The sequence below is a fragment of the Microchirus variegatus genome, assembly GCF_963457635.1.
Source record: "Microchirus variegatus genome assembly, chromosome: 23".
Lineage (NCBI taxonomy): Eukaryota > Metazoa > Chordata > Actinopteri > Pleuronectiformes > Soleidae > Microchirus > Microchirus variegatus.
In genome coordinates, this window is record NC_139824.1 from 14926026 (window position 1) to 15053684 (window position 127659).

Genomic DNA, 127659 nt, shown 5'->3' on the forward strand with positions numbered 1-127659 from the left:
TTACACTGTCTTCTCCTCATAGATAAAGCTTCATACATTCATCTGTAAAGCTGTTGTGACTTTGTTTCTGCAGCAGCGGTTTGTGGCATGAATAACAAACAGGTGCACAGGGACAAACAGAGAGTTAAGTCACTGTGGGGGGGTCACAGTTTGGTGTCATGGCGCGCATTTGCATTTCACTTTGTGCAGAGGTTACAGCTAAATTAAGCCCTTTGTCTGTCCCCCCTTCATATTAATTGATAAACTTTTATAAAAGCAGCATGTATGCTACATGATACCGTTGCCTTCGTGTCAACTCAAACTAGCCTGGTCATTCTCCGCAGACCTCTGGATGCTGGAGAGCCAGGAAGTAAAATTAGCCTAGCTAGGCCGGGATTGGCTACAAATGTGCGTCAAGTGACAGCTAGCTCCTTAATTTGAAGCTATTCTTCTTTCTCCTTCTCTGCTCAAGCAACGTCTGTGAGTACTGTTTACGTGTAACGATAGGTTATCAGTGTATGTGTGTGTAGTAATAGTAGTATTGTGGTTGCTAATGCTAATCGCGGACGGTAACCGCTAATGCTAATCGCAGAAGGTAACCGCTAATGCTAATCGCAGAAGGTAACCGCTAATGCTAATCGCGGAAGGTAACCGCTAATGCTAATCGCGGAAGGTAACCGCTAATGCTAATCGCGGATGCGCCCACATACACAGGTGACAAAGGTTCATAATCACTTTGTCGTAGTAGTAGCATACGAAGGCAAGGCTAATTACACAAAACCCGATTCATTTACCCGATTAGCATTAGCGGGTTAGCCTCACCTGTGTCTCTGGCCTTGTCATCTTGACCGTGATGTTGTCTAAAGACCAAAATACATTGATGTGCTGCAATGTGATTAGCCGATTAGACATTTTTGCACAGACTAGTGAGCAGTTTTGTGAATTAATTACTTAAAAAATCAAGCTTCAATTGTTTTGATTGCGCAGCACTGTCTTCATCTCTTTCGGTGTTAATGATAGAGATAGACCAATATGGGTTATTGGTAGTCAAGGAGGCCGATAACTGATATTTGGAGCCGATATACAGTTGCAGTAAAAGTGAAAATATTGGTGTCAAAATACTTAACTTTAACATTTAAATGCCTTTAAGCATATGTTTATTCAACAACTTTTTGTTAAAAGTTTTTTTTATCTTAGACAATCGACACAAAATTCTAACAAAGTGTAGGAAGCTCCAAGGCTCAGCAGCATGTCTTATAAAGTTAAATGAAAACAAACAAGTAAATACCTCCCCATATTTTTATGTTCTCTAGTGTTTTATCTCAGTAACTGTAACTGCTAGTGAGTGAATTTAGCTGATAATGTTTGGGACATACCAAGCGAGCAGCGTGTGGAGATGGTCCGGAGTTGTGGGATCGGGACTCAGAGGCGGCGACGTCACATATGCGGCCGCTTTAGCCCAGTTCTTGCTCCAGTATTGGGATCCGTCGGCGGCCAGGCTGGCTGAAATTGGCTCCCCGAAAACCAAAGAACCTGGAGAGAGAAAGACGGGGTAGGAGGGCAGTAATAATATATTACCAGACATGTTGTTATTAAAGTCAAATCAGATGAATGTAAGAGGCTGACCTTTCCGGCGGGCCTGCGTGATGGTGTCGGCTGCGCTCTTGCTCATCACCTTGGTAATGTAAACAGGACAGTTCACACGGTTGCTGAGAGTGATGGCGCGAAACGCCGCCTCAGCTTCCAGCTGTGTGCGTAGAAAATAAAGACAAGGAGGAAGTAGTGAAGGGAAGTGGTTAAAGCCTGGGCTACTCGGAGAGTCGTGAAACTCACCTCTTCAGGACGACTCAGAGGATGGCCTTCAGGTCCGGTGATTCCCATTCCAAGGATTTTTCTCTGCTCCTAACGTGCAACGACAGTTTCTTCAGTATCTTCACACGCGCTACAGCAACTTGTCATATGATAAAGGGAAAAGTGTGCAGTTCTGTCTGCAGCAAAGTGATATTAAGGTAATTCTCATACTCTCTGTACGGTTTATTGTTATATTCATCATCAAAAGTCCCGTTATCATTCACTTCACTCATTATACTATTCACCGCAAGTTTCCCCTTAATCAGAGCCATCAGCTCCATGATTATGATTATTCATCATTGCTATCCTTATCATCAGCACCTTTTTTTTACGCTCACCATCTTTAACACCATTATTATTAGTATGATAACAGTCTGCAGTGATGGTGGCTAAAAATAAACCTCAGCAGCAGCAGCAGCACAATAACTCCTCTCTCTAGAGAGCTGCAGAGTCATGAAACGAGATTATTTTTCAAGTGCAGCGAAGAAAAGGTACGCGACGGGTCATGTGTACACGATTACTCAACATCCTGTGTGTGTCTGTGTGTGTGTGTGTGTGTGTGTGTCTGCGAGCCGAGTAAAGGTTGTGACGGTGTTACAAGAGGTGACGCAGCACTTATACCTGAGCGATCAGATCTCCGTTTTCGGCATGAACTAAGACCACGGCGCCCAACTGCTTCAGAAAGGTGAAAGCCCTGTAGAGCTGAGAGATTAGTATTATTATTATTATCCTTTTATATACTGTATGTATATGTGTGTGTATATATATATGTATGTATATATATTTAAATATATACATACATATATATATATATATGTGTGTGTATATATGTATATATAGGTATGTGTGTGTGTGTATATATATATATATATGTGTGTGTATATATGTATATGTATGTATATATGTATATGTATGTATGTATGTGTGTGTATGTATGTGTGTATACATATATACATATGTATGTATATATGTGTATATATATATATGTGTGTATATGTATACACATATATATATATATATGTGTGTGTATGTATGTGTGTATACATATATACATATGTATGTATATATATGTATATATATATATGTGTGTATATGTATACACACACATATATATATATATGTGTGTGTATGTATGTGTGTATACATATATGTATATATATATATGTGTGTATATGTATACACACACATATATATATATGTGTGTGTATGTATGTGTGTATACATATATACATATGTATGTATATATATGTGTATATATATATATGTGTGTGTATATGTGTATATATGTATGTGTATGTATGTATGTGTATATATATGTATATGTATGTATATATGTGTATATATATGTATGTGTGTATATGTATGTATATATATATATATATTTATATATATATACACGTGTATATGTATGTATATATATGTATGTATATAGTGATATTACATAGATGTGGTAATATAGACACACATACTTTAACTATTGTTAAAAGTGTTTTCTACTAATATCACATTAGCACATACCTGAGAATCTGACATCTGGTACAAGTCCTTATAGGCCATGTACACCTGGAAGGAGTTGATACCTGACAAGAATGAAAGCAAACGTGTGTGTTTACGTCAGGAAGTAAATGAATCAAGTGTGAGTTTAAACTGGAGCTTGTCTTACAAGACACGCAGCACAAATCATAGCCAAGAATTACAACTCCCCTTTGTCTCTGAAGGAAATTGGTCAGACAAAAAGCTGCCTTGGCTCTGGCACTACATCATTTTACAGCAACCCTAAGAATTTTTTTCTTTTTTTTTTTCTTTACTTAACACAGATTACAAGCAGAATTGATACACTGCCACCCCGGACAGCGCTGCGATGAGAACAATGGCTTTCTGCTGCGCCTTCATTATAAGCGGATTCAGCACTTGGCCAAATTGTTTCTAAATCTGTCCCCGATTGTTCTTGTGAAACGAGTCCAACAATGGACTTCGGCGTGGAATTAAAGCAGAGACAGCAATGTAATAGAAAAGAAAACCTCATGTACCTTTCTCTTCCACCAGCAGCTCCAGCTCATGTTTGACAGCGTCGTTCCACTCGGGGATGTCTACGTGCAGGGAGTAGTCGCAGCAGGCCTTTTTATCCGCAGCCTCCTGCCAGTGTTCGAACGCCGCCGTGAGGCTTTCGCCCGGCTGAGGGGTCACGTGGTCAACTGAGAGGCGAGAGGGCATCGGGGGGGTTACGCCTGAAAGAGTCTAAGACGCCATTATTTGAATGTAGAGATGAGCAAGATGGGCAATAATGGTGTGTATAATTCCTCATAATCCAGAAGAAAGTGTGACTCTTTCAATCTCAATTCAATCCCATATCTTGCATCCATTGTCTACCGCTTTATCCTCCACAGGAGACCACCCCCACGTGGAGGTCACAGTGGCCAAATCCAGCTGTTCTTGAAGACTGAAGACCTCTGACTTCCTGATAAATTTGCTTTAACATCAGATTAAGGAGAGTTATTTTGCTTAATCTAAATATATGCTTGTAATTTTTGGTTCAGACTCCTCAAATCTAGCCAGTAATTTACTCCTCATGCTACATAAGAGAGTATTTTCATGTCAGAATTATGTAAACAAATTAGATGTAGACTGATATAATTTAATCCCAGACTCAATCTCAATGCTGCACTCACTGATCATGGTTGTGCCTCCAGCGAGCGCCGCCTTGGTGCCCTGCAGGAAATCGTCAACAGGCTCGACGCCCAGGAAGGGTTTCATGAGGCAGGTGTTGACGTCGATGCCCCCCGGTATCACCATGCGGCCGTCGGCCTCGATCACCTTGACGCCCGCCGGAACGACCAGATTCTCCCCCACCTGCCTGCCACGGAACGGGAGGGCGAGATAGAAGGTGCAGGGATGATGGGGAGGGAAAGTGTAGAGCAGCAAAATACGTGTGTGATGAGAACGACGTTATAGCTCCATATACATACTTAATGATCCCATCTTCAATGTAGACGTCTGCATAGAGGGACTGGTCTTCGTTGACCACCCGTCCGCCTTTGATCAGCAGCTTCTCGTTCTGCATAAGAAGAAGTACAAAAAAAAGAGCGGTGTGTTGAGTAATTCATGACCTTATTTTAGAGACTGAGTGGAAAAAAACCTGTAACTTCCTGCTTACATGTGATAAAAAAAATCATGCTCATGTATTGTTTTATTAACCATATCATGCATGTTTGCATGTCCAAAATTCAAACTGCAGAATCCATTCGTTCTTGTGCTTTCGTGGCAATAGCGCTGATAGTTATGTTGTGTCTCCATGGTAACCAGATGATCCTCAACATTGAGCTTTCATAAAGAGGATGCGTCTTTGTTTACATGCAGCTTTTTTAAACCTCCTCCTGATTCGACCGTCTCTAGTCAAGCGGGTTAATGATCTTTGACAGGCGGCGAGATTACACGACACACTGTCCAATCCTGAACGAGACGCACACAGACACCGACTATACTGTCACATCTTACTGTGCAGAGGAAACACAGTAGATATTCAAGACAAGTCGTTTTGCCATTGGCTAAAATGAGAATTGAACCCCCCACTCTCTGCTCTGCTGTGCTCTGGTAGGGGGGGGATTTGCATCTAATCATCCACAGACTCACCGTCAGATGGGGGATGCCGTTTTTCCCCGCGTAATTGTTCGACATGCTCTCCATTGCTCTTTCTCGACGTGTGTTGTTTTTGTTGTTTTTGTTCGAGCAGTGAATCCGCCGCCGTGCGGCTGCGTCACAACGCGTGGAACGTGCACACAGGTGATGATCCTGTGCGTGCGTGCGTGCGCGCTGTCAGAACGATCGCGCGTTCACGGCACCGCGCGCACAGACAGGGAGAGAGGCGCTGTCCATTTCAGCACCACAGACTCCACTGCGCGCCTCTGTAATGTGCGGATTCTTTTGAGTTAAATGTAAACCCAACTAAAAGAGGCAACAGTGGAGTAAATAGAGCGTTCAAAACAACTCCTCATGTGTTGTATAACACATTAATAAAGACGAGTTCTGCTCCAAAAAGAAAAATATAGTTATTTTGCTCTACAAGTATCAACAGCACCACAGTCCGGGTGTGTTCTAAACTATTTATCGGGTTGTATTTAAATGACAGAACCAACGTCATTTCAACCAAAAACAAACCTTTCCATCGGGGCTTTCATCCCTCGGTGATGTTCTGTCCTCGACACCGGTGTTGTTTGCGTCGTCCGTGTCTCCGGGTGAGTCGGTCAGTGCCTCCTCTCGGGCCTCTCGTGTGGCTTCCCGGGTGTCCAACACTCTCTCCCTGCTGCCGCTGCGCGGCGTGCGGCTCCCCTTCCTGCCCACCGCGTAGTTCTCGAACTCTATGGTCTTGCTGTCGAACGCGCCCTCCACGGAGCTGAACACGCCGAAGGACTTGCGCTGGTTGGCGCCGGTGCCGATCGGTCCCGCCAGGTAGACCGGCAGCTCGTCCTCGCGGTTCCACGCTCTCCTGCAGTCGGACATTCCGAGACGATTTTCCCCCCCTTCCCTGTCTGACGGGATGGAGACGACTGGGCTTGTCTTGTATCCGGGTCAGAATCTCGCGCCTCTCGGGTGAGGAGGAGTAGTACTCTCGTGCACGGCTGCTGTGAATAGTGAAAAGCAGATCTCTCTTCGGGGCTGCACCAATGAATCCCGCCTCTTAATACGCACACACACACACACAGTGGAATGATGCAGTGCTCCAGTTTTTAAAAAGAGTGCTGAGATTCTTCCCCCTCTCTTCTTTGTGTTTGTCAGTGCCACCCCTCTCTTTTTCTTTTAAACATGGGGGGCAGTGCATCAGCAAATCCCCAGTGGATTAAAACCCAGTGCCTTCTTCTAACCCACATCTGTCTTTGAGCTCTCACTCCTTTTCCCCCCATCTTTCCTTGTCTAATTTTTCCATTTTACCTTCCCTATATTGTTATATTGTTCTTTCTCTTCTTTCTCCCTGTCTCTCACCTGTCTCTCTTTGACCCATATTTCCATTTCACCCCAACCAGCCATGGCAGGTGGCCACACATCTTTGAGTCTGCTTCTGCCAGAGATTTCTTCCTGCACGGTAAAAAAGTTTTGTTTTCACTCCACTGATTGCTCATTTTGGGATCTGTTGGACATAATATGTCCAACAGAAAGTGTAAGTGTAACACTTTAGATTAGGGAACACATATATTAGGGATCACCATTAACTAAGTGCTTACTAGCATGCATATAAGTCGCATTTTAGCCCTTTATTAGTAAATATTAAGCACGTATTTGGAAAAATCATGTCGTAATAGAGGTAGAATAAGGTTATGTAGAATTAGGTGTTAATACATGTTTAATAATTACTAATAAAGGGCTAGTATGCGACTTATATATGCTCTTAAGCACCTAGTTTATGGTGAATGTGTTCCCTAATCTAAAGTGTTACCCAAATAAAATGTAATATTATAATTAAGAGAGCTGTTGCACATGTGATTTTGACTTGTTTAAGCAGGTTTTGATTATTTGCACCTGTGGTTTCCCATTGCATTAACAAGCAGTTGAACAGGTGTATCTGACTAAGTGGACGGCGATAGTACACTAACTCAAGCTATTTTGTTTTTTTATAATACTTCATATTAAAGGTCTTATTGAAACCCGAGCCTTTGGTAAATAGGGTCACTTACTATTAATAACAAGGAGAGAATTCAGCATTTCTGTTTGAAATAATCGTAAATGATTAGGTTTACAAAGCTACAGCAACAACTAACCAATCAGAGAAGTATGGCATTTGACAGGCATTCATCATCCCCTACGAGAGGAGAGTCTATATTTAGAGCCCCCCCCCCCCCCCCCCCCGTCACAGATTTCTGGTGTTGTTAATAGACCAGAGCAGACGTGGGAGCAGCCAGTGTCAGTCTCTGGTTTCAGAGAGGGGGTCTGAGTGGACACGGACTCCAGCATGGACTGCAACAGACACAACATCTAAAAGGCCAGGCAGGAGAAGAATCTACGAGAAAATCCAGAGAAATTCTGCTCATGTAAGTTTAACAAGTGCGTTTCCGGGGGCCTACGACGTTGATTTGGTGCTAATCTGACTCAAATTTTGTGTTATTGCAATATATATTCCATTCATAATGGTTATTATGCAGTGAAGTTGTTATATTAAAGGTGTAGAATCCAACTCATGTGTTTTATTATTGTGATATTATTGTTAATAACACCTCCCCTTTTGCTTCACAGGGAAAAATGGAGAAGGATTTCCCACCAACACCCACTCCCACTGCGAAAGCCCAGGAATCTTGCTCCGTCATGGATGAACCTCCTCGTTCCTCTGCCGTGCCGATTCGTCCCTCGCCCGTCTCCGGTAACCTCTCGGCTTCACCCTGCACAGAAACAGCGATGGACCCGGCAAAATACCCTCACGATGCCTCACAATCTGATCACGCCGTGCGTAAACCTCCTCCTGTGGACGAATCAAAGCTCACCTCTGCTGCTGCTGCTGCTACTTCTTCCGACGCTCCTGTTAAACGCACCTTCGCGTCCATGGCCAAGCGCGTGATCGTTCAGGAGAGACTCCGAAAAGCAGAGGAAATGGACTCCAACGACGAAGAAGACGGTGAGAATGCCCTCATAGAAACTTTGACAGTGCTCATAGTTTGTCTATCACAGGGTTTCTCACTCCTGGTCCTGGTTTAGCCACTGTCCTCCATGTTTTTTAGATGTACTCCTGCACAAACACACCTACATTAAACTGTCAACTCGTCAGTAAGCTCTGCTGAAGCCTGATAATGACACGTTTATTTGAATCAGGTGTGGAGAAACCCTGGTCTATCACATCTATTTCACTGATTATGTGAGCAAATGTTTATCAAACCCCACTCCTGGAGTAAATTTGGAACATTAGTAGGTGTTATTTTCTAAATTAGATCTGCACAGTCCAGTTTATGCACCAATATTCAACATTTTTTCAACTGTATTGATTATTTGGTGGCTAACGACTCAAATTGCATGACTTTCGCTGTGAGCAAAGTACTGAAAAGCGTCTCCTGTCGCCTCCTCTCCCTCAGATGAAGAACCAGAGGAGGACCTGTCCTTGGAGCAGATGGAGGAGAAAGCTCAAGCCGGCGATGCCAGAGCTCAGACGCGGGTGAGTGAAAGAACTCGCGAGACAAACTGGACAAACTTTGGCATTGTTTTCAGTCCTGCTCGGTGACTCAGGCTCTTTCAGTAGAGCCTCAGTAGGCTCTATTTTTGGGCCGCTGCAGAAGCTGATACCGGAATATGAGACACAGATTTAGACACAGTCCCACGTGTAAATCATTAAGGCCGCACATTAAAGTACTGAATACACAGTAATAATAATTATTAAAAAATATATTTTATATATTATATATGTGTGTATATATATGTGTTTGTGTGTGTATGTGTGTATACATATATATATGTATGTGTGTGTTTATATATATGTATATATATATATGTATGTGTGTGTATATATATATATGTGTTTGTGTGTATACATATATATATGTATGTGTGTATGTGTGTATACATATATCTATGTATGTGTGTGTATATATGTATATATGTTTATATATATATGTATATATGTATACATATATGTATGTGTGTGTATATATGTATGTATCTGTATATATGTATATGTATATATATGTGTGTATATGTATATATATATGTATCTGTATATATATATATATTATGTGTATATATGCAGTATATACGTATATATATACACACATATATACGTGTATATATGTATATATTGGTATGTGTATATATATATATGTATATATACGTGTGTGTAGTTTATGCATTAAAAATAGTGAAAGACACAACTTTATGCTTATAAAAGAGATTTATGAAACTGCATATTTACGGAACAAGGACACAGACTAATCAATAAGTTAGTACATTTTTATATATATGCATATCTATGTGTTTGGTAATGTATGTTTCACATTTTACTTGTATTTTGGGATATATTTACATTCCATATACTAGTCCCCAGAATTTCAGGTCTGTCTTTTAGAGTTCGGTGAGCTTAATGTCACATTGCACTGACTTAACATCTCTATTAATCCACTTCTCTTCTCTGTCTCCTCTCTGTTTCAGCTGGGTCAACACTACCTGATCCTCGCTGAAGAGAAAGACTCGGAGCAGAATAATTTCACGGCTGTTAATTGGCTGATTAAAGCGGCTAAACAGGGCAGAAAAGGCGCGGCGCGATCACTGCAGCGCTGCTGGGTCCAGAGAAAAGGTAAACGCGGACCTAAGACCTGCACATCTGTGTGTCTGTGCATTTGTGTTTGTCATTCTTTAACATTCTCGTGTCGTTCCTGTGTAGGAATTACTCCGGAGAACGAAGCCGAGGTGCGCAAGTTGTCAAAGGAGAGCAAATTTGAGCTGACTGTGCGAAAAGCAGCCATTCTCATGTACTTTAAGCTCAACCCGGAGAGGAAAAACAAGGTGGCTGTGTCTGAGATGCTTGGAAATGTCAGCCAGGTCAATGCAGTACCAGGTAAAATGTATATGTGTATATATATATGTACATAATATATGTTTTATTATATGTAACTATGTCCTTTTGTACTGTCAGTGTTTGCAGCTGTCCTGTCAAAGAATATAGAGTTACATGCAGGCATGCAGTGGAGCGCTTGTCACCGACTGGTTGCTGTGGTTCTTTCTCACCAATAGGTGGCAGTGCAAGCAGGATTCCAGGCCCTACTTCAGGCCAGACCCAGAAAGTGTTGGAAAACATGGTCATCAATGAGTGTAAGTGTCCACAGAGTGAGACAATAATTATGGTTTACTCTACGGTGTGTTAATATGTGGTCATCTTTGTGTCCTCTCAGCAAAACAGATGGTGGACCTGGAGGACTTTGTTGAAATGACAAAAAACTATGCACAAGGTATCGTGCCCTCTGTGTCCCAGGAGGGTTCAGCACTTCAGGACGGCGGCGTGGAGGTAAAAGACCAGATTCAGGACACACTTAAAGGCGCCATATGTAAGAATGTGGCCAAAAACGGTTACTACATTCATATTCACATAGAATACCAAGGTCTTTTAGGTTTTGTTTTCTGACGTAACTGGCAACCCGTGGTTGCTCGGCAGCTGAGACTCTACTGACTGCAATGATTGGTAGACGGCGGTAGGTGGCGCCACATGCCAAAACATGATTTGCAGTCTGCAAATGTTTTTTTTTAATGCAAATATTTTGTCTGTACTGTTGTTGTTGGTGAGTTCAGTTTGTTATAGGAACATTATTCCTGAGTCTCTGTGACATATGAGGAGGATTTTATGGCCAGTTGCTTTAGATTTATTACAAAATGCACCTTTAACTTTTCTATAACTTACTGTGTTTTTGTGTGAAGCACAAGTCCGATGTGGTTCCATTAGGATGCAAGAAGTCGCACAAAACTCCTTGGAGCTTCGGCCGAAGTGGGATGATTTTGGACACCAAACAAACCGAGGCCATGAAAAGAGCCATGGACATGAAATCACGCTTAACGGTATCATCACCATCATCATCAAATCATCATCTTCCTCTCTTCACTCCACTTTCCTGGTTTTCCTAACTCTTTCATATTCTCTCTCTCTTCACACCAGATGCTGCAGTATCCGCTGCACTCCTTCGTGGACGCCAAGGAGAGTCTGGTGGACTGGGCGTCGCGGGCCGGCGTCCAGTGGCTGAGCACCATCATCCCGACGCAGCACGTCAACGCGCTCATATTCTTCTTCATCATCAGCAACCTGACCGTCGACCTGTTTGCGTTCGTCATCCCTCTGCTCGTGTTCTACCTCTCCTTCGTTTCCATGATCATCTGCACGCTGCGTGTGTTTAAGAACAGCAAAGTGAGTGTAGAAAGATGTAAACACGATGAACACACTGTCTACAGAGATTCACAATTTCCGTTTTTTTGACCCTTTTTTCCGCAGACTTGGGAGAACTTCAGCGCCCTGACGTCTCTCCTGACACGATTTGAGCCCCGGCTGGACGTGGAGCAGGCGGAGACCAACTTTGGCTGGAACAACCTGGAGCCGTATCTCTATTTCATCATCTCCGTCTTCTTTGTCATCTTCTCCTTCCCCGTCGCCAACAAAGGCTGGATCCCCTGCTCTGAGCTCTCCACGGTGGCCATCTTCTTCACCGCCGTCAGCTACATGAGCCTCAGCCCCACTGCGGCCATGTATGCTCGCCGAGCGTTAGTCATAGAGGTGAGGAAACAACGCGACGTTGACATTAAAATTGTCTTTTGTACCCTCATTATACTGTATTGAACTATATTATGGTCCATATTACTATTATTATTATTAACGGGGTTAACATGCATAAAACTGGCATGGAGGTCAGGTTTGGCAAAAATGCGATATTGGCGTAGGTCCCGAACCTGTGCGTTGCTCAAGGGCTCTATAGTGCCGCCCTAAGGTGAAAAATCGGTTTCACCGAATTCCCCGAAACTTGGTGGGAAGATGTTATAGACCAAGACGAACAAAAAATGTGATCGTAACCATGGCCTCAACTCAACAGGAAGTCAGCCATTTTTAATTTTTGCGTCCATTTTGGCAATTTACAGCCTATATACATACAATTATAATTACAGTCTTACATAGCATTAACGTAAGTTTGAGGTTGATTTTCTTACCCGATTCTGTGTGTTTGTTTGTTTTTTTAATCCCAGGTAGCATCATCTCTGTGCTGCCTGACTCAGTTACTGCCACGCAGCATGACAGTGCTTCGTTATCTCGGACACACTTTTGCCACGGTGCCGTTGGGGGATTCAGTGGTGCTGAAGCTGAGTCTGCCCTGCCTGCTCTACGTCTACCTGTTCTACCTGTTCTTCAGGTGAGAGAGGCCTGGTTTGACCACAAGGTCATGAACTGGATTGTGTTAGTGGGCTTTAAAGGGGACATATTATGCACATTTTTAATCATATTAATACTTATAATTGGGACTCTGGAGGCCCTGTGAGTCGGCAAAGTGTGAAAAAAGATGACTCGTGTCATGTTTTTGTATTCCGCCTCAGTCTAAGTAAAAGAGATAAAACGCGCAATGTTGACGTCACAATGAGTCATTCCTGGAATTGTTGTCTTGCAGAGCTCCGCTTTGTCCCTAAAAAAATGCAAGAGTGCAGCACAGAGTTCTACACAAACTTCCAGCCTCAGAGGATTTACATTTTATACATGACGGCAATGTGCCGGCTAGAGCGGCTAACTGATGTTAGCCGCTAGCTGATGTTAGCCGCTAGCTGAGGTTAGCCGCTAGCTGATGTTAGACGCTAGCTGATGTTAGCCGCTCGCTGATGTTAGCCAAGACATGTTCATTAGGACACCAGGGAACAAGGTTCACTTGTAGAAATAGGGTATAATATGTCTCCTTTAAAAGCCACTCTCCTCTTCTTAATTTCTTCTTTCTGTCCTCAGCATGGCAAAGATGCGTGGTTTCCGTGGCACGTACTGCTTCTTCGTTCCGTACCTCGTGTGCTTCATGTGGTGGGAGTTCTCCGTCGTCCTCCTCCAGAGCTCCTCTCCCATCGGTCTCATCCGCACCTGCGTGGCCTACTTCCTCTTCCTGTTCGCGCTGCCCGTCCTGGCGTTCGGCCTCGTCGCCTTGCTCGTCATACAGCTCTGCAAGTGGTTCCTGGAGCTGGAGCTGACGAAGATGATCGTGACGCTGGTCATATGCGCCATCCCCGTCACGCTGCGCCTGTGGACGCGCTTCAGCATGTCCATCCTGGACGTGTTCCGCTCGCTGACCCGCCGCGGGCCCGTCAAACTCATTTTACTCTGCATCTTCATGGTGACGTTCATGTTCTCGATTCACGTCTACCACGCCGAGGGGGAGAAGGTGTACAACTCGACGCTGACTTGGAATCAGTACAGTCAGGCGTGTGGACCCCCCGCCTGGGAATCTAAAGGCATGGCGCAGACGCAGATCTTCTGCAGCCACCTGCAGGGACACAGAGTCACGTGGACCGGACGCTTCAAACATGTCCGTGTGGCCGAGACGGAGAACGGCCCACAGTCGGTCATTAACCTGCTGCCAGTGTTCATAGGAGACTGGCTGCGTTGTTTGTACGGACAGACGTATCCCAAATGTGAGCCAAAGAACACCACGGCCACAAATCACGTCAACCGTACGGATTTAACAGACGGTTCTGCTGCCGTTTCGTTACCCGCGATGCTGCGCATGCAAGAAGAAGAGGAGCTGTGTCAGATCAAGGCCTTGGCCAAACAAGCGTGCCACGTCAAGCGCTTCGACAGCTACAGATTCGAGGTGACGATAGGCATGATCGGAGGCGAGGGCGCCGACGACCCTGCCAGGGACATCATCCTCATCGCCAGCAACGAGTTCAAACAGGTTCTGTTTAGTCTGGAACCGGGAAACATGGTGGAGTTCAGCACCAAGCTGGACGGCCGCCTCGGATCCAAAGGTCCGGCCTTTGAAATGAAGGCGATCCACTGTCCGGACTGTGTTTCGTCGCTGTTGAGCGGAGGACGGCAGGTGAAGTTAGAGAGGAACTGGAGGCGCACGACGATGAGAGCCCTGAAGTTCGCCTTTGATTTTTTCTTTTCTCCGTTCCTCTCTGCAAAAATCACAGCGTGAGACTTCACTCGCTTGAAGTAGTGGTCACTCGTGTGCCTTCTTATGCATCATGCCATATGATGAAGTCTTGTTTACAAATTGTTCAAACCTGGGTCCATTGCCATTTTAAAACGGTGGAATCGTCCAGGAAGTCGTACTTTCTGTGTGTGCATGAATTTACTCTCTCAGTTCATGTACTTTTTAAAAAATAATGTTCTAATGCCAGCATTTATTGCAGCCCTTGTTCCATGTATATCTTTATGCAAGGAAGTAAATATTGGCTGTTTTGACATTGCTGCTGATTTATAATGAGGAATTTCTTACGTGTACTTTATAGTTAATATGTTTGCATGCACAGAATGTAATTACATTCACGTGCATACTTTAAATATACAGTATGTTTACCCATATTTTCATGTGGGTCCCATATTACTGGTTTCTCATGGTCTTAAAACAGGAAATAGCATTAGATAAGCCAACTTCATGATTCACATATTTGTTATTTTTAATAAAGTTTGCACACTACTTAAACATTACTTGGTTCTCAGTTGATCTGAGCTCTCTAAAATTGGATATTCTGTCATTTGCATGTTGATTCTGAGGAAATAGAGCTATTAGTGGGCAGATTTAGCTGGGAATTTTAACTTTTATGTTTTATGTCTAAATATGTTTTTTTTTCCCAGATACAGACACGACACGACGCAACACATCTTTATCAGACTTTTCATTTATTAATGCACATTCCTTCCATTCATCTCGCTTGAGTTATGCTTTTGTATTTGTGAGATTTGTCTATTTTTTTAATATTTTTTTTATTTATTTAAGTATGATAGAGATACACACTGCGTAACGGCACCATGCTGCTGCTGCTGCTGCTGCTGCTGCTGCTGCTGCTGCTGCTCATGAACACAAATCCTCACACTGGGTCCGCGGTTATGACGCCATATTTCCACTGACTTTAAACTCTTAAACTACAGCTCCAGCACGAGAGGACCGAGGACTTAACTTATATAATGCTCGACGTGGGTCCGTCCAGTATGGAAACCGTTTTTCTTGTGTATATATTTTGTGAAACCATTAAAACGACAACAATAAACGGTGAAGACAGACACAGGATGGAAATCTGTGGGTGAGGGGATTGTGGGTTAAATGAGTTATGAAGCTAGAAATTGCTGCATTTTCTTCAATTTATCTGGGGTTTTTTGTGGACTGCAGTTCATTAATAAAATAGAATAATAATAATTAGGAATAACGTTCTTATTCTCCACTTGCTAAAGTACACAATCATAGCACTTACAATAATCCCATCAATGCACTTCACTGTAAACAATCAAATCTCGACCAGATTAGTCACATTAAGTCCAACATGTGTGGCACAGTGAGGTGTACGGCATGATAACACATAATATTATTATTATTATTATTGTTTTTAATGGTAAATGCATTTTTTTTTTTAGCAATGTACATAATTAGCTATTGCACGGTTTGAAACCATCCGACCTTCTAAACACACGAGCTTTGTTTCGCCGCATCGGGAACCTTGTTACGTGTGCTTTTCGATTCCCCCCACGTGATCGTGAGAGGCCTGACGAGGCGTGCTCGTGTTAAATTAACACAGATGGGGTCGTACCTATGTTCCCCGGGTCCTATATTCCCCAATTTGTGGAAGCCTGGGTGTGGATCTCCAGGGTAAAGGGTTAGGGTTAGGGTTAGGGTTAGGGTAAGGGGTAGGGTCTTATGTTCCCCGGGTCCTTTTGGGTGAACAGCGGGGAACATAGAACCCTTTTTTAGAGAAAGGGTCCTATGTTCCCCGGTCACATACAAAGCAGGGAACATAGGACCCGGGGAACATAGATACGGTCCCACCCAGATGGGGTCGTACCTATGTTCCCCGGGTCCTATGTTCCCCGTTTTTCCCAAAAAAGGTCCTATGTTCCCCACTTTGTATGTGACGGGCGAACATGGGACCCTTTTTTGAAAAAGGGTAGGGTTAGGGTTCGGGTTAGAGAAAGGGTCCTACGTTCCCCGGTCACATACAAAGCGGGGAACATAGGACCCGGGGAACATAGGTACGGTCCCACACAGATTACCAATCGGATTGAGCATATGTGAGAGGGTTCGGCATGAAAAAGCCATGACAGGCTGAATATAGCTTACACAACAGAAACGATAAATGTCGATTTGCTCCCTCTCTCCGAGTACTGCTACGATACAAACATCACGTCCAAACATCCTCCCTTTACACATAGATCTTTAGATTGTTTGCAGTGTACAATACAAAATGCATCCTTTTAGCCGTTAGCTCTCAAGGAGCTAAATAAAACAAACAAACTGAATATTTACAGCGAAACAGTAAAAAGAGCAAGTATAACCTGTAGAAGAAGAGCTCATGGTTTAAATCAGGAATACTGCTGCAACTGCTATTGTTGTTGTTGTTGTTATTAGTGCTATTATTGCAAAGTGAAAATGAACGCGTGCAATCTCCCTGCGAGCACTGCTCCAAGGGAGAGAGTTTATAACGGCTGCTGTCATTCAATAGAAAAGGAAGAAAAAAAGATGTCGATCGCGAATAGGTTTTGCAGTAAAACTGGAAAAGCGTCTGCTCTTCCCACGACGGTGACAGACGCTTAGCTTTAGACGCACTCGCTGGGCCAAAGTCACTCCTTTGTGTTATTTAGCATCACTACGTTATATATATATATATATATAGAGTCAGTGGAGATGGAGAGGTGTCCCTGCACCTCTCTTACTGCCCCATCTTCATATTTTGGGGACCTCATATACCATGCCGGTATTTAAAAAAAAAAAAAAAAAAAAAGATGATTTACTGTCTTGTTATTTCATAACATTTTTTAAACAGATCTCAGATCATCTTCCCCAGTCACTGTTCACGCCTCTCCTGTTGGTCACTGCGCCTCGGGGTTGACGCGGTCCTGGAAGATGTACAGGTTGTTGGTGGCGGCGATGGCGATGATGTTCTCGGACGGGTGCCACGCCATGTGCAGGATCTTCTTGGAGAAGTCCAGGCTGTCCACGCCGACGTCGCCGCGCCGCCGCTTGCCGCCGGTGTAGACGCGGCGCGTCCGCAGCACGGCGCGCGGCTTGCTGCTCTCCCGCCACGCCTCCAGGGTCACGCCCCGACCCGTGTCCCTGTCGAACATGCGGAAGAAGCTGTTGTACGCCCCTGTCATGATCACGCTGAGGAGGGAAGAACAGATACTGCATTGATGGATTGATCTGATGTCAGCGAAGCTTGTCCTCGACCATTGATTTGAAACCAGGAAGAGCGTTTAGAAAGTCACTGTGAGCAGGATTACGCTCTCTCAAAGTGACACTCACCTGTCTGAGCTGTTCCAGACGCATTCAAACTTGTCGAAGATGCAGTCGTTTTCATAGAGCGAACACAGTTTACTCCTCAGGTATTCGTGCACCTGGGGACGAGAGAGTCAACATTATGGATTATTAACTGTCATAATGACATGTGCTTGTTTATTAAAGGTGCATTATGTAATAAATCTAAAGCAACTGGCCATAACAACAACAGTACAGCCAAAATATTTGCATAAAAAAAAAATATTTTGCAGACTGCAAATCATGTTTATGTTTTGAAATCGTGTTTTTGGCATGTGGCGCCACCTACCGCCCGTCTACCGATCATTGCAGTCAGTAGAGTCTCAGCTACCGAGCAACCACGGGTTGCCAGTTACGTCAGAAAACGAAACCTAAAAGACCTCGGTATTTTGAATTTGAATGTATTAACCGTTTTTGGCCACATTCTAACATATGGCGCCTTTAAAAACCTGACACCTGCATATGTTGATTTACTGATTTAAACCCGATAAAAATTTTATAATTTCTCTTTCTTTTTGCTCAGGCCTCCTCCGAGGTGTAAACAGTGAGTCAAGTCTCCATTCAATCAGCAACAGAAACAAAAAAAAATGTGACTCATACACAGAGGCGCAGCTTGTGAACAGGCAAGGGCAGGCAACTGCTTGGGGCCCCCGAGCCGATAGGGGGCCCCCCGACACTCGGAGTCTGAGGGCTTTTACTGAAATGTGCAGTGACCAGACGCCTCCCCGTCCCCCTTAAACAACAATGGGGCGATTTGCAATGACATCTCAGTAGGAAACCTCCCTAAAGGGGCCCCACCTCACTTTAACCTGTGTGAAGTTATCGTTTTTACTCAGTCTATATATGTTTTTTTCAGTTATTTACAGTATTTTATTGTTCTTTACATTTATATTTTCACATACTTTTTAATTACAAGGTTTTTCCATGTTATTTTGAAAAAAAATGTTTTTTAATTCATAAATTTTTCGTTGGTGTCACATTATCTATAACATCATGGTGATGAACACTGGTTGGAAGGAAGGGCCCCCCTGGGAATTTTTTGCTTAGGGCCCCTACAGACTCTAGAATCGCCTCTGCTCATACAAGCGGATAAAAAAAACACGTGGTATTTCACCTGGTACGTTTCCACGGGGCCTTTCTCCATGTTCAGGTCCCACACCTTGGCAGTGAGGTAGTCTCTGGTCAGCAGGTAGCGTCCGTTGTGGCTGAACTTGACGTCCGACACGGAGGAGATGATCTCTGAGAAGAAGGAGCGGCTCCCTGGATCCTCGGGTTCCTCAAACACTGCAAGGCAAAAAGACAGAGTAACAGAGTCGTTATTATATTATTATTATTATATTATATTATATTATATCTCCAGCTGCTGATGCTGTCGCTCACGTTTGGTGTGTTTGTCGCAAAGTGCCGAGTCTCTCATGTCGCAGAGGCGCAGGGTGCCCTTGCTGCTGCTGTACACAAACACGTGGCAGTGATGCGGGTGGAACTCTGCTGCTGTGATCACCTCCGTCAGGTCCTCCATGTTGGCCGGTTTGATGTCCACGATATCTGAGAGGAGAGTCCGTCAAGAAAAGAGTGTCGTCGCCTACTGTATGGTGCATTTTATTTTGAAATTCTTCCTCCAAAAACCCCCAAAAGTGCAAAAACCAACCAACCAACAAACCAACCCCCCCTGAATGCGTGCACACTGAGCTCCTCTCTGTTCTATTTGTGTCAGTCCTGTGTGGTTTAGATGAAAGCGCACTGCTCTGTGAATTATTTAAACTCTTCTTCTTCTTCTTCTTCCACAGATGATTCTCGACGATTTTTCTAGGTCAGCTTCAAATTTGAATGGGGAAGTGCACGAATCCAAACACGGCCACGTGCTGTGTGCATTAACTATAGATCGGAGATTGGGAATGTGATGAACACTGGGGAGTGGAGTATGTTGGGTATGCATTTAAATGTATGGCTATGTATGTAGTTATCCTTTAAAGGTGCATTATGTAATAAATCTAAAGCAACTGGCCATAAAATCCTCCTAATATGTCACAGAGACTCAGGAATAATGTTCATATAACAAACTGAACTCACCAACAACAACAGTACAGACAAAATATTTGCATTAAAAAAAACATTTTGCAGACTGCAAATCATGTTTATGTTTTGAAATCATGTCAGTCAGTAGAGTCTCAGCTGCCGAGCAACCATCGGTTGCCAGTTACGTCAGAAAATTGAAACCTAAAAGACCTCTTTATTTTGAATTTGAATGTAGTAACTGTTTTTGGCAACATTCTTACATATGGCACCTTTAAAGGTCATTAATATTAACGTGAACTTGACTTAATATTAACAAACTTTCAATAAAAAGGCCCAGTTTCCGCTCTTCTGTTCCAGTTTTGTTTCAGAATCAGTTGAAATGTGTTCTGTTATTTTAACTTTACACTTTCATTGAACACTCTTAGAAATAAAAGTGGAGTATAGAACCAAGGAAAATCCCTTTTTTGTCAATGAAAATAACATTAAATGAATCAGAAATACACTCTATACATTGTTAATGTGGTTAAAAATGTCTGTTTTTTAATGGAATATGTACACTCTTAGAAATAAGGGTTCCAAAAGGGTTCTTCAACAAGGGCTGAGGTTCTACCTGGAACCATTTGCTTCTGAAAACCCCTTTTCCCGAAGAGAGGGTTTTTCAAGGGTTCTTGGTAACACTAATGGTTCCAGTAAGAACCATTTTGATCAGAGAACCCTTTAAAAGCCCTTTCATGAATAAAGGGTTTTAAAAGGGTTCTTGGTGGAACCCTCCAAAAGGGTTGGAAAAGGTAGAACCTTTTATAAAGCTTATGAAGGTTCTACCTGGACAAGCTGAAGAACCTTATATGGTTCTATTAGCACTTTTATTACTAAGAGTGCAAAAGTTACCTGAACACCTATCATGGAAAGGTTCTACCTGGAACCAAAAAGTGTTCTCCGACACTCTTAGAAATAAAAGTGCTATGGAGAACTATATAAGGTTCTTGTCCTCATAGGAGAACCCTTTTTGGCTCCCACCCTTTTGGAGGGTTCCACCAAGAACCCTTTTAATACCCTTTATTCGTGAAAGGGTTTTTAAAGGGTTCTCTGGATCAAAATGGTTCTTACTGGAACCGTTAGTGTTACCAAGAACCCTTGAAAAACCCTTTTTTCAGGAAAGAAAGGGTTTTTCAGAAGCAAATGGTTCCAGGTAGAACCTCAGCCCTTGTAGAAGAGAACCCTTATTTCTAAGAGTGTAGTGCAGTTCTGATTCTGGCAATTTTCCTATGTAGAAAACGATCGACCACGATGGATGTAAGGATACTGAAGCTGCGGTCCGTGATGCCCAGGTGCCACATGTTGATGCGGAGGTCGTCAGCGGACAGGTACGTCTCGCCGTCGCTGTTGACCGAGATGGAGTTGACGTGGTAGGTGTGTCCGTTGGAGAACACTCGCCGGGGACGGACCTCCACCATGAGATCTGTAGGTTTCAGCACGGGCACCTTTAGATAAAAAGGAATATTAAAGGTGCATTATGTACCAATCATTGCAGTCAGTAGAGTCTCAGCTGCCGAGCAACCATGGGTTGCCAGTTACGTCAGAAAACGAAACCTAAAAGACCTCGGTATTTTGAATTTGAATGTAGTAACTGTTTTTGGCCACATTCTTACATATGGCGCCTTTAAGGGTTAAGGAAGCGAGGAGAGACGGAAGTGTGTGAGGATTTGTTGTTGTTGGTGTGTGTGTGTTTGTGTGTGTGTGTGTGTGTGTGTGTGTGTGTGTGTGTGTGTGTGTGTGTGTGTGTGTGTACAGCATGTACCTGCAGAGAGGTGATGGTGGAGACGTCCTTGAGCCGTCCCTCCTCATCTTTCAGGTTGTATCCCTCCGGTCTCTTGTCTCTCTCGCTCACCTTCCACAGTTTAATGGTCTTATCTGTGAGGGAGGGACAAATTATGATGATTATTGCTATTATTTTTGACGGATGTAAGGGGGGGGGGCTCACGGTTGGTGTAGTGGTTAGCACTCTTGCCTTTGCAGCAAGCAAGAAGACCCGGGTTCCTGGGGTTCGAGCCCAGTTTGGAACAACTTCGGAACAAGGGCCTTTCTGCAAGGAGTTTGCATGTTCTCCCTGTGTGTGCGTGGGTTTTCTCCGGGTTTTCCGGCTTCCTCCCACAGTCCAAAAACATGCGATATGTGGATTAGGTGAATTGATTACTCTAAATGGACCGTAGGTGTGAGAGTGTACCCCGCCTATCGCCCAGTGTCAGCTGAGCTAGGCACAGTACCCCCCGTGACCCTCCAGAGGAGGATAAATCGGTAGATAATGGATGGATGGATGTGGAACGAGATCCAAATTGCACTTCAAGGACACAAAATGCTTGGTAACCCGCATAGTTGTGTGGGTTTTACATGGTTTCACTGATGTACCCACAATCCTTTGACTGGTTTGACCAGACAACCACCACTCTGGTTGCTTTCAGTCAACGGGGAAAGATGAGACGGATGAACTTGGCTCACCGTTGGTGGAGAGGAGGAAATGTGCTGCGTTCTGCTGCGGCAGCCATCGGATCTTGTTGATCTTCTCCTCGATCTCCAGACTCTTCAGGTAGTCGAAGTCCGGCTCGTGGCTCTGGAACGTGCTGTAGACGTTGTACTCGCCGGAGTCGCCCGTCTCGCCCACATCCTCGGTGTCACCTTTAGACTGTCACGCGAAAAACACACACGCACACAGCTGCTTAAATAGACGATGATTCTAAGGCGGAACAAGTTTTATAGTCTTAAACTGACCTCAGTCTCTCTCTGGAAGATGACCACTCGGCCACCTTTGTCCCCCGTGGCCAGGAGGTCGCCCGTCTGGTTGAACTCGACCGTAGAGATGACATCGGCTGCGAGGAAGACAGGAGAATAAACTATTCATTACAATGACACAGATTTACGGAGTGATGGATGTCATCGTGCATTCCTGCAACACGGAGGATGATGCATCCGTGAAGTTATCTGACACCACAGCTGCCCCCGTCTACCTTCGGTGACGTAGTCTCGCAGGAAGGTGTGGTTGATTTTGGGGCTCTCAGCGTCCTCGCCCATCTGAAGCTGAGGATGGAGGGTGACCCGCCAGTGCGCCCGTCCGATCAGTGCTCTCGCTCCCCGCCCAGGCTCCGCCCATGCTGCTATGGGCCTAGCGAAGCGGCCTGGAGCAAGGCATCCTGGGGGGGGGAAGCGTCCAGAAGGAGGAGAGAGGCGTGAGGAGGCAGGAGGATGTTACGAGGAAATTGGAAAGAGAGGTTTGGGGGGGGGGGGGGGCTGTCAATAGGAAGGCTGACAATTATATGCTCACAGCGTGCCAAATAGTGTGACCTTTGTAAGACATTCGACAACACACTGATTACAAAAGGCACACACGTGCAGACGCACAAGGCCTACTGAAATCCCAGAGCAGAGAATGGACTTACACACAACACACACACACACACACACACACACACACACACATATAAAACCATGAGTGTGCACACAGAAGACGACGGAAAAAACATGACACGTGAGTATGAAACATCCACTGCAACATTCAGCGTAGCTCCCAGGGTGTGGTGTAGTCCTGCTCTATGCCTACTTTACCTTTTCCCTGCTTTCTCTCAGTCTATCTGTCACTGTCTCACCCACATCCACACACACACACACACATTTCTCAGATACTAGACCTTGACAGAGCCTCAGAGGAGAATGCGATGCCTTGCCTTGTGTGCTGCAAGAGAGGAGGGAGTCAGGCCTCGGTACACCTACCAGTCCGCCTGCAGCTGCTGCTGCTGCTGCTATCTCCTCTGGTGCTGCAGTGTGCTCAGGCAGGCCTTCGTCTCTGTCGGATGGTAGGAGGAAGAGGATGAGGAAAAATAGAGAGAGCAACGTTGATAGGAATGAGAAGAGGGGGAGAGGAAAGGAAAGGCGAGAAGGATGGCGGGCAGGTCCACAGTGCCTGTGCTGATGCTGTGGAAAAAGGATTTTCTGTGCAGCATCCACTGTATCATGGCAGCCTCCTCCTGGGGAAGCCAATCGCTGCACGGCCCCATCACTGGTGGATCCACCCACTGCAGGTGATTAAGAGCGAGAGGCCAGCAGAGGGAGCCGTTACAACACGGAAAGGGGGGGGAATAGTGGGATTAAATCTGGAGAAAATGACGAATGAATAAATGAATAAACAGACAAATACGAAGGAAGGGAATAAATGAATGAATAGAACAGAAATAATGAAAACAGTATTGTTTGTTTATTATTTTCTCTATTCATTAATTATGTATTCATGTTGTTGTTGTCGTATGTTATTTAATTTGTGTGCTCACTTTGATATAACAAAAAAATGCTATAAAACATTTTGTATAAAAAACAACATTATTATTATTAGCATTGTTAATAATGACAATAATAATAATAGTAATAACAATAATTAATTCATTATAATTAATAATAAATATAATAATAATATTATTAACCACTATAATTATAATAGTTATAATAATAATAAAAAAATGATGTATTATAACTTATTTATAATAAATTAATTGAATGTTTTATTATAATATGTTAACATTTTTTATATTTTTATATAACATTATATAATATATTTTATAATATTGTGTGTAATAAGTGGGTAGTTTATGTGGTAATACATACTGAAGAAATTGATAAACAAACAGCACAATATATAACACAGTAAATTCAATGGTTGAATCATCATCATTTTTATTTTATTTTATTTATTTATTTATGTATTTATTTATTTAAAATGCATCCTTAGCTACTTGAACTGCCTGTTATGTCTTCATGTGCTCCTGAGTGTTCTTATAGGACACTGAGCATTCCCGTCCTCTAGGGGGCAGTGTTGCACCGCGACGTGGCGCAAGCGCTGCAAATAGTAACGTGCCGTAGAAGACGACGCAGGGACGGAGAGGAAGAAAGATGACAGGGCGCGCAAAAAGAAAACCCAAATGTGCTCAGGTAACAATTCCACCGCTACGGTTGTGTCTCACAAGTATCCGGGGGTTTTAAAGACAAAAACGCCGCGACGCGTTTGTTCTCCAGTGGCGGCAGAAAGCCGCTTTAGTGACGGACGCTGTGAGCAGTTTGGGCAGCCTGTGTTAGCGGTTGTAGACGCAGACGACAACATGGCAGCAGCAGCAGCAGCAGTAAAGCCGCAGACTTGATGGTGATGTTACGTCCTTCACACATCACCGTTTTTTACCATGAGGTTTACATCATAACAGCGTTGTACCGCAGAATCGTGCGCCACTGTGGTTTAGCTAGTGCTAAGTTAGCGGTCGCTGGTTGGTCTGCTGCAGGGAAACCGTTGGTTTGTTTAATCCATCAAAGCCCAGTGTTTGTGTCCAGACAAGCAAAATGTCTGCATGGACACAGCTGTGCGCCATATGTTGATTATATACTCATTATTATAATTGTTTATCGTGTTGAATGGTTTTTATTTACGTTAGTGAAAGGATAATATTCCTTTTATTGCCATTGTGTGATTCATACACTGACTGGACCGTTCTCGAAATATTATTTTTTTTAACGTGCACAAGTTAGCAGGAGGTTTGATATTCGTTTTCGAAAGACATTTTCTCAATCAACAAATAGACATTTTCCCATTCTGATTGCTGTAGTAGTTGCCAATGGTGGACAGCTACTTACTGCAGGTGACGTTTTGTTGATATCTGCCATTATTGTGACAGATATCAACAAAACATCACCTGTAGTAAGTAGCTGTGTTTTTATGAATCTCCAGGGTCTGTAGATTAATCTAGTCCAGATTTGAGAAGTCTAGGTACAGTGGTTTTGGATCAGGACCTGGTCCAAAGTGGTCTATATGCTGAAAAAACGTTGAAATTTGCCTTTATTGCATTTTCACAAATAGAATACAGGTTTCACAAATCAGAGAGTGTGTTTTTATGAATCTTGAGGGTCTGTAGGATAATCTAGTCCAGATTTGAGAAGTCTAGGTACAGTGGTTTTGGATCAGGACCTGTTCTAATGAGGTCTGAGTATAAAACAAAAAAGGTGAAATCTCCCCTTTAGAGTTTTCACAAATAAAATAAAAGCTTCACAAATACAACAGTGGATGTCATGCAAGGTTAATGTCTTACCTAACATGTCTAAAATGTTTTCACATCAAGAAGTGTCACAAAAAACAGACAACCAGTGTACAAACACTCACACTGCACATCAAGTTTATTTACCCTTAACTTTCCCCTTAAGTGCCGAATCAGAGGCTAACTTCAGTGTCGTGCCCCAATAATGGCAGATATCAACAAAAAGTCACCTAAGTAAGTAGCTGCCTATCATTGGCAACTACTACAGCAATCAGAATGGGAAAATGTCTATTTGTTGATTGAGAAAATGTCTCTCGGAAGCGAATATCAAACCTCCTGCTAACTTATGCACGCTTTATTTTTTAACATTCATTCAGTTACTAACATAATACACTAGTGGTGGGTCAAAAATATGGATTTGGTGCTATATTGTTGTCCTTTCTCGGTATGTCAGGGCAAATATGAGCTTCACTACCTGATGTCTCCTCACGGTGGCGCTGTGAATGAGGGGAAACTTGCAGGTGCAGTTGTCATCCAAACTAGTGGTAGATGTGTATTGGATAATAACCATTAAGGAACCACGTGCTAGTCGATTGCAGTGTTGTTCAAAGGCATTCAATGTAACCCAGCTTGAATGGAGAATAATGCAGTTATTATCATGACTGTATGTTTCTGTAGGACGCAGGCGTAGAAGCTGGGAAGTCAAAGAAAGCCTGCACCGAAGGATCCAAAGTCAAGTCGGAGCAACGCGACGACATGGTACGACTGTACAAGCTCGAGATGCCAGATGATCTCTACCACTTCTGGGATTTCTGCAAGGAGCTTTGTCCCGACAACCCTCGTGGTACGACACTTTTTGCACCAACACATTCTGTTACAATAGCACTGATACTGTCATTTAATCGATGGTTCTGTGTCTGTGTAGGCACACGGGAGGCAGGAAGGAGCCACGAGCTTTACTGATACTTAGGCTTCAGAAAGTCTGCATGGGTGGGCTGGAATTAATGCACAGATGAATTATTGTTTTATTGCCGATGCCTTTACATTTGGCATTTGAGTTCTGTCGGCCCATGGCAAAGCAGTAAAAGCTAGGAACCGTTAATTATCCTTTAGTCCATCCATCCAGCCATTATCTACCGCTTTATCCTCTGTTTATAATAAAAATAATCACTTCCATGAAGTCTACAATTGACATCTTCAAATTTAGTGTCTCTAACAGTCAGACAGTTCAAAATATCAGTCGTTTAAATTAAAATAAATTGAATTTATATATTGTGATCATTAAAAAACACCCAAAATATCAATGTTTTTTTATATTTGTCAGCTGATTTTGTTGTCATGTTCTTTTTTCTGCGTAGACGCACTGAGAGACACGCTCGGTTTACAGCTGGTAGGTCCCTTTGACATTCTCGCTGGAGCCCACAAAAACTCACAGAACCCTCAGCCCAACTTCCATCTCCACTGGAGGTACATTTACGACCCACCGGAGTTTCAGACCGTACTACTTGGCAGTGAGGACAGTGAACACCACATGGGCTATTACAGGTACAGCACACGTTGTTTTTTTTTTTGCCACTTGCAGCTTGTGAAAATGTTTGCTCTGTTCCATTAGAGCCGCTTTGCAACCCCGATTTCTCTTAAGTCATTAAGTCACGGCCTGAAATGAAGTAACCACTCAAGTTAATTTCACAAAAGTGCAGTAATGCGCTGTTAAGAAGAACATGGAGTACATGTGCCAGCACTCATTGCACACAACGCACTCTGTGTTTGACTCTGCCTGTTCTCAATGTAAGAGAACCCATTTTTTTACGGTGTTTACAAATGCTCGACTGTGCAGTAACTCTTAAGATAATGGACACTGTTGTCAGGACGATGTCGGCTCTGAGTGGACACTGTATACGCACACGCTAACTGTTAACAGTAACCGCACCTGTTTCTGTTAGAAAATAGTCCTTCAATATGGAAACATGACTATAACACTGTTCTCATGTTATTGTTATTAAATTGTACCTTTTCCCAAAACCCACCAGAGACACTCCAGACTCCCTTCCTTCATTTGTTGGGGAAAATGAAGCGAAGAAGGGCTACACCATAACACAGATGGGGGACAACGTGTTTGCTGCTGTCCTGTGAGTTCTACTGTTCATGTCACGACATCAGAACATTTCAGATACTTTTCAAGAGTAGTTTCAGCTTGAAATTGATATAATACAATAGTGTCTTTATATTTTATCCGGCAGCCATTGTCATACATTATCAAATGAGTCGATGACAGTTTATTATCACTTCCAAATTTACATTTAGCACACAAGGATGCAAAATACTGTACCCACAGGTCAGACATACATGCATATAAAGAACTACTACACTTTTACATTTATCATTAGCAGCTAAAGGCGAACCAGAGGGTTACTCTTTTACAAAACTTGATTTGCGTGTTCCTCCTCTCCCTTTCAGCCTATTTCTGCTGAGAAAGAGGAAAGAGAGAGGCGGCAAGAAAGCGAGGGGAGAAGCGTTGGAAAGCCTGGAGGCAAAGCTGAGAGAACGGGCAGAGACTCTTGGTTTGTCTCTAGAACAGAAAACCAAAGGCATGAAACAGAGGGACAAGAAGGTAAGATGATGTTCATATAATAGAAGATGTCATTTTTGACACTCTCTTAATTCAACGCTGTGTGTTTAGTAGAATCTGCAGAAGCTTTGTATCATATCTGCTTTGTATCCACGCGAAACTGCTGTTTTTGAAACAATGATATCTCGCCACCCTTGTGCTTTCATGTTTTACTAAAAAAGGTGCCATGTTGACAGTAAGAACTGTGTTATCGCACCACAGGTGGTCACCAAGACGTTCCACGGTGCTGGCATTGTTGTGCCTGTAGACAAGAATGATGTAGGATACAGAGAACTGCCAGAAACAGACGGTGAGCTACGACAGTATTATAGTAGTAGTATTAAAGTGTGTCTTACCATTGAAGCTGTTATTTTAAGCTAAATAAAGGATGCTGATATTCCTCTCTCCTTTTTGTATTTAGCTGACCTCAAAAAGATCTGCAAGGCCATCGCTGAAGCCAAGAACGACGAGGAGCGCATCAGAGCCTTTGGACCTCTGCAAGAGATTATCACCTTTGTTCAATTTGCCAACGACGAGTGCGACTATGGAATGGGTTATGAGCTCGGAGTAGACCTCTTCTGTTACGGATCCCGTGTAAGTCAAATTTCATACTCTGGTTTTTAAAAAAAAAATGAAACCAGATATCATTTCCTGTGCACAAATCATTGAATAATTGTGTCTTTTCTGGTTTCCTGTCCATCGCCAGTATCTTCACAAGGCAATCAATAAAGTCCTGCCCCTGGCCTACAACTTGCTGAAAAGAAATTTATTTGCAGAAGTTTTGGAGGCTCACCTCGCCAGCCGTAGCCATGACAACCTGGACCAACTCTCTGCACACTAGAAAGACTCATAAACGTGAATTTCCACTTCGTGTTCTTATAAGCTTTTTCCCCCCCACCATGTTGTTTGTCTTTGTCGATGTTTCTTGGTGGACTTGGTGCTGCTGTCATTGATTGGAACCAGTTCAATGATCTGTTTGTAAAAGTTTTAGATGCCTAATAAAATGATGTTTATATTTTTTACCTGTGGAATGAATCTCAATGACTTTTAACGACAAATAGTGTGTTGTGACTTCACTGTAACTATCTTGACTATCAATAATGTGCATGTTCACCCTGGTTTTAAGATGTTATTGATTTTTTTTTTTTCTTGCACAGTCAACTTCCACTAAATGCAGAGACCCACGCCACAGAGAGGGACTAGGAATATACCACAGATGGAGATTATGTAAACGGAACCACTGCTGCTATGGTTTCCAAAAATGTAAAACATTTTAATAACCATCATAATAATATAATGGTTTATTACCACGCTGGGGACTGTCCCGTCTGGGGTAGCCAATGCTGCAGAGGTAATCAAAGGGATGGGGATGGGGATGGGGAGGGAGGGGGACAAAAGCAAAACAGGAGCGCACTACTGCTGGAGGTGCATTCAAGTGTCATTGGTTCAAAATAGTGTATTATAGTATTATTTTTTTTATTTATTTATTGGGGGGTTGCTACTTCAAATGCAGTGGGTCAAAACACAATTAAAATGTGATATGCTTAAAAATAGGTGCCCTCACCTGAACATTGAACAATATCACTGTAATATACATATATTTTTATATAAGTATGTTTTAGATGTTGCCTCTTGCCCACTACGTGTTATTTATGTTTCGTGAGTTGGATTTCACAAAATCGTAGTGTCTTTTCGCTCCAATCAAGGTTCCATTGCGGAATCTCCGAGTGCCCTTGAACGCAGCATTGATCCTGCGGAGTTTCGTGGAAGCGCGTGTGAGGCGCGTTCACGCTCCCACACACATACACACACAGACACACACACACACACCGGGAGCATCACTGAGCGGAGGGAGCGTTCGTTTTTTTGTGGGGGGCGGCGGCAGCGGCGGCGGTGTGTTTGTTTGACAAACCTGGACGAACCGCTGTGTGTTTTTTTTTTAGCTTTTGACACGTTTGATTCAGAATGACCCCGGGTCCCTCCGAGCCTTGTGGAGTCTGAGGAACCCCTCGCACAGAAACCCACGTCGCGCCGGACAGAAGGTACCCTCGCCTCCGGCGGCAGCAGCAGCATCACCCAGCCCGAGACAAAATGTCAAGCAGCCCGGAGGAGGAAAGTCATTCCAGGGGCGGCGGCTCCGACCGTGACGTGAAGATGGCCTCTTCGAGCAACACGTCCCTGGACAGCGGGCCAACGGCGCCGCAGCCGCTGTCGCACCAGAACCGTATACGGCAGGTGGGTCGTCTTCTTGTATCCGCATTGACAGGTGCACTTAGCCGTGTAGAACATCAGCCAGAGCCGCTGGTGATGCTGGGAAAGGCGTTGCCGTGGCTGCTGCTGCTGGTGGTTGTGGTGGTTAACTGACATTATTCTCTATAATTTGTGTTCAGCTGTGGTTGAAATTAGCTCAGCTTTATATGAGCTAATGTCCCCGCAGAGAAAACGTGAGGCAAACCGTGTGTTTGTGAGATTATAGCGGTCAGTTAAGCTAATTGTGTCCCAGTCAACGTAAACAGCAGCGGGCCCTGCACTCAGAGGCGATTCTAGAGTCTGTAGGGGCCCTAAGCAAAAATTCCCAGGGGGCCCTTCCTTCCAACCAGTGCTCATCACCATTATATTTCAAATAATCAACGAAAAATGTATGACTTCAAAATATTTTTTCCCTCTGAAATGAATGAAATAACATGGAAAATTACCTTGTAATTAAATGTATGTGAAAATATAAATGTAAAGAACAATAAAATACTGTAAATAGCTTATAAAAACACTATTACACTGTAAATAACCCACATTATAAAACAATATAAATATATAGAACAATAAAATACTGTAAATAACTGAAAAAAAAAACATCTGAGTAAAAAAAGATATGCATTACACTGTAAATAATCCTCTTCATTTTCCAACTTGCAGAACGATAACTTCACACAGGTTAAAGTGAGGTGGGGCCCCTTTAGGGAGGTTTCCTACTGAGATGTCATTGCAAATCGCCACATTGTTGTTTAAGGGGGACAGGGAGGCGGCTGGTCACTGCACATTTCAGTAAAAACAGCCCTCGGAATCCGAGTGTTGGGGGGGCCCCCTATCGGCTCGGGGGCCCCAAGCAGTTGCCTGCCTTGCCTGTTCACAAACTGCGCCTCTGTTTACAGGCCACAGAGAGCTGTGTTTACAACTTTACATCAAGAAAAGTCAGGTTTACTGTTAAACATGGAGCATTTTAACAAGTATTAGGCTTATTTGAGCCAGAGGATGAACGTTCATGGACCATTTTAGTCTTCTAGCAAGGTCCAATATCTGTCCCTTCTGATAATAGTGCAAGTGATTTATGTAGAGCTTTCTGTTTTATATGCTCAAATTAGCACAATATATCGTCTGTTTTCCTGGCATTCTGTTATAGCTTAATGTAGTGTGTGTGTGTTCTTGTACTTGCAGCATACTGAGGACCAGTGAGGGTTTTTAACCAACAAAGTGAGGACACTTTGGCCAGTCCTCACTTTGTCATTCATGATGTAGATATTTGTAATTGTGTTGATTTACAAAGTGGAAATGCCGTTAGCACTTATACCCAGTCCTCAATATGCAGCAAGTACAAGAATGTGTGTGTGTGTGTGTGTCTTGAGTGCCAGTCTAGGGCTTGGCTGGGTTTTCCAGTAAGTATTTATCATCTTGTGTGGACTCATATATTCTGTTATTACTATGCAGCGCTCCTCTTTTCTCTACATATACTTACAGTTAAGATCAGTGTGTTTTAATACTCTAGTCTTTAACACATGTTTTTCTTCTTCTTCTTCTGCACAAATATCATATATATAGAATGTTAATATTAGAGTAACCATCTCGATTTAATTGTACTCCACTGTGAATGTGTGTGTGTGTGTGTGTGTGTTTGAGTATTCAGGAAAGTCAGGAGATGGTAGATGGCTGTTTCCTGTCTCAGTGCACCCTCTCAGGCTAATGTGATTTCAGTAATGGACTCTTGTGCCACACACACACACACACACACACACACACACACACACACACACACACACATAGATGCACACACACACTTGCATGAAAACACACACCTTAGTCTTTTCATCCTGGGTGGGGCCACTGAGCTCACATCACTGGATGCAGTCATGTTTATTAGTCCAAAACACAAACATGACGCTGTTCAAATTGGACTATAGCTCATCTTTTTGTGATTGACAGACACTGGAGCACATTATTGTCTCTTTAGTCATTACAGTCTCTTTCTTTTGGTTGATTTACAAGGCTTTCAGAGTAGTTAATAGTTGCTAGTTAAGTTGAGTCGACGGTACTCATTTGTTAACTGGTTGACGTCAGGGAATACACATTATACCACTGCAGCAGAGGCTCCAACCTGGACCCGCAGATCGATTGCAAGCGGCAGTAAAGATAAATCATTGTGTCCTTGTTGTTGTTCTATACTGGTTGGTCTGTTTGTTTGTTTGTTTGTTTGTTTTGCCCTCCGTCCGTCCTCTGCGCCAAGAGTTGAACTCAGCGTGCAGGAAGGACATCGCAGTTGTACGAAACCAATCAAAGTGAATAAACGCTGGGAATAATCTTCTCATAAGAATCCAGTAACTGAGGAAAACGATAAACTAAGATGTACATGTTTTATACGGCGGCTATCACTGTAATATTCACCCCCCCTTTTACCTTTGTTTTGGTCTCCTCCGACTCTTATGTAGCATTACAGCATATATTGATGCAGAGCTGGATGATTTGTGTTCCTCACAATGGTAATAACCCATTTCATGTCACAGGTTAATGTAAAAGAATATTGATTTAAGATCGGTGCGTTTTCATTGGCTCACGCCCACAGCTGCTCTTTAGAAGGTATCGGTAACTGCTGCCGCTGTGTGTCGAGCTCGTAATGCTGACTCATCATTTTTGTTTTTATTTTGCGAAACCTTAACAGGAAATTCCAGAGACACAAGTCTCGTGGGTTGGTTTTCACTGTTTCCTTCAGCAGACGACGCAAAGAAAAGCTATTTTTTAATGTTTTAAATGACACAAAAGAACAAGCACAGTTAGATATCACCACTAGAAAATGTTATAAAGTGAAGGAATAGAGCAAATCAAAGCAACAGAAATGAGACCAATCCAAACGTGAATACGGGAAAGTGACAGAGGGGCCACTGTGATGCTAGGTTCTCACTTTTCATGTCTAAAAATACTTCCTCCGTCTCTTGTGTGATTGTCTCTGAAAAACAGCTTCTCTGCCAAGTGTATCTGTGTGTGTGTGTGTGTGTGTGTGTGTGTGTCCCTGTCACCTCTGCTCTCAGCCCGTCTTCATGTCATCACGGATTAACACGCTGCAATGATTTTGTGCGTTTTCTCCTGCAGTTGACCATAAGAAACAACTCCACATCATCATAATAATCTACCGTCGCACACGTTGTCTAATGGATTTTTACGGCGCCATATGTAAGAATGTGGCCAAAAACGGTTACTACATTCAAATTCAAAACACCATAGTCTTTTAGGTTTCGTTTTTTGACGTAACTGGCAACCCGTGGTTTGCTCGGCAGCAGAGACTCTACCGACTGCAATGATTGGTAGACGGCGGTAGGTGGCGCCACATGCCAAAACATGATTTGCAGTCTGCAAAATATATTTTTTAACGTGAATATTTTGTCTGTACTGTTGTTGTTGGTGAGTTCAGTTTGTTATATGAACATTATTCCTGAGTCTCTGTGACATATTAGGAGGATTTTATGGCCATTTGCTTCAGATTTATTACATAATGCACCTTTAAGTTTCAGGAACATTTCAGTTTCGTTTCGATAGAAGCTTTTCACCGATACGTTTCCTGTTCCCATTTGTCGAGTTGAGAAGACAGCGCAATTTCATTAGCGCTAATAATAATAATAATAATGTTACATTGCTACTTAGTACATGTCAATTAAGAATATTGGATCCAGCAGAAGAGGCATAATTGTAGTAGGAATATAGAAAGATGACTCATGTTTAGGCAAGCTGTCCATGGACGTGTTAGTATTTGATATTTCCCTCTTTTCTTTCATTTTGTTTGCCGTCCATCTTGACATGTAATCTTTCCTCCACTCTCACGAGGAGGTTTTGTTCTTGGCTGTCATTTCTATTCATCTCTTATTTCCCCTTCCCTCTCCTCTCCACCACTGATCCGTACACTGAGGTCCTGATGTATCAGGAGGTCAGATTTCACTGGAGCCTTTGACATTTTCCTCTCTCTCTCTCTGTCTGTCTCTCTCTGTCTCTCTCTCGCTCCACTGGGAGTGCTGTGATGGGATTCTTGCAGGAAGAGAGTCCTAATGGAGCCTCCGTGGCCTTCATTACATTACCTCTGGACAGCGACGTACGATTACAGTCATCTTCCACCGCACCGTGCCGAACGAGAACGCTTTTTCGGCCAATCGTGGGGGGGGGTCATTCTGGGTCTCTGTGGTGGGCGTATGTGCAGAACACACACGTGCACGTACGCTAACATACTTACACATGCAGCATTTTATAGCTGCGTTTACTTAGAGCACTCGCCCGCTCGTCGGTATTTACAGGGAGACATGCGAACGACCACAACTCATCCTCTGCCTCTGGAATACGGAGTGCTTTGCTGCAGTTTGGCACGACTCGGCAGTAAATATTCCACTGCTTTATGGCAGAGGTGTCAAACTGGCGGCCCGTGGGCCACATGCGGCCCCCTAATCAGTTACATGTGGCCCACCACTCAATATCATGTTATTATGAAAACATGGACAGTGTGAATAATATAGACAGAATATAATACTGAATACTTTATCTTTGCTAACAGTATTTTTTAAATAATAATAATAATAATAAGACATTTAATTAACACATGATTAAATGTATTACATTCAACATTAAATTACATTTATTTATTGCATATATAAGCTTGTGTGATGTTATTCTTATTTCTCTGTTTGTTACAATGTAATATGTATTATTCACATGTTATTATTGTGAAGTATAGATCCTTCCATATGAAAACAAGCACTTTTACTTTGAAATTCTGAAAAATCACACATTCACACTTTTATTTATTTATTGTTTTGAACTCTTTTAACTATGCTCATTGGCCCCCGAGATCATTTGAGTTTGACACCCCTGCTTTATGGCATGAAAAACATATGAAAAACACTTTAATATTAGTTAATATCAGGCCGTTAAGTTGTTTTATAAGCAAAATCCATCTCAGTATATCGTCTTATGCTCTGTTTCTTACTCTATTTTGTTGTTTTATGTGGTCACTAACATTAGGATTGGAATGTTGTTACTGAAAGTTGGTCTTATATATAATTATGAGCATCATTATTATTATAATGAATAGACCTTTTTTCACATTTGTTGACGTGAAATAGTAGCAGTTTTAAGAGAGCCAGGAACGTGCTATTATTCATGTGTAGGGGTTGGCCACACTTAATACTATACTTAAATCTTTAGGAGTTGTTTTTTTTCTGAAAATGTTGTTATTTTGTGCATTTTATATGTTTCGTGCATTTTCTGGATGAGCTCCAAGGTCATTTTAGCTTTTCTCTAAAACAACAAATCTAGTGGTGGCCTAAGAACTTTCCACAGTTGTATGTATGGATTATTTTCATGATGCAAAAATATAATCTGAAAACTGTTCAACTGCCTGTTAATGGGATCCAAGGCAGTGTAGAGATTTGCTGGTAGTTCGAGATGCTCTGAAGACGTAAGAGAAACGTTCATATCCCCTTAAATTAATCTGGAGGAGGAGGAGCCATATTTTTGGTATGATGCAGGCAACATAGTTATGATGTCATCAATAGGTTTCTACTTTATTATAAGTGTGATATGGGCGGTGAGTTAAACACTTGGTTGGTGTTCCTGTCTCAGATCTAAATGGAGCCTCTGCGTCTCTATATCAGGGTACAAACGTCATCTTGGCTCTCTGTTGTTGCTTATTGGAGCATCCTAGTTACATCTAACGCCGTCTTACACTGACTGGCCTGCCTTTGGATATCGACAGAAAGTCCAATATCGTGCATCCCTAGAACATAATTAAACAAATGACTGACTGACTAATTGCTGCATTAACTGGCCACAGCTGCAGAGCATAAGACAAACTGGAAGACGCCTCCCGCCCAAACAAGGACGGATATAGATTAATTGCATCATCATCCGAAGTTGCATCCTTTATACGAGGGCAGGTGTCTTTTTGATCGGGGGGGGACAGTGGGGGCAGTGGGGGCAGTGGGAGGAGGCATTTTAGACGTGAATTAATTATTCATCATGGTCTTCATCATCACGACTGTGTTTCCCGTTAAAGAGACACACAGAAGGAGACGGACGAGAGACGAGGGTGTGGTTAGTGATCAATGGACTTCTCAGAAGCTCTGCTCACTCTCTCTCACCCACCCCATCCCAAGGATCATCAGTAATGGTGGTATAGCTCTTAGCATTACGCACACATATTCATAAACGCCTTAATTCCACTTGATTGGCGGCTCATTATGTCTGCATTTAGTATTGGTAAAATTTCAGGAAATGTCCACAATGGGACCAGGAACAAGTGATTAAATTTTGGGGGTGATCCGTAGACGCTAATATGCCGGCAGGGCGTGTTTTGTAGGCACTGAGCTGCCTTGGCGGAGGTCTGCGCTCTCCGAGTGCTTTTCTAGTTCATGATGTAACAGTTTGGTCCAACATTGAAGGTGATTTATCCATCAAAACTAATCCAAATTAGATGTAAAGCAGGGGTGTCAAACTCATTTTCACTGAGGGCCACATCAGCATAATGGTTACCCTTAAAGGGCCAGATGTAACTGTCATACGGAATAAATGTAACTAAATGTAACCAAATATAATGTAAACTAAAGGTAGCTACACTTTCTGTATTTATTACATATTAAAGTTACAAATATGATGCATTATAGTTGTAACCTAGTCCGCGATGGTGTCTCTTTACAAACTAAAACTAACAGTTTTAAAAGTCTGTATCTGGTCGGGGCGTTGCGATCTCGTGGCGGGACGCTGTCACTTTGCGGGTAACGCGATCGCCATGCATTATGGGAAATGTAGTTTTTGGTCAACGCATGTCTTAAAGCAGCATAGACCTATTTTAACGCAGATTTTCGTGATCTAATCGTTCTATTGCGTTCTATTCTTTTATGTGAGTCTGACTAATGGTCGCCTGGTTATCCCCCCCCCCCCCCCTCTCTCTCTCTGACAGCATCAGTCAGCATCCCTGGTATGACTTTGTGTGCTGCAGCCACTTTTAGGTCACACACTTCATTATTCATCACACACTGTTTGACCTGGAATGAGTCAAATCAGTGTTCAGTGTGGAAACTCTTTCTTTGCCATCCCATATTGGATGAGATAAGCCACTCAGAAACAATCATTCGGATCATTTGCCTTCATTCTCTTCCGTGTCTGATTAGTTCTGCTCATCTGTGGCTTAAACGTCGGCCCCTTTTCGCTCATTTGACAACGTGATATCGGTCCTCTATCACATTTCCCCACCATCAAAGATGGCATCTGCAGTTGCAGTTTTACAGGAATATGGTCGTAGTTTATCGTCTCGCGGGCTCCGAGCCAGTCTGTCATCTCATTAACGGGTAAAAAAAACTGACGTCATGAGTTCCCGAGGGACTCGGGGGCTGCACTTCAAAGTGGGGGAGAAAGCTGTGAATTAGCATGGCGGCCATTTCCAAGGCAGCAGGTTTCATACCAACACTCGTGTGTCGCAGTTAACTGGTGGATATGATTAGATACAAACACACCGTGACTTATGGGAAGTGTTTAATGATCAAATCGCAGATGTAACTCGTTGCTTACTTTGCATTTCTGGCCAGATGGATTATTGTAGAGTGCTCCTAGTTTGCTTTTTAATGTTTGTTTTGTTTAGAAATAAAAGTGCTAAGTAGAACCACATAAGGTTCTTGTCCTCATAGGAGAACCCTTTTTGGCACCACCGGGAACCCTTTTGGAGGGTTCCACTAAGAACCCTTTTATAAAACCCTTTATTCAGGAAAGGGGTTTTAAAGGGTTCTCTGGATCAAAATGGTTCTCACTGGAACCATTTGTGTTACCAAGAACCCTTGAAAAACCCTTTTTTGGGAAAAGGGTTTTTCAGAAGCAAATGGTTCCAGGTAGAACCTCAGCCCTTGTAGAAGAACCCTTTTGGAACCCCTATTTATTCAAGAGTGAAATAGAGTGCTTACTTTCACTCAGATAACATAAAATTGGGAAAGATGGACGTATATAAAAGAGCAAATAAACAAATGTCTACCAGGGAGTTTTGAAGTAAAACAAACAATAGAAACCAGTCATTAGTCTAAATAAACCATTAAAAAATAAAACATAAAACCAGCATTACAGGGTCATCCAGTCAGTAATTCAGCCTGTACTTTAATATGTTTTTCTGAAGGTGAAGGGAGAAGATAATCTGTCCCATGAGATAAATGTGTCGTTTACTATTCCTTCCTAGTTTGCTTTTCATTAAAAGAAAACAAAAATTCATGCCTCTGGTTTACTGCAGCGATAAAAAACCAAACCGTTAATGTGTCACTGCTGGAGTTTGCCTGCAGGGATGTTGCTTGTCTGTTGTTGAACGGTTTTCGCTTCATTTTCAACAGGGCGTGGTCTGCTTGACTTTTCCCGTTGCGACTATATCAAGGTTATAGCGTCTCGCCCAGGCTCTGTCTGGCCCCTCCCTCCCTCCCCTCAGTGTCATTACATCTATGTGTTTGGGTGTGGTTTGATCTGGATTCTCGACTTGTGTGTGTGTGAGTGTGTGTGTGTGTGTGTGTCCATTGTCCACGAGGCTGTGATTTGGTTTTGTGAGGAACAGACAGAGAGAGAGGGAGGATGTGTGTTGTTGACTTTATGACTCTGACCTTTCCTAAGCAATAAACGACGGCGCAAAAAAAACGACATGACATTTAAATCATATTAGTAAGCCGAGCCATTACTGTCTCTACTGTTGATTTTTTTATCATTTCGATCTCCGAATAAGGCAGGGGAAAATGATGAATATCAACATTTACAGTGGCCTGTGCACACTATTGGGCACCTCACATTTTTACACCGCCAAATAATGTGCTCCTGCTAAACAAATGGGGAGTTTAATTGTAATTGCTAATATTGTTTTTATTAACTTCCATGTTTACCTAAATCCATGCTGTAGGAAACGTCTTAGCTACGTAATAAAACTGCAGTCTGTGTTTTTTTTTCATGTGGTGCAGGGTTCAGCTGCAGTTTACAATCAATATCCTAAAGGGAAAGGATGTGCACGTGCATGTGTGTGTGCGTGTGTGCGTGCATGTTAGTATACATAATCAGTTGAGCTTGTGGGCACTGGTCACCTCCTGCTGATGTCTTGAAATGTTGCTCCACTGTCTTTATTATCCGTCCTTCTTTTATACCGCTTTATTCTCCACACTCACTCCTACGGTCAATTTGAGAGTGTCTTATTTGCCTAATCCCCAGAATCTGGATGTTGTTGGACACTGAGGGGGAAGCGGGAGAACCCGGAGAAATGTCTTTATTATGAAGTCTGGAATAATATACGGGTAAATGTCTTATATCGCCCATTAGAAAAACAACAACCCTCTCCTTCCATAACCTCTGTAGTCTGTCTTCCAGTTGTCATAGAGAATATTAAACCTTCCACACTTTTAAGTATTTTCAGTTTCCAGATTAACAAAAGCATGAACGTGCCGCTTAAATTAAATCAAACCCGAAATGTAAACAAGGAGTTTCCTGCATTCGGGACAGGGTTTGACTTATGAAAAATATATGAGCTTCTTCAGAAACAGCAGGATCTCGTCTCCATTATGATGCATTACACCGTGCCAGACACTTATCACCATGGCCTGACTCCACTCGTCAGCACTGGAGCTCCATTAGCAGCCAGACAAATCATTAACGCCAGTGACAACAACAACAGCAGCAGTAGCCAAAACAGCCACACCAATAACAACAAAAACAAAGACAAACATTGGTTTTCACTGGCAGAGAGATACGTTAATGAGTTGTTGGTGTTTTAGTTCATTAAAGTAATGAAATAAGTCAATAATGCAACAGCATCACTGTAGTTACACTGGCTGTAGTTACACTGGCTGTAGTGATGCTATGCTATGATGCAAGTGCAGCTTCTTCTGCTAATTATATTAATATTTTTGGTTGATGTGCACCCTCTAATGGTCTAAAACCTAATTGCACAACATGCAAAATGTAATTATTGCATTTTTTTTGCTTGCTAGTGACAACAAGCACTGTTTTACACCCCCTACCTTTTTTGGATTGTTTTCCCCACAACAATCCCGCATGTGAACACAGGCATGTGGTGCACTGATACATATGCTGATCTCTGCGTCTCTTATATCTGGAGTCCTAATGGGCCTTATAAAAGCTTCTGGATCTATAAAATGGAAAGCAGAAAGCATTAACCCCCCCCTTCCCCATCTGGGAGGTTCATCGAACCACAAAAGGAACAAGAGCTCCCATCGACTCTCTCTTTGGAACCTCCCCAAATGTAAACCGACACCTAAATTGACACAAACACACACACACACACACACATTTTTTCTCGGTGTATAATATATTCCTCTACTCGTCATTATCATGGATGAGTGATGGAGAGCATCAGGGAGCGCTGATCAGCATTTATCGATGCACAGACACCAAAAATACCACACACACACACACACACAAACACACACTAATTGCAGTATTACTGTAAGAAAGCTGTTTCAGGATCGACTAACACACCGATCAGACGCTTATAGATTTTTGCTCTGAAACCTAAGAAGAACAGCGTAGTAGTTAAAGTTGAATTAAAAGTTAAGATTTGTTCACACTGGACTGGATTTTCTTAGTTTTAGTTGTAGTTTTATCATAAATATGAACATGAGACACAAAACACAAAGGTTGAAAGGTGAATTGACTTTAATTCTTGCTGGGAAAGCAAAAATCTTGATTAATAATCCTGAAAAATAAAGTACATTAGGCTCACTCCATCCACTGTCCTAAATCAATGCACCATAACTGTTGCTCTAAGAGAAGAACAGCTGTTCTCTCTCTTACCAGCAGAGGGCGCCAGAGGAGCAGGACACAGAACATCAACAGTGGCCTGTTCAAGGAAAGATGATGCACTTGGGCACTAATGCACCATGAGAGAGCACAGTTTCGAAGGCAACTACAGTCCGAGGGTGATTCAGCAGATCTGTGCCATTCATGGTTATTAGCCGTAGTAGTAGAGAATATCGCAAATGAATCGTTGCAGAAATGTGAGCGAGTGGAAACGCATCAGGCGACCGTGTGTGAACAGAAATAGAGACATAGTGACATTGTGTCCCTGTCCCTGGTGCTGAAATTTCAACCTCCTGCCATTTGCAGGCACTGACAGAGAGACCTTGACATCCATCACGCACACACGCACACACACATACACACACACGCACGCACGCACGCACGCATGCACGCACGCACGCACGCACGCACGCACGCACGCACGCACGCACGCCCGCACACACACACACACACACATTCATGCACGAGCTGTCAAATCATATCCCATCAGCCACCATCAGCAGTTGGGCTGCAGTGCAGTTGCAAATGCAGACCGACCCACTTTCCTCCTCATGTAGGGGGGGAAGCCTGTAACTTGCAGGTAATTGGGAGTCACTGTTCTGTAATCACTGCCCTCCCCCCTCCCCCCGTGGAGTGGAGTATCCCACTCTGAGAAGGACATTCTGTGCCCATGTCTTCATACTCATTATTATTATTTACTATTATAATTTACTCTTTGCATGTATTCACTGTATATTTTTTTGTATTATATCTCAATTATACAAGATAGACATTTATGGCCTTCTGTCCTTGAAGTGTTTCTAAGCAGAAAATAGACCACAATATACACCAAAAGTGTATATTTACTTAAATATGTTATGCATTTTACATGTTTGTTTGTGTTTTAGCCTTCGAATAAGCCTTTTGCAGTACATTTGATATGTTGTTTTAGCAATTACTGTACGTTACAAACACTTTATTGGATCAAACCCAGAAAATACTGGAAACATGGATGCAGTTTTTAGCATTTAATGTGACCCACCCTTGCACTTGAACAGCAGCGCAATCCTGGCTCTCTTAAGCGTGGAGTGGAACTCTGAAATTAATGTTAACGGGAGTTTGACAGACATTAAAACAACAAAGCTGTTGGTGCCTGAGGCTTTTGCACAGTGCTGTATGTTAGGAAAGGCCTCTGCGCTCATTATAGAGGCCGCAACCTTGTGTTTCGACGTTTCTACGGCAGCCCACACAGCCAAACTAGCCACGGCAAACAGAAGCGTAATGCACAAACTAAGTCCACCTTGCTTCCCTGAGGTTCTTGGGAAAGGGGAAGGATGAGCAGAGGAGTCTTCCGTCTCCATCCTCACCATTAGGTGTCTAATTCTTAAATAGTGGAACTTTAAACTTACTTTTTTTCAAAATCCAAAGCCATCTCAGTGGAAAATTCTACACAATTTATTCACCCCCTTTCCCCACAGTGTTTTCCATGAACCATCTATATGTGACGACGGCACACAGCTGTCCAGAGAGTCGCTGTGGCTTCATCAGTCAGCTGGCTGTTAGCAATGCGGCCTCATTAAACCCGCTTACACAACAAACTGTGACTGTGCAGCTCACACACACACACACACACACACACACACACACCCACATTAATAATGCTTGCATGTGCCACATAGGCCACATCTGTTCTTTTTTTTTTTTGAGTAGGGTTTTCATGTACATCTGGGCTGGGTCATTTTACTCACCCTTTTTCCCCATCATCATCTGTCACTGTCACATGTGACTTTCATTTGTGTGTGTGTGTTTGTGTGTGTGTGTGTGTGTGTTAAACATCCAATAGCTCTTTCCTGGCTTGATGCGGATCGACAAAGACAGAAAAAAGTCAGCAGGTTGAGACGAGGATCATTTTTTGGAGCTTTTAGGAAGTAAATATTATATTTTTTTCATATTGTAACTTTTATTTTGAAAACCCTACAACAAATACATACACGTTTTCTTGCAATTTTTGGCACCTACATGACTGAGAGCAAAGGTTTACGAAGAACAACTCCAGCTCCTGGTAAAACAATAGTTTTTTTAAGCGGAAAAGTAGTTAAAAAAAAGTGAGGTCATGGCTCATGCTGCGGCCCACCTGAAGAAATCCCGTGATCTAGAGCAAAATCTGGAATACAGAGCTCTGCAGAAAGCCAGGGAGAGGAGGAGGAGACGGCGTGAGAGAGCCGAGCGAAAACGGCAGGTAAAAGAAAACTCGTAAACGTTTGTATTTAATGACATGTAGCACACAATCTTAATTTCATCTACTTGTGAAACTTTGGGAACAAAGGTAATTAATAGACAATGTTTTCTGATCTCAGAACAGTGTAGAGCGTTGATCTTAGACGGTAATATCTCTCTCTTATAGAGAAGGCAACAGGTGATAACAGGGATATTTGAGAATCTACGTTTGCCTCCAGTGTTTACATTGACATGGACACTGTGCAGTCAGTGTATAATCTGGCAGCCTTCTGTCAGTCAGTCAATCTCCACGAATCTAGATTACAGCTGGGTTTCCAATCAATCCAATGCGTGGTCGGTTGAGAGATGAATGAGAAACACAAATGAGTAAAAATCACCCATAGACACATTTACAAGAGACTGCATTTGTTGTTTTTATTCTCTATTAATTCGAGCAAAGCCAAGGAATTGTCTTAAGTATAGTCCATTATCTGTACTCAACATTTTGCTATATGTCTTCCGGGTCTGTCTAGTGTCGCATGGATAAGACGATAAAAAAATTGCCATTCCGTTGGACCCTATGCTTTTTATACTGGGAGTGTCCTCAGAGAATATACCAGGGAAAGACCAGAGATATATACTGCAAATACTTCTGTTAATAGCTAGAAAAACAACTTATAACAACTGTAAATTGGAGGATGGTATCTTCACCAACAAGAATCCAATGGACTCAAAGACTGAAACACGTGTATATAATGGAATACATGACAGCAAATGGACATTTTTCTACAAAGATGGACTCCAGTTAAAGTCGCCATATGTAAGAATGTGGCCAAAAACAGTTACTACATTCAAAGTCAAAATACAGAGGTCGTAACTGGTAACCCTTGGTCGTCAAAACATAAACATGATTTGCAGTCTGCAAAAAAACATTTTTAATGCAAATATTTTGTCTGTACTGTTGTTGTTGGTGAGTTCAGTTTGTTATATGAACATTATTCCTGAGTCTTTGTGACATATTAGCAGGACTTTATGGCCAGTTGCTTTAGATTTATTACATAATGCACCTTTAAGTTGTATTTGAATGTGGGTTTTACAGTCTGTACAAAACTCCACAAAAACCCTTGTATGGGGGGGAAAAAATGGGACAAACCATGTACAGAAACACATTCAGATTACAAACAAACCCTCAAATTGACACAAAGATCGTGTGAATTTAGAGCCAGTGGATCAGTCCACGCTCAGCACCGACGCTGGCGTTCCTGGAGAGCGGCGCATTCCGAGCGGTCGCCGGGCCCAAACCCAGCTGTCGTGGTCTCCACCCTGGACCTCACTCAGCAAACATGTTGTTGTCTTGGTAAAATAGAGGGGTCTGTAAAAGATAAAAATAGCCACAGAGGGAAAGACTGTAAGGGTTAAATGTTTATGGTTGCAGTTGTTTTTTTTCCCGACTACAGATAGAGAGTGAAGAGGCAGCGGAAGAGTTGACCAGAAACGTGCAGGGTTGAGGAGGTTTTTTTGCTGGACAAAGCGATAGAAGGACACATTATGAAAGTAGAATGGTGGTAATAATAGTGAAGTAAGCGATATTTGGTGTGGTATGAGCTGCATTTGGACTGAAGACATGAACAGAGTTAATGGACTGGCAGATTGCTTGACGCAGCCACACGGCAGGAAGTGAGGGCTTTTATCTCAGGAGGAACTACGAGCACCGGACTTAAGTGGACAGCAAGGTATCATTCATACGTGGTATTTAAGTCAGCAAGGCACTTTTTATAAATCTAAGAGAGATATTTCCGGGAATTGAGCAAACATGGGGAATTCGGCCACATGTCAGGCGTGTGGATCAGGTCGAGCTTTAAAAACGACCGGGAGCGACAAGAATTTACACGCCGACGCTGACGGAGCTGCCGACTCGGGATCTGACGTCGACGATTCGTTGGTAAGAAGTGGTGGCGCTTGATTGTGCCGTGATCTGCTACACGTCCTGCTGCTGATGTCGATCGTGCATGCCGCGCATACTTGTGTTTGTCTGCGTGGTGACCTCTCGTGCAGGAGCTTGACCTTTGAGCCTGCACGGACGACGTGCAACCCGGAAGAGTATGATGCTACTGATGTCACTGAACACCAACACATGTTAACGCACCAAAGGATGAGATTGGAAAACATGCAGATTGTGACAAATGTCTTTGGTGCGAGATTCTTCTCTGCAGGCGTCTTAAAGAACTGAACTTTAAACTTTCATTCTAAACTGAAAGGGCTTCATGTTACGTGTTGTCGGGTTGTGTTGAAGAGTTGTAAAAGCGGATATACTGTACATGCTATGTGCATGTGTGTGTCTGTGTGTGTGTGTGTGGCAGCTGCTTGTCCAGCCTTGTCGTCTGGTAGTGGATTTAGAATCGCTGACTCAGATCCAAACATGTCTGACATCCATACAACCAAAACTATTTCTGATTATTTTGTTGCAGCCAAATGCTACATGCTACTCAACTTTTCATGTCATCCTCCTGTTTTTTATGTCTCTCCTTCCTCCTCTGTCTCTTTCCCTTACACTGAACACCTCTTTGTGTTTCTCATTGTTAACCTTTGCCTGTTCTAATGTTCTAATGTCGTTCCTCTCTAGTCCGACAGCAGCACCAGTTTCCTTCGAGCTGCCAGGGCAGGAAACATCGACAAAGTCCTCGAGTTCCTCAAAAATGGAGTGGACATCAGCACGTGCAACCAGGTAAAGGAAACATTTAAACTGGTGCGTAAAAAACATGCTTTTATAGATTAGTATATAGAGTAGTACACTAGCCTTCAAAAGTTTGGGCTCACTTAGAAACGTCCTTATTTTGGAAGGAAAAGCACTTTTTTCCAATGAATATAACATTAAATGAATCATAAATACACTCTAAACATTGTTGATGTGGTAAACGACTATTCTAGCTGCAAACGTCTGGTTTTTAATGGAATATCTACACTCTTAGAAATAAAGGTTCCAAAAGGGTTCTTCTACAAGGGCCGAGGTTCTACCTGGAACCATTTGCTTCTTTTCAAGGGTTCTTTGTAACACTAATGGTTCCAGTAAGAACAATTTTGATCCAGAAACCCCTTTCCTGAATAAAGGATTTTAAAATGGTTTTTGGTGGAACCCTTATAAAAAAGGTTCTACCTGGAGCCAAAAAGTGTTCTCCTACACTCTTAGAAATAAAAGTGCCTAGTTGAACCATATAATCTTCTTCGGCTTGTCCTCACAGGAGAACCCTTATCGGCTCCAGGTAGAAGGTTCCACCTGGAACCCTTTTGGAGGGTTCCACCTGGAACCCTTTTGGAGGGTTCCACCAAGAACCCTTTTAAAACCCTTTATTCAGGAAAGGGGTTTTAAAGGGTTCTCTGGATCAACATGGTTCTTACTGGAAACATTAGTGTTACCAAGAACCCTTGAAAAACCCTTTCTTCGGGAAATGGTTCCAGGTAGAACCTCAGCCCTTGTAGAAGGACCCTTTTGGAACCCTTATTTCTAAGAGTGTACATCACGAGTAAACATATCAATGTGTGCGTACACATTATCAGATCACACTTTCCTGTCTCCACCCACCACCACCACCACACCCATTCTCTGCTCCAATCTCAAGTTGCTGTTGAAGGCTCCCTCTGACAGCTGCTCTCTCTCCTCCACACCCACATTCCACTGAGGAGCAGGGATTTGTGTCCAAAAAGCTCCTCTGTGTCAGTGTGATTTACAGCAGTCACAAGGTAACTGTGAGGCTCCGAGCGTGGTTTTTCGTTTCTGATGTGTCACCGTTGTTGTCGTCGTCGTCGTCCTTTGGCGAGCAGCGTGTAACCGTCACGCTGTGACTCTTTATACTCTTTATATACGCTCGGTTGGCAGACAGGAATTGCCAACTGGTCGTTCAGCGCTGCTGCAATACTCTGTAACACTTGCAACAGGAGAGTCCTGCCCTTCTTCATAATATCTGTCAGGGATCAGATCGTCACATTTGAGCCCCCTGTCAGGTGACCCGGAATATGCCGAGTGACATTTTCACAAATATCGTAGTGATGCACTCGCTGTGTGTGTTTGTGTGTTTACAGTAATATAGTATGTTCTCACACACACACACACACACACACACACACACACACACACACACACACACACACACAAATGTGAGAATTTTCTTGATAGTTCCAGACAGTTTTGATAAAGTTATCTGAAGCAGAAGTGTCAACTCTCTGCTCCTTTTCTCGTCCATGTTATATTTAATAATACATATATTGAAAGTAATGCACACAACATCCTTAAATGTCCATAAAATGACAGAAAATGACGATCAGTGTTTGTCAAACCTGGAAATGACGATGTTCTCCAATGTCTTGTGTTGTCCACAAACCAAAAAATGATTCAGTTTTAATGATTTCTTTGTTATGTGGAGCAAAGAAACGAAGAAAATATGCACATTTAAGAAGCTGAAACAATAATTGCTGATTCATTTAGTCATCGATTCATTGTTTGAGCTATTATTAAATAAAGCATGAGCATGTGAATGTTGCACAATTGCATTGACTGGCATCAAGTTTAATGTACGTTTACTGGTACAAATCCAGTTCAACGGTTTATTCACTATTTATTACAGTGTGCTTGTATCCCAATGTGTGTACATCACGACGATAAAGAATACTGGACTCTTTCTTCTTGTATAATTGATATAAATGTCTAAATAACTTGGCTTGGAATGAGCTTCCCCCACTAGGACCCACTGTCCCTGCATGTTTTGGATGTTTCCCTATTGCTCCAACACTCCTGATTCAAATGATGAGCTAATAATAATAATGAGCCATTCATTTGAAGGGAAACATCCAAAACATGCAGGAACAGTGGGTCCCCAGGACCAGGAGAGAGAAAACCTGGTGTAGACGTAGAGTATGGTTGAGGAGGCACGGTTTTAGAGGGTAGAAATTGGCAATTATGACTGATGGGATCCAGATAGGAGGCGTTAATGAATTTAAAGTGGGAAAAGGACAGTTGGAAGAGAAGTAGATTACAAAAACAACGTTATTAACAATACGAGTCATGTTGGAAATAACATCCCGTTCTCACAATTGACCTAATTGACCCCAAATCTGCACGTTTTTGGACGAAACCGGAGAATCTGAACCCAGGTCTTCTTGCTGCAAAGGCAGGGTTTTATTCACACTCTTTATCACCAAATTAATCAAGTCCTTTTTATTTACTTTACTGGACCTCTGTGAGTCTGTGGCTGTGATGCTGGCCGGGTCCCATTGGGTGTTGCTCCTGGCAGTGTGTGTGTTCACTATCACAGAAAAGTTATATCCTAGAAAGCAGCGACGCCGCGGACCGAGCCAGAGTCTGACACCGAGGAGCAGAAGCCTGTCCAAGTTTATTAAAGACAGACACAACTTCCTCTTCCTCTCAGTTTCATTTTTTTCCATCTGTTTGTATATTAGTATATTAGAGGGCCTGTTTGTTTTGTCCATACAGAGAGTAGATTATCTGTGTGTGAGCTCTAATCTCCGAGCTAACCAAATGTTAATCCCCTGTAAGTGATATTATTTTTTTGATCTGCACAGATTCACGTTAATTTCCTTCCATTTCCTCTGATGTTCATGCTCCCGCTGACACTTTATATGCATTAAATACAAGTCAGTGGTCTTAGGAACATGCACATTAATCTCCTCCTGTTACCGTTAGCTACCTACAGACAGGGACTGAACGTCCATTTGATAAATTAAGCTTTTTCAGCTGCAGCTCAGAGGAAGAGCAGATTTAGATCAGTGTGTGTGTGTGTGTGTGTGTGTGTGTGTGTGTGTGTGTTTTCTTGGAACCCATAATGGTTGAAATGTGATTAAAATGCTCTTAATAAGATTGTGTCATTGTCTTCCCATGTTCAGGCTGCAGCAAAGAGCATTTAATCCCACTTTTCCAGCTGTAGTGATGTATAGATGAGTGTTAAAGCACTGGCAAACGATGATATTCTGTTTTTAATAGTTGTATTTTATTGTTTTTATTATCTTTACCTTTTAAAATGTGTAAATAAATTGCAGTTAATTGATGTTGTGATGCTCAGCTTTGGCTCTAGAAATTAATATGTATTAATTACAGTACAATGCAGCAGAAATACATTTTAACTGCTGCTTTTGAGCTTTTACAGCTTCTGAATTTGCAATGTTTTGTGTCATCTTAAACATAATTTTCAGCTTTTTGTTGATTTCACTGGTTCTAGGGAAAATTTGAAATTCTCCCAAACAATTCTCCAAAAAGACTTATAGTAAATGAATTGATAAAACACAATAATAAAGAGGCATCAATCATATGGTTCTAAAAAAAAAAGGGGTCAAGTAATGAAAGTGATATTTTGAGAAGATCACATTTTTTCATTTTTAACCCCTGGTATTATTTACATTATAAATATCACTGATATTTCACTCGACCACATGCTGACTTTTTCCACTTTGAAGGGCTGACATTTGTGTGTACGTGTGAGTGTTTATGTCCCACACAGCCTCTATGACTGTGCAGAAACACGACACCCTCTTTGGCTGTTTGACATTTGGCAACTCAGAGGAAGAGAGAGAGAGAGGGAGGAAGAAAGAAAGAAGAAGGGAAATAGGCAGTGATAGAGTTATTAGCAACACATATTGCTCTTGGGTCAGAGTCCACAGTTCTTCTTCACTGAGGCATCTGAGAGAGGTTTGCAGAGGAGGCTCCAGAAGTTTTGGTTTCAGTTGCCAGGACAGTGGTGGAATACGCTAACAGAGGACCTCCATCACGTCTAAATCGCGGGATTTAGTGCGCAGCTTTCAGAGTGTGATTTGAAATACTTTGAGTGGGTTTTCAGACTCAGGTGCAGAATGGAAGAGGAAGAAGATGAGGTGAATTTATCGTGTCTCTGTGTTTGTGTACTGTTTAGAAACGATGGGTTTTTGTTTGTGTCGTATCGGTACGTCAGTTGTGTCGCCGACCTGTTTTAAAATGAACGCTCAATACTTCATCTCTTTCTCTATCTTTGTCTTACACGTCTCACCAATTTAATACTCCATGTGCAAAATAACTCATTTACAACAATTTCGATCACTTTTTCCGACACTAAATACCAAATATATGAGATTCTGCTAGGTTTGTATGTATTTATTGCAGGTATTTTCATTTGCGAGTGTTATTTTGTTATTGTGCTAGTGTGCATTAATGACTTTACCACGTCTCTTATCTCTTATCTCTGCAGAATGGTCTGAACGCTTTGCATCTGGCCGCTAAAGAGGGACACCAAGATTTAGTGGAGGAGCTGTTGGATAGAGGAGCGTCTGTTGACTCATCCACCAAGGTACACACATGATGCAATATCAACCGTCCAGATTTGCACAGTTTAATGAGGGTGATTTAATGTCTTTTTTTTTAATAACAACAGCACATGAACTTAAAGGCGCCATATGTAAGAATGTGGCCAAAAACGGTTACTACACTCAAATTCAAAATACCGAGGTCTTTTAGGTTTCGTTTCACCGCCATTTTAGCTCAGACATATTAGGAGGATTTTACAGCCAGTTGCTTTAGATCTATTACATAATACACCTTTAAGCCACTATATGGCCCTTTTCATAGCGGCTTCATATTACGTCATAAATAGGCGTTCTGTCTCCAACGGGTTGTTGATGTGACTCTGTGGCTGTCTAATGTGTCGCCCTGTGACACAGCCAGTCAGGAATCTGTCGTCCCCTCTTGGTCATGCCCTTGAAATGTCATCAATAGTCACCTGCAAATCCTAAAAATAAACACGTCAACGTTAAAGTAAGGGTTAATTATCAATTTCCAGGATGTGCTCATGTCACATATACGTTAATATTCCTTCTCCTTCCGCTAGAGATCAGAATTTAAGGCATTACTTTTACCCACAGATAATGACAGATATAAACACGTTTCTCTCTACAGAAAGGGAACAGTGCCCTGCACATCGCTTCACTGGCAGGACAAAAGGAAGTTGTCAGGCTACTGGTGAAGAGAGGAGCAGATATCAACTCTCAGTCACAGGTGAAATAAGTAGATTTGTACCCATATAACAGGAGGGTAACACTAACACTGTGCTCTTCACTTATATTGTTTGTGTTTTGCCTCCACAGAATGGATTCACTCCACTCTACATGGCAGCCCAGGAGAATCACTTAGAGGTGGTGAGATACCTGTTGGAAAATGAAGGGAACCAAAGCATTGCAACAGAGGTTGGTTAATGAATGCACTTCTTATTACTATTATCTATGAAGCAAGTTGTGTCTGTCTGTCTGTGTGTCTGTGACAGGCATATCTCGCTGACCGTTAGTCACATTGCCCTAAGACTTTGGATATGGGTTAAACATGATCCGATGGTGTGCATCCTTGATTTTCATCAGCAAAAAAAAAGTATCTTGGAATGACTTGAAATTTACCATTATAATAGTCGGGATGGCCCTGAACAAGGATCCCTTGAAATTATTTGCAAACCTATTAAGGAATAATATTCATGATTTTTTTTAATATAGCAAATTATCCATTACCCTCTTGCACTTTGAGCTGAGTTTCTTCTTAAAAACAAAAAGTATCTCGGAATGACTTGAAAATGTGCACAGTAATGGTCGGCATCGCCCTGAACAAGTATCTGTTGAAAATATTTGCAAACCTCTTTAGGAATAATTTTCATGAATTTTTGAAATTTTTGAAATGATCAATTTGCCCTGATGCAATGTGACAGTGAGCTGACTATCTTATTAAAAACAAAAAGTATCTTGGAATGACTTGAAATTGTGCACAGTAATAGTCGGCATCACCCTGAACAAGGATCTGTTAAAAATGTAGCAAACCTCTTAAGGAATAATTTTCATGAATTTTTTTTAATTCAGGAAATGATCCATTTTCCCTGATGCACTGTGGCAGTGAGCTGACTTTCTTCTCAAAAACAAAAAGTATCTCGGAATGACTTGAAATTTACCATCATAATAGTCAGCATCACCCTGAACAAGGATCTGTTGAAAATATTTGCAAACCTCTTAAGGAATAATTTTCATGAATTTTTGAAATTCAGGAAATGATCCATTTGCCCTGATGCACTTTGACAGTGAGCTGACTTTCTTCCTAAAAACAAAAAGTATCTTGGAATGACTTGAAAGTGTGCACAGTAATAGTCGGCATCACCCTGAACAAGGATCTGTTAAAAATGTTCGCAAACCTCTTAAGGAATAATTTTCATGAATTTTTTTTAATTCAGGAAATGATCCCTTTTCCCTGATGCACTGTGGCAGTGAGCTGACTTTCTTCTCAAAAACAAAAAGTATCTCGGAATGACTTGAAATTTACCATCATAATAGTCAGCATCACCCTGAACAAGGATCTGTTGAAAATATTTGCAAACCTCTTAAGGAATAATTTTCATGAATTTTTGAAATTCAGGAAATGATCCATTTGCCCTGATGCACTTTGACAGTGAGCTGACTTTCTTCTTAAAAACAAAAAGTATCTTGGAATGACTTGAAAGTGTGCACAGTAATAGTCGACATCGCCCTGAACAAGGATCTGTTGAAAATATCCGCAAGCCTCGTAAGGAATAATTTTCGTGATTTTTTTAATTCAGGAAATGATCCATTTACCCTGCACTAGTTTTCTTTAAATCAGTGAGACTCATTTTCTCTTTTCTTCTTCTTCTTCTCTGTCGATGCAGGACGGCTTCACCCCACTGGCCATCGCCCTCCAGCAGGGCCACAACTCGGTGGTCTCCCTGCTGCTGGAGCACGACACCAAGGGTAAAGTCCGCCTGCCGGCGCTGCACATCGCAGCCCGCAAAGACGACACCAAGTCTGCCGCGCTGCTGCTTCAGAATGACCACAACGCTGATGTCCAGTCCAAGGTGAGGCAGAGAAATGAGAGTAGCCAAGAGAAACTGATGAATTAACAAAATATAATCGCAAAAAAAAGTGTTTGATATGTTAATCAAGTATTACAGTTTTAATTTATAATATTGATTGCATGCATGTCCATAATAGAAATAAGATAATATGAATGAACCTTTGTTGTTTCCCTTACAAACTAACCTTGTGTTCTCTGTGGACAGTGTGAAAAAGGCCTTTCCCTAACAACCCAATCCCCTATTTCCCCTCTCTCTCTCTATGTGCATCCTAACCAGATGATGGTCAATAGAACCACCGAGGTATACAGACTCTTCCCCTCTTCTTTCCATAACCTTTAGCCACTTCTGACCATCTCTTTTGTCCTTAGCTGTTCCCCCTCTCTTTAACCAGGAGTTGTAAAATAAACGCAGCATGTGTCAGAATTATCATTCAAATGAATGCATGTAGTGCACACTCCTGCACGGCTAACAGTAAACAATAAAAACTGTATGCTGTATTCTAAATACATACCAGAGAATGTTAGTTTATTGCATTTATTATAGTTTCACTTTATTTATTAGAGTTGAAAAACGGTCAAATAATCATGAAATCTATGTATTACTTAACTTTCGATTTTAACATCTTTAGCACGTTGTTGTTGTTTTTTCATCCTCTTTGAAACACGTCGATCTTTAAGTAAACTCTGTTTCTTAATTAAATTGCACCATGTCGATCAGAATGGGAAGGTAAGGATGGAACCCACCTATAATTGTGTGCTGTAGATATTTATATAAATGTCCATTTGTTCGTCCGAGCAGAAACGTCTCGTGCATAGTTGCTTTTTTTTGTATTTGTATCATTTTTCTTGTGTATTTTGATCTTTACTTGGTATTATTTTTCAGTTTGCTGTTTTTTTTTTTATATATAAATGCAGAATCACATTGTTTTGCATGCATTATGTATTGCATGTGCTATTTTGGGAGCATGCTAATTTTTTATACATGTTCCACATCTGGTTTCTTTTTCTTTCAGCACGCTGCCTCATCAGTATGTACTCAGGTTTTCTAATTTTATATGCCCCAGAAAAAAAACATTTCTGTCTTTCTTTAAACAGAGTGGATTCACCCCTCTGCACATTGCGGCTCACTACGGCAACGTGAACGTCTCCACGCTGTTACTGAACAGAGGAGCTGCTGTGGACTTCACGGCCAGGGTTAGGGTCTTGTTTTTACACTTTTTCAGCTGCATCCAACTAATAAAAAAACAAAGAAATCATACAAAATCATTCCAAAAATGTAAGTTGAAATATATTTGTGTTAATTGTTTCTGCATCTGCTTTGTCAGAATGGGATAACCCCTCTCCACGTGGCCTCGAAGAGAGGCAACACCAACATGGTGGCCCTGCTGCTGGACCGAGGGGGTCAAATAGATGCAAAAACCAGGGTGAGACATAAAAGTCTGCACATAAATGCTCTTTTATAAATGAATTACTCGTCAATTACCTCAATGACAAACTGGATAATGTCTGTTAACTGTGTGCATGTGTTGTTTTCCAGGATGGGCTGACTCCCTTGCACTGTGCAGCCAGGAGTGGACATGACCCTGCACTGGAGCTGTTGCTGGAGAAAGGAGCCCCAATGTTAGCCAGGACCAAGGTATTTTACATCCATCCCCGAGAATCTCTCCTGCGATCGAGTATATTTTAGTTTTGTTGTTTCTATATCCAGGTGTCTGACACTTTGTTTTGCCCGTCACAGAACGGACTGTCTCCGCTGCACATGTCGGCTCAGGGAGACCACGTCGAGTGCGTGAAACTCCTGCTGCAGCACAAAGCACCCGTGGACGACGTGACGCTGGACTACCTCACGGCGCTGCATGTCGCGGCTCACTGCGGCCACTACAGAGTCACCAAGCTGTTGCTGGACAAGAAGGCCAATCCTAATGCTAGAGCGCTGGTAGGTAGAAACAAAAAATAAAAAGACACAGGTGAAATAGGTCAAATCAAATAACGTTTCTCTCTTTGTTTTCTTAAAAACAAAAAGTATCTCGGAATGACTTGAAATTGTGCACAGTAGTAGTCGGCATCGCCCTGAACAAGGATCCGTTGAAAATATTCACAAACGTCTTAAGGAATAATTTTCATGAATTTTTTAAATTGAGGAAATGATCCATTTTCCCTGATGCACTTTGACAGTGAGCTGACTTTCTTCTCAAAAACAAAAAAGTATCTTGGAATGACTTGAAAATAACCATCATAATAGTCGGCATCGCCCTGAACAAGGATCCGTTGAAAATATTTGCATATCTCTTAAGGAATAATTTTAATGAATTTGTGAAATTCAGGAAATGATCCATTTTCCATGATGCACTGTGACAGTGAGCTGACTTTCTTCAAAAACGTTTCTCTCTTTCTCTGTGTCAGAATGGTTTCACTCCCCTCCACATTGCTTGCAAGAAGAACAGGGTGAAGGTGATGGAACTGTTGGTGAAATATGGCGCCTCCATCCAGGCCATTACTGAGGTGAGACTTGTGGAGATGCACTCTCTTTGGTTCCTTCTAATTTGATCTGGTTCTTTATATGTGTCTCTCTCTATCTTTTTCCTAGTCTGGTCTGACTCCCATCCATGTAGCTGCCTTCATGGGCCACCTCAACATCGTTCTCCTCCTGCTGCAGAACGGAGCCTCTCCTGACGTCCGTAATATTGTAAGTAGATTTTTTTTTGTTGTTGTTGCAATAAGCATTCACGTTTGTCTTTGCAGCAGCTGTATTAACAGACCTCGTACACGTTGTCCGTCTGCAGCGTGGCGAGACAGCTCTCCACATGGCGGCACGAGCAGGTCAAATGGAAGTGGTTCGATGTTTGCTGAGAAACGGAGCGTTGGTGGACGCCATGGCCCGGGTGAGTCAGCAGTTATGAGAGGAATGAATCAACATCTACTAGATTCAGTGGATTACTCATCCAAAACCTCTTCCTCTCCCCTTTCTTTCTTTCTTTCTTTGTTTATCATTTTAGGAGGACCAGACTCCCCTCCACATTGCGTCCCGTTTGGGTAAAACCGACATCGTCCAGCTGCTTCTCCAGCACATGGCCCACCCGGACGCTGCCACCACCAACGGGTACACGCCGCTGCACATTTCAGCCAGGGAGGGCCAGGTGGAGACTGCTGCTGTGCTGCTGGAGGCCGGAGCCTCACATTCAATGGCCACCAAGGTGAGTGGAGGAGAGGATGCCAAAAAAAAAGGACGTTTGGACATGCAAATGTAAGATAAACTCTATAAATCTGATCACTTTACAGAAAGGATTCACTCCATTACATGTAGCTGCAAAATATGGAAGCCTTGACGTAGCAAAACTTCTCCTCCAGCGCAAAGCTCTTCCTGATGATGCTGGCAAGGTGAGCTGAAGATGCTGCATGTACAGTATCATCGGAATATAGCAATTTCTATGTCATGAAACCAATACAAAACAAACATAATCTGCTTCATAACAGTAAAAAAATCAATGCTCTAATGAAATTCCTTTTCTTCTTCTTCTTATAGAACGGTCTAACTCCACTACATGTTGCAGCGCATTATGACAACCGAGAGGTCGCCCTGCTTCTGCTCGATAAAGGGGCATCGCCTCATTCTACTGCAAAGGTTAGACCGCCGATATTAAACGTACTGTTTCTTTAGATCGACGCTGCCGTGGTGTCTTAACTGCTCGTTTTTTCCTTCTCGTCCAGAACGGCTACACTCCTCTCCACATCGCGGCCAAAAAGAACCAGAAGAACATCGCGTTAGCGCTGCTGCAGTACGAGGCAGAGACCAATGTTCTTACCAAGCAGGGAGTCAGCCCTCTGCACCTGGCAGCGCAGGAAGGACACGCCGAGATGGCCGGTCTGCTGCTGGGCAAGGGAGCTCACGTCAACACGGCCACCAAGGTCTCACATATGAGACAGAAAAACATATTCAGAGGTCTGTGTGCATAAAGTAATCAATGTCCTTTTTGTGTCCGTTACAGAATGGACTGACTCCTTTGCATCTCGCAGCCCAAGAGGACAGAGTCAGTGCGGCAGAAGTTCTGGCCAAACACGATGCCAACTTGGATCAGCAAACCAAGGTGCAAACACATATAATAACAAATATACTGGTGGAGACTCCAGGGCTACATTTGTACATGATCATGACACAGTAACACAGAAGTTATACAAGTAGAATCAAATTATTAGTGATATTTGCACGAGTGAAGCCCAAAAACAGTCATTTTCATCACATTTTAAGATTCATTTATATTATTATATATATATTTTAACCATAAAAGGCCCATTTTTTCAGAATAACTTTCAACATCTAGCAGTTATTTACAATTTACTGCATGTTAAAACAGTGTATTAACACAATAAAATGAAGGAAAAACATGAACACTAGATTTCCTGTGTTAAATTTGACATTTGAACAGCATAAAACACACTTTTTTTTTTAGTTTTTGTCTCAATGTCCAAAAACTATGAACAGGTGATTTTCCAACTTTTTCCTTTTCTGGCGACAAAGACGCTGATTCGTTAGCTTCCTGCAACAGCGCTAGTGCAATTACCGTAATAACTGCATGTTGGCTTTGACGTGCAACTTCTCAGCTTTAAGAAACCGTTAGATTTTTCGCGTAATGACGGTGACGCAAAGTGCGCTTTTGCACGAATGTGTCATCTGCGATATGCTCAGTGTCGAAGGGTTAATTCTCCTGCCTTGAAAAATCATTAAAATCAATGAAGTAGATTTGTGAATAACTGTCTGTCTTTGTGTCTGTGTGAACGACAGCTCGGCTACACCCCTCTGATCGTGGCCTGTCACTACGGAAACGGCAAGATTGTGAACTTCCTCTTGCAGAACGGTGCCAGCGTCAATGCCAAAACCAAGGTAGATGTTAAATCTGCAGCACAACGACAATAATCACAGTTTTCATATAATTAACCACATTAAATCATATGTTTTTGTTCTGCAGAATGGATACACACCACTTCACCAGGCGGCACAACAAGGGAACACACACATCATCAATGTTTTGCTGCAGCATGGGGCCAAACCCAACTCTACCACAGTGGTTAGAAATAAAGAAAAATTTGAATTTTTGTCAACACGTTATTATGATTCGTCTGCAAACTCACTCTCTGACCTGTTTCCTGTCAGAATGGAAACACTGCTCTGTCCATCGCCAGACGCCTGGGTTACATTTCCGTGGTCGACACGCTGAAAGTCGTCACTGAGGAAATCATCACGACCACAACGGTAAACGAAATCATTTTCATCACTTCATTTTCTCCACATTTTTTACAAATCTGAGATGATAATTTCTGTGTTTTCTGGGGCGTCGCATCAGACGGTGACAGAGAAACACAAGCTGAACGTCCCAGAGACCATGACTGAGATCCTCGATGTTTCCGACGATGAGGGTGAGTCTTATCTCTCAGATAATGAATGAATACTGCGTCTCATGAAACCCAGTGTTGTCTGAGTGTCTGCGGTAAAAGTTCAGAGATGTGTGTCGGAGGTGAAGCTGTGGTTCTCAGTTGTCGTATATGTTCCGTAGCTCTGAGGCTGGAGGACGAGCCTTTATTTGAGATGTCTGTGCAGTTGGAAGGTACCGCCCAAAGCTCGGCGTGAGCCTCTGTTTGTGCTCATCTAACTCATAAGCATGATACACCAAGGAGTTTTCAGCCTTTTACTCTAATCTCAAGACTTTCTAGGATATGATTAGCTTTTCGAACATTAAATATTGCAGTGATGAAAACTAACTGCATGAAGTGGATGATTGAGAAATGATGTAACAGTATGATTATGGGACAAGTGCATGCAGGCAGGAGTGAAACGACGAGGGCTGTGGGCACATTATTTTATGCAAGACTTTCCATAATTTCATGGTCTAACAATGTGTGTTTTTATTCAAAATGACACATCTTGATCTCCCCCCAGGTGAGGACACGATGACGGGTGACGGCGGGGAGTATCTGAGAGCAGAGGATCTCAGAGAGCTGGGCGACGACTCGCTTCCGGGACACTACCTGGACGGTTTCAGCTACATGAGCCACAACCTGGACAGGTCAAAAATTACATTACAGGCTAAACTGGCGGCGTTGATGATGTATTAGTACACAAAAAAACACCAAAAAATCGATTGAATGGAAGAATAAGGAGCTTGGATGAAATCTGTGAACCAAGATTGGAAAGAATCTCTAGGTTGTGGTGGAGTTTGAGGAGTTCAAATGACCATCCATCCATCCACATCTTCTTCAAATATTATCTGATATTTACATATGTTCGACATTGTCGGAAAGCCTAGAAATCACACTTTCAGAATCTGTGAATAAGGGTTAGGGGTCAAAATGTCCCTCGGCCTACACTCTTAGAAATAAGGGTTCCAAAATGGTTCTTCTACAAGGGCTGAGGTTCTACCTGAAACCATTTGCTTCTGAAAAACCCTTTCCCGAAGAAAGGGTTTTTCACGGGTTCTTGGTAACACTAATGGTTCCAGTAAGAACCATTTTGATCCAGAGAACCCTTAAATAAAGTGTTTTAAAATGGTTCTTGGTGGAACCCTCCAAAAGGGTTCCACATGGAACCTTTATAAAAAGGTACTTGAGATTGAGATTGAATAATTGAGATTGGAAAAAGCGCCAGGCTTCATCAACACAACCATATGTTTTCCCAATGGGATTTTGGGAGGGTTATCTATGTTGTTGTACACATTATGTTCATAATATTGTATCTATTCATTTTGATTTTGATTAAATAAACATTATATATGAAAAAGAAAAGGTTACTAAAGTTAAATCTGGTATGCTTTTCCAACAGACAGCAGCACACTCCCATCCATAGTTTCCACCAAAGGGAAGGTCTTCTTATTGAAGACATGCTTACAAGCCACCAGGTGAGGTCAACACATCATTTACAGTGCACTGCTCAGGTTGTATTATATAATATATATATATGTTTTCTTTAATAAAGATGTTTGTGACTTTCTGAGTGACTGTTGTTTTGTTGGTCTGCAGGTGTCAGCGTTGGCTCGAGAGCACGATAAAGAGTCGTTCCGCCTGAGCTGGGGCGCTGAGCACCTTGATAACGTGGTGCTGTCCTCCAGTCTGTTACACTCTGGGTATTAACAAGTCACTCTCACACACACGCACACACACACACACACACACACACACACACACACACACACACACACACACACACACACACACACACACACACACACACACACACACACACACACACACACACACACACACACTTACATCCATGTATTCTCAAAGCAGAGACTGCATCTTTAGCTCGCTGTTGCTCATTGTCACACGTGCGAATTTTTGATTTTCTCATTTTTGTTGACTCTTTTCCGTGCCTCATTGTGCGTCCTCTTGTGTTGGCTGATTCTGTGATTGTGTATGTGTGTGTGTGTGTTTTTTGTGTATCTCGCTTCTAGCCGTTCCTCTCCGTGCCTAGACCATGACAACAGCAGGTGATACTATACACTTTATTTTGGCCACTCTTTTACGAAAAGTCTTTTCCGTCTCCTTCACTGTGCCTTTACTGTTCGCCTCATCCACTGATGAATGTTCACACTTTACGTGACGCATGATGGTTTATAACAGATGTTCTAATTTTGCAGATCTGCTGATGCGAAAACAATTAACACATTTTATTTTTGTTGATATCTAACAGCACTGTACAATCTATTTGAGGACAGACTCTAGTGTTTCAACATAACTCAATTTAGCCTAAAAAATAAGGCTGGTGTTATTCTATGTTTTTTTTATATATCAAATTCCACAATAATAATAATAATAATATGTACAATAATGTGGTGATTCAGAAGATTGTTGCTTATGTTTAGAGCATTTTGTTGGGGACTATTTTCAGCAGCAGATAAACACATGGTTTTGTTTACAAGAGAATAATGCACATATACAGTATATTTATCAACAGTTTTATTTAAATGTATTGGACAACAATGGAGGTCCAACGAGGTCCCATACACTGTCTATAGAATATAACCAACCTTATTCTTTTAGATGTGAATCAGTCTCTATAATGGTCTCAATTTGTGTTGACATTTCAGATACAGAGAATGAGAGTTAATTGTTTATTTGCCTGAAAATATTTGAATGAATTGATTGATTATTCAAACATATTTGCACCTTGACACATCGACAAAGACTCTTGACCTGCGTCGTCCTTCGTGCTCGTCTATCTTGCATTGGAATACGAGTAATTATTGAAGTTAATGAACTGCACTCTTAGAAATAAGGGCTCCAAAAGGGTTCTTCTACAAGGGCTGAGGTTCTACCTGGAACCATTTGCTTGTGAAAAACCCTTCTTGGTAACACTAATGGTTCCAGTAAGAACCGTTTTGATCCAGAGAAACCTTTAAAACCCCTTTCCTGAATAAAGGGTTTTAAAAGGGTTATTGGTGGAACCTTTATAGAAAAAAAAAAAAAGGGTTCTCCTATGAGGACAAGCCGAAGAACCTTATATGGTTCTACTTAGCACTTTTATTTCTAAGAGTGTACACCAGGCTAGAATTAAACATGATCTTGTCTTGCTTTTCCTAATCTGCACGCATTTTATCCGTTGCTTGGTCTTTTCCTTCAGCTTCCTGGTCAGCTTCATGGTGGACGCCAGGGGCGGGGCTATGCGCGGTTGCCGCCACAACGGCCTGCGGATCATCGTGCCGCCGAGGAAATGCTCCGCGCCCACGCGGGTGACGTGCAGGCTCGTTAAAAGACACCGCCTGGCCTCGATGCCGCCCATGGTGGAGGGCGAAGGGCTCGCCGGTCGCATCATAGAAGTCGGACCCACTGGAGCTCAGTTCCTGGGGTAAGTGTGTGTGTGTGTGTGTTTGAGTGAGTGAGTGTGGCGTCAAGGTTGTGTTTTTACACAGATGTGTGGTGGTGGTGTTCATAATTTCTTCTTGACTCCTCCTCCTCCTGTGCTGCGTATGGATCAGTAAGCTCCACCTCCCCACGGCTCCACCTCCTCTGAATGAGGGCGAGAGCCTGGTCAGTCGTATTCTGCAGCTGGGTCCTCCAGGAACCAAGTTCCTCGGGTAGGACCATGAGTGGTGGGGGGTCTCCCCCCTACACCAGTCTGGAATCCCGGTCGCATCCTCCCCCGTATTTGCTACCATGTCACCTTATAATTGTTTTTTGTTTGCCTGATATGTTATTTAAATGACATGTATCTCTTTTCTTGCACAATTTAAGGGTGTTGTCTTATTCTTTTGAGTTGTCCCCGTGCTTTCAGTTGTCGTTTTTAATGTATAGGTTTGTTTTGAATGAATATTTATTTTATTTATTTGCCTTTGTCCATGCATTAATCAAACCAAACATCGTCATATAAAGTTCCACAGCGATGCCAAACCTTTTGACTTGACTTGACTTCCCTTTTTAGGCCGGTGATCGTGGAGATCCCCCACTTCGCAGCTCTCCGGGGCACAGAGCGAGAACTGGTGATCTTGAGGAGTGAGACGGGCGAGAGCTGGAGGGAACACCACTGTGACTTCACTGAAGAAGAACTCAACCAGATACTTAACGGCATGGATGAAAGTGAGGGGACACATCCCATCACATCACATCACATCACATCCCATCACATCACATCACATCACATCATAGCATAACAAGCAGATGACTAAGGGCTATCTTAACCCTCAATCTCAACCCTTAATCTTAACTGGCCCTCAAAACCAAGTGTTGAGGGTTATTTTGTCACTTAAAAATGGGACACCCCTTAAATGCAGATACGTCTTCAGACTGTAGGGGGCAGAATAACGCGAAAGCTGCGTCCAGTCTGTCAACTCCAAAAAAGAAGAAGAAGAAGAACACATTTACGTCAGGATTATTTATTACGATCCGTTTGTCAGTCAAGTTATTAGGTTGTCAGTTAGTTATAAGATGATACTCATACAAATACCACAACCACGGACATTCAGCTGACAGTTACCACACACCACGACTTATTGAAAAGTAAACCATAGCAAACGGTGCGTGTGAGCCCCGGCCGGCTATTGACAAAAGATCGTAAAATAAAAATAATGTCAGTAATCCATAATATGGGCCTAAACTAAGATAATACAATGGTTTTCATCATTTTTATATCTCTATTAACAAAGAAAATACTTCATTTGTCGTGTACTCGTTTCGCTGCTTTCGACGCCATCTTTGTTATGTCAAAACACGCAATGCATTCTGGGTAGCCCTTGCTCCCAAGGGTGGTCTCGGAAAATCTCAATATTGAGGGCGATACAGCCCTTAAACTTGCCCCTTCAACTTAATTTTTCTGAGAATCGGGACAGCACTTGCACTAGAGGGAGCGCGCATTTTTGAGGTTGAGGGTTAAGATTGAGGATTAAGCAAGGAATTGGAATTCACCCTTAATTCTCCAAAATACTCTGTGATTTTTACAGAACTCGATTCTCCCGAGGAGCTTGAGAAGAAAAGAATATGCCGCATCATCACCCGAGACTTCCCGCAGTATTTCGCCATCGTGTCAAGGATAAAGCAAGACAGTCATCTGATTGGACCAGAGGGCGGCGTCCTCAGTAGCACTCTTGTCCCCCAGGTTCAGGCTGTTTTCCCTGAAGGCGCCCTCACCAAGAAAATCAGAGTTGGACTTCAGGTAAATACAGTGCTTTCACTGGTGTTATGGTGACTGAAGAAAGCTTTTTTTTTAAAGGTTAAATGTTAAACTGTTTTAGGCTCAACCCATCGACGTGGACTTGGTGAGAAAGGTTCTCGGTAACAAAGCCACATTTAGCTCAATCGTAACGCTGGAGCCGAGAAGACGGAAGTTCCACAAACCGATCACCATGACGATCCCTATCCCCAAGAGCGCCAACGCCGAGGAGCCAAACTTTGTGTACAGTGGGGAGACCCCGACGCTACGCTTGCTTTGCAGTATTACTGGTAAGTCAGGGATCAGAAACAGTCAATGATATGGAAATAAAAACGTCATATATTTGGCCTTTTTGTAATATATTTTTCTTTCTATAAATACAATCTTGTATTTCTGTGTTTCAGGTGGAACCACGCCTGCTCAATGGGAGGACATCACAGGCTCTACACCGCTCACCTTTGTTAACCAATGTGTTTCCTTCACCACTAACGTGTCGGCGAGGTAAATCGAAATACATTTACTCAAGTCAGGGCCGTTTCTAGCTGTTTGGGGGCCCTATGCAAGATACTATTTGGGGGCCCCTATTTTTTCAAACTTGAGGTAGAGATTCCTAACCTTCTCTGATTACCCCACAAACACTTGCATGCTTTGCAAATATATGCATCACAAATGCATCCAATACATGCAAATAAAGACAGCTACTTTTAATTCTCAAAATAGAATAGAATATGAGTCTGAACTTGCAGTTTGGGGGCCCCCTGGTGGCTGTGGGGCCCTATGCAGCTGCATAGTCCGCATATAGCAAAAAACGGCTCTGACTCAAGTTACTGTATTGAATACTTTTTTTTGTGTATTTTGTATTTTTTAAGTACAATTTAAAATCAGGATTTACTATGAGTTCTCTACTTGAGTACATTTTCAGATGATTACTTTTACTTCTACTTGAGTAATATTTCAAAGTATTGGTGCTTTTACTTGAGTACAATATTTTAGTACTTTTTCCACCTCTGCACATGATCAAAATCCAGTCACATCAATCCGGTATTAACTAAAAGTCCTCTTCGTATTTCTAGGTTCTGGCTGATCGACTGTCGGCAGATCCAGGAGTCGGTCAGCTTTGGCTCACAGCTGTACAGAGAGATAATCTGTGTCCCGTACATGGCCAAGTTTGTCATTTTTGCCAAAACACTGGACCCCATCGAGGCCCGACTGCGCTGTTTCTGCATGACGGACGACAAGATGGACAAAACGCTGGAGCAGCAGGAGAACTTCACAGAAGTCGCCCGCAGCCGAGACGTTGAGGTGAACAGAAAAGGGGAACTTTGTGGCAAAGGGTAGTTTTAGGTCTTTAATAGTTTGTTCTTCGTTAAATCAACTGTCGATCCACACTCACAGGTGCTGGAGGGAAAACCCATATTTGCCGACTGCTTTGGCAATCTGGTGCCGCTCACGAAAACCGGACAACACCACGTGTTCAGCTTTTTCGCCTTCAAAGAGAACAGACTGGCCCTCTTCATCAAAGTATGACGACAACGTGGATCAAAATTAAATTACATTTCTCTCAATGTTGGCTCAGAAATCTAATATATAGTCAACGAATGGCTTTGTACAGATCAGAGACACGGCACAGGAGCCGTGTGGTCGCTTGTCTTTCACAAAGGAACCGCGGACGTACCGAAGTCTGCACCACAACGCCATCTGCAACCTCAACATCACCCTCCCAGCATACTCAAAGGTGAGAGTTATGGATATATTTATGCAGCTAATGACTATTGTTACGACTCACTTATTTTAAATTGCCTCTCCTCTGTCGCCTTCTTCTCTCCAGGAGTCTGACTCAGACCAGGATGCAGATGATGAGGTAAATGATGTATTGATTTATTTACCTGCACGACAAAGAAATATTATCACTATTGGTCTGCAGCTAACTATGTTCTTTGATTTTCTGTTTACAGAGTGAGAAGAGTGACAAGAAATGTAAGCTGAACTCTCTTACAATATTTATATAGTATTCCAAAAACAAAAAATAACAAGATAAATATGACATAATTACAAAAGATATAGGTTCATTTGAGACATTTGGAAGAATAATGGCCATATTTGGTACCAGAGCTTAAATTGTATGCAGTTATATTGTGTACCATTAAGTAAAACACAGCATAATTTAGACTCAAACTAATTAGACTCGACTAATTCTGTAGTTACATGTTTGTTATTGACAGTTATGCTATTGCTGATGTGCTTCACATTCCCCTCAATCCAAACCCCACTGACTTCCTCCCACTTCCTGATTTGTTTTTTTTTAATGATTGCTGATTTCTTTTGCATTACTTGTTTTGTTTTTTTACAAATCATGAATATCAACATTTCTTTTAAATCCACTCACCATTGCATCGATTTTTAAAGAACACATTGTGAAAGGTTTTTGATTTATTGTAATAATAGACCAATATAACAATAACAACATGACCAATCACTATTTTCATCACATTTTTACCAGTGGCATGCAAAAATAATTTTACACATTACAAAAAAGACAGATTTTAACATTATTCACACCTCTCTTTACATTTTTACATCACGTACACATTTCATTTTCAACCAGATTTCACAAGTTTTTTTTTATTCATTAATTTACCGAGTTGACTATTTTAAATAACAACAGTAACAGGGCTCTAAGGTCACAACATATTTAATATAGATTGTATCGTATTAATAAAACAACACAACAAAACAAGGGAGATTGATTACTTGGCATTAACTACTAATTACAACTCATCTTGCTTACAAACCATGTTTATTTTAAAGTTTATTATGTTCTCTTTTTGATTTGAATTGATTTCGTGGCAGACATGACTTTTCATGTCAGTGACAATCTTGAGACTTTTCGTTTGTCTGTTATCTCTCATTCCTGTCCCTTTGGTGTGCGCTTCTGGTTCTGTTCATGTACACATTGTGTTAATGGTTATATATATATATATAGATATATATATATAGGGCTATAGGACTATATATATATGTATATATATATATGTATATACGTATATATATAGTCAAACAAATAAGATAAGATACCATTCTTGTCCACATTCTACTTACTCCACTTGGCTTTGCTTATGCTGTTGCTGGTCTACAAACCTCAAAACTCCTCCGGATAATCATCTCCTCTTTGGTCTTCTTTTCAAGAAGTCAACATTACTTACTCTGTGAACTGAAGATGGATTTTTTGATGGCATTGTCTTGACCACAGTTTTCTGCTGTCTCTCTCCCCCACTTCATTTGTCCCATATGTCCTTTACCCTTTTTTGATTATGATTTGAAGACGATGAATCTGAATCGACCGAGACGTTCTCCCTGAGAACGAACCAACAGCTTGACCCCGCAACCCTTGCGAGCCCAGACCTCCTCTCGGACATGTCAGACGTCAAAATGTCTGCCATCGTGATCGCAGAGCAAATACACGAAGCGAGAGCTGGGGCTACAGGGTTGGAAGAACAACATTTTGTCATAGTAAATCAGTACAAAGACAATCTGGAAAGTCACGGAAGACACTCTATACAGGACGCACAAAGAGGTGACACTAAAAAAGATCAGTGGGGTTCGTTTTGTGAGAAGGAACCGGTTTTTCAGGAGATCTGCATCGAGAGAAACCTTTCGAACGAAACCGCCGCACAGCCCAGAGACATGACGGACATGGTCTCACACCTCAGCATCGACATGGACGATTACCTCGAACAGAGATCTGTACTGATGAGCGGTTCGGAAGAAAAATCTATCCAAGAAACATTCGAACAGGTGGTTGTGAAGCGCGACGGCAAACGACGTCCCCCAGATATCAAGAAACCTATTAGGAAGAAGCTCAGAGAGAGAGAGCGTTCTGGTTGTAGCAGCTCGGAGGGAGAGCTGGAAAGGGTGAGCTCCGAGGAGTCTTTAGATGGCGATGTTATTCTTAAAGAGAGTGGCCTGGCTCCTGTTCCAGTTACTGAACCTCCAGCGTCTCCTCTAGTGGTCGAAACATCTATCGGATCTATAAAGGACAGAGTGAAAGCTTTGCAGAACAAGGTTGAAGCGGACGAGGGGCAAAAAAGTCCTCAAGTCAAAGTGCATGAAGTACAATCATCGATTACCACAAAGAGAGAGGCAGACCCTCCAGAGCTTCCCAAAGTTCCCAAGTCTCCCAAATCTCCCAGATCTCAGACAGAAAGACTGGAGGAGACGATGTCTGTGAAGGAGCTCATGAAGGCATTCCAAACAGGGCAGGACCCTTCAAAGAACAAATCTGGGCTATTTGAACACAAAACTGTGACTTCATCGCATGTAACATTTCAACATTCTTCGAAGGGGAGCACATCACAAATTCAGACTCAGAGCTTCACATATTCCGATCAACAGGATGATGTTATGATATGTGAAGAAACAGATGAACAAGGAAAGATTGTAAAATCTGTAGATGCAGTTCATAGTCAGAATGAAGGGGTTAGCTCGCAGAGAGAGACACTGGAGTCGTCAGAAAAGGAGGCCACGTCTGTGAAGGAGCTGTTGAAAACTTTCCAGTCCGGGCAGGATCCCTCAAAAACCAAAATAGGGCTTTTTGAGCACAAAGTAATGGAGTCTTCAACAATTTCAACAATGATATCACAATCAGAAGATTCTGGAGAAATACAGATGAATCAACAACATCATGTGGAACAGATAAAATCACAAAACCAGAGCTTTACTAGTACTGCCACCATATGTGACAAGACAAACGCAGAAGATCAACCAACGAGCGCAATTAGAGATACATCTGATAAATCCCACTTGTATTCAAATGGTTCAAAGACAGTAACATTTGCCGATACAGTTAGGTGCGATGATGGAGCAGTTATCCCACAGAGAAATGCACCAGAGTTGTCAGGTAAAGAGACAATGTCCGTGAAGGAGTTGATGAAAACATTCCAGGTTGTACAGGAACCTTTGAAAAGTCAAGTTGGGCTGATGGAAAGCACAACTGGTGCTTTGTCTTGTATTTCCACATTGACAACTAAAGCGGTTTGTCCTGAGGAAACGGAAAAGGCTGAAGACCGTCAAACCAAAATACTGAAACTTACCGTTTGTCATCCAGAGAGTGTTGACAACATCTGTGAGGTGTTAGATGAAGAGGCTGAAACAGTGACGCTAAGGAGAAGCATCTCTGGGGAATCACAACAATCTTCAGATATTACTTGTTTTGATGAGGCAGCAAAGAGTGTTGATGCATTACACTTGGATGATGGAAGGGTTGATCTTCAGAGCAAGGAGCACAAGTTCATGGGGGAAAGCCTTGGCATGATGCGGTTACAAGAACCAGTCATAAGAACTGTTAGGAGTTTATCTGAAGACTTACAAATCAGTCCTGATCGCAGACCATCTGAGGACTTCAGTGCTGACATAAAGGCTGAGTTGGAAGAAAGTCCCGAGTACCAGCTTTTCAAGCAGACGGCAAGAACCGTAGATGTTAATAATCAGTTTGATGTACCTGAGGATGAGACTTTAGGTCATGACTCTCATACAAATTCAACATCCGTATTGACTCCCTGCATTAAACGTTATATTGAAAAAGAAAGTGATAAAGATCACGAAATGTCTCCTGAGAGTCCCAAGCGTGAAGGTTTTGCTGAAACCTCAGACATTGGTGTAAGTATTAGAACCCATCATTCCAGCTCAGGGGAGAATGAGTATGATGAAGGACCTGCAGTGACCCATCAAATGACTACTTACTCTGTCAGGAGAGAAGTCAATGACAACATATCTTCACAGGAACAGGAAATCCATCAATTGTGGGTGGACAGTACCACAATTACCAATGAAAGCAAAACACACTTGACACAAATGGACACTGATATAACTGATGAGGAGCAATTTGAAGAAGTCTACACAGAGAAGAAAACATCTAGCAAGAAGATATCTCCTGTTGAAAAAGATATGTCAGGGATGTTGTCCTTAATGAGCAGTGATTTGGATCAGGATCTACAAATCAGTCCAGTGGCAAGTCAGAAATCAGAGGAGGATGTTGTTCAGGAACAATTTGAACAAATAATTTTACCAAAGGACAAAGATAATGAAATCACCGATGAATATGAAGGAGCAATAGTGGGCGGGGCAATGCAAGAAATGGGTCGTGTAACAATGGAAAAACAATCAGTTACAAGAGGAGTTGAAGAGTTAAAGAGAGACTCTGAAGAACCAAAAGCATCCACACAAGCAAAAGCTTCGGCAGACTTCCTTCAAGATCAATACCTTGAGGCTGGACCTGTGTCCGATAATTCAGTCAGAGGGGATACATTGCAGAATAATTTTGAAATACTACCCACGTTCAGTGATGAAATTAAAGGATCGACAGTGGAAAACATGGGACAACAAACAGATTTTGTTGTAGTGAAACATGCAGTCGCAAGGGATCGTAAAGAAGTAACACGTGTCTTTAATGAAACCCAATCAAAGTTGACCGAAGAATCTCAAATGAAGGAAGAATTTGTAGAGGAGAAGACTTTGCATCAACCAAGTACCCAAGTAAAAGACATGTCGGGCATGCTATCACTTCTGAACACTGACTTGGACGTGTATCTCAAGGACACACCAGTGAATAATAGGCCTACAGAGGAGGATGTTATTCAGGACACATTTGAAGAAGTTACTCTAACTCACATTCGGAAATTATCTACTGATGAGCAAATAACAGCTGTCACTAATGTGGAGGAAACGATTAGTGAAGAAGACCTGCAGACTAATGTGTCCACAGATCAGCATATCAAGGAAAATGTACTAACAGTACAATGGCAGCCAGAAAAAGAGAGCCGTGAACAAATTAAACTAACAAGTGATCATTTTGAGAATAAAATAGAGGGAGAGGCAACCAATGTGGTTGAAGTCAAAGAACTGACACCAAGTTCCTTATCAGAGACAGCATTCCAAGAAGTTTGCATCCAAAGAAATGCACACCAACAGCAGCCTAAAACTGAGAAGGATATGACAGGAATGTCTTCATTACTCAGTACTGACTTAGATCAGTATCTCGGTGAAAATCAAGTGACAGTGCAAAGGCAGCTACAAGAGGATCTCGTACACGAGAGCTGTGAACAAGTTATATTAACAAGGAATGATTCTGGGGACATGATAGCTGGAGAAGCAAATAAGCATCCTCAGACTGAGGTGGTTGATGTGAAAGAACGCACACCGAGTTCCTTATCAGAGACAGCATTCCAAGAAGTTTGCATCCATAGAAATGCAGACCAACAACAGCCTAAAGCTGAGAAGGATATCACAGGCATGTTGTCATTACTCAGTACTGACTTAGATCAGCATCTCAATGAAAACCCAGTGACAGTGCAATGCCAGCTACAAGAGGATCTAGTACATGAGAATTTTGAACAAGTTATATTAACACGTAGTGATTCTGAGGACATGATAGAGGGAGAAGCAAATATACATCCTCAGACTGATGTGGGTGGTGTGAAAGAAGTCACACCAAGTTCCTTATCAGAGACAGCATTCCAAGAAGTTTGCATCCAAAGAAATGCACAGCAACAGCAGCCTAAAACTGAGAAGGATATCACAGGCATGTCGTCATTACTCACAACTGACTTAGATCAGTATCTCAGTGAAAACCCAGTGACAGTGCAATGCCAGCTGAAAGATGATCTTGTACAAGAGAGCTGTGAACAAGTGATATTAAAAAGGAATGATTCTGAGGACAGGATCGATGGGCAAAGAAGTGAGAGTCTTCAGACTGATGTGGTTGATGCCAAGGAAGTTACACCAAGTTCCTTATCAGAGACAGCATTCCAAGAAGTTTGCATCCATAGAAATGCAGACCAACAACAGCCTAAAGCTGAGAAGGATATCACAGGCATGTTGTCATTACTCAGTACTGACTTAGATCAGCATCTCAATGAAAACCCAGTGACAGTGCAATGCCAGCTACAAGAGGATCTAGTACATGAGAATTTTGAACAAGTTATATTAACACGTAGTGATTCTGAGGACATGATAGAGGGAGAAGCAAATATACATCCTCAGACTGATGTGGGTGGTGTGAAAGAAGTCACACCAAGTTCCTTATCAGAGACAGCATTCCAAGAAGTTTGCATCCAAAGAAATGCACAGCAACAGCAGCCTAAAACTGAGAAGGATATCACAGGCATGTCGTCATTACTCACAACTGACTTAGATCAGTATCTCAGTGAAAACCCAGTGACAGTGCAATGCCAGCTGAAAGATGATCTTGTACAAGAGAGCTGTGAACAAGTGATATTAAAAAGGAATGATTCTGAGGACAGGATCGATGGGCAAAGAAGTGAGAGTCTTCAGACTGATGTGGTTGATGCCAAGGAAGTTACACCAAGTTCCTTATCAGAGACAGCATTCCAAGAAGTTTGTATCCATAGAAATGCAGACCAACAACAGCCTAAAGCTGAGAAGGATATCACAGGCATGTTGTCATTACTCAGTACTGACTTAGATCAGCATCTCAATGAAAACCCAATTACAGTGCAATGCCAGCTGAAAGATGATCTTGTACAAGAGAGCTGTGAACAAGTGATATTAAAAAGGAATGATTCTGAGGACAGGATCGATGGGCAAAGAAGTGAGAGTCTTCAGACTGATGTGGTTGATGCCAAAGAAGTCACACCAAGTTCCTTATCAGAGACAGCATTCCAAGAAATTTGCATCCAAAGAAATGTACACCAACAACAGCCTAAAACTGAGAAGGATATCACAGGCATGTTGTCATTACTCAGTACTGACTTAGATCAGCATCTCAGTGAAAACCCAGTGACAGTGCAAAGCCAGCTACAAGAGGATCTCGTTCATGAGAGCTTTGAACAAGTTATATTAAGAACTGAGGATCGGATAGAGGGAGAGTCAAAGGAACATCCTAAGACTGATGTGTTTGATGCCAAAGAAGTCACACCAGGTTCCTTATCAGAAACAGCATTCCAAGAAATTTGCATCCAAAGAAATGCAGACCAACAACAGCCTAAAACTGGGAAGGATATCACAGGCATGTTGTCATTACTCAGTACTGACTTGGATCAGTATCTCAGTGAAAACCCAACGACAGTGGTGCAATGCCAGCTACAAGAGGATCTCATACACGAGAGCTTTGAGCAAGTTGTATTAACAAGGAATGATTCTGAGGACAGGATTGATGGGCAAACAAGTGAGCATCTTCAGACCGATGTGGTTGATGTCAAAGATGTCACAACAAGTTCTTTATCAGAGAAAGCATTCCAAGAAGTTTGCATCCAAAGAAATGCACACCAACAGCAACCCAAAACTGAGAAGGATAGCACAGGCATGTTGTCATTACTCAGTACTGAATTAGATCAGTATCTCAAGGAAAACCCAGTGACAGTGCAAAGCCAGCTAGCAGAGGATCTAGTACATGAGAGCTGTGAACAAGTTATATTAACAAGGAATGATTCTGAGGACAGGATTGATGGGCAAACAAGTGAGCATCTTCAGACCGATGTGGTAAACATCCAAGAACCGACACCATGCTTCGTTTTGGAGACCCCACTTGAAGAATCTTACATCCAAACAAATGCACACCAACAACAGCCTAAAACTGAGAAGGATATCACAGGCATGTTGTCATTACTCAGTACTGACTTGGATCAGTATCTCAGTGAAAACCCAGTGACAGTGCAATGCCAGCTACAAGAGGATCTTGTACATGAGAGCTGTGAACAAGTTATATTAACAAGTAAAAATGTTGAGGATTGGATGGAGGGAGAAGCACATGAACATCTTCAGACTGATGTGGTGGATGTCAACGATATCACACCAAGTTCCTTGTCAGAGACAGTATTCCAAGAAGTTTGCATCCAAAGAAATGCAGACCAACAGCAACCTAAAACTGAGAAGGATATCACAGGCATGTTGTCATTGCTCAGTACTGACCTAGATCAGTATCTCAAGGAAAAGCCAGTAGCAATGCAATGCTATCCAAAGGAAGATCTAGTCCATGAGCACTGCAGTGAAGTTATGCTAACAAGTGATCATTTGGAGGATACAATGGGTGAAGAGGTAAATGAAGAAACAGCATTGTCACAAACTTCTGTTTTTGAGACAACTTTCAAAGAAGTTTACATCAAGAAAAAGGCAGAGCAACCCGTAGCTGAAAGGGATATGTCAGGAATGTTGTCATTGCTCAGTAGTGACTTAGATAGGCATTTCGAGGACAATCCAGTGGCCACACAAAGCCACTCAGAAGATGATGTATTGCATGAGAGTTGCAAGCAAATAATATTAACAGATGTCTCTCCTAAATATGAGATGACATCACCAGAGGAGATACATTTTAGCAATGAAGATAATAATAAGGATGTTTTGGAAAGTAGCTGGCACACACGTCCAGCCGATTTGGAGAACCTAAGCAATGTGAATTTTGACGATTCAGCCGAAGAGCCATGTCACCGGGATTCACTGGAGGCCAGTCCTGTCCTCGAGGATAGATCTTCACAAAAGTCACCTGATTCAATTGAGCCAAGCCCGACTGGATACTCCCCTTATCAAGACTCTCTTGAGGGAAGTCCCACTACATCAAGGGAATTGGAACTTAAAACACCCACCAAGACAGCTGTGTATGAGGACTATGCTTCCCAACTCAAAGCATGTTTTGCATATGACACAGATACGTATAGGCATGGCAATGAGCTTGATGAGGAAAGTGAGATTGATGACCATCGTTCCAACTCAGCAACAGAAGTAACCCATGGCAACATTTCGGACCTTAAAACGTGTGAAAGTGTGAACCTTCATATGCCCATAAGGGAAGACTCTCTTGACTCGGGGGATGATAATGACACCGCTAATAAACAGTTCACCCCAGAGGAGGAGATGTTTAAAATGGCTGCAAAGATCAAAACATTTGAGGAGATGGAACAAGTGGCTAAAATGAAGAAAGAGACAGTTGATCACAAAGGAAATGAGCTAAATCTCAACTTTGGCCCAGTTATGGAGAAGGTAGAAAATCTGAGTCAACTGAAAACTGTTCAGTCAGCTGATGGCGCACTGTGCTTGGACGCAACTCAGATAGAGGAACCCCATCCAGAAACATCTCAAATACACCGTAACAAAGATGCCAAAGAAACTGTCCATCTCTCAGTCAGTGACATGGATTATTCCAGTTGTGTGACAGATGAGCACCATTCAGGTGATGATGAAGTTGAATTGCCACTGACAGATGGTTCAGATTATGTTGACAGGCCTAGGCCTAAACAACTAGATAATGTCACCCCAGGGTTTGAGGGTGACAATGATTTTGCCTTCAATGCACTGGCTGGTTCTGAGAAAGAGCCAGACAAGTGCCCTGAAGCGAACAGAAGAACATTTTATGAAACGCGCGTTCGAACTCCAGGTGACGAGAAAAGCCCTGATCCATTTCAATTCCAAGAAGGAAAGCGATTTGAAATGACCAGAGGCGGTGCTATTGATATGACAAGAGGAAGTGATGAAGTAGAAGAATATGCACTTTTTCATGGAGCAGAATATTCAGTTGATGATGTTGTTGTTGCAGAAGAGACTGGGGAAGAACTGTCAGTCTTAAAGTCTGTAAGCTTAGAAAGTAGTGATTCTATTACAGACATAGCCCTTGAAGAGACCCACAAATCATCCATGACTCAGAGTGCTGATGACCAAAGTCCTACTCCTAAACCAAGAACTCTCACCAAACCCATAGAGGTCAAGCCAGAGAATAAAAAGCCACTTTCTGAAGCTGATCTTGGCAGCTCCACGGAAGTGCATCCTGGTTCCCCCATTGCTTTGGAGACACTAACCAGTGCTCAACATGAGACTGGAAGTTTGAAAGGCCTTGATCTAGACTACCTGGACTCTACTGTAGCTGAGCTTCAATCAGAGACATCCTCAATTGTCAATTCTGCATATTCTGAACAGAGCCACGATTCCACGGACTCCTCCAATGATGACGATGATGATGGGGAGGAGGACGATGAAGATGACCAGTGCTCAGTTATAGATATGTCTCTCTCAGTTGCACAGGCTGGTGCTCCAGTGTATGATCAGGACGTGCAATTATCTGAGGTTAAAAGAAAAGCAGATAAAAGCTCAACTTTGGATCGTAGGTCTAGATCTGAGGCTGACAGTGACCGAGGGAAAGCCTCCAATAAAGAGAGTAGGAGTTATTCTGACAGTAATCAGTTCTCTTGTGAATCAAGCGGCTCCTCTGTCATGTCTGCTCTGCAAAGGAAAGAAAGCAAAGTCTCTAAGACTACAGAAACATCAGTTAGGTCTTCTCTGGATACCGACGACATGAGCAGTGCGAGTCACAGGAGTCCAGATTCTGTTATCTTCACATACGACCTCCAAGCCTCACAGAGTTCATATTCTGATGACAATCAGTTGCCAATTGTGCAACCGTCTTCTGGAACAGAGAATGTATTTGAATCAAGGGCTGCCTGGGAAGACACGGTGGAAACTCAGAAGCAGAGAGTCAACGATGATGAAACACCAGAATGTATGTCAGGTATGGCCAGACCTATATGGGCTTTTGCTTTCCTCTTCTCGGCTACAGTACACCCGTTCCCTTTCCTTACTTCATTTAAATTTTGTGTTGTCTTCATGTGTTGTGTGATTTGTCTTGTCTCATCTTGCTTTGCATTTGTGTGTGTGTGTGTGTGTGTGTGTGCATGCGTGTATTTAAGTGTTCAAACGTGTGTGTTGAGTTTTGCATGTTGCCTTTTGCCATCTGTTTGTTTAATATGCAATCTCAAGATTGAAAAGCCAACGAAGAAGCTTCAACAATTTTGATGCATTGGTACGTGTTTTGCTAATACAGCATTACTAATATTAGCTTGCACATTGCTGTAATGTAATTGCTTACATTAGTTATTAGTTTAACTTAAATGTAAACAAATACTCATTGTCCATAGAAAAGTCAACTCTGAAGAGAGAGAATTCAACTTTTATGTTGTCATTCATGTCAACATCACAAATCACAGAGACCTCTACAAAGCATTTTATCTACACCTACAGAGAGTATTTTATATGGCTGGTATCTGCAATGTGACCATGATATTCTAGACCGTGATATTAAAATGTGTTGTTTGGTGGCATTTTTGTAGTTGATTGGCAGGATGATGCTGACAGGAAGGAAGAGACATTAGCTATCATTGCAGATCTTCTTGGTTTCAGCTGGACTGGTAAGCAATCGAATAATAACATCACTTTTTGGTTTGATTACAAATTCAAAATATTAATTTCAATATGAGGAGCAAACTCAAACTGATATAGTTGTGAGTAGGACTGGGACAATAGTTGCGAACCGCACTTTTATAGCAGCATTATTACATTTTTCTTTTTGTTTTTCTTAATCACCCAGAACTAGCAAGAGAACTGGAATTCAGTGAAGATGAGATCCAGTTAGTGAGAACAGAGAATCCTAATTCCCTTCAAGATCAGAGCCATGCCTTGCTGCAGCGCTGGGTTGAGCGGGAAGGTAAACATGCCACAGGTACATCTCATTTTGGTCTAAAATATTTACATTCTTCAGTTTTTCCTAATGACGTATTTCAATGCTGATGATATTCAGGATAATGACAGCAAGTTTGTTTTTGTTATTAATGATTAATAAATTGTTCCACAGAGGACTGTCTGATTAAAAGGCTAACCAAGATCAATCGCATGGACATAGTACACCTCATTGAGACCCAGATGAACAAGTCCATTCAAGAGCAAACATCTAGAACGTATGCAGAAATAGAGAAGACACTGGATCATAGTGAAGGTAGAAATGTCTCAAAGCACTTTTACCGCTTTATTTGTGTGTTTACTGGCACTCTTACTCATCACATGTGTATTTTTTCCAGTGTCAGTCGCCCTATCTTCAGTACAAGAGGATGCAGATAGTCCCAGAATTGTGAGAAGGGTGGAGTCGGATCGCAGACCACCTCCAGCTGTTTCTGAAGAGGACCTCTCAGTTGCCTCTCTTCTGGACATTCCGTCCTGGGCAGAGCCTGCTGGACATGTACATTCAGAGAGCATACATGGTGATCTGCTAGAGGAGCTAGAAATCCCACAGTAAGTCATAAGTCATATATGGTTAGTCGAATATGTTGTGAAATCGTGCTTTTAACTTGACAGTCAGATCTCAAAACTGTTGGCTTTCTGGAGGTCAATATTCCAGAACATGCCACAAGGCGTGCTTAAATATAAACAGTAGATTTGGGTATTTGCCTTGTATTTACCATTTGTGTTACCATCAGTCTTTTTACATTGGGTTACTGCAAAGCTGTGTTTTGTGACCTAGCTTTTTTTTGGGGTTACAGAGAATTTAACCCTAACCTGTGGACTTCTGAGGATGCCCCCGGACCTTCAAGTTACGACAACTCAGATAGTCAAGTAAGTACGCTTCCCCCATCAAAAGATGCAGCATCTGGAGGCCAAACCATTCAGACTCATGACCTTAAAGTAAAAAAACTGAAAGTTTGCAGCGGTGATGAAGCTCATTTCGTCTGGCCTTTTCAAGATGGCACCCACTGCCAAGTTAAATATGACCAAACCTTATTATTGCAGCAGTGTCGTCGTGAAGATCGTCAAAGGCAGTTGCCTGAAAGTCGGAAGTTGCCATCACCAATATCTGTCAGAGACTTTAGTCTGAGCCTATCTGAGTCTGATCAAGCTGAGACTGACTTCAACGAGCTCTGTAATGAGTTCACCTATACACCACAGCTTGTTGATTCTGATGCAAATAAAAACGTTGGGGAAAATATCTCTGACCCTAGTCCATCAAAGGACCATCGAGCTACTCTGGTTATAATTGAAGATGACACAGATGTAGCTAAAATAACCAGGCTGTCTCAGAATTCCAATGAGACCACAAGTTTCCAACCCTTCAAGCTGAACAAGAAAGAAAACACATCACCCCAAGTCTACAGTTATAGGTATCCAGTAAACCTGCCCTTCATTGATGAAAATGATGATGTCCCATCAATTGGCCCTGCCCAGATGGCTTGTGACTCAACTGGTAGGTACCATAATGAAAGTTCTCTTTATCCAGAGAGCGGTCACATCATAGTCAGAGAAAATAGGTCATACATCTCCCAGCCAAAGACTGTCTCTTCCAGCCTTTTCTTGCCTATCACTAATCTTACACCACAATCACCTGAGCGAGATGAAGAGTATACCTCTTTGATCCCTATCTCTTTGGAACTGGAGAAGGAGAGTGGTTCCTTTTCACCCATTGATGAAATGAATATCTTCTCAGGAGAGACATGGATGTTTAATGACTCCATTAGTAGAGCATCGTCCCCTGAATCAGTCATGTCAATAAGTGACTATAGAGCAATGTCGCCTGATTCTCCTCTGTGGAGAACAGACGTTTCATTCTTCTTTCCAAGCTCAGATACATGTAATTACCCGCAAGTTACCACTGATTTCACAGAAAATATAGTACACCGCAATCCTTCACACACAGATGAGCACGATCTACTTTTTTTGTCGAAAGATTGCTCCACAGCTGGTGATTCCTTTGACTCTTGGTTTGAAAATAGGCCATTGTCTAGTGATTTTCAAGTACATAAATATGATCACGCCTTACACAAAGGTGTACAGATAGAGGGAGAGGAGGAGGACGCACTGTCACCTGGGACATCAGATATTGACTGTGATGACTTTTTGCTTGAAGACATTTGTCCTGATCAAAGAGCATCCTTACCTGACTCGGTTTCAGAAAGGGAGTGTCGACCATCCTCACGAGAATCTCAGGATTCTTTTTCATTTCTTGATCTTATGATCTCGAAACCTATTCGTGTTCAACTTAGGGGACAATATTGTGATTATTATTTACAGTATTCAGAAGAAAATGTGCCCTCACCCCAACTGATGCCACCTCCTTATGAAGCACTCTGCTGTGAGGAAATAGATCACGTTTGGCCCTTGACATCACACGTAGAAGCTTTACATGAAAATCCTCCTGTTTGTCAGAAATCTCTTACATCAAAGGTTTGTCTTCCACCACATGTGTCTATGAATGGTCTTTCATCAATACATGATGAATGCTGGGATGAAATAATCCGAAGTCCAATAGATGGAAAAGTATCACCAGAATCTTCTGAAAACATGCCATCAAAATGTCAGTCAACTGATGATTTGACAAACATTACACACTCACCCAAACTGACTGTTTTTAACTTGGTGGGGAGACAAAAATACAATTTGAACTTTGCTAAATCAACCACTGGCTTTCTTAAGAATGCAAACAAAGAACGTCATTCTTATCAAAAAGTAGAAAGCATGAAGACGTTTAAATTGCCAAACCATGTTTCAATGGATGTTTCAGAGCAATTGCAAAATACATTAGGCACTGAAAACGTTTCACATTCAACAAAGGGCACTGCAAAAGAGGCATTTTTAACAGACTCAGATTCTGCGTCATCAATTGAGAAGCATTCTGTGAATCCTCAGACTATATTTGGAAGATGCCTTACTTATGCGGAAGTTGTCCGGGGCTTTAAAGAAGACACAGAAAAAATACCATGTGACGTCAAATCATTTCAGTTTAGATCCCTTCCATCACTGTCATCAGACCAGGACTACATTGAGTCCTTCATAGATCATCCACTGGCAGACTTAAGACCACAATCTCCAGAGTCAGTGGTATCTCAAAGTGAACATAGGCCCCTCTCTCCTGACTCACCTGTCCCTCAGTTCCATCCTCCTCATATCAGTTGTGATGTGGAACTATCAAGGCAGAGGTCATTTACACCAGAATCATTAGCTTCAGACTGGGATTGTAGTAGTTTGTGTTTAGACACCTTGTTTGACCAGACCAGACCGGACTCACCACAGTCTGTTTTGTCAGACATGGGAATTGATAAGTTATTTAGCAGCAGGGCATTGTCACCAGAGTCTGTGTCTTCAGATTTGGACTTTTCACTCTTTCAGACTTGGTTATCAGATGTTAGAGCATCCTCACCTGAATCTGTGGCATCAGTTGAACAGTATTGTTGGTCTCCTCATGTTGGGTTCAACCAGATAAACCATCAACATTGTAACTATTACTTGGAATACTCAGAAAGTACACCAATGTCACCTCTTTCAGCAATATCTGATGTTGAGTATTCCACATATTATCTCGAGGATTTGTTTGATGAAAACAGACCAGACTCACCAGATTCCCTTACTCTACAAGATGAAACTGTTAACTCAAACACAACTTTGACTGCATCTTTTTCACTGTCCACTGGAAGACCTTATACATATGCAGAGGTTGTGCGGGGCTACACACATGAAAACCAACCTGGTGTATTTGATGACCTCGGTTGTCCATCACTGTCATCAGACCAGGACTACATTGAGTCCTTCATAGATCATTCACTGACAGACTTAAGACCACAATCTCCAGAGTCAGTGGTATCTCAAAGTGAACATAGGCCCCTCTCTCCTGACTCACCTGTCCCTCAGTTCCATCCTCCTCATATCAGTTGTGATGTGGAACTATCAAGGCAGAGGTCAATTACACCAGAATCATTAGCTTCAGACTGGGACGACAGAAGTTTGTGTCTGGGAACCCTGTTTGACCAGACCAGACCAGACTCACCACAGTCTGTTTTGTCAGACATGGAAATTGATAAGTTATTTAGCAGCGGGGCATTGTCACCAGAGTCTGTGTCTTCAGATTTGGACTTTTCACTTTTTCAGACTTGGTTATCAGATGTTAGAGCATCCTCACCTGAATCTGTGGCATCAGTTGAACAGTATTGTTGGTCTCCTCATAGTTCATTTAGCCAGATAAACCATCAGTATTGTAACTATTACTTGGAATACTCAAAAAGTACACCAATGTCACCTCTTTCAATAAAATCTGATGTTGAGTATTCACCATATTATCTGGACGATTTGTTTGATGAAAACAGACCAGACTCACCAGATTCCCTTACTCTACAAGATGAAACTGTTAGCTCAAAAACAACTTTGACTGCATCTCTTCCACTGTCCACTGGAAGACCTTATACATATGCAGAGGTTGTGCGGGGCTACACACATGAAAACCAACCTGGTGTATTTGAGGACATCAGTCTTCCATCACTGTCATCAGACCAGGGCAACGTTGAGTCCTTCATAGATCATTCACTGGCAGACTTTAGACCACAATCTCCAGAGTCAGTGGTATCTCAAAGTGAACATAGGCCCCTCTCTCCTGACTCACCTGTCCCTCAGTTCCATCCTCCTCATATCAGTTGCGATGTGGAACTATCAAGGCAGAGGTCATTTACTCCAGAATCATTAGCTTCAGACTGGGACGTCAGAAGTTTGTGTCTGGAAACCCTGTTTGACCAGACCAGACCAGACTCACCACAGTCTGTTTCGTCAGACATGGTAATTGATAAGTTATTTAGCAGCAGGGCATTGTCACCAGAGTCTGTGTCTTCAGATTTGGACTTTTCACTCCTTCAGACTTGGTTATCAGATGTTAGAGCATCCTCACCTGAATCTGTGGCATCAGTTGAACAGAATTGTTGGTCTCCTCACGTTGGGTTCAACCAGATAAACCATCAGTATTGTAACTATTACTTGGAATACTCAAAAAGTACACCAATGTCACCTCTTTCAACAATATCTGATGTTGAGTATTCAACATATTATTTAGAGGATTTGTTTGATGAAAACAGACCAGATTCACCAGATTCTGTGACTTTACAAGATGAAACTGTTAGCTCAAAAACAACTTTGACGGCATCTCATCCACTGTCCACTGGAAGAACTTTTGCATATGCAGAGATTGTACGGGGCTACACACATGAAAACCAACCTGGTGTCTTGGTGAATAAGTTATTTGACTTTGGACCTGTTTGTCTTCCATCACTGTCATCAGACAAGGACTACATAGAGTCCTTCATAGATCATTCACTGGCAGACTTAAGACCACAATCTCCAGAGTCAGTGGTATCTCAAAGTGAACATAGGCCCCTCTCTCCTGACTCACCTGTCCCTCATTTCCATCCTCATCATATCAGTTGTGATGTGGAACTATCAAGGCAGAGGTCATTTACACCAGAATCATTAGCTTCAGACTGGGATTGTAGTAGTTTTTGTCTGGAAACTCTGTTTGACCAGACCAGACCAGACTCACCACAGTCTGTTTTGTCAGACATGGAAATTGATAAGTTATTTAGCAGCAGAGCATTGTCACCAGAGTCTGTGTCTTCAGATTTGGACTTTTCACTCTTTCCGACTTGGTTATCAGATGTTAGAGCATCCTCACCTGAATCTGTGGCATCAGTTGAACAGTATTGTTGGTCTCCTCTTATTTCATTTAGCCAGATAAACCATCAACACTGTAACTATTACTTGGAATACTCAGAAGGTACACCAATGTCACCTCATTCAGCAATATCTGATGTTGAGTATCCCACATATTATCTCGAGGATTTGTTTGATGAAAACAGACCAGACTCACCGGATTCCCTTACTCTACAAGATGAAACTGTTAACTCAAAAACAACTTTGACTGCATCTTTTCCACTGTCCACTGGAAGACCTTTTACATATGCAGAGGTTGTGCGGGGCTACACACATGAAAACCAACCTGGTGTATTTGAGGACATCAGTCGCCCATCGCTGTCATCAGACCAGGACTACATTGAGTCCTTCATAGATCATTCACAGGCAGGCTTAAGACCACAATCTCCAGAGTCAGTGGTATCTCAAAGTGAACATAGGCCCCTCTCTCCTGACTCACCTGTCCCTCAGTTCCATCCTCCTCATATCAGTTGTGATGTGGAACTATCAAGGCAGAGGTCATTTACACCAGAATCATTAGCTTCAGACTGGGAATGTAGTAGTTTGTGTCTGGAAACCCTGTTTGACCAGACCAGACCAGATTCACCACGGTCTGTTTTGTCGGACATGGGAATTGATAAGTTATTTAGCAGCAGAGCATTGTCACCAGAGTCTGTGTCTTCAGATTTGGACTTTTCACTCCTTCATACTTGGTTATCAGATGTTAGAGCATCCTCACCTGAATCTGTGTCATCAGTTGAACAGTGTTGTTGGTCTCCTCACGTTGGGTTCAACCAGATAAACCATCAACAATGTAACTATTACTTGGAATACTCAAAAAGTACACCAATGTCACCTCTTTCAACAATATCTGATGTTGAGTATTCAACATATTATTTAGAGGATTTGTTTGATGAAAACAGACCAGATTCACCAGATTCTGTGACTTTACAAGATGAAACTGTTAGCTCAAAAACAACTTTGACGGCATCTCATCCACTGTCCACTGGAAGACCTTTTACATATGCAGAGATTGTACGGGGCTACACACATGAAAACCAACCTGGTGTCTTGGTGAATAAGTTATTTGACTTTGGACCTGTTTGTCTTCCATCACTGTCATCAGACCAGGACTACATTGAGTCCTTCATAGATCATTCACTGGCAGACTTAAGACCACAATCTCCAGAGTCAGTGGTATCTCAAAGTGAACATCGGCCCCTCTCTCCTGACTCACCTGTCCCTCAGTTCCATCCTCCTCATATCAGTTGTGATGTGGAACTATCAAGGCAGGGGTCATTTACACCAGAATCATTAGCTTCAGACTGGGATTGTAGTAGTTTTTGTCTGGAAACTCTGTTTGACCAGACCAGACCAGACTCACCACAGTCTGTTTTGTCAGACATGGAAATTGATAAGTTATTTAGCAGCAGAGCATTGTCACCAGAGTCTGTGTCTTCAGATTTGGACTTTTCACTCTTTCCGACTTGGTTATCAGATGTTAGAGCATCCTCACCTGAATCTGTGGCATCAGTTGAACAGTATTGTTGGTCTCCTCTTATTTCATTTAGCCAGATAAACCATCAACACTGTAACTATTACTTGGAATACTCAGAAGGTACACCAATGTCACCTCATTCAGCAATATCTGATGTTGAGTATTCCACATATTATCTCGAGGATTTGTTTGATGAAAACAGACCAGACTCACCGGATTCCCTTACTCTACAAGATGAAACTGTTAACTCAAACACAACTTTGACTGCATTTTTTCCACTGTCCACTGGAAGACCTTTTACATATGCAGAGGTTGTGCGGGGCTACACACATGAAAACCAACCTGGTGTATTTGAGGACATCAGTCGCCCATCGCTGTCATCAGACCAGGACTACATTGAGTTCTTCATAGACCATTCACAGGCAGGCTTAAGACCACAATCTCCAGAGTCAGTGGTATCTCAAAGTGAACATAGGCCCCTCTCTCCTGACTCACCTGTCCCTCAGTTCCATCCTCCTCATATCAGTTGTGATGTGGAACTATCAAGGCAGAGGTCATTTACACCAGAATCATTAGCTTCAGACTGGGAATGTAGTAGTTTGTGTCTGGAAACCCTGTTTGACCAGACCAGACCAGATTCACCACGGTCTGTTTTGTCGGACATGGGAATTGATAAGTTATTTAGCAGCAGAGCATTTTCACCAGAGTCTGTGTCTTCAGATTTGGACTTTTCACTCCTTCATACTTGGTTATCAGATGTTAGAGCATCCTCGCCTGAATCTGTAGCATCAGTTGAACAGTGTTGTTGGTCTCCTCGTAGTTCATTTAGCCAGATAAACCATCAGTATTGTAACTACTACTTGGAATACTCAAAAAGTACACCAATGTCACCTCTTTCAACAATATCTGATGTTGAGTATTCAACATATTATCTAGAGCATTTGTTCAATGAAAACAGAGCAGACTCACCAGATTCCCTTACTCTACAAGATGAAACTGTTAACTCAAACACAACTTTGACTGCATCTCTTCCACTGTCCACTGGAAGACCTTTTACATATGCAGAGGTTGTGCGGGGCTACACACATGAAAACCAACCTGGTGTATTTGAGGACATCAGTCTTCCATCACTGTCTTCAGACCAGGGCTACGTTGAGTCCTTCATCGATCTTTCACTGGCAGACTTAAGACCAGAATCTCCAGAGTCAGTGGTATCTCAAAGTGAACATAGGCCCCTCTCTCCTGACTCACCTGTCGCTCAGTACCATCCTCCTCATATCAGTTATGATGTGGAACTATCAAGGCAGAGGTCATTTACACCAGAATCATTAGTTTCAGACTGGGACGACAGAAGTTTGTGTCTGGAAACCCTGTTTAACCAGACCAGACCAGACTCACCTTGGTCTGTTTTGTCAGACATGGTAATTGATCAGTTATTTAGCAGCAGGGCATTGTCACCAGAGTCTGTGTCTTCAGATTTGGACTTTTCACTCTTTCAGACTTGGTTATCAGATGTTAGAGCATTCTCACCTGAATCTCTGTCATCAGTTGAACAGTATTGTTGGTCTCATATTTCATTTAGCCAGATAAACCATCAGCATTGTAACTATTTCTTGGAATACTCAAAAAGTACACCAATGTCACCTCTTTCAACAGTATCTGATGTTGAGTATTCCACATATTCACTAGATTTGTTTGATGAAAACAGACCAGACTCACCAGATTCCCTTACTCTACAAGATGAAACTGTTAAATCAAAAACAACTTTGACTGCATCTCTTCCACTGTCCACTGGAAGACCTTTTACATATGCAGAGGTTGTGCGGGGCTACACACATGAAAACCAACCTGGTGTATTTGAGGACATCAGTCTTCCATCACTGTCATCAGACAAGGACTACATTGAGTCCTTCATCGATCATTCACTGGCACACTTAAGACCACAATCTCCAGAGTCAGTGGTATCTCAAAGTGAACATAGGCCCCTCTCTCCTGACTCACCTGTCCCTCAGTTCCATCCTCCTCATATCAGCTGTGATGTGGAACTATCAAGGCAGAGGTCATTTACACCAGAATCATTAGCTTCAGACTGGGACGACAGAAGTTTGTGTCTGGAAACCCTGTTTGACCAGACCAGACCAGACTCACCACAGTCTGTTTTGTCGGACATGGGAATTGATAAGTTATTTAGCAGCAGAGCATTGTCACCAGAGTCTGTGTCTTCAGATTTGGACTTTTCACTCCTTCAGACTTGGTTATCAGATGTTAGAGCATCCTCACCTGAATCTGTGGCATCCGTTGAACAGTACTGTTGGTCTCCTGACATTAGGGTCAACCAGATAAACCATCAGTATTGTAACTATTACTTGGAATATTTAAAAAGTACACCAATGTCACCTCTTTCAACAATATCTGATGAGTATTTCACATGTTATCCAGAGGATTTGTTTGATGAAAACAGACCAGACTCACCAGATTCCCTTACTCTACAAGATGAAACTGTTAACTCAAACACAACTTTGACTGCATCTCTTCCACTGTCCATTGGAAGACCTTTTACATATGCAGAGGTTGTGCGGGGCTACACACATGAAAACCAACCTGGTGTCTTGGTGGATAAATTATTTGACTTTGGACCTTTTTGTCTTCCATCACTGTCATCAGACCAGGACTACATTGAGTCCTTCATAGATCATTCACTGGCAGACTTAAGACCACAATCTCCAGAGTCAGTGGTATCTCAAAGTGAACATAGGCCCCTCTCTCCTGACTCACCTGTCCCTCAGTTCCATCCTCCTCATATCAGTTGTGATGTGGAACTATCAAGGCAGAGGTCATTTACTCCAGAATCATTAGCTTCAGACTGGGAATGTAGTAGTTTGTGTCTGGAAACCCTGTTTGACCAGACCAGACCAGACTCTCCACAGTCTGTTTTGTCAGACATGGAAATTGATAAGTTATTTAGCAGCAGAGCATTGTCACCAGAGTCTGTGTCTTCAGATTTGGACTTTTCACTCTTTCAGACTTGGTTATCAGATGTTAGAGCATTCTCACCTGAATCTGTGGCATCAGTTGAACAGTATTGTTGGTCTCCTCATGTTTCAATTAGCCAGATAAACCATCAGCATTGTAACTATTACTTGGAATACTCAAAAAGTACACCAATGTCACCTCTTTCAACAATATCTGATGTTGAGTATTCCACATATTCACTAGAACATTTGTTGGATGAAAACAGACCAGACTCACCAGATTCCCTTACTCTACAAGATGAAACTGTTAACTCAAACACAACTTTGACTGCATCTCTTCCACTGTCCATTGGAAGACATTTTACATATGCAGAGGTTGTGCGGGGCTACACACATGAAAACCAACCTGGTGTATTTGATGACATCAGCCTTCCATCACTGTCATCAGACCAGGACTACATTGAGTCATTCATAGATCATTCACTGGCAGACTTAAGACCACAATCTCCAGAGTCAGTGGTATCTCAAAGTGAACACAGGCCCCTCTCTCCTGACTCACCTGTCCCTCAGTTCCATCCTCCTCATATCAGTTGTGATGTGGAACTATCAAGGCAGAGGTCATTTACACCAGAATCATTAGCTTCAGACTGGGACGACAGAAGTTTGTGTCTGGAAACCCTGTTTGACCAGACCAGACCAGACTCACCACAGTCTGTTTTGTCGGACATGGGAATTGATAAGTTATTTAGCAGCAGAGCATTGTCACCAGAGTCTGTGTCTTCAGATTTGGACTTTTCACTCTTTCAGACTTGGTTATCAGATGTTAGAGCATCCTCACCTGAATCTGTGGCATCAGTTGAACAGTATTGTTGGTCTCCTCACGTTGGGTTCAACCAGATAAACCATCAACATTGTAACTATTACTTGGAATACTCAAAAAGAACACCAATGTCACCTCTTTCAACAATATCTGATGTTGAGTATTCAACATATTATTTAGAGGATTTGTTTGATGAAAACAGACCAGATTCACCAGATTCTGTGACTTTACAAGATGAAACTGTTAGCTCAAAAAGAACTTTGACGGCATCTCATCCACTGTCCACTGGAAGACCTTTTACATATGCAGAGGTTGTGCGGGGCTACACACATGAAAACCAACCTGGTGTCTTGGTGAATAAGTTATTTGATTTTGGACCTGTTTGTCTTCCATCACTGTCATCAGACCAGGACTACATTGAGTCCTTCATAGATCATTCACTGGCAGACTTAAGATCACAATCTCCAGAGTCAGTGGTATCTCAAAGTGAACATAGGCCCCTCTCTCCTGACTCACCTGTCCCTCAGTTCCATCCTCCTCATATCAGTTGTGATGTGGAACTATCAAGGCAGAGGTCATTTACTCCAGAATCATTAGCTTCAGACTGGGACGACAGAAGTTTGTTTCTGGAAACCCTGTTTGACCAGACCAGACCAGACTCACCACAGTCTGTTTTGTCAGATATGGAAATTGATAAGTTATTTAGCAGCAGAGCATTGTCACCAGAGTCTGTGTCTTCAGATTTGGACTTTTCACTCCTTCAGACTTGGTTATCAGATGTTAGGGCATCCTCACCTGAATCTGTGGCATCAGTTGAACAGAATTGTTGGTCTCCTCAAGTTGGGTTCAACCAGATAAACCATCAACATTGTAACTATTACTTGGAATACTCAAAAAGTACACCAATGTCACCTCTTTCTACAATATCTGATGTTGAGTATTCAACATATTATTTAGAGGATTTGTTTGATGAAAACAGACCAGACTCACCAGATTCTGTGACTTTACAAGATGAAACTGTTAGCTCAAAAACAACTTTGACGGCATCTCGTCCACTGTCCACTGGAAGACCTTTTACATATGCAGAGGTTGTGCGGGGCTACACACATGAAAACCAACCTGGTGTCTTGGTGAATAAGTTATTTGACTTTGTACCTGTTTGTCTTCCATCACTGTCATCAGACCAGGACTACATTGAGTCCTTCATAGATCATTCACTGGCAGACTTAAGACCACAATCTCCAGAGTCAGTGGTATCTCAAAGTGAACATAGGCCCCTCTCTCCTGACTCACCTGTCCCTCAGTTCCATCCTCCTCATATCAGTTGTGATGTGGAACTATCAAGGCAGAGGTCATTTACACCAGAATCATTAGCTTCAGACTGGGACGACAGAAGTTTGTGTCTGGAAACCCTGTTTGACCAGACCAGACCAGACTCACCACAGTCTGTTTTGTCGGACATGGGAATTGATAAGTTATTTAGCAGCAGAGCATTGTCACCAGAGTCTGTGTCTTCAGATTTGGACTTTTCACTCCTTCAGACTTGGTTATCAGATGTTAGAGCATCCTCACCTGAATCTGTGGCATCAGTTGAACAGTATTGTTGGTCTCCTCACGTTGGGTTCAACCAGATAAACCATCAACATTGTAACTATTACTTGGAATACTCAAAAAGTACAACAATGTCACCTCTTTCAACAATATCTGATGTTGAGTATTCAACATATTATTTAGAGGATTTGTTTGATGAAAACAGACCAGATTCACCAGATTCTGTGACTTTACAAGATGAAACTGTTAGCTCAAAAAGAACTTTGACGGCATCTCATCCACTGTCCACTGGAAGACCTCTTACATATGCAGAGGTTGTGCGGGGCTACACACATGAAAACCAACCTGGTGTCTTGGTGAATAAGTTATTTGACTTTGGACCTGTTTGTCTTCCATCACTGTCATCAGACCAGGACTACATTGAGTCCTTCATCGATCATTCACTGGCACACTTAAGACCACAATCTCCAGAGTCAGTGGTATCTCAAAGTGAACATAGGCCCCTCTCTCCTGACTCACCTGTCCCTCAGTTCCATCCTCCTCATATCAGTTGTGATGTGGAACTATCAAGGCAGAGGTCATTTACTCCAGAATCATTAGCTTCAGACTGGGACGACAGAAGTTTGTTTCTGGAAACCCTGTTTGACCAGACCAGACCAGACTCACCACAGTCTGTTTTGTCAGATATGGAAATTGATAAGTTATTTAGCAGCAGAGCATTGTCACCAGAGTCTGTGTCTTCAGATTTGGACTTTTCACTCCTTCAGACTTGGTTATCAGATGTTAGGGCATCCTCACCTGAATCTGTGTCATCAGTTGAACAGTATTATTGGTCTCCTCTTATTTCATTTAGCCAGATAAACCATCAACATTGTAACTATTACTTGGAATACTCAGAATGTACACCAATGTCACCTCTTTCAGCAATATCTGATGTTGAGTATTCCACAAATTATCTAGAGGATTTGTTTGATGAAAACAGACCAGACTCACCAGATTCACCAGATTCTGTGACTTTACAAGATGAAACTGTTAACTCAAACATAACTTTGACTACATCTCTTCCACTGTCCACTGGAAGACCTTTTACTTATGCAGAGGTTGTGTGGGGCTACACACATGAGGGGGACAAATTATTTGAGTTAACACCTTTTTGTCTTCCATCACTGTCATCAGACAAGGATTACATTGAGTCCTTCATAGATCTTTCACTGGCAGACTTAAGACCACAATCTCCAGAGTCAGTGGTATCTCAAAGTGAACATAGGCCCCTCTCTCCTGACTCACCTGTCCCTCAGTTCCATCCTCCTCATATCAGTTGTGATGTGGAACTATCAAGGCAGAGGTCATTTACACCAGAATCATTAGCTTCAGACTGGGATGACAGAAGTTTGTGTCTGGAAATCCTGTTTGACCAGACCAGACCAGACTCACCACAGTCTGTTTTGTCAGACATGGGAATTGATAAGCTATTTAGCAGCAGAGCATTGTCACCAGAGTCTGTGTCTTCAGATTTGGACTTTTCACTCCTTCAGACTTGGTTATCAGATGTTAGAGCATCCTCACCTGAATCTGTGGCATCAGTTGAACAGTATTGTTGGTCTCCTCACGTTGGGTTCAACCAGATAAACCATCAACATTGTAACTATTACTTGGAATACTCAAAAAGTAAACCAATGTCACCTCTTTCAACAATATCTGATGTTGAGTATTCCACATATTATCTGGAGGATTTGTTTGATGAAAACAGACCAAACTCACCAGATTCCCTTACTCTACAAGATGAAACTGTTAGCTCAAAAACAACTTTGACTGCATCTCTTCCACTGTCCACTGGAAGACCTTTTACATATGCAGAGGTTGTGCGGGGCTACACACATGAAAACCAACCTGGTGTATTGGTGGATAAATTATTTGACTTTGGACCTTTTTGTCTTCCATCACTGTCATCAGACAAGGACTACGTTGAGTCCTTCGTAGATCATTCACTGGCAGACTTAAGACCCCAATCTCCAGAGTCAGTGGTATCTCAAAGTGAACATAGGCCCCTCTCTCCTGACTCACCTGTCCCTCAGTACCATCCTCCTCATATCAGTTATGATGTGGAACTATCAAGGCAGAGGTCATTTACACCAGAATCATTAGCTTCAGACTGGGACGACAGAAGTTTGTGTCTGGAAACTCTGTTTGACCAGACCAGACCAGACTCACCACAGTCTGTTTTGTCAGACATGGTAATTGATCAGTTATTTAGCAGCAGAGCACTGTCACCAGAGTCTGTGTCTTCAGATTTGGACTTTTCACTCTTTCAGACTTGGTTATCAGATGTTAGAGCATCCTCACCTGAATCTGTGTCATCAGTTGAACAGTATTGTTGGTCTCCTCATATTTCATTTAGCCAGATAAACCATCAGTACTGTAACTACTACTTGGAATACTCAAAAAGTACACCAATGTCACCTCTTTCAACAATATCTGATATTGAGTATACCACATATTCACAAGAGGATGTATTTGATGAAAACAGACCAGACTCACCAGATTCCCTTACTCTACAAGATGAAACTGTTAGCTCAAACACAACTTTGACTACATCTCTTCCACTGTCCATTGGAAGACCTTTTACATATGCAGAGGTTGTAAGAGGCTACACACATGAAAACCTACCTGGTGTATTGGTGGATAAATTATTTGACTTTGGACCTTTTTGTCTTCCATCACTGTCATCAGACAAGGACTACATTGAGTCCTTCATAGATCAGTCACTGGCAGACTTAAGACCCCAATCTCCAGAGTCAGTGGTATCTCAAAGTGAACATAGGCCCCTCTCTCCTGACTCACCTGTCCCTCAGTTCCATCCTCCTCATATCAGTTGTGATGTGGAACTATCAAGGCAGAGGTCATTTACACCAGAATCATTAGCTTCAGACTGGGAATGTAGTAGTTTGTGTCTTGAAACTCTGTTTGACCAGACCAGACCAGACTCACCACAGTCTGTTTTGTCAGACATGGAACTTGATCAGTTGTGTCCTTCTACTGCGGGAGACTCTCCTTTTTTACATAAGTCACAGGAAGAGCTCACCCAACCCAAAGATATTCCACTTGAATCCTTGGCATCATTTTCAATGCCGATGTCGATGGAGCACAGAGTGGCACACGAGCCAGTATTTCACAGTCACCTAATGTCACATTTGTTTGATCCCTTGTATAAGGGAAAGTCTTCATGTCGTGAAATCAGGACCAGGGAATTTGTCATTGAAAAATAGTCACACCACAAAAGCCTTACATACATCTAACACTACCATTGCATCTACATTGTCTCATTTCACATTAGAATACAAAACATGTTCAGCACATCAGCTTCTTTCATCACTTCATTCATTCGTTTAATTTCCCCTCATAGTCTGTAATAGCTGATACTTAATTTGAGCCTCGAGGGATAGTCTTTTCATTTCAGAATTTATGCTTGAGTCACCTGAAATATCATTGTTAGGTTACCAAAGTCCTTCATGTTCAACTGTCTTGTTTACATATAAATAGGCCACTTTCACCAGAATCATTTGCCTTATTTGATGAGTTTACGCCCCCTTTCTCCTGACTCAGAAAATGTGTCATTATCAACCTTGTTTTTGTTTGCTTTTGTCTGAAAAACAGATCAGTTTCATCTGATCTAATGAAGGTGGAGAGTAACTCTACTGATTCAAATTGTTTTTGTCAAGTTTCCTTCACCAGTAAGCCAATACATGTTTAGTCAATCCTTCAATATCGGTTGTCCGAGTTAAGACTGTCTTCCCCTCAAATATTTGAATCAGTAGTAGATTTAGATGATGTTTTATAATGGATTTATATCCTGAAAGTCTGATGCCACCAACACCTGAGACAGGAGCCATAGCTCATAGCTCCCTCGTGACCATTCTTTTTTTAGCTGTCCTCCATTGACAACAGAGGACCTAGACTACATCAGTTCAGATCACATATCATTCTTCAGTTGAGTCACATTCCATCTGTAAAGCCAAATTCTGGACTTCTTCATTGTGTCTGGCCTTTGAGGAAGATTTCCCCGAACACACTTTATCAAAAAAGACAATCAGCGAAATGAAGACCACTCGTGCCTGAACTCAAATGGACTGACTCTGAATTACAACTAAAGATTATTCGTACCCAACATATGATTTCCAAGAAAATGACCAGAAAATCCATGAGTGAGGACAAGAGCAAATTTGGTAAGACCCTGAAAGCTCTTGCTCAGCACTGATTGCAGTGTTGCTTCCAAAAGTAATACATTTGGCAGTAATACGTGTGGATGTAGATTAGAACCTTTGCCTAAAGCTTCCATTAATGACATTCAAATGCTTTACTGTCTTGCTTTGGCATGTATGCATTTGAGTAAAAGGAATGATATTTCAGTGAAGCAGAACTAATGGAAACTAGAGTGACTGTATCTTCATAATATTATCTTTTTTACCCTCATTGTGATTCCAACACCTTAAAGATATCTATATAATGACAATGAAGAGTTTTTGGAAGAAGTGTTTGACTGAGACAAATACTGTAAACTGCTGAAATGCAGCCCTTCATATAACTCATGTTTTTAAATGAGTGTGAAACATGCATGTCCACCATCATGTCATGCTAAGAGTTCATTTGTGCCCAACTTTAATCACGTCATCCACTCAATAAACTATTGCAATATATGCATTTTTTCCAAAAATATCAACCTCAATTCATCACTTCACACAATGAATTTAAAACGTGTGTCGATTCTACTATGAATGGCTTAGATGTAGTTGGGTTACAAGTGAATATTCTCATTTAAGACACTGCTACTCTATATAAAACAGTCTGTTCATGACATGTGCATGCTTCATTTGTGCTTTCATCTGGAAAAAACAAAAACAAAATCATAAATCATATTTGTTTGTTTTTTTCTCCACTCCACCTTATCATTTCTTGCAGGTATCCACAACATCTTTCAAGACAAATCTTTCTGAATCGTCAAAACCAAAACATATTGATTCTGCACAGTGTCAGGTCTTTTCGAGCGAGAGCCCCTCGTTAGACACATTTTCCATTCAAAAATTAGAATTGCCGATCCCATTTATCTTTGGCCAAAGTACAACACAGTCTGAACTCACTCTAACTCATCAAAGTAGCTTCCAACAGGAAAAATGGGATGTGATGTCTTTCCCTGAACAATGTGAAAATTCTGGTTTAGCTGAACCAAGTTCATCAAACCCAGACTCAATTAGTCAAACTGCCAAGGACAAGGACAAGGACATACCAGTGGGTAACATCATCATGTCCCCAGAATCCACTCCAACTTCTGGGTCTGGGTCCCCTCATCTTGACCAGCTACTGTCAGATCTGGAGGAGATGAAACTGAAGTTTAGCCCAGAGACACTTGATCCACCTCTGTTAGAATCTTCTGACGAAAGCCCCGAATATAATGAAACGTTTGAAGACCTTTCCCCTGAAGATCAGTGTCCTTCACTGTCTGATGACACAACTCTCGGAGTCACAGAGACGTATCATTTCCAGACAATTCAAGATGAGCCTGAATTGCTCCCTCTTAGTGAATCATCGAGTGATGAGTCCCTTTCAGTCCCAGAGTTTCCCCAAAGACTTTGTGAAACCGTGCAACCTCTGAGCTTGGCTTTACCTCAGAGTGAGATGTTTCCTTTGCCCAAAATAGCTGCAGAGTGTCATTCTCACACGGCTGAGAACAATCTCGCAAATCAGTGCGAGAACAAGTCTCAGGAATCAGCTACAGGATCAAATGTCTCAATGAATTTGACCGAAGAAACTTTAAATCAGACGATCCCAGATCAACTTCCCCATTTTGGGGTGGCAACTTCTGTCGACACGATTCAGACGGAAGAGTTTCCCTCTCCGTCTTTTTCTGATCTCTCAGCTGAGGCCGATCATTTCCCTTGTGGCTTTGAGGAACTGATCCAAAACCCGTCTTCACTAAACGACGGACAGTATGAAGAGTGTTCAGAACAGAGAACCCCAGAAACCTTTGACTGTTTTGCCTCTGAGGCCACTTCTATAAAAGATGTGACTGTTCCAACCACTGATGAGGAAGACTGCATCCCTCCAGGATACGCAGAGGTTGTGCAAAGTGGTGAATCCTCAGACCCAGAACCGTTCTTTGACTGCGAACAAGCGGCGTCCGATTTCTCCGAGACTGAGCCCGACGACCGCGAGTTAAGAACCTGGCCGAGTGGCGCGCTGCCTCGTGTGAGTCACTCAAGAGTTCTTGAAACAGTAAATCGAGGAGTGCTGTTGTCCTCTGGAAGCGAAGATTACGAAGATGCTCCTTTTGGCCAAGAGCCTCCTGATGATGAGCATAAAGAGAGTGAAGAATCACACTCTTCAGACGCGTCCGATGAAGAATTTACCTTGTGCGAAGCTCCGCAACTACCCCCTATCTGTAAAACTGGGGCAAATGTTGAAAGTGCTAATTCTCTGGCAAGGGTAAGATGATATTTGGTAAACTATTCTAACCTGCAAGCTTTCCCCCGGCTATATTTGCTTCAGAAGGACACGACTGCTAACCCTCTTGCCCTCATGGACTGGATCTAAAACTCCCTATAACCCTTATTTTTGCTTTGATTCCAGATTGAACTAGTCCTAACTCAGCATGCAACTTTGCTGCCTGTAACCAGCTGTATCACTTTACTGTAATAGCATTGGCTACACGTTTTTTCAGCAGCAAAAAAAAGCATATTCTTTCTGCAATTACCTCAAAGCATGGTATGCTGTACACATATTTTTCCAAGCTACAGACTGCCATGTTGTGCTTTCCAATGCAAACCACCAATCACTTCAATCAATCGTCAACGGAAAGTGCACCATGTCACTCTGCTTACGCCGCCTACTTTGCTGAAAACATAGCATCCGTATGTTATTATCATTTATTCGACAGTAACGGATTTGTGTTGCCCGGTCAGGAGATCACCGCAGAGCTCGGATCTATGTCAGAAAGTTCAGACGATGAATTTTTGACCACCAGAATAGTGCGAAGGAGAGTTGTCATACAGGTATCTGATTTAACGTGAATGATGTTTTGTTCTAAATGAGCATGAAGGGGCGTGGATAACAGAGATCGACTCTAACCCAAGCAAGGTCGTCATTGCCAAGTATTTACTGACTAACAACCTTAAAAAATGGGTAAATGGAGAACAAGTGAATGGATGAACTGTTAATTTGCTTTGATGGCTGGACCCCACGAAGGCGTCGTGACACTGCAGTGAACAACTCTTTGTGGGTTTATCTGACGACATGAACCTTATTCCCCCCGTGAATGCAAGTTTGTTCGCTGTATCCCAAACCTCCCCCTTTCTCTCACTGAATCACTTCTGTTTGTTTCTCTAACGTGCACCGGTGTCGTTTTTTTATGAAACAACAACAAACATTACATGGATCCAAGATGGCGTTCCTGATCATTGTTTATCCTGATTCCCTTAAAGGCCGATGAGATGCCTGACTTCCCCGCTCACTCGGTAACGGAAGAAAAATATCGGGATGAAAATGGACACCTCGTTGTCAAAACGGTAAAGTTTTAAAAACCTATTTTTTTTGTCTCATTGTCGTGTTGTTTGCATTTCATTCAGACGTAGACAGCAACGGTCCTATCAGCACGATGACCCGACTGTTTTGCCCGTTCATGTTTAGGCCTAGGTTATCCTGAGTCTTGTTGTGGTAGAAGGGTAGGGTTAAGTAAGGGCTAACTAGCCCTTCAAAACGGAGCTTTTTCCATTTTTTTCATAAAGCTAACGTTAGCAAGTTGTGTGGGACCGTATCTATGTTCCCCGGGTCCTATGTTCCCCGCTTTGTTTGTGACTGGGGAACAAAGGACCCTTTCTCTAAAAAAGGGTCCTATGTTCCCCGCTGTTCACCCAAAGGGTCCTATGTTCCCCAGCTTTCACCCAAAAAGACCCGGGGAACATAGGACCCTAACCCTTACCCCTTACCCTAACCTGAATCCCAACCCCAACCCCAACCCTTACCCTTACCCTTACCCTTACCCTTACCCTTACCCTTACCCTAACCCTAACTCTTACCCTTACCCCTTACCCTAACCCCAACCCAAACCCCAACCCTTACCCTGACCCTAACCCTAACCCTTTACCCTGGAGCTCCACACCCAGGCTTCCACAAAGTGGGGAACATAGGACCTTTTTTGGGAAAAACGGGGAACATAGGACCCAGGGAACATAGGTACAACCCCAGTTGGGTAGCTATACTAACCTCAACAAAACGTGTTTCAGTCGTCTGTACGCCATAGACTGTGTCTACTTCCATTTCCAGGCATTGAAGACATCTTCTTACATGTCTTTACTTGACACTTACTTTGAACACATGCTTCTCCTTAGGTTACCCGTAAAATAGTTCGCAAATGCGTGTCTGTGGACGGCGTGCAGCGGGAAGAGGTGTCCGTGGAAGGAGCTCCGCAGGACTCCATCAGCGTGGCGGAGGGAGATGGCTACTCCAAGGTCGTGAAGCGGACTGTGCTGAAGAGTGAAGGAGACCATACCGAGGTATATTACGACGAGTTTGTTATCAAGTTCCTTTACGACAGAAAACACGCCAACGTCTACTTTTCCCTTCTGAACCTAGGTCACATTTGCCGAATGTGAAGGTTTCTCAGCATCGAAGCCGGAGACGGCCGAGGGCGGTAAGGTCAGCCTCACGGAGAAGACCGTCGTGATGGAAGGCGAAAGGACGATGACGCTGCAGGGCGATCCGTCTCTGTCCTCTGACCTCCCCACAGCCCAAGACGACTTCAAACAGGTTTGTCAACAGCCTCGTTTCACCGTTAACCCAAACTTTTGTATCACTACATCATGTCAAAGGAAGTGTTTTCTCTGTTTAACGACACCAGGCACTAAGTTATATAAGTGGTTGTAGCAGGACAGAGCTCCCCCATGTGGTCGAGCGAGAGACGCTCAGAGAAGACGGTACAGTGGTCAGGAGGTGTGTGAGCGCTGGAGCCGGTTGTGTTGCGTTCGTGTGAAGTTCTTAACACGATTGTGCCGTGCTGTGGTTTAATAAAGTACTAATACACTAATAAAATATTATTATTATCATATTATTACTTATAGGAACAAGTCACAGCTAGAGGATCACGTTGCTAACAATACTGTGTGGCGCAATTCACGTGTACTGGGCCATCAGCAAGGTTTAGAAAGTACAGATATACAAACTTGTGTACAGAAATACATTATAAATAAATAGTAGTAGGGTATGGGTGCATGAAAACGATGATGTAAGTTTAGATTCGCAGTTGAACTCTATTATTAAAGCATAATAGTGTTCACCCGTCCAGTTTTGATGGCTCATGGTGACCCAACATCTAAGAAGTCCTTGGTTTTGTCTTGAAGTCTTGAAGAAGTGCTGTGGTTGTGACTTAATTCAACACAAACGGATGACTCTACACTCTTAGAAATAAGGGTTCCAAAAGGGTTCTTCTACAAGGGCTGAGGTTCTACCTGGAACCATTTGCTTCTGAAAAACCCTTTTCCCGAAGAAAGGGTTTTTCAAGGGTTCTTGGTAACACTAATGGTTCCAGTAAGAACCATTTTGATCCAGAGAACCCTTTAAAAAACCCTTTTCCAGAATAAAGGGTTTTAAAAAGGGTTCTTGGTGGAACCCTCCAAAAGGGTTCCAGGTGGAACCTTTAGAAGAAGGTTCTACCTGGAGCCAAAAAGGGTTCTCCTATGACAAGCCGAAGAACCACTTTTGTGGTTTGAGTGTATGCTGGATTAACACAGTTTATTGTGTGCGTTTTGCATCTCTCACATAAACAGTCTTACAAACATGTAGCCGAACAGCGTTTTTTTTTCGAGGATTATTATTGAACCCCGTCTGCGTTTCCAGGGCTCTCATGCGTAAAGGTCGCACCCTCCGACGGCGGACGGCGGTGAAGGGAGCTGGACGGCGCGAACGCGTTCTCCTCGAGCAAGCGGACAATCCCGGCAAAGGATCCGACGTGCGTGATCTTCAGCAGCATCTCCACCAGCTCTTTCATCATTACCACGAAGACGGGGAGGAGGAGGAGGAGGAGGAGGAGGAGGATGATGAAGAGTAGAGGATTGTCTAACACTCCCTCCCTCCCCTCCCTCTAACTTCCTGGTTCTGTCCATGCTAAAGTCTCTCCCCTAATCCTATGCATTAACCTACTGCGATCCCAGTGTGCACCACGAAGCTACCACAGTCTTCCTATTTAAGTCCAGGAAGATGACGTCTTGGCATTATTATTATTATTATTTTTTTTTTATTATTATTATTATTATATTGATGTTGTTTCGCCTTTTTTTTTTTGTGACCAAAGAAACACGTTTTGTTGTTGATTTTTACTTTCCACGTCCAATCTGTCTTTTATTATTATTATTATTATTATTATTATGAATTATTTGTCCTTATGCTGTGGTAGAGGGGGGAAAAAACCTGTGTAATAACACATGAACTAACTCACGCTCACACTCTCTTGACGGTAAGGAAACACTTTACCTGCAAAAACACTTTTGGTAGGTGCTTTAACTGAAAGACAGCACTGCCTCTTATAACCCGTTTCTCAGATGTTCGTAACTTTAAAAACAAAACTGTTTCACTCAGTGATGTCACACAGACTGAATCAACTGCTGCTGCTGCTGCTGCTGCTGCTGTGTTTTGTGTGGGCTCTGTGTAATCTGTCTTTCTGGAATTATATAGTATCTATAATCTAGACATTACTGACATCTGTAGCCTAGGAATTAATAATAACCACTCGTGTGACGTAGCGCAGGCATGACTAATCAACACCGGTCGTTATGATCCTCGCTTTGACTGCTTTGTCGTTTTATGGATTGCACCTCTGCCTTTTCTGTCTCTTTGTCTCTTGTGTTTTTACGCGTGATGATAATAATTCATTTTTCAATCGTACGGCTGGTGAATGAATGCGTGAGCGAGTGAGCGCGTACTCGTTAGTTTTCTCCGTGCATGTGTCGGGTCAAAATACTTTAATTTATTTAAAGTGTGAATGTTTGAAGATGTCTGAATTCTGCAAAGGATCATTTATTTAATCTGGAATTTCTTCACTCATCTTTTGAAACAGGAAGTGTATCATACCAGGTATCGGTACAGCTGTGGCGTGGAACGAGTGAAGAAAAAAAAAAAAACAGTATTTATTTATTTATTTTACACAAATCGCATTTGCACTCCTTGAATGTTAGGAGAGGAGGGAAAACGTTGCTTCTTGTGCACTGGATATGTGGATATATCAGGTGAGAAAATAAAACGCCGGGCGTACACGTGTCGACGCAGGTTGAGAGCTTAAATATTATCGTTAATCACAGCTCTGAGTTCCGCTACTGTGCGTATGTACGACAATGCAATGTTATTTCTTTCACTCTCTCACTGTTTACTTTAGCGATTTAGAGAAGAAAAAAAAAAAGTGTAAAATGCAAACTAGTGGAAGTTCACTGTGACAGGTATGCTTTTACTTTGAAGGATCAGCATCCCTTTTTTCTCTGTTCTGACGACAGTTATATACATAATTATACAATGCATATACATATCTATAAGGGCATGTATTACTGTATTACAAAACTCAAAAAGACAAAAACAAAATGGCTGCAGTGTCTATGGCTGATAGAGAATAAAAGTCTACAAATGTACTGTGCTGTGTGCGTTTTCAATGATCATGGAATTAAAAAAAAAAAAAATGTTAGGCTGCACTCGACAAAAACGACATATTTAAAAACATACAACATTCTGCATGTGATTAATCTTCAAAAATCTGACAATCTGAGAAGTACACTCTTAGAAATAAGAGTTCTTCTACAAGGGCTGAGGTTCTACCTGGAACCATTTGTTTTCCAAGGGTTCTTGGTAACACTAATGGTTCCAGTAAGAAAGGGTCCTATGTTCCCATTTTGATCCAGAGAACCCTTTAAAACCCCTTTCCTGAATGATGGGATTTAAAAGGGTTCTTTGTGGAACCCTCCAAAAGGGTTCCAGGTGGAAACCTTTATAAAAATGTTCTACCTGGAACCAGAAAGGGTTCTCCTATGAGGACACGCCGAATAACCTTATATGGTTCTACTTAGCACTTTTATTTCTAAGACTGTGGAACCATTTGCTTCTGAAAAACCCTTTCCTGAATAAAGGGATTTAAAAGGGTTCTAGGTGGAACCTTTATAAATTTGGTTCTACCTAGAACCAAAAAGGGTTCTCCTATGAGGACAAGCCGAATAACCTTATGTGGTTCTACTTAGCACTTAGCAGCAATCAAACAACATTCATTGAAAAAGTAAGAATACTATAGCTACTGTGGCTGTTAAATATATTTTTTTATATGTACAGTTACACATTTATACACTAAGTAATAAGTAATAATAATACTTAGTAATAATAATAGTAGTAATAGTAATAATAACAGTATAATGAGATATTTTATTAACTATACTATAAAAAGAAAACAGTAAAGATGGTATGTGTTGTTTTCAAGACGTATATATTTTACCTCTTAATATATGAGATAAATGTTCAACGTCATACTTTATCCACTAGAGGTCACCGTAAAGTCAGAAAATAAAGTGAAGAGCGTCGACTTCATCAGTTTAAATCAAACCTCAGGAGTTTGTGTTTATTCGAGAGAACAGTTAAGCGCAGTAAAAAAAAAAAGTCTAAATTTAACGTCGTGTAAGCGAGTTTTATGTGTTTATTTTTGACCGTGTAGGTGAGAAAAGAGAAATTCCAGCACATGGCGCCAAACCACTCAGACACGTGGTGTGTTAAAAGAAGCAGAGCAGGAGAATGAAGTGATGCTGCAGATCTGTATTATCATATTATTTTACAATTATTCATTTTCCCCTCTGTTGTGCTTGTGTTTTTTTAAGGACACAAAAACAACACGTTTGAGCTCATTATCACACCTTTTTAGTCGATTTATTTATTACATAAACAATGTTAAGCCCGACCATTGCCATCGCTGGCAACAGGTACACACCATATAAGGAGCGGTGCATTGCACTGACATCATACTTTATCGTCCAAAGAAATGTTTTATATATCGTATTTTTTTTTTTTATCCCCCTTTAGAAAAACAAAACAAAAACAAATGAAAAGGTGCACAAACGGGTATAAGGAAGACATCCACACGTTTATAACTCTCTCACAGGAAACCCTTCGTAACCAACAAACAGAAGAATGAGAAATGAACTTCCTCTCGTTTTTTTATACAAAATATAAGGAGTGCTTCTTCTTTCCCTCTTCAGATATGAGGTTTTTGAGATGTAACGCTGTGTTTTATAGCGTGATATCGCAGGACATTTAATGCACGACGTTAACGAATGAAAACTCGAAGATATTATAGTACCATATCATGGTCTTACTCACAATAACCCCCCCCGCGCCCTCCCCCTCATGCACTACACGATAGTCTTGAATTGTCTTATATTACATATATGCTACATTCTCTTATTTCTTATGTCACTGATATTAAAGGCAAAAACATAAGCTCAATGCAAAAGTGTCAGCTGCTCGGCTTTTTCCTCACATTTTTCAAATCATTAGCATCATCAGACAAATCAAACAGCTCATAGCAAACAGAAATGTAGCCCATAATAAACTGGATTTTTTTTTTTTACATAAAGTCTTAATTCCTCTGACGGGAAGAAAAAGCAACATTTTTTTTTTTTTTTTTTTTTTTTTTAAACCAACGATCACAATGTATGTACATCACCAGAATTAAAGCAAGCTCGTTTTTAACATTCTGAATCTCCCAAATGTTTTTCGTATTGCGGCACACATAATAAATACACGTTAAAAATACAGAACTAATCGTTTTTTCGGGGAGAGGGTAACAGGAAGTAGATCTTTTTTTAAACATCTCTATTTTTTTATATTTCAAATGCATACCAAAACATCTTAAAAAACAAACAAACAAATGTCAATATATGCTTGTTTTCGTTATGTGTGCAGGCCCCGCCCACCCCCCCACCCCCCGCGGTGTCGTCCGTTAATAAAATGCCGTAACAGTAACATGTATTGATATCCTGTGCGATGTTATGTCCTTAAAGAGGGGCCAAAGGTCGAGGAGCAGCATGGGGTCGGATACAGTCTGCCCCCTACTGGATGTTTTTGTGTTGTTTCTGTTATCATCCATTAACTGCAACAAAGAAGAAAGAAATATAAGGAAACATAAATATGAATCAAATTACATAGAAAAGTCACATTTTTATTCATCAAAAGAGTTGCAAATTGAATAGAAAATAAAGTCAAGACATTGAAATAATGATTTTTTTTCAAAATAATCATTTTGCCCTTCAAACACAAGGGTTTTCTAACCGTCCAATAACCTTTTAACGCCGTTAGCAAACACAATGTAGCATTAGAACACTGGAAACGGGCCTTAGAAATAAGGGTTCCAAAGGGGTCCTTCTTCAAGGGTTGAGGTTCTACATGGAACCATTTGCTTCTTTCCCAAAGACAGGGTTTTTCAAGGGTTCTTGGTAACACTAATGGTTCCAGTAAGAACCATTTTGATCCCTTTAAAAGCCCTTTTCTGAATAAAGGGTTTTAAAAAGGGTTCTTGGTGGAACCCTCCAAAAGGGTTCTCCTATGAGGACAAGCCGAAGAACCTTATATGGTTCTCCTTAGCACTTTTATTTCTAAGAGTGTACACCTATGTACATATTCCAATAAAAACCAGATGTTTGCAGCTAGAATAGTCGTTTACCACATTAACAATGTATAGAGTGTATTTATGATTCATTTAATGTTATATTCATTGAAAAAAAAGGACGTTTCTAAGTGAGCCCAAACTTTTAAACGGTAGGGTATATTATAAGGAAGTCCAGTTTATCATGAATATAAAAATGTACACACTAACCTACACACATGACTTCATTTAGTGTCATAATTAATCCTCTTTTCTGGAAAGGTTGTGCATTATTAACATCTACTTGTTAGAGGCGTGGCGACATAATCCTTCATGATTATATGTATTATGTGTCAGTAAAAAAAGAGAGACCAAGTGACTGATGTCATGAAATTTTACTTCAAGTTAAAGGTGTATTATGTAATATGGCCATAAAATCCTCCTAATATGTCACAGAGACTCAGGAATAATGTTCATATAACAAACTGAACTCACCAACAACAACAGTACAGACACAATATTTGCATTAAAAAAAAATATTTTGCAGACTGCAAATCATGTTTTGGCATGTGGCGCCACCTACTGCCGTCTACCAATCATTGCAGTCAGTAGCGTCTCAGCTGCCGAGCAACCACGGGTTGCCAGTTAGGTCAGAAAAAGAAACCTAAAAGACCTCTGTGTTTTGAATTTGAATGTAGTAACCGTTTTTGGCCACATTCTTACATATGGCACCTTTAACGTTTTTGTGCAGAGATTCAGTAACAGGAGCTTTCACGAGGAACCTAACACTAAGCCGAAGAGGAAAAAGCCCATTTAATGGTTGAAGTTTTGAGTGTCTGCACGCACGCTCATCCAGTTTCAGTTAATCACCGGGTTGCTGCTGGGTTAGGATTGAGAAAGTAGCAAAAACAGGAAGTTTTCTGCAAACATGCGTGGACACATTTTTTTCAGATGAACAGTTCAGATTCTCTTACTGGGAGGGGATGCTGGGCGAGCCCGAGCGGTGGAAGTGGATGTTCTGCCACTTGCCGTCGCGGCGGTGCCAGACGCGCGTCTCCTCCGACTGCATGGTGCGCGGCATCCCGCCGCCGTCCATGTACTGGGTCAGCCGGATGTAGGCGATGCACGCCGCGTTCTCCCCGATGAGGTGCACGTGCGGGTTCAGGAGGATGGTGTGCACGGGCTTGTTCCCTTTGGACAAGGCTGGAAAATCAGGCAATACAGCGGGGCTAAAAAGAATACACTGATGATTTTGCGCGGAAACGAAAGCGTTAAATTCTCTCAATGTGTCGATGTTGGATGGTGGACAAGCACAGACCTGCCAGGAGATTGAGGTTTCTGGGACGTGACGGCTTGATTTGATCTATTTTTACAGACACTGAAGAATATTCCACTATGTATAGCAGTCATTATTCATGACAGATTCTGTGCTCCGGGGTAGTTCATACACAGTCATGCTCTTGTGAACTCACACGCTCGACTCCTGGGAACATATTCACCATTAACTAGGTGCTTACCAACATATGTAAGTAGCATACTAGGCCTTTATTAGTCATCGTTATTCTACATAACCTCTGTTATGACATGAAATAAGGTTTTTCCAACATAAGGTGCTTAATATTTACTAATAAAGGGCTAGTATGCGACTTATATGCATGTTAGCAAGCACCTAGTTAATGGTGAATATGTGTTCCTTAATCTAAAGTTAATTAATCTTAATCTTAATTCATGTTTGACAAGTGTAGAGGCCATTTTCCAGGATGTTAAATTACAACTGTAATGGTAAATTCAATTTATTCTGTCTCAGAGCTACAAGTGCCCATCACCCTATACCTGCACAACACAGAATACCAGGTCCTTTTGTGTATTGTGTGTTGTATATTGTGTAATTAGGAGGAAGGAACTCCCTGCGGATGTTGTAGGAAGCATTCCTCCAATAGACAAAGTGGTATGGCTTTCCTGGCCATGTTTTCACACCTCTTTGTCTACTGTAGGTATCGGGGAGCCGACTACAGGAGACAAAGAGGTGTGAAAACATGGCCTGGAAAGCCAGACTCCTTTGTCTATTGCAAAAGGGGAGTTGCTCATGTGTCATAACAAGTCGTTTCCAGTGAGAAGCAAACAGGGAGTTTTATCAACTGTGCTTCGGGGGAAAGAATGCATGAGAAAAGTCAGAAAATCGAGCCAATTCCGTTAAAAACGTCCAAGTTAAAGTTTGACTCCTTTCACCTTTCAGAAACACAGCTGCTGTAACTCAGTGATAACGCTGCTCGACACGCACAAATTCTCAAATTCCACTTTAGATACAGTACCGTTCAAAAGTTTGGGGTCACCTATACAATTTGTTTGTTTTCCATTAAAAGTCAGACTTTTATTCATCAAAAGAGTTACAAAATTAATAGAAAATATAGTCAAGACATTGAAAAGATTGGAAATAATGATTTTTCTTCAAAAGCTGTGCTAACATCATTGCACAAGGGTTTTCTAATCATCCAATAGCTTCTAACGCCATTAGCAAACACAATGTACCATTAGAACACTGGAAATGGGCCTCTATACACCTATGTACATATTCCATTAAAAACCACATTAACAATGTATAGAGTGTATTTCTGGTTCATTTAATGTTATATTCATTGAAAAAAAGTGCTTTTCCTTGTGACCCCAAACTTTTGAACGATAGCGTACATCATCTTTATTATATTACATAAAAATGCGCATTCTCTGGTCTCACCGTTCTCAAAGTAGAAGCGATGAAAGTCGTGTCCTTCCACCAGGTTGCCCAAGGCCTCGGGTTCAAACGTGGTCAGACCAGGATCACAGATCTTCCTGCGGGTGACAAAGCAGCCGAGTACAGAATCATCAAACGTCAAAAGTTGAACGATCGTCTTAGATTAGTTACAGGAAGCAGGAACTTACGCGTAGGCCTCGAAGTCTCCGTTGTTGATGGACTCGATCAGCTGCTCGGTCACTTTGATGATTTCCTGTTTGCGAGCTGCAACACAAAAGATCACCGAACATTAACAACTTCACACACACACACACACAAGAATGACAGCTACAGATGGGTTCTAGTCTACAAATTGGCAAAGGGGTTTTCAAATTTATTAGAAATGGAAGGCGTTCGAAAAGCTAGTTTTTTTTCCCACAAAGCTATAATTTAAGAGAAGAAGAAGAAGAGAGCCTCCCATGACTAATAATGATATCAGGCAGGTTAATGCAGGATGAAGTCAGGATTCCTTTGAAAACATGGACATAGATGCATATACTCCAGATCTAACTACGTGATATTGGTGGTTACCTTTATTGTTATTGGTGCAGGCTGAGGGATATTGAAAAAAGTACTTAATTTGTGCAACAAAAATACATTTTTTTAAATATATATATATGTATATATATAAATATATGGTAACACTTTAGATTAGGGAACACATATTCACCATTAAAGGTGCCATATGTAAGAATGTGGCCAAAAACGGTTACTACATTCAAATTCAAAAACACCGAGGTCTTTTAGGTTTTCGTTTTCTGACGTAACTGGCAACCCGTGGTTGCTCTGCAGCTGAGACTCTACCGACTGCAATGACTGGTAGACGGCGGTAGGTGGCGCCACATGCCAAAACATGATTTCAAAACATAAACATGATTTGCAGTCTGCAACATATTTGTTGTAAACTGTTGTTGTTGGTGAGTTCAGTTGCTTTAGAGTTATGACATAATGCACCTTTAACTAGGTGCTTACTAACATGCATATAAGTCGCATACTAGCCCTTTATTAGTAAATATTAAGCACGTATCAACACCTTATGTCGGAAAAATCTTAATTCATGTCGTAATGGAGGTTATGTAGAATAAGATGCTTAATGATTACTAATAAAGGGCCAGTACGCGACCTAGTTAAAGGTGAATACGCGTTCCCTAATCTAAAGTGTTAACGTATAGATCATTTATTCCTTGAAAGACATAATCTCTAGTGCCAACATGAGCGCGTATGGGGTCATTCAGGAACTAAAGAAGAGGATCTAGACACAAAAACACAACAGGAAAGTATATATATTCTTATTCAAGAAAAAAAGGGATCTGGATGGAAGAAGCCGGTAATGTATGGGTTAAAAACAGAGGTTTCAAAGGGAACAATAACCAAAAAAAAGAAGTAGGGAAAAACTATAGGAGCAAAGAGACTTTGAGAGCAGTTTTCTACGATGATGACTGACAAGAGAGTGGCACCTCCCTCACCGCGGAGGTGACTTACTCTGAACTGAGGAGGTGGGCGTCTGTCTGGAGTCAGACATCTGTGAGGAGCGGCTCTGAGAGCTCAACATACCACTCACTAAGCTGCCTAGACGACGGGCTGTTGTCGAGTGTGTGTTTTATGGGCGTACACGTGTGTGTGTGTGTGTGTGTGTGTCAGGGCGAGTGGGAGATTTATGGATTCAACAAAATGTTTTTTTTTTGTTTTTTTTTGTTAAAAAGGGTGGAAAGAAAAAAGGAAAAACAAATAGATTTATTAAAGCAAGCACAAATTTCATCATCATCCTCAGACATAAAATGTGATCAAATGTGAGGGAGGGACCGTTGGTGTAGGGTTAGTGAGAACAGGACGATGGAGAACATGCAGGAGCGATAAGAACCAAGAGGATCAACGCTCACCTTTCACGTCCTCGTCCTCGATGGTCGTGTTGGCGCTCTCGATGGACTCCTTTAAGAAGCAACAACACACACACACACACGCATTAGTGCTTTGTGCATTTGGATAAAATACAGTGTCAGGGTTTGTTAAAGCAATAAAGTTACCTTTGAATATTTCACTTGGGCTCAAACCAAGAAAACACAGTAAAATCTCCTGGGTTTGATTTAAGGGGTGGAAAGTAACGAAATACATTTACTCAAGTTACTGTATTGAATACTTTTTTTGTGTATTTTTTAAGTACAATTTTACACGAGTAAGTATTGACTCAAGTATTGTACTTAGTTACTTTATAAATCCTATACATTACTGAGTAAAAATAAACAATTCAGCGCAATGAAGACCTACAGGGGGGGAAATACTTCTACTACTTTTACTTCTACTTGAGTAATATTTCATCAAAGTATCGGTACTTTTACTTGAGTACAATATTTTAGTACTTTTTCCACCTCTGGATTTCAGGGACATATAATAAAAATATAGGGTTTTTGTTGTTGTTGTGATACCTTGTTTCCGTCGATAGGATTGTGAATCACAGTCGTCTGTGGTTCCTGCGACAGAGAAAGTGTTGGGAAAAACATAAATAAGTGGAAAAAAAATACAAATATACACAACGTGTTGTAGTTTTTTTGAGTATTTCCTCTCCGTCATGTGTTCAGTTATTGATTCTATTATTAAGCTCCTTGTACTTCACAAGTTTCACTTTCTTGTTTTTATTATGCAATCCCATATTTGGATCCTTTATTTTTCATTGTCTGTGTTTCCTGATTTGGACCGTACCATTTGCTGATTGCATTCGCCTGAGCTGTAGCCCCGCCCCCCTCCACACTCACCTGCTCCTCATCAGCTAATCTCCTCTGCAGGCTGCATATAAACAGGCTCATTCCCTCACTTCTCTGCCAGATTGTCTCCTGGTTGGACCTCTGTATCTTCTCTGTCGTGCATGTAAAGAGTTTATTTTTATTTTTTAGGGTAAGTTCTGCAATAAAGTGTTCAATCTCTGTGGGTTTAAAGTGAGCTGTGAACTCTGATGCCTTGAATCTGACACGGCTTCTCTCTAACTCCTAACCCTCTGCTGCTGGGAGTGGATATAATCTCACTTTTAAACTCCGCTCGTAGATTACACGTGTCAAAATGAACCAAACTGATTTTAAGTCGAGCCTTCTTCAGTCTTCATAGCTTCATCTCCCTGTCTCGATGTCATAATCCGCCTTGGTAATCGCGCGTCCACGGCTTTTTACGGAATCGATCTCTACGACCGGCTCAGTCCCTCCTAATCTAGATTACTAGATTGTGTGTGTGTGTGTGTTTGTGTAGTGATGGAGAGAGAGAGAGACGTGTCACGTGTCTGTGTTCATGCGTAATCATCTTGACGACCGACGAGGAAACAGAAACTGACATCATGCAGCAGCAGCAGTAGTCATCATCACGCGCTGCAGCCAGTCAGCTGACACGTGCACGAGCCAATGAGCGACATGCACGCGTAAAACTCTAAAGAACGTATGCTCCAAACTTCATTTAGCGACAAAGCAGGAGTTCATGCATATTATGTTGTAAGTGTATAGAGATATTGGAGGTTTGGGTCGGGTCGGGGTGAGGTAGAGGTAAAGGTAGAGGTAGAGGTAAAGGTTGCCCCTAACTACAGATTTAGGAGCACATTACTCAAAGCCAAATTCAACTTATTCTGACATTTTTTAAATCCTACAATGGCAAATAATCTTAAATAATCCAGTCGGTCCAAAGCAGCCAAGCTCAGTAAGCCTCATACATGCTTTGCTCATTCAGATCAATGAATAAACACATCATCAATCTGAATTATTATTATTATTATTATTATGAACATTTACATGCTGTGCATTCACAAACGTTTCATTCAGGGAGAGCCTAAAGTGGAGTTTTTTTTGTTATTGTACTCAGGAAACAGGAAGTGATGCGAGCCCTGGCTTTGAAAAGGGTGAACCTGTACCTCCTCCACAGGAGGGGAGGGGGGGGGGGGTGTGAGGGTGAAGGTGCGACTGTAGGAGGAAGTTTGTTGTGTGTGTGTGTGTGTGTGTATACCAGTGCAGGGGCAGGGCCAGTGTCTTTAGGACTGGTCACTGTGTTGGCTTTGTTGTTGACCTGCAGGGGGCAGTGTAGAGGGGGAGCAGGGGACATGATACATACACACTTTTCGGACACACACACACACATGAGCCCCCACACAAACACACGCTATAAAGACCCTTCACCTGGCTTTATCGCGTGTTTATCTGTGATTACTACTTTTATTATTATTATTGTTGTTTTCGGACACCTATGGGACACAATTCACTTCCCTGGCATGACGTACTGTGGGCCTGCAGACGCACAATCACACATTTCAGTCACACAAACTCTCAACACAAGTGCACGTCTGCTTCATGTGCTCACAGCCATATTTCACAACAGCATTTAAAAACAGACATAAAAAGGATGGTGAGGATTGAAATAGACTGTAATAATAACTCGTATACAGTCAAAATAACTGTCCCTGAATGATGTGAAGAACAAAATGCATCAAACTAACACTAATCATCGTCTGGCACTGATCATTCCAACACTAATGCAACTAATGCACAGTAACAAGGTTGTTTTTTGGGGGGTTTTTTTCCACTCACCTTCACACCGTCTGCTTTCTTGTTCAGCAAACTCTTGGCTGCTGTGGACGGAAACAAAAGAGGCGACACTTTCAGTGCGAGAGGTGATTTGCAAAAGCACGAGTCTGTAGGTTTAACATGCGTCCACTGTGCTCATCGTCAAACTCCAGGTGCAAACAAAAAAAATCCAAACTGCAAGGTTCCACCATGCAATTACAACAAAAGTTGTTTTCCTGCTCGATACCAGTTAGTGCAGTCACTTTTTATTCATGTTTTGGATGTGGGATGTACTCCTTACACTCTTAGAAATAAGGGTTCCAAAATGTGTTCTTCTACAAAGGCTGAGGTTCTACCTGGAACCATTTGTTTTTCAAGGATTCTTGGTAACACTAATGGTTCCAGTAAGAAACATTTTGATCCAGAGAACCCCTTAAAACCCATCAATCCATCCATTATCTACCGCTTTATTGTCGCGGGGGTGCTGTGCCTATCTCAGCTGACAATGGGCAACAGGCGGGTTACCCCTTAAAACCCCTTTCCTGAATATAGGGTTTTAAAAGGGTTCTTGGTATCACACAGGGTTCCAGGTGGAACCTTTTCCAGTTATAGCTGGAAAAGGGTTCTTTTATGAGGACAAAGAACCTTATATGGTTCTAATTAGCACTTTTATTTCTAAGAGTGTAGTGCATGTAAGGCGTAAGGTGTCCATACCATGACATATGACCACTACATGTTGGAGATACAGGCCTACAGGACATGTAAGAGTCTCCTCTCTCTGCTTTGGTGCTGCACTTGTATACCCACAGCTTTATAAGCTGGCTCGTGTGTGTGTGTGTGTGTGTGTGTGTGTGTGTGTGTGTGTGTGTGTGTGTGTGTGTGTGTGTGTGTGTGCCAGGGCCATCTGTGCACTCTGAGCACACGGCGGTCTCATCTTGCGGAGGTAACTCCATCCCACTCATGTGGACACACAGACCTGAGTCTCCAGAGAATCATTTGAGCATGATTTTTTTTGGGGGGGGGGCATGCTTTAAATGGCATGCACTTAACCACTACACTCTTAGAAATAAGGGTTCTTCTACAAGGGCTGAGGTTCTACCTTGGAACCATTTGCTTCTGAAAAACCCTTTTCCCGAAGAAAGGGTTTTTCAAGGGTTCTTGGTAACACTAATGGTTCCAGTGAGAACCATTTGGATCCCTTTAAAACCCTTTTCCTGAATAAAGGGTTCTTGGTGGAACCTTTATAAAAAAGGTTCTACCTGGATCCAAAAAGGGTTCTAAGAGTGTAGTGCTGCACACACAATCCAGTTCCTGGCAGTAAGAAGAATCTGTAACATTTTAGATTAGGGAACACATTAACTATACTCTTAGTAATAAAAGTGCTAATTAGAACCATATAAGGTTCTTCGGGTTGTCCTCATAGGAGAATCCTTTTTTGGCTCCTCTGGGTTCCACCTGGATCCCTTTTGGAGGGTTCCACCAAGAACCCTTTTAAAACCCTATATTCAGGAAAGGGGTTTTAAAGGGTTCTCTGGCTCAAACTGGTTCTTACTGGAACCATTAGTGTTACCAAGAACCCTTGAAAAACCCTTTCTTCAGGAAAAGGGTTTTTCAGAAGCAAATGGTTCCAGGTAGAACCTCAGCCCTTGTCGAAGGACCCTTTTGGAACCCTTATTTCTAAGAGTGTAGGTGCATATAAGTCGCATACTAGCCCTTTATTAGTCAATATTAAGTACGTATTAACACCTTTATGTAGAATCTTAATTCATGTCGTAATAGAGGTAGAATAAGGTGTTAATACATGCTTAATGATTACTAATAAAGGGCTAATATGTGACTTATATGCATGTTCCTAAGCACCTAGTTTATGGTGAATATGTGTTCTCTAATCTAAAGTGTTACCGAATAATCTAAAGAACTTGCATCTCAAAAATCCATGCTGCTGACTTTCATCATCTCTTATATTGCAACTGCAAGCGTGAGGTTGAATATTTCTCTTTTTTAAAATATTAAACACCTTAAAACATGCATAATAAACTGTATATGAGGCTGGTTATAGTAGAAAAGGTGAGAAACACTAACAAACTTATTTATTTAGTTGGGCTGAACCACCTGCCCCTCTGACAAAATCTTACCTCAAAGAGGGGAAACCACAATCCAAACAAAAGAAGGACAGAAAATTGAAGAAAGGAAAACAAAAATAAAGATGAATAAAAGAGACAAAAGCACATTGTACTGTAGAGTGAAGAAGAGAGGAGCCATGCTTCATAATAATAATAAGAGATAGAGCAAAGGAAACACATGCAAAACAAGTATGACAGATAAAGAGAGTAAAGACTATATGTTATATTTGTACCAGGATCAGTGTTGACTACACATTTGTACCTACTTTGACGCATTTCCTCGTATAAAAAGTGTTTCTAACCGTCTGCTATTTTAAGAGAAACGTGTTCGGTTATTTATTTTTGGGCGGGATTTGAAGACTCGTCTGAGAGAAACATACCTGAGAAGTTTCTTGTGACCAGCAAAGTGGTCAATATGGCTCCCTGCAGCGATAGAAGAGATGGACAGAAGGAAGTAACGACGATAAAAGGAAGGAAGGAAGGAAGGAAGGAAAGCAGGAAGGAAGATTGATTATAAGGTTACAGCAAGAAAGTGAAGCAGAGCAAAAGATTTGGAGGGCAGCTTTCATAATCCCTGAGTTAACCTCCGATGTCTTCAGTGAAGGAAGCAGGGAGAGAGGAGCGAGTGTTGCGTAAATAGAAACCATGAAGGTCTCACCTTGAGTTTCCTCCTGGCGTTAAATTTCTTCAGGCACTCCACGGTCTCCTGCCTGTGCATCATGGACGCCACGGTGGACCGTTGCTGCAGGAGGAAGATAAAGGGGATTTGTTCACATATGGACATGGATGTGTTTGTGTTGTTGTTATTGTGTTCTTGAGTGTGTACGTGTGCTACGTACGCAGATCCAAGGGTGTTTGAGGGCCTCTGTAGCAGTGATGCGTTTACTGGGGTTGATGGTCAACATCTTGTTGATGAGGTCTTTGGCCTCGGGAGTGACCGTGTCCCACTCTGGGGATGGGAACTGTCAAAAAAACAACAACACCACCGTGTCAAAGAGTCATGTGTAAATGTAATTATCCATGTTGTCACTAAGTTTACCATGATTTTACTCATTTGACACGTAAGTAAAAGCATGTTTTTGCCATCCTAAAAAATGCCATTAGCAGATGTTGTTATAGTCTACGTCATACACAGGTATGGAGCTCCTCTGGAAGTCGCATAAATTAGTTTGCTTCTGTTGTGGAAATTTCTCTGCTGCTCGTGAAGAATGAAATGGAGAAACTTCTGCCGGCCGACAAGGTTTTATTTTCATTGCTAGGAAAAGGTCAATCTCCACAGGAGTGATCCTAGCTGTAGAAAGACCCAGAGCAGAGTGAGCCCTCCACATCCCGTCCGCACCCCTCCAATAGACAAAGTCTCCCCATTCGTCCGCCGGTGCCTACAACACCCATGAGAATCTTTTAAAACGCATCTTAAAACCCATTTTTACTCTTTGGTTTTAGACCCAGTTTTTATCTTTTCTGTAGTTTTATTGTATGTTTTCTTTATTTATCTCTGATGTACAGCATCAGAGATCTTTGTTTCAGCTGTTGTTGTTTTAAAAGTGCTTTATAAATAATAAAGTTGGATTGGTTCTTACTGGAACCATTAGTGTTACCAAGAACCCTTGAAGAACCCTTTCCTGAAGAAAGGGTTTTTCCAGAAGCAAATGGTTCCAGGTAGAACATCAGCCCTTGTAGAAGAACCCCTTTGGAACCCTTATTTCTAAGAGCGCAGGACACACGATGCCTACATATCATGAACGCACAATATTTTGTCTTCCAACGTATTTTAAGTTGATGAATTCAAATTCAAACTGTATGTTTTTTAAACTTACATCATAGGCCCCAGCCTTGATTTGTTGGTAGAGGCGATGTTGATCCTCGTCCCAGAAGGGAGGGTAGCCGACGAGCAGGATGTACAAAATGACACCTGGAAGAACGAGGGTAACGTGCGAAGTTACAAACAAATCACTCGTTTAAGACTGCATAATCCAGGATGAAGCTACATCGGTGGTCAGACTAAATAAAGCCTTAGATTGAGGCTTGAATTAGCTGCAGCTAAAGTCGAGTATTTACCGCAGGCCCACATGTCCACTGGTTTGCCGTACGGGTCTTTCCTCAGAACCTCCGGGGACAGGTATCCCGGGGTGCCGGCAAAACCTGAAGGAGTTTGCAATGGGGGGGGGGAGGAAAATGTGGAATGGAAAGCAGGGGAGCAGGCGATTCATTGACGACGCCGACTGATCGAGCGATAGATTGATTGATTCGGTGTCTCGCTCCAGAGTTCCTGACTGATTCAGGTTGAAAACAAATGGATGGATGAATACTCACCAAACCATGCCTGCTGGTCCCCTTGCACCTCGATAGCCAGCCCAAAGTCAGCCAACTTGACCGCCGCCCCCTTCAGCTTACTGGCCAATAGAAGGTTCTCAGGCTGGGGGGGGCGGAGTCAAACAGGTTAGAGGTGAAAGGTCACACGCTCTGGGAACAAGTCGCCAGCTGACACGGATCTAAAATCAGATTAGCCGCGACCGAATCCCAATCCGAAGCCGTCAGGGGTCAACGGTGCTAAACTGCTTTTAAATCAGTGTCTGAGGCAACTCCCTTTCTGCCACACAGAGGACAGAGAGACAGACGTGATGTGCACGGGACCACAACGGACATTTTCCCTCAGTCCCATGGATTATAAGAGCGTGGATTAGGAGAAGACATGGGGTGAATTCCAATTCCTTGCTTAACCCTCATTCTCAAAAATGCGCGCTCCCTCTAGTGCAAGTGCTGTCCCGATTCTCAGAAAAATTAAGTTGAGGGGCGAGTTTAAGGGCTGTATCGCCGCCCTCAATATTGAGATTTTCCGAGGCCACCCTTGGGAGCAAGGGCTACCCAGAATGCATTGCGTGTTTTCACATAAGAAAGATGGCGCCGAAAGCAGCCAAAACGAGTACGCTACAAATTAAGTATTTTCTTTGTTAATAGAGATATAAAAATGATGAAAACCATTGTATTATCTTAGTTTAGGCCCATATTATGGATTACTGACGTCATTGTTGTGAAACATTTATTTTTATTTTACGATCTTTTGTCAATAGTCGGCCGGTGCGGACAAGCTATGGTTTGCTATGGTTTACTTCTCAATAAGCCGTGGTGTGTGGTAACTGTCAGCTGAATATGTCCGTGGTTGTGGTATTTGTATCATCTTATAACTGACTGACAACCTAATAACTTGACTGAAATAAAATAATAAATAAATAATCCTGACGTAAATGTGTTCTTCTTCTTCTTCTTCTTTGGAGTTGACAGACTGGACGCAGCTTTCGCGTTATTCTGCCCCCTACAGTCTGAAGACGTATCTGCATTTAAGGGGTGTCCCATTTCTAAGTGTACAAAATAACCCTCAACACTTGGTTTTGAGGTGTCAGTTAAGATTAAGGGTTGAGCTTGAGGGTTAAGATAGGAATTGGAATTGGCCCTAAAGCACAGTTATGACCACCAATCCACTGTTAGAATCCATGAGTGGGAGCAAAATGCTCACTGCAAGGAGAAGGACACGGGGGGGGGGTGTAGAGGTGTGGAGTAACAGAACAACAAAAAAAGTGACTGTGCCACAACAGTAACACAAACACACACTAACACAATCAGAGATGTATGCAAGCCTCCAGCAAGCACATGTGCTCACACACACACACACACACACACACACACACACACACACACACACACACACACACACACACACACACACACACACACACACACATGGAAACAGGCGCAGAAAGGTCTTTTCTAACCTAAGGTCAGTCAGTGTGTGTGTGTGTGTGTGTGTGTGTGTGTGTGTGAATGAATAATGCATTTCCTCACATTTAGAGACAGCAAACACAGACGGGCTGTGAGCGCTCACTTTGTGGCAGACGCGAGACTCAACAGGACACAGACGCACTCTGACAACTGGATGCATCTGCATAATAATCTGCATAACCATGAATAAATCCTCCAGATTATGAAAGAAAAAATCTGAAAAAACTTCTCTCCTCGAGTCGACGCGGCGGCTCACTTCAGAAATATAATCACAAGAATCTTCAATAGATTATGAGAATCTCAAGCATAATTTGTGATGTAATTATGTCACCGGTGATAATTCCAGAGGTTCTGTCATGTGATTGTTCCAGTGTTATTATAGGTAACGATGTTCTAAAACTACCGAGCTACAACTAAACTGAATTGTAGATAAATTGGTCTTCGTTTTTGCACAACTTCATTCTGGAATACAGACTATTTGAAATTTTGACTTTTGCTTTACCTGCTCGTGTTGAAGGTTAAAGAATGACATTAAAGGATTTGATAATAATCCATATTTAGTGTCACACATTCTTTCATTCTTTCAGTCTACAAGTCAAGGCTTTGTCTTAATCCCCAATAAACTAAATAAAAACTAAACAGAATCTTCTAATCATTTGTAACTACAACTAAAAGCAAACCAAAAACAAAGTGTTCTCCACACATTTAACCAAAGCCTGTTCATGTCTAATCCTAACCTTAGTTTAACCACAATTCAAATCTTAGTTCTAAATTTCACCAGTTCCTTAGAAAAGGGTTTGTGTCAAGTTATTAGAACCAGGTTTTGGTCTCCATGATTGGTAGAATGAACACAATCATACACAAAAGTGCTAAGTAGAACCATATGAGGTTCTTCGGCTTGTCCTAATAGGAGAACCCTTTTGGAGGGTTCCACCAAGAACCCTTTTAAAACCCTTTATTGAGGAAGGGGTTTTTTAAAGGGTTCTCTGGACCAAAAATTTTTCTAGAACCCTTGAAAAACTCTTTCTTTGGGAAAAGGGTTTTTCAGAAGCAAATGGTTCCAGGTAGAACCTCAGCCCTGGTAGAAGAACCCTTTTTGAACCATTATTTCTAAGATTGTAGGACAATGATGATCTAAAAAAAAGAATATAATGTGTACAATAAGGCTTTATCGTTGAATGCATCCGTCCATAGTCGACTGGAAAACCCACGCACACACGTAAAAGAACATGCAAACATGCAGAAAAGGCACCAAAAGCGAATTCTAATCCTGTAAAAACCAGTATTGCAGCTAAAAAATCTAGCAAAAGTAATAGACTAGTACTAGATAAAACCATTATCCAGCTCTCATTATTAATAATAATAATAATAATAAATAATTTTTATTTGTAGATGACTCAACACCTCAGCGATGATACACACCTTCAGATCCCTGTGAACGATCCCATTAACATGGCAGTGATGGACGCTCTCCAGGATCTGCTGTATGCAGTGACTGGAGAGCAGCGACGAGCAAAGTGCAGGAGAGCGATGGCAGAAATGGAAGGAAGGAAGGATGGAAGGATGATGATGAGAGAGAAGTGAGAGAAGAGAGAAAAAAGGGAAGAGAATATTAGAGATATTACTAGAGGAGAAGAAACGATCCCGTAACCACGACAGACTGATGTTGTTCAAGCCGTCTTTTTCACGACGTACTGCACAAAACTAAGCTGTACAAGGTCCTACGACACACACACACACACACACACACACACACACACACACACACACACACACACACACACACACACACACACACACACACACACACACACACACACACACACACAGAGGTCTAGTATTGGAACATAGGCTGTGTATGATTAATGCTGCAGACTACGTGTCATTAATCACCTTTATAAATAACTATGAAACGCCAGAGCGAGGAGGCAGGTGCATCACACCTCTGAGACCATATGTGAAATATATATATATATATCTACACAGGCATAGAGTATATAGGTGCACACAGCTGCTGTGTGTGTGTGTGTGTGTGTGTGTGTTACCTGGCGTCTGCCTCGCTGTAGTACTCTCTGGCCACGATGTCCTCAAACAGTTCTCCTCCTGTCACCCTGTGGCAGGACAATGTTTGAGTCAGTTTCTGAAGAAGAACCGACTTTTATAGACTAAAATATTAAAATAAACTTGAATTAGAAACTAGATAGATTTTGTAGCATTGGTGCAAAAACGCCTCCGTTTTCGCGTTCAATCCAAGATGGCGGCCTTCCTGTAGGAGATGACCTACTAGCACTTTTTTTGCGTCAATCTTTAGCCCCTCCCACTTCCAATTTTCCACGTTTTTTTCACAGAACCTTTTAAATACGTAGATTTTCAGCAGGATTGATGCGGTCGCAAAAATCCGTGAGTTTTGGGGCATGTTCAGGCCCTCGAAAATGCGATTCATTTGGCGCAATAATAATAATAATACTAAGAAGAAGATTCTTGCACAGTCGTAATAAAATGAAATAGTCTTTATGGAACAATTAAAAGGGAGACAAAGGAGGTGCGTTCGTTTGTGTGCACCAATAACGTTTGTGACGACCTTAACTCGCCCGTTCTTAATCTATTTGCAAATATAAATTAACCCTTTTCTTCATTTTAAATTGTGAAAACAGTATTTTAAGGTGCATTAAATTGTAAATAACTGGAAAAATGGCCAAAAGCACTTAGTTACAGGACATTTTCTGGTCCTTTTTATGCTTAAAATAAACAAAAGAAAGTCCAGATGGACATTTGTGAGGGTTAGGTGTTGATGTTTACAAGTGTTAAAAACCATGCGTACAGTTATGTTCAATGCATCTGTTGGTACCTAAAACATTGAAAGTACGAGAAAAGCAAGAACAAAACAGTTCAAAGTTAAAAGGAAAATGAAAACGAGCCAAAACATGAACAACTGTCAGGGTGAACAAGGATGATCTGTAACAGTGATTTACTCACAGATCAAACACCAGATAGTGGAATCCCTCCTCTGATATGCTGTCATGGAGTCGCACTGCAGACGACCAGGTTTCACAAAAAGGAAAAAACACATCGTTTGATCATGAATTCACGACTTCATCCATCATTTTACAACTCGCTTGTGAAAAAAACGACGATCCGTGCGGGTTATCTCGTACGATCGCGGTGTTTAATAAATATCGAATATGCGGCTCGTGCTTCGATTGCTAAGGAATGAACACACACTTTAGTTCACAGACAGTATTTTAAGATGTGTTTATGAAGCAGAATTTAAGAGGGAGAACAAAGTGTGAGCGGAACACAGGAGCACAGATAGTTCTATACCGACGAGAACAAAAAGAGCGTGAAGGGTCAGTAGTTTACAGAGAGGCTCGTAAAGCTCCTGTGTCTGAGCGATGACACGCCTGAGAGCACACACATACATCATCATTAGATACCTGCACACACACACACACACACACACACACTTGTTCTCTCATATCTTAGAAGATAAATGGCCGTACAGCAGGAATCACAAGAGACCTGAACACAAAACTCTACTTCTCGTGGTGTCAGTGTTCACCTCACCGATGTTTGGGTGCTTCAGTAGACGGCAAATCCTCGCCTCTCTCTCCAGCTTTTGATGGTCTGGTGGGGGGAAAACAAAGACATTATAGAGATTATGTGAGATACTCGCTTTCTGAATCGTTCCTGAAAGTCAGTTAAGGAAGGAACCGAGACAGCGTCAGTGTGTGTTTCCTTATCAGAGCTAAAAATGTGCTCGGTTATGTGCCACAAACAGACAGACGACAGCCAGTCAGTCAGTATTGACCTGCAGTGTCACACTCACTCACTCACTCACTCACTCATTTTCCACCGCTTTATCCTCTGCATGAGGGTCACAATGTGCCAATCTCAGCTTACAGAGGGTGAAAGTTCTTGTCCGTCCATCACAGATCCACACGGAGACAAACAACCATTCACTCTCACTCTCACATGCAGAAAGGCAAACATCCATTTGTTATAAACCTGCAATCCCACCACTATATATATATATTACACTGATTCTTGCATACTGTACCTTTTTAAAACATTTACTTTGCTCACTTATTTGACAAAATAATAATTAAAATGATACATCAGGGTCTTCTTGCTGTGTCAGGAATATTTAAGTTATATTTAAAGGTGCCATATGTAAGAATGTGGCCAAAAACGGTTACTGCATTCAAATTCAAAATACCAAGGCTTTTTTTAGGTTTCGTTTTCTGACGTAACTGGCAACCCGTGGCTGCTCGGCAGCTGAGGCTCTACTGACTGCAATGATTGGTAGACGGCGGTAGGTGGCGCCACATGCCAAAAACATGATTTCAAAACATAAACATGATTTGCAGTCTGCAAAAATTTTTTTTTTTAATGCAAATATTTTGTCTGTACTGTTGTTGTTGGTGAGTTCAGTTTGTTATATGAACATTATTCCTGAGTCTCTGTGACATATTAGGAGGATTTTATGGCCATTTGCTTTAGGTTTATTACATAATGCACCTTTAATATATATTATTAAAATATTTAACTAAACTAACCATAAGTATTCTTCTATTAGGGTGCATCCAACCTGCAATCTCACCACTGTAAGTCACTAATTCTTACAAACTGTCCCTTTTTAAACATTGTCTTCACTTATTTGACAAAATAATAATTAAAACGATGCTTCAAACAGTTGAAATCATTATCCTCAAATCATTGTCTTTCTTTATTGTTATTATACATCATAATGTGGCAAAAGCACACAAACACAATAACTGTAATGTACTGAGATGTAACTTTAATTTAACCTGTTTCAGCCTTTTCCTCTGGACAGAGAGAGTGTGTGTGTGTGTGTGTGTGTGTGTGTGTGTGTGTGTGTGTGTGTGTGTGTGTGTGTGTGTGTGTGTGTGTGTGTGTGTGTGTGTGTGTGTGTGTGTGTGTGTGTGCACCAGGGTCTATTTTTCACCGTTTCTTTTTTTTTTTTTTTTTTTTTTTCCCATCAAATAAAATAGGACGCCTATTTTTTCCTCTCGTCCTCGCCTCCTTCCTGTGCCCTTCTCTCTCTCGATGCTATGGAAACTGTGGACTCTGTGCAGCTCAGAGCCGACGCCACAGGAGCAGCTTGTTCCCATAGGTACAGGTATCTGAACAGACACAACTCGGTGTATGGTTTTTAATGTGCAGACGAGCAGATATATGAGTTTAGTGAATAAAGTGAATAAAAAGAAGAATAAAATCCTCAGGAAGAGACAACGATGTAAATGGACAGCAGACAAAGTGAGGACAGATCCCAGTGCAGCTATTTTGTGTGGTCACTCACAAGTCTGCAATATGGCCTGTGAGAAGATTCCACTTTTTTGGTTTTCCTTTGACTCGCAGAGAGACAGAGACAGAATCCATCCTCACTAAACAACAACAACAGCAGCTCAGCTCTCGCGGTTTTCCGTGACTTGCAGGATTCTTCCGGACAAGGTCACTCTGCTGTCTCGCTGTCTCCGAGGCACATAAATCCATTTTCTTCGCCCCTTTCTTACTCGCAATAACACACAAACACACTCTTTTGAAGAAAATTTAAGATATTCTGCTTCTCCTTCTTCTTCTTCTTTAGGGGTCACCACCATAGTGGATCATCTGCCTCCATCTTGTCCTATCCCTTGTGTCTGTCCACACGTCCTCTTCTTCACAACATGTGCTCTTCCTCTTTACTTCCTGTCTGACAGCTTCCATCTGCTTAGCTGTAAAATAAATATCTTTGTAGAAGCGTCTACAACACTAAACTTCCTGTTTTATTTTGAAATAATTACCATCTGCTTCCTCTTGTAAAGTGTGCTTTTTGGAAACTAGTAAAAGGTGTTTTTCTCTTCAAAATGAGACTGTAGTCGACTGTTATCATTATAGCCTTGGTTCTCAAAGTGTGGCCCGCGAGCTAATGGCGGCCCGCAGGAACATTTCTGGCGGCCCTGCAGTGAATTACAGTTGATAGTTTTAATCCAGGAGCTAAGTTAAGCTTGTTAAATGCTTATTGAACATTACTGGATACAGACCAATAAGTGTAAACTGTACAACTATAAAAATGGGATTTCTTTCTGTTTTCTTTTCTTTCTTTTTTTCCTTTGGCGGCCCTCAGTCCAATGTTGGGTTCCTAAATTGGCCCTCAGGTATCAAAACTTGGAGAACCCCTGCATTATAGAGATCATTATAGTACATCAAATTATGCAGATTGTGTAAATATGCATTTATGCATGAATGAATCACTTGAAAAGTACATCCATAATAAGCAGGTCATCATGTTCCACTGATTTAGTATTTTCCACTGTACTGAAACTGTAAATGTCAGTGTCAAACTCACGGCCTCACCCCTTATTTTTTCTTCCCCATCTCCATCTCCATCACCTCCACCCTTCTCTCTTTCCCTCTCTCTCTCTCTCTCTCTCTCTCCTCCACAGGTAGTTCACCTCTCAGTCGGCTGGACAACTGTTGTCTAGCAACTCCTGCACCAATCAGTGTCAGGCCTCGCTCCTCGCTCCTCTCTCCTCTGCAGTGGAACCAGCCTTGCATGCAAATGGACAACACTGCGAGAGTTCACACACACACACACACACACACACACACACACACACACACACACACACACACACACACACACACACACACACACACACACACAGAAACTACGAAACTCCACACAACTACAGACAGAGTAACACACCCTGAAGGAGGAGGAAATATAATAAGTCTTCAAACTTTAACTTGATTTAAACTTGTTTTTTTTCCTATAATGCACTGTAGATTAGAAAATAAATAATCTTTACTTGTGCTATTTTTATTACAAGACCACTGTCACAAGGTGTGAGCAGTGGCGGAGCTAGACTTTTATCTTTGGGGTGGCAAGGGGGGGGGGGGGGCAAGGCTATTTCAGGGGGTCCACAGACTATGACAATGACTAAGCACACAGGAGATCAGATTAGTGTGTATAATTTGCAGGTTATTAACAATTTACACAATACACAATAATGACATCATTTTTACAAAAATAATAATAAAATGCTCTATCTCTCTCTGGTACTCACTCACTTAATGCTAACGTTGTTAGCTTTATACCCGTGGCTTCTAGCGAAACGATCGCTAATCTGAAGTGATTTTAAACAGCGAATCATTAGGACAAGTAGAAAAATAGTGCGATTAATTAATCTAATTAATCTAATTTTTAATCTCACCTAAAAATTGCTGAGAAAAGCCCTCAACTTGAGGTATTTCCATTTAAATGCATTATTACATTATTGTGGCAAATCAAAAGATTGATTATATAACAAAAAAAGTGGCTTTATTACGTAATTGGGGGTCCAATCAGATTTCAGGGGGGTCCAGTGCTACGCCACTGGGTGTGAGTGAAGGTGTGATTATTGTCCTCTTTTTTTTTAAAACAGTCACATAAATTAAATTACATTTCATACCTTTTGCCTGCCTGAACAAACCCCTGTTGTCTCAGACAGTGACAGCGAGAGGCTAATATTCTAAATGAGATGAATCTGATGTGTCATCTGTTATTATTCACGACTGTCTGGACCCGTGTGGTTTAATCTACGCTGATTTTAATAGAAAGCAACACCAAGAGGATGTTAATGGACTCACGACGCGCCACGTCTGCCTAATAAAGATAACTTTTCTTTCATTATTCGATGTTGTTTTTTGAAACTTGCTCCTGCGCAAAATATTTATGCCACAAATCAATTCTCCTGCAGCCACGATGTTACTGCTGTGTTCTGAAACCATGATCTCGCGTCTCGTTTCGGCCGCGTTATTAAGAAGGTCCGCCCCCTGTATTTGTTCCACGTGTGCACCTAAAGTAGGATTAACCATATTTAGGACAGTCTACTTGTCGTGCATGTGTGTTAGTATGCCACACATCATGACATCTGTGAGTGTACGGTAGCTGCAGATTACTATTCCACAGAGGTTCTGCAAAAAAGAGTTACTCACACAACTTTTCAGTAAGGTTGTGTAAACATCTTTTATGTTAAGAGGTTTGGAGAAGTGGGAGTAATTCTGGTCATTTATTGTATTGGGAATCCAAAAAATACAGGGGGGGGGGCAGATTTTTACAGCTCAAGCCAAGGAGACGTCTTTGTACTCACACTTCAGAGGAAGATATTGAAAAGCTGCAAAGTCATTGTCCACAGTTTCTAAAGCTGACCAACAAACCAACAAACTCTAACTCTGCTTCCTTTTCTGCCCGCCATTGTTGTTGGGATCGTCTTTCACGTTCTGGTGTCCACAAACCTCTCTCTGAGTGTATTTGTTGCCTCTTTAAAGACCTTTTTCTGGCAGTAATGGAGACCAAAACCTGGTCCTGAGGCAGAACCTCATTTCTGAGGAACTGCTTAAAGGCGCCATATGTAAGAATGTGGCCAAAAACGGTTACTACACTCAAATTCAAAATACTAGGTTTCGTTTTCTCTCCGTCGTTGCAGCTCAGACGTAACTGGCAACCCGTGGATCGTGCTAGGCAGCTGAGACTCTACTGACTGCAATGATTGTGAGACGGCGGTAGGTGGCGCCACATGCCAAACCGTGATTTCAAAACATAAACATGATTTGCAGTCTGCTAAAAATTTCCAATTGGTTCGGAGTGCCCTCAACCATAAAATTCCCCTCGTTGAGGGAAGTGACTTCGCTGTGGAATTGGGACACCACTATATGCAAATTAGCGTAGCGAATGTGCTAACCTACTTCACATGTTGACAATTCTACCGGTGTGGAGCGTGCTACTATTTTCATTCAGGAAAAAATTCCCAGCGGATCCAGCTGTTTGTTTTTCTCCGTCAACGCCGGTTTTTCGCCGTCCTCGTATATCACGCTATATCGCGAATGTGATCGAAATCTGACAAGTTCAGTACACGGTATTCGTGTTCAAGTGAACGACCAGGTACACGTGTCCAAAACACTGACAAAACTGCCAAGATGTAGCAGAGCTAGCTAGCTAGCGGGCTACATGACGGGCAAACTCTCTCGAAGCACTCGGCAAATAGCCGCTAGCCAGTTAGCTAGCTGCTTTAATAAATAGTCAGTTATTTTATGTCAATGTTGACATTGTAACGTGCTTATTTGCGAAAATATATTACAACGAAATTGTTCCTCGGCAGATTCGGCCGCCATCTTTGTTGAAAATAATCAGCTGGCTCGCTGAATTCGCAAAGCATCATGGGTAATTTCATCTTATGCTTTGTTTTAAGCCCGAATCAGAGCTCACTACTAAAATTTTATAGCCAGTTGCTTTAGATTACATAATGCATCTTTAAGTTTAGGGCATTCTTTGAGCATTAACTGGTTACGGTTAAGGTTGGATATAAGGTGTTTGGTTACTCTGTCCAGACGAATGGACGTCAAACAATCAGTATATTGTAGTATATTGAATAGACACAAGGGGGCAACACTGTTGTTTGCAGTAAAAGGTCCGTTTAAATGCAAGTTGATGGAAAATGAGCATACT

General features: G+C 41.9%; 6 protein-coding genes across 12 annotated transcripts in view; 3 read left to right on the forward strand and 3 right to left on the reverse strand.

The window, feature by feature from the left end:
- The window catches only part of crmp1 (collapsin response mediator protein 1), a gene marked incomplete at both ends in the record, with an annotated part of 9661 nt that extends 3334 nt beyond the window's left edge, over positions 1 to 6327 (reverse strand). For all 3 annotated transcript variants that reach the window (XM_083909603.1, XM_083909602.1, XM_083909601.1), the window contains 9 exons: positions 1356 to 1512; positions 1606 to 1726; positions 1813 to 1881; positions 2452 to 2532; positions 3349 to 3410; positions 3861 to 4025; positions 4500 to 4684; positions 4797 to 4885; positions 5986 to 6327. In XM_083909603.1, coding sequence (XP_083765729.1) covers positions 1356 to 1512; positions 1606 to 1726; positions 1813 to 1881; positions 2452 to 2532; positions 3349 to 3410; positions 3861 to 4025; positions 4500 to 4684; positions 4797 to 4885; positions 5986 to 6327 — 1271 coding nt within the window. The remainder of the gene's footprint in view (positions 1 to 1355; positions 1513 to 1605; positions 1727 to 1812; positions 1882 to 2451; positions 2533 to 3348; positions 3411 to 3860; positions 4026 to 4499; positions 4685 to 4796; positions 4886 to 5985) is intronic.
- Positions 6328 to 7723: 1396 nt separating this feature from the next.
- On the forward strand, positions 7724 to 15339 carry wfs1a (Wolfram syndrome 1a (wolframin)). The gene is made up of 12 exons (XM_083909121.1): positions 7724 to 7850; positions 8053 to 8428; positions 8880 to 8959; positions 9946 to 10090; positions 10178 to 10351; positions 10528 to 10605; positions 10686 to 10798; positions 11206 to 11343; positions 11441 to 11686; positions 11771 to 12049; positions 12514 to 12677; positions 13256 to 15339. The coding sequence occupies exons 2-12, from the start codon at positions 8059 to 8061 to the stop codon at positions 14436 to 14438; spliced, it is 2970 nt and encodes a 989-aa protein (XP_083765247.1). The 5' UTR covers positions 7724 to 7850; positions 8053 to 8058; the 3' UTR covers positions 14439 to 15339.
- Positions 15340 to 17323: 1984 nt separating this feature from the next.
- ppp2r2ca (protein phosphatase 2, regulatory subunit B, gamma a) lies at positions 17324 to 22850 on the reverse strand (the record flags this gene model as incomplete). Its single annotated transcript, XM_083909575.1, has 9 exons — positions 17324 to 17615; positions 17757 to 17848; positions 18883 to 19052; positions 19149 to 19313; positions 21088 to 21265; positions 21583 to 21695; positions 22281 to 22464; positions 22551 to 22648; positions 22787 to 22850. The coding sequence occupies 9 exons, from the start codon at positions 22848 to 22850 to the stop codon at positions 17324 to 17326; spliced, it is 1356 nt and encodes a 451-aa protein (XP_083765701.1).
- A 1850-nt stretch (positions 22851 to 24700) lies between these two features.
- Positions 24701 to 29292, forward strand: hpf1 (histone PARylation factor 1; the record flags this gene model as incomplete). The annotated part of the gene is made up of 8 exons (XM_083909087.1): positions 24701 to 24755; positions 26522 to 26687; positions 27202 to 27388; positions 27874 to 27972; positions 28301 to 28454; positions 28674 to 28761; positions 28873 to 29045; positions 29158 to 29292. The coding sequence occupies exons 1-8, from the start codon at positions 24717 to 24719 to the stop codon at positions 29290 to 29292; spliced, it is 1041 nt and encodes a 346-aa protein (XP_083765213.1). The 5' UTR covers positions 24701 to 24716.
- A 16236-nt stretch (positions 29293 to 45528) lies between these two features.
- ank2a (ankyrin 2a, neuronal) lies at positions 45529 to 101970 on the forward strand (the record flags this gene model as incomplete). The annotated part of the gene is made up of 53 exons (XM_083909641.1): positions 45529 to 45657; positions 46339 to 46440; positions 50942 to 51040; positions 51646 to 51744; positions 51834 to 51932; positions 53402 to 53587; positions 53864 to 53887; positions 54305 to 54313; positions 54682 to 54780; positions 54912 to 55010; positions 55124 to 55222; positions 55325 to 55522; positions 55990 to 56088; positions 56174 to 56272; positions 56370 to 56468; positions 56583 to 56780; positions 56866 to 56964; positions 57110 to 57208; positions 57295 to 57492; positions 57573 to 57671; positions 58367 to 58465; positions 58551 to 58649; positions 58736 to 58834; positions 58926 to 58998; positions 59519 to 59645; positions 60398 to 60473; positions 60595 to 60698; positions 61029 to 61064; positions 62198 to 62422; positions 62553 to 62651; positions 62996 to 63150; positions 64011 to 64222; positions 64302 to 64509; positions 64624 to 64720; positions 65293 to 65521; positions 65615 to 65740; positions 65832 to 65954; positions 66048 to 66080; positions 66175 to 66196; positions 67542 to 68681; positions 74643 to 76718; positions 77326 to 77403; positions 77583 to 77714; positions 77847 to 77987; positions 78070 to 78280; positions 78529 to 78601; positions 95280 to 96800; positions 97277 to 97366; positions 97796 to 97879; positions 98702 to 98866; positions 98946 to 99119; positions 99211 to 99302; positions 100206 to 101970. 53 exons carry the CDS (start codon positions 45529 to 45531, stop codon positions 100414 to 100416), a joined length of 10662 nt encoding a protein of 3553 aa, XP_083765767.1. The 3' UTR covers positions 100417 to 101970.
- A 1771-nt stretch (positions 101971 to 103741) lies between these two features.
- On the reverse strand, positions 103742 to 116764 carry camk2d2 (calcium/calmodulin-dependent protein kinase (CaM kinase) II delta 2). Of its 5 annotated transcripts, none has more exons than XM_083909198.1 (14): positions 116706 to 116764; positions 116451 to 116534; positions 116210 to 116304; positions 115232 to 115354; positions 115051 to 115134; positions 114773 to 114815; positions 112294 to 112331; positions 111716 to 111775; positions 110164 to 110208; positions 109621 to 109669; positions 107890 to 107965; positions 107705 to 107799; positions 105945 to 106173; positions 103742 to 104478 (listed from the first exon to the last, which is right to left on the reverse strand). In XM_083909198.1, the coding sequence occupies exons 2-14, from the start codon at positions 116461 to 116463 to the stop codon at positions 104475 to 104477; spliced, it is 954 nt and encodes a 317-aa protein (XP_083765324.1). In that variant the 5' UTR covers positions 116464 to 116534; positions 116706 to 116764; the 3' UTR covers positions 103742 to 104474. The 5 variants fall into 5 exon arrangements, with proteins under 5 accessions (XP_083765324.1, XP_083765325.1, XP_083765323.1 ...); XM_083909199.1 differs by having other exon boundaries at positions 105945 to 106161; positions 112294 to 112334; XM_083909197.1 differs by having other exon boundaries at positions 112294 to 112334.
- Positions 116765 to 127659: the final 10895 nt, after the last annotated feature.

Coding starts and splice junctions, on each gene's coding strand:
- camk2d2 (XM_083909197.1), bottom strand. Junction 115,355..116,209: donor TCAAGGCTGGGGCCTATGAT/GTAAGTTTAAAA, acceptor TTTTTTTGACAG/TTCCCATCCCCAGAGTGGGA. Junction 107,800..107,889: donor GGAGACTTCGAGGCCTACGC/GTAAGTTCCTGC, acceptor TGTCACCCGCAG/GAAGATCTGTGATCCTGGTC.
- wfs1a (XM_083909121.1), top strand. CDS start 8,059: ATGGAGAAGGATTTCCCACCAACACCCACTCCCACTGCGAAAGCCCAG. Junction 10,352..10,527: donor CCAGGTCAATGCAGTACCAG/GTAAAATGTATA, acceptor TCTCACCAATAG/GTGGCAGTGCAAGCAGGATT. Junction 12,050..12,513: donor GCCGAGCGTTAGTCATAGAG/GTGAGGAAACAA, acceptor TTTTAATCCCAG/GTAGCATCATCTCTGTGCTG.